At 46.2% G+C, this 122,751-nt stretch overlaps 2 protein-coding genes and 1 long non-coding RNA gene across 7 annotated transcripts; all 3 read left to right on the top strand.

The window, feature by feature from the left end:
* Positions 1-4,327: 4,327 nt before the first annotated feature.
* HCK (HCK proto-oncogene, Src family tyrosine kinase) lies at positions 4,328-52,730 on the top strand. 4 transcript variants are annotated; one of them, XM_058562958.1, is made up of 13 exons: positions 4,328-4,431; positions 27,352-27,469; positions 30,725-30,767; positions 31,123-31,222; positions 32,038-32,136; positions 35,783-35,886; positions 39,008-39,157; positions 39,490-39,642; positions 41,021-41,200; positions 41,980-42,056; positions 46,836-46,989; positions 49,444-49,575; positions 52,211-52,730. In XM_058562958.1, the coding sequence occupies exons 2-13, from the start codon at positions 27,353-27,355 to the stop codon at positions 52,411-52,413; spliced, it is 1,512 nt and encodes a 503-aa protein (XP_058418941.1). In that variant the 5' UTR covers positions 4,328-4,431; position 27,352; the 3' UTR covers positions 52,414-52,730. The 4 variants fall into 4 exon arrangements, with proteins under 4 accessions (XP_058418941.1, XP_058418940.1, XP_058418943.1 ...); XM_058562957.1 differs by having other exon boundaries at positions 31,120-31,222; XM_058562960.1 differs by lacking the exon at positions 4,328-4,431 and adding an exon at positions 12,510-12,699.
* A 63-nt stretch (positions 52,731-52,793) lies between these two features.
* Positions 52,794-56,238, top strand: LOC131418549 (uncharacterized). Of its 2 annotated transcripts, none has more exons than XR_009222919.1 (2): positions 52,794-54,581; positions 54,787-56,238. It is a non-coding gene; the product is annotated as an uncharacterized LOC131418549 (long non-coding RNA). The 2 variants fall into 2 exon arrangements; XR_009222918.1 differs by having other exon boundaries at positions 52,794-54,592.
* A 6,550-nt stretch (positions 56,239-62,788) lies between these two features.
* TM9SF4 (transmembrane 9 superfamily member 4) lies at positions 62,789-116,755 on the top strand. Its single transcript, XM_058562955.1, has 18 exons — positions 62,789-63,171; positions 86,743-86,856; positions 91,496-91,595; positions 96,362-96,530; positions 96,631-96,760; positions 97,300-97,423; positions 98,763-98,881; positions 98,983-99,094; positions 100,440-100,510; positions 102,555-102,687; positions 103,665-103,746; positions 103,844-103,919; positions 107,323-107,406; positions 109,116-109,291; positions 109,783-109,846; positions 110,720-110,839; positions 111,689-111,778; positions 114,819-116,755. Exons 1-18 carry the CDS (start codon positions 63,157-63,159, stop codon positions 114,966-114,968), a joined length of 1,929 nt encoding a protein of 642 aa, XP_058418938.1. The 5' UTR covers positions 62,789-63,156; the 3' UTR covers positions 114,969-116,755.
* Positions 116,756-122,751: the final 5,996 nt, after the last annotated feature.

Below are 122,751 nucleotides of genomic sequence, written 5' to 3'. Positions count from 1 at the left end.
CCACAGTTTGAGAACCACTGGCCTATGGTGCCTTCCTTTGAACAAATTTGTTCCATTGAACAAATCCTTAATTTTGATGTTTTCAAATTTATTTGTCCTCATTTTATGGATGAGAGAACTGGAGCTCAAGGAGGTGAAGTGAATGACCCCAGGTGACACAGTGAACTCGGCTTTGGACCCTTACCTGGCTAACCCCAGAGCCTGTGCTCCTAGCCCCTCTGCTATCCTGTCTACCAGCTTGTGGGATGTAGTGATCACAGGCTGAGGCATTTGGACCTGAGGCTAGGGGAGCCTTAATAAGTTCCTGAGTGAGGCAGCCAGAGAGGCGCAAGTCAGTTGCCTAGGGCCAGGGGCCAAAGAGACAGGCCTAAGGGCTTTTACAAGAGGATCAAGCTCAGAAATTGCCCTCAGTCCCAGCCAGGGCACAGTGACAGGGCTGCTGAAAGGTACCAGGACAGTTGTTACCCCACAGCTCCGGGTGAAGCAATTTCCCTCACACCCTGAGGAAGTACCCACCCACCCTGGAACTACCCTCTTACCAAAACTGTGTAACTCCTTGGTTTCTGAGGGCCAAAAGGGCCCTGGCTAGGGTGGCCCAGGGTCTGAGCATGCGGACCCTGGCCGCACTTCCTCCTGTAGCATCTGGGGACCCTGCCAGGATCACTTCCCATCATGGTTCTGTTCCTGGCACTGCAAGAGGGGAAAACCCCTGGTTGTGGGACAGCTGATTCCCAAAGACCTCTAGGGGTAGTGTAAGGACGGAACTTCCCTACTGGCTGGGTCCGCTGGGGACACTCCTGACACAGGACAAGTGGTGAAGTTAGTGAAAATGTCTCCAGCTGCCCCTTCACATGGAAGCCCCTCCCACTTGGGGGCCCTGCAACTTCCTACTCCCTCCCAGCCTCCAACTGGAGACGCCCAGCAATCCTTCACAACTGGGTTGTGGAGCAGTCCTGGGGCCACTGTCATTCAATCACCATCATTTAGAGAGCACCCACTCTGTGCCAGGCATCGCACTAGACACTAGAGGGTGATACAGAACAACCCCTGCCCACTGGGGGGCTCCGAGCCTCATGGGAAAGACAGGTCCCCAAATTATCACGGCACAAAGTTGTCAACTGTAAAATCAAACAGTGAGAAACTAGCTCTTTCTGGGTAAGCTGGAAAAGGCTGCGAAGAGGAGATGATGTATGAGTGAGACTTTGAAGGATGGGCAAGATTTTTGGCAGGTAGACAATAGAAGGGAGAGCCCTCCAGGAGGGGCCAGCATGAGCAAAGGCAGGGAAGCTGGAAGGAGTGTGACACACTCTAAGACTAGTAATCGGTTAGCACATGGTTAGGCTTTCTGGCCCTGGGGTCAGACTGAGTTTTGAATCCCAACTCTGTCATCTGCTAGTTGGGTGATCTTGGGTAAGCCCCTAAATGTCTCTGGGTCTTGGTTTCCTCATCTATAAAATGGGGCTAATAATAGCATCACCCTCATAGATCTCAGAGATTGTTGTAAGGCTTCAACAAGATAATCCATGTAAAAATACATACAGTAAGTACTCAGTAAATGTGACCATTATTATTGCTGGGGGAACACGGGGTGTGAGGGGAGCAGGACTGGTGGGAGAGGAAACCACAGAAGTGGGCAGATTGAGAAGGCCCTCGAAGGGCAGGCTAGGAAGTGTAGGCAATGGAGGGGTGACCTAATGGGCTTGCATTTTCTTGAAGTGAATCTAGCTGTTTGAAGAGGAGGGTTGACTGGAGAGCCAGGAGAGCCTGGGCACTGGGGGAATGGGGCAGGGGGCTGGGACAAGGACCAGATGAGAGACATTAAGACCTGACTCAGATGGGGTAAGAGGAAGGAAGAGGGGAGGGCAGGTTCCAAGGAGGAGGGAGGGGAAGAGGGCTCCCTCCTGGCTCAGAAACAGCAGCCTCTCACATCCTTTGATTAGACTCATTCATTCATTCATTCATTCCACAACTATTTATTTAGCACTTGAACCCTGGCCTCGAGGAGTTTACATTCTAGGGAGTTTATATTACAATTAAATAATATTACTTGGAGCTTCCAGGTGCAGTAACCACCCACTCAGGCCTAAATGATCAGAAATTGACAGCCCTGGGGCCCGCCCCGTGGCGTAGCGGTTAAGTGCGCAAGCTCCTCTGCTGGCGGCCCGGGTTTGGATCCCAGGCGGCAACAACACACCGCTTGTCAGGCCATGCTGTGGTGGCATCCCATATAAAGTGGAGGAAGATGGGCACAGATGTTAGCCCAGGGCCAGTCTTCCTCAGCAAAAAGAGGAGGATTGGCATGGATGTTAGCTCAGGGCTGATCTTCCTCACAAAAAAAAGAAAAGAAATTGACAGCCCTATTGGTGTGTCTTCCCATTTCTCACTTGTCTATCCTCAGATGTTTCAGGTGATGGGCAAAGGGTCTTAGAGCCAGGCCAGCCTGTCTTGCCCATTTCCTGTGATGGGGACTTCACTGTGTTCTGTGACAGCCCTTTCCATCTAGTGCAAGAGCTGACAACTGCCTCCTTGTCTACATCACCTCCTGCACCCCCCACCAGGTCCTAGCACCGCCTTCTAGAACTCTACATGGCACAGCTGCTCCCTTAGGCCTTGGGCAGCCCTGCAGTGATGTGCACAGATGATGTGATATGCAGAGACTTCTCATTTCTATCTAAAAGCAACTAGTTAAAAAAATTGTTTTTGAAGCTTATCATGCAAAGGGATAGTGCCCTTGATGTGTAAAGAGGACATTCAAATAAATAATAAAGACTCACAGCCCAATAAAAAAAAATAGGCAAATTATCTCTATAGTCCACAGAAAAGAAAATACAAATGACTGAAACGTGTAACAAGATGTCCAACCTCACTCAGAAGAAGAGAAATGCAAATTAATACTACATTGAGAAACCATTTTTCAATTACTAGATTGGTGAAGTTTGGAAAGTTTGGTAACTTACCATGTGGGTGCAGGTGTTAGGAAACAGACGATCACTCATTTTGTGGGGGAGGGTGGTTGGCATAAACCCTGTTTAGAAATATCTACCAATATTTTAAATGCACTGACTGTTTGATGCAACAATTCCACTACCAGGAATTTCTGCTACTTTTATACTCACACAAGTGGAAATGATGAATGTGCAAGGAAAATCATTGCAGCTTTGTTTCTAGTAACAGGAGATTAGAAATACACCAAATGTTTAGTGAACGAGGGCTGGTTAGATAAACTGTGGCACGTGCAGACAAGAGAATACCATGCAGCCATAGATAAGAACAAGATAAGCTCCCTATGTACTGTATGGAATTCTTTCCAGGATACAAAGTAAGTGGGGAAAAAAAAGTAAGATGCAGAACAATGCACTTTGGAGAGTGTTGTCTTTCTATTTAAAGGGGGTAGGAGGATGTCTTTGTGTATACGCATGGAATCGTTCTGGAAGGATATACAAAACGGGTTATGGGGGCCAGCCCCGTGGCTTAGCGGAGTGCGCGCGCTCCGCTTCTGGCGGCCCGGGTTCGGATCCCGGGCACACACCGACGCACCGACGCACCGCTTGTCCGGCCATGCTGAGGCCGTGTCCCACATACAGCAACTAGAAGGATGTGCAGCTATGACATACAACTATCTACTGGGGCTTTGGGGAAAAAAATAAATAAATAAAAAATTAAAAAAAAAACGAGTTATGGTTGTTGCCTCTGAGTTGGAGGCGTGTATAGCTGTATAACAAGGAGGGAAGGAAACTTTCATGATGTGTCTTACATATAGTGCCATGAATATGAATTACAGAGAAGCAATTTTTTTAAAAACCACTATTGTGATATTTATTGTACTCTGTAACACCATCTGTTTTCATGTCTGTCTGGCCTCCCCACCCCCACCCCCAACACACACACACACACACACACACACACACACACACACACACACACACACACAGAGATCTTGTGAGGGGAAGGAGGAGGGCTGGTTCTGACTCATTCCCACACTCCTTCAGCCCAACGCAGAACCCAGCACAAAGCAAGTGCTCAGAAAATTTGAGTACATATTCATGATGACAACCTTCTCCAAGAAGACTCCAGTTAGTCTTGTCTGCTGGTATTCATGCTCATGTGTAGACCCTTCCCACAGTGAATAATGATGACCTGTGTAACTAGAGTGATGCTTTGCCTAGCCCTCCTCGATCATTCTCTCTGGAGAAAGCCAGCCCCTATGTCAGGAGCTCACTCAGGCAGCCTTATGGAGAGGTTCACGTGATGAGGAACTGGGGCCTCCTGCCAACAGTCACGTGAGTGAATCATCTTAGAAATGGATCCTCCAGCCCCAGTCAATCCTGCAGATGACTGCCGAGCAGGCCGACCTTGACTGAAGCCTCGTGAGGAACCCCAAGCCAGAGCCACTGAGCTAAGCTGCTCCCAGATTCCTGACCCACAGAAACTGTGAGATAATAACTGTTTATAATGTTTTAAGCTGCTAGATCTTAGGTAATTTGTTACACAGTGATGTATAACTAACACAATCAATAAGTCTTTATTAAGCGTTTACTGTGTATCATTTCTGTGGGGAGCAGGCCACATGTGCATTCATTCCTAGACTCATTTATTCCTTCAACCAGCATTTATTGAGCACTTACTATATACATGGCCCTGTGTTTAATGCTGACTCAGAACGTTAGCAATTAAAATACCCTGTAGAACAAGAGGGAAATTTCTGGAGTGATGGAAATGTATATCTTAATGGGGTTGAAGTTACATAGTATCTATCTATATATATGTCTATACATATAATGTATTTGTAAAAATTCAGCAAATGAACGTTTAATCTTGCGTACTTTGTTGTATGTAAATTTTACATTAAAAATACTGTAAACAAACAATGAACTCTAGTTAATAATATGTGTGCTGAAGTAATTTACTTTGAAATATATTTTTAAAAGATGAATTGATGGACAGCTAGATGGACAGACATGTGACAAAGCAAGCATAATGTTAATGGTAGAATGTAGGTGGTGAGTATAGGGGTTTTGTTTTGTTGTAAAAATCTTTCAATTCTGCCATATGGACATTTTCATAATAAAATTTTTGGAAAGAAGACCCTCAATAACCATATATACCAATCCTTTCATTCATTATTATTATTATTTTAATTACACAAATAAAAACAAATACAGTCTAGTTTAAAATTTAAAAAAAATAGAGAAAAAGTCACCATCTCTTTCCCCCTGATTCCCTTCTTCTTCAGTGACCACCTCTGTTCTTGTAGGCTGTGTAGTTTCCAGAACTTTCTCTATGCATTTACATACATATATAGGTAAATACAAAACCATGTTATTTTTTTAAATGAATGTACCCTCGATACTATTCTGCATATATGTCTTGGGGATCTCTCCGTGTTAATTCATGCATATCACCTCAGTTTTAAAGTGCTGAGTAAGAATGTGCCTCTCCATTCAAGACGCGAGGCTCAGGGAGGAGGTCTGCTCAGGAACACGCAGCAAGTTAGAATTGCGGGGACTCGACCCCATTCTCCTAGTTCCCAGGCCTGGGCGCACCCTGCAGGAGCGTGGCCGCCGCTGAATGAGGGCCTGGCCGGGGCGGGGCTCTTTTTCCCGGCAGAATGATGGAGGGCGGGCTGGTCCCGCTCTGCCCCGCCTCACCCCAGTCGCCCGGACCTGCTCGGGCTCCGCGCACCCGGACCCAGGAGGAAGTCCGCTAAGCGCTTCCTCTTTTCTTGGCCTCCGGGGACCCCGGGGGAAGAAAGGCGAGTTGTGAAACCGAACCGTTCCCCACCCCCCCGGGGGGACCCGTCAGCTGGAGGTGGCCACGCAGCTGGAAGCAGAAAAACAACTTTAGGACAACCCCTAGCACTTCCATGCCCGCCACACCCTTGAGCAGGAGGTCCGCTGCCTCTAGGGTGGTACCTGGCGTAGGTAAACTTCCAAGACACCCATAGGCCAGTCTTCCTGGTTACTCACTTAAGAAAGCCCCAGCTCCTTATCGCCTGCTGCTGCTGCCGCCAACTCCAGCCTCCACGGTTGCCTGTCTATGCCTAGGGCTTCAGGCACCAACAACACAGATCTGTGGTTCCTCAAACTGGCTGGCCTGTTCCTCCCTCAAGCCTTTGTCAGGCTGTCCCTTCTGTCTGGAATGCCTTTGCCATGATCTTCTACTAGCATCCCTTAAGCCTCAATCCATCACCTCCTTCAAAAAGTCCTCCTTGATCCACCCCAGGCTGAACCCGTGTCCCTCCTACTTGGTCCGGCAATATCGTGGGCCCCTCTCTCTCTACCACAGCGTTGTCCTTTCTGTATCTAAGTTATTGGTCTAAGTTTTTGTCTCCCTAATTGAATTGGACATTGCTTGAGGGCCAAGACTATCTTGTGCTCCCCGCCCCTGGCAGAGATGCGTATAGTAAGCCCTTAATAAATTTTAATAGAATTAATCAAAGAATGAAGGGTTTGGATGCCAGCACTATCATTTACTGGCTGTTCGTATAAGAGCTTCAGTTTCTTCATCTGTAAAATGGACATGTGAATAGTACCTGCATGGAACTTGCAAAAATGTAGAAGAGACAGACAATGAACAGATTAACATATAAATATGTACTATGGTGCCTCGTGGTGACAAGTTCTCTGGAGAAAAATAAGGCAGGGCGGGGGGGAGGGGCTGGAGAAGATGGAGGTTGGAGAAGCTTTTTAAGCAGGAGGGTCAAGGACCTGCTGAGGGCTGTTGTGAGTTTCTCAAGGGCTAGGCTCAGATTTTCATTGGCCTCTCTTGGAAAATGAGGGCAGCAGTGACCAGGCCTGGGAGGGTGTAACTGTGAAATGAACATTGGCTACTTTGCAAATAAAAGGGGAAATTTCTGAGCCCTGAAATAATGATGTGGCTCTCTTCCCCATTCTCCATCCTGTTTTGAATGCAGAACAATCAACAGTGGTCCCAAAGAATTTGAAATATGAAATGCAAATGCCCCTGGAAATAGGAAAATATATTTTTAAAAGAGGCAGCCTCTGACCCACTGTAAAGTGAAGGCTGCATTGTTCCCTAGCTCCTGCTCTCCCCTCAGGCCTGAGCCCTGTGCCGTGTCCTGCAATCAGCATCTTTCTCTCTACTCTTCCATCTGCAGAGCACTCGTACTGAGTTTGTGTAGTTACAAGCCTTTGGAGGCACACTGGAGGCTCACAGACCTGGGTTTGAATCCCAGCTCTGTCGTGTGCCATCTGTGTGACCTTGGGCAAGTGTCTTTACCTCTCTGAGACATCTATTTATAATCATCCCTATCTCAAAGAGATTAGATGAGATGATATAAGTGAGGGCACCATAATAAGAGCCTTTGATGCAGTCATTCAATGACCTGGTGAGGTAGGTACTCTTATCATTCCATTTTGTAGATGAGAAAACAAGTCACAGGTAGTGAGAAGCAGCCAGTTTGGTCTCCATGCCTTTGCTTCCATTGTTCCTCCACCCTTGACTCACCTTCCTCGACTTTTTTCAGCCTCTAAAAATCCTACCCAGCCTCAATTCTATCTTGTCCATGAAGTCTCTGATTTTTTTTAATTGACTTTATTTTATTTTTGAATAGTTAATACATTCAGGTGGTTCAAACTTCAAGAGTACAAGGGTATATTAGGACCAGCAAGTCTCCCTCCCTCCTCTGTCACCCAGCTACACAGTTCTCCTCCCAGGAAGAAGCCATCGAGACTGTTTCTTGTGTGTGCCCTTCCCGACAGCCTAGGCGTGTGCTGGTAAACTCGCACACGTTTGTTCTCTTGTTCTACACACGTGGTAACATACAGGAGAAGCTATCATGCACCTTGCCCCCCTGCCCCCTTACCTGCTTGTTCTCTGTTAATACATAAGGAGTTTCTTCATTCTGTTTAGAAAATGTGTTTATTGAGTTCTGATTCACACAGCACACATTCCTCCATTTAAAATGTACAATTCAGTGATTTTTAGTATATTCACAGAGTTGTGCAACCATTACCACAACCAATTCTAGGACATTTTCATTACCCGCCCTCCCAAAAAAACCCCATACCCATTAGCAGTCACTCCTTATTTCTCCCCAACCCCCAGCCCTAGGCAACCACGAATCTACTTTCATTTCTGTAGATTTGTCTATTTTGGACATTTCATGTAAATGGAATCATATAATATTTGGTCTTTTGTGATTGGCTTTTTTCATTTAACATAATATTTTCAAAGTTCATCCATGTTGTAGCACGTATCAGTACTTCATGCCTCTTTATTGCCAAACAATATTCCATTGTATGGATAGACTACATTTTATTTATCCATTGATGGACTTTGGAGTTGTTTCCACTTTTTGGCTATTATGAATAATGCTGCTATGAAAATTTCATATACAAATTTTTGTGTAGACATATATTTTCAATTCTCTTGGGTGTATACCTGGGAGTGGGATTGCTGGGTTTTATAGTAATTCTGTGTTTAACCTTTTGAGGAACTGCCACACTGTTTTCCAAAGGGGCTGTACCATTTTACCATCCTACCAGCAATATATGAAGGTTCTAATGTCTTCATATTCTCATCAACACTTGTTATTTTCTGTCTTTTTGATTATAGCCATTCTAATGGATGTGAAGTAGCATCTCATTGTGGCTTTAATTTGTATTTCCCTAATGACTAACGATATTAAGTATCTTTTCATGTGCTTATTAGCTATTTTTATAGCTTCTTTGGAGAAATGTCTATTTAGATCTTTTGCCCACTTTTCAATTATGTTATGTTTTATTGTTAAATGTTACTTATATATTTAGGATACCAGTCCCTTATCAAAGCTATAGTTTGCAAATATTTTCTCTCATCTGTGGATTGTCTTTTCATATTCTTGATTATATCATTTGTAACACAAGTTTTTAGTTTTGATGAAGTCCAGTTTCATCATTTTTCTTTTGTGCCCGTGTCACACCTAAAAAGACTTTGCCTAATCCGAGGTCATGAAGATTTACTTCTAGGAGTTTTATAGTTTTAGCTCATACATTTAGGTCTATGATCCATTTTTGAGTTAATTTTTGTGGATGATGTGAGATAGGGGCTCAAGTTTATTATTTTGCATGAGGACATCCAATTGTTCCAGCACCATTTATTGAAAAGACTATTCTTTTTCACACTGAATTGTCTTGGCATGCGTATTTTGAAAATCAATTAGCCATAAATGTGAGGGTTTATTTCTGGATTCTCAATTCTGTTCCAGTGATCTGTATGTCTATCCTTATGCCAGTACCACACTATCTTGATTACTGTAGCTTTGTATTAAGTTTTGAAATTGGGAAGTGTGAGTCCTCCAACTTTATTTTACTTTTTTAAGGTTATTTTGGCTGTTCTGTGTTCCTTGCATTTCCATAGGAATTTTAGGATGAACTTGTCTGTTTTTACGGAAAAAAAAAAAGACATCTGGGGTTTTGATAGGGATTATATTGATCAATTTGGAGAGTATTGTCATCTTAACAGTATTAAGTCTTCCAGTCCATGAACGGATGTTTTTTCCATGAGATGTCTTTCCCATCCCATGAGATGACTATTTAGGTGTTCTTAAGTTTCTTTCAAGAATGTTTTTTAGTTTTCAGAATATCTTTCACTTCTTTTGTTAAATTTATCCCCAAGTATTTTATTCTTTTGGTGATATTGTAAGTTAAATTGTTTTCTTAACTTTATTTTCAGATTGTTCATTGCACTATGTGAATAAAAGAAGACAGACATAAAAGAAACATACTGTATGATTGCATTGATGTGAAAGTCTAGAAAAGACAAAGCTAATTTATAATGACAAAAAGCCAATCAGTGGTTGCCTAAGGCAATGTGGAGAAATTGACTACCGTAAAGTATAAGTGAACTTTCTGGAGTGATAGAAATGTTCTATATTTTGATGAGGATGGTGGCTACACAGGTATATACATTTGCCAAAACTCATCAAGCTGAATATTTATAATGGTGCAGTTTATTTATAAAATTAGGCCACAGTCAAGTTGATAGGAGCTTTGGAACATGGACAAGGGTTTTTATTGTAGCATTATTTTAATAGCAAGAAAAAAATTGGGGGGAAATTGGCTGTTAACAGGAGAACGTTTCAGCCACCTGTGGTCCTTTGCCATCAGAATAGCAAACTTGTGGAAGAGGATGTAGCTGATGCTGATGATGATAGCTGATGCTGATGATGACCCTCTCACGTCCCCAGAGCCTACATCTCTCTTCCTGGATGCTCTTTCTGGTGGCTGGGGCATATGCATGGGGCAGGCCAGAAGTGCTGGAGGATTAATACTCCCGGGAACACCCCTCGTCCACCGTCTGACAGGAGTTGGTGTATAAATGTCCCAGCTCCCTCATCTCTCAGGTGGGATAACTCTGAAATGGGTATAGTATGCTGTCTCCAGAGTTCCCTCCGCTGAAGGACTGAGCTCCAGGAGTTGACAGTTGGAACTTGCTTGATAATGCTCTCTTCATTGGCTTCCTTCCCCTCCCTGTCTCATTCACCCACTGCCCTACCTGTGTTGTCTGCATCTCCCAAATAACCTACTTTCAGCTGAATCTGTGTCTGGGGTCTGCTTCTCGAGAACTCAAATTAAGACAAGTGGATGATAACAAGGATTGGTCAAGATACGGGAAAATGGTGGGAGAGGAATTGGGGCAGCGCCGTTCTGCAAGCATCTCTAATTCTTGGCAAAGCAAGTCTTGATAAACTTCTTACGCAGGTGCATAAGAGGACATGGTAGTGTGAAGTTGTGTGTAGTCTAGGTATCCGTGACTAGGGGAATGGATAAGGAAACTGCAGAGGATGTAGACAGTGACCTTCAGCAACGTGCCTAGATAGATAGTAACAACAGTGATGGAGTGGGAAACAAGTACAAAATCGAGTAAGTACCATTCAAGTAAATTAAACACACAAGTAAAACATTATTTTTTAAAGTGCATACACGTATTTACACGCGTATACCAAAACATAAGAGCAGGGTCGTTATCCTTCTCATTCGTGGTTTTGTCCCCCCAGGGGATATTTGGTCATGTTTGGGGACATTTTTGGTTGTCACAACTGGGGAAGGGGGTTGCTGCTGGCCTCTAGTGGATAGAGTCCGGGAATGCTGTTCATCATCCTACTGTGCACAGGACAGCCCCCCACAACAAAGAATTATGGGGCCCAAATGTCAATAATACTGAGGTTGAGAAGCTCTGCATAGCCCAGAGCCAGGCACAGCGTTGCTGAATGAATGAATGAGAGGTGGGTAGCCTGAACCGGCTTGTAGCAGTGGGAACACAGAGACCCAGCAGGATTCCTGTACATTTTGCGGGGGTGTTTGGCAGAATTTAGGGTGACAGTTCCTTTTCTTTTCCTGGAGTAGGTGTGCTCTGCCCTTGCCTGGCCCTGGGCACATCTCATCTCTCATCCAAGGCCTCCAGCGGCCCTCCAGCCTGACTTCCCGCCCCCTCAATTTTCTGAATCCTCTGAGCCGCCCGGAAACCGGCCAGTAATGAGCCCGGGCGGTTCCTGCGGGCGAGGAACTTTGCATGGCGTTTGACCAGCGAGGGGCCTGTGGAGCGGAAACCGCTGACCACAGAAGGGCCCGAAGGCTTGGGACGTGGCGCGGGGGAGGGGCCGGGCTGGAAGGAGGGGACTGGAATGGTGGGGGGAACTCATCGGAAGGCTTGAGGGGGCAGTTAGAATCCTGTGAGAGTGACGATGGTGGGGTTAGGATCCTCAGACGGGGGGGGGGGTTAGAACCTGTGGGGGGCAGGTTTGGAATCTTTGGACCGGCGGAATTAGAATCCTGGGGGGCAGATTAAAGTCCTGTGGTTGTCTTCCACAGGTTGATGAACAAGGTTGTCATCACCCAGGAGCGGGATTAGAAGCCCCGAGTTAGGGTTATAAATTGTGAGGGCTGGGTTAGAGTCCTCCGAACAGAGGATCAAGATCCTTCGGTTGGCCGGTTTAGAATCCTGAAGGGCAGGATTAGAAACCTCCGGTGGGCGAGGTTAAAATTCCTTCAGATGTGGGATTCAAAATCCTTTGGGGCAGAACTAGGATCTTGGGAGGAGGGGACGGGCGTCAGCATTCTCCAGAGGGCAGGTTAGAATCCCCGGGGCAAGGTTGGGGGACAGTTAGAATCCTTTGGGTACCAGGTTAGGGCGTTGGGAGGCGGGATTAGAATATATTAGGGGAGGTGTTAGGATATTCAGAGGAGGGGGATAGGGTTAGGATCTTTGGGAGACAAGTTAAAATTCTTGGGGGCGAGGTTATTATCCTTGAGGGACGGGGTTAGGTTCCTTGAGGGCAGGGCCTAAAAAAAAAAATCCTTAGGCAGCGGGATTAGGATCCTGGGAGGTGGGGACGGAGATAAGCATCCCCGGGGTGGGGTTAGAATCTTCGGAGGCGGGGTTAGGACGCTTGAGGCGGGGTTAGCATCGTTCAGGGCACGGCTAAGGCGCCCAGATGGCCCGTGGGCGCCACCGCGTCCCTGGTTCCAGCCCGAGAGCACCGGCGAGGCCTTGAGGCCAGTGGGAGGGGACCCGGACGGTTGAGGGCGAGAAGAGCCCGAGAAGACGCGCGGCACGGAAGCCCTGGCCTCTTCTTCTCGAAAGTCAGTCCATCTTCCTCCCGGACGGACTTCCCGGGACCCCGGGGGCTGCTGAGCTGGGGGGGCGCTCGAGCTGCGAGGATCCGGGCTGCCCGCAGGAGGAGGAGCGGGCACCCAGGTGAGTGTCGCGGGCGGGCGAACCGGGGACACCGACTGGTGAGCTCGGCCTGGGGGTCTTCGGGCTGCTAGGGGAGCCGGGGTGGTGGGCACGGCTGGCTGGGGTGCAGCGGGGGCAGGGAAGGGAGAAGGGACCGTCGGGGGAGAAGCGGACGGGCGGTGGGATGAGGGGCCGACCGCGGGTGGGGGCAAAGGTGCCTAGATGAGAAGCAGAACTGCCGGGCTGGGAACCTGAGAAAGCCGGAGGGTGTGACTTTATGCTCTGAGCCGCCACTTCTCTGGGCCGTCCAGGTTCCCCTTCTGCAAAAGGAAAAAAAACAAAAAAAAAAACAGAAGGAAGGGATGGAGCTTCACGGAGCCTGGGAGGGGAAGGCCCTTACGGTTCTCGGCGGGGGTGGGTGACCCGTCACGGCGGGTTGGCAGCGGTTGTGGGGAAGGGGACAGCTGGCCAGAGGCGTGACGTGCGAGTCACACCCAAGCGGGGCTGCAGCTGGGTCCCCTCGCTGCGCTCCCTCCTCCTCCCCCACTAGGCCGGATCCCCAGCAGGTCTAGGTCAAACCCCAACACCTCCCAACAGACACAGGATGTCTGCCCCATCACTTTCTGTGAGAACTTGGGCAAGTGACTCTCCCTCTCTGAATTCCAGTTTCCTCATTGGTCAAATGGGGCTATTAATTCTTTCCTCCAAGGCTGCAGTGAGCTAGTGTAGGTGAGAGAAAATTGAGCGTAGTGGTTCAGGAAGGGGGCTTCTGGGAGCAGCCTGCCTGTAGGAACTTGGGCAGGGGATTTGGCCTTTCTGTGCCTCCTTTCCACAGCTGTGGGATGGGGATAATAATAATAATGGCTCCCTCTCAGGGTTGTTCTGAAGGTTAGATTGAGCTACTGAAGGAAAGCTCTTAGAGCACTGCCTGGCTTATACATGCTGAATACCTGTTAGCTATTGTCATAGCTATTACGGTCTAGCCCAGTGGGTCTCAAACTTGAGTGGTACATCAGCATCACCTGGAAAGCTTGTTAAAACACAGATTTCTGGGCTCTGACCCCAGAGTTTCTGATTCAGTAGGTCTGACACAGGACCCCAAGAATTTGCATTCCCAAATGATGCTGATGCTGCTGGCCCAGGGACCACACGTTGAGAACAACTGGTATGACCTTTGTCCCGCCCAGGCCTCAATAGATTTCGGTTCCCTTACCCCCGGTTTTCTCTTCACTCTCCTTTTTGGAGGTCGGGGGTTAAAACGCAGAAAAGTGAAGAGAATAATAAACTAAATATCTCACGAACCCACCACCCAGAATTAACAAATGTGAGTGTTTTGTCATGTTTGCTTCAGATTTTTTAAAAATAAAATTGTTAAAAGGAACAGATAAAATTGAAGCCTCCCCACCTTGTATTCCTTCAGTCCTGTTTCTCTCCCTCTGCAGAGGCAACTGTCAGGAATTACAGTCCTTCCAGTGTGGGCCTCTATTAATTTTTTTTTTTTTTTTTTTTTTTTGTGAGGGAGATCAGCCCTGAGCTAACATCTATTGCCAATCCTCCTCCTTTTTTTCCCCAAAGCCCCCCAGGAGATAGTTGTACGTCATGGTTGCACATCCTTCTAGTTGCTGTATGTGGGACGCGGCCTCAGCATGGCCCGAGAAGCGGGGCGTCGGTGCGCGAATGGGATCCGAACCCGGGCCGCCAGTAACGGAGCATGCGTACTTAACCGCTAAGCCACCGGGCCAGTCCCAAGGGCCTCTATTAATTTATTGCATATGTATGGAGACATAAACAATACATAGAATTGTTTTCTCTATTTTGAAGATCCACAGAAATGCTATCTAACTCTGAGATTCTTCTGCAATTTCCTTTTCTTCCACCTTTTTATCGTTAAGTTGTCAGGATCTAGCCAGGATGAGAAACAGAGGTCTAGTTCATTTCTTCTAACTGCTGTGGACTGTCCCAGCAGGTGACCACTGTACCTTACTTCTCATTCCCCTGTTGGTGAACATCAAGTTGTTCCAGGTGTTCACTACAACAAACAGTACTGCTGGGACCATCTGGATGTATGGCCTTGGGCACGTATGCAGGTGTTTCTTGGGGAAAACGCCAAGAGGCCGGATGGCTCTCCAGAAGGGGCACCTGTGGCCCTCTCCTTTTGTGTGACAGGAGGACCGAGGTCTGGAAGGGTCATCCAGGGAGTCTAGGGCAGAGAAGAAAGAAGCATCTGCTTCTGCTGACCCCCAGCTCTCTCTAGACTCAGGGCCGCCATCCCAGGTCTCATGTTCTCCACTGCAGCGGGGCAAAGATCTTCACCTGCCTTGTTCACTGGGCCTGACACTTAGTAGGTACTCAAACAATGGAAAAAATTGAACAACAAGCATTTTAGTTTATTTTTATATAGTCTTCTTTTCTGTGTATTTTTAATTTAACATAATTAGTAAGATGCTGCATATAAAATTTTTATCCTACTTATTCACTTAGCATTACATTGTAAGCATGTTATTTAAAACATCCTTGAGTTTTTAACGGGTGCATAATATTCTACTGTTCAGATGCACCATAATTTGTTTAACCACTCTAGCAAAGCCCTTTTATGGAGTTTATAATTTTTTAAATATTCTTTGAGGTTAAATTCACATAAAATTATAAAATTAACCCTTTTAAAGACAACAATTCGGTGACATTTAGTACATTCACAATGTTTGCAACCACCACCTCTATGTAGTTCCAACAGATTTTTGTCACCCCAAAAGGAAACGAGACACCGTTCTCTCCTCCCCCTCCCCCTTAGCAACCACTAATCTGCTTTCTGTCTCTATGGATTAATTTATTTTGGACATTTCATATAAATGGAATCATACAATGTGTGACCTTTTGTGTCTGACTTCTTTCACTTAACATATATGTTCAAGGTTCATCCACATTGTAGCAGGTATCAGTATTTCATTCCTTTTTATGGCTGAATGGTATTTTATTGTATGGCTATACCACAATTTGTTCATCCATTCTTCTGTAGATGGAAATTTGGGTTGTTTCCACCGTGAATAGGGTGGCTATTGTGAATAGGGCTGCTGTGAACATGTGTGTACACGTATTTGTTTGAGCACCTGTTTTCAGTTCTCTTGAGGTGGAATTGCTGTGTCATATAGTAATTCCAAGGTTAATTTTTGGAAGAGTGGCCAAACGGTTTCTCACCATTTTACATTCCCATCAGCAACATATGAGGGTTCCAGTTTCTCCACATCCTCACCAATATTTGCGATTTTCCTTTTCAAAAAATTATCATTGTTATAGCCATCTTAGTGTGTGTGTGAGGCATGAATCTTAATCTCCCCTCAACCAGGCTGCTCTCTGGGGGCCCTTACCCCAGAGGGTGAGGAGAAAGGTGTCTGCATTCAGGTCACCAGCCAGGGCTTGGACTTTAAACTCTTCTAGAAGTAAGTCCCATGAGGGCACAGACATGACTGTCTTGTAAACCCCTGTATCTCTAAACCTGGCACCTAGCACATAGTAGGGCCTCAAAAATATTCACTGTACGAATGTTGAACAACCTCTCCCCTCCCTCGCCTGAGATATTTCACCATACAAGTGTATTACAGTTGGCCCCACACAGTGATTCTTTTTAATTAGATGCTAACATTTAAACTCAAGAGAGCTCTCATAAATCTGGAGTTCTGTCTTCTCTTGACAAATTGGAAGACTTGACAGCCCTGGGTCTAGAGCCTCCATCTCCCAAGCTCCTCTCCTGTTCACTCGTGGCAGCATGGGTGAAGCTATGTAGGAGCTGGCCTGTGGACTGCACCTGAGCTGTCCAGTTGGGACCACCCTCGCTGGGGCCACTTTCCACACGTGGCTGACCCTGTGGGCCCCTATAGCCATTTGAGTTTTCAAAACCTGCCCTCCAATCATGACAAGGCCTCCTTTTTATAGAAAAGGAATGTCAGGCCTGGAGAGGGTAAGTAACTTTCCCAAAGTCACACAGCAAGGTAGAGGTACAATCTCTCTTAGCCTCTGTCTTTCTAAACAAACTTTGATCCCCACCCCATTTCTCCCATTTCCTCCACCCCAGAACTGGGAATTTTAATGTATTTTCAGAGCCATGGTAATGATGCAGAAGAAACACTTGCTCGAATGTAAAATGTGCCCTTGTTCTTGGCCAGTGTCTGTGGCCAGACATGCTGCACTCTGCCTGTCTCTGCGCCCTCTGGATGGCCCTGCACTGGGGCTTGCATTCCTAATTCTGCCCTAAGACACCCGCCCAAGCTCCCACCACCACCCTGCAATCCTTTAGCCCAGGAGACATAGGTGCAGCCGAGAGAATAGGAGTCGGTCCCTCATCTCTGCCGGAGACGTGAAGAATAGTGGACGGAGCCCAGGAGACCCGAGTTTGGGCTGCCTCAGACAAGTTGTGATGTGCTGGGCAAATCCTTTACTCTCCAAGTCTCAGTTTCCTCATCTGAAATGTGGGAATAAGAAGGCTACTACCTCACGAGCCATGCGGTACAATCCCTTTGATGTTAACACACAAAAAACAATTGTCCATATTTTTTATGGGTATATATGTCTTAGCTTGAGTTTCCCCAGAAGCAGACGCTAGAAAGATTTCAAATGCGTTTACTATTTAGTTTTTTTTGGGAGCTGATCCCAGAAAACCCTGGTAGAGCAGTGGGGAAGGGAGAGAGAGAAGAGAGGCAGCCAGCAGAGGTGTGTTAGCAAGCCAGTCACCACACTGGGCACCGGGAGCTCATCCCCGCTGGGAGCTCTGGGAGCCTCTCTCGAGAGGTGAGGGAGCTGGGACACTTATCCATCTGCTCCTGTCAGTCAGTGGTTGAGGGCTGCTCCCGGGGCGATGGTATTTTTCTAGCACTTCTGCTTGCCAAGCTCACGGGCAGAGCAGGCACCACTGGCCACAGAGAAATCTCTCGGGCAAAGAGGCACAGATGCCAGCAGTTGGAATCCAGCAAGCGAGAGTTCTGAAATGGTACAGGGTGGAGTGACAGGGCGGGGCGCCGACAGCATCTGCTTCAGTGGACGTGTCTGTAAATGCAGGGGCAGGGGCTGCCTGGAGAGGCGAAAGGAGGAGTCAGGGGTACCTAGGTGTACCTGCAATGTCTTCATTTTTCACAAGGACGATGTACTATTTTTCTAGGTGATGAAAGGTAATTTTAAAAACAAAACGCATACCCTCCAAAGTAGAAAAGAAACTGGAGTTCTGTCAGCTCTAAAAAGGTAACCGTGAAAGGGTCAGGGCTTGCATTGTTGAGGTTTCCATTTGTGGACGACAGATTGGGGGCAGCTGACCTTGGAGTTCGATGGGAGGGGAGACTGAAGAGTTGCCCCTGGGGCGAACTGGCCACCACATCCTATCTGAAGGGGGCGACCCCACTCAGCGCCGATCAAGGGAAGACTATGCTCCTCTGCAAGCAGAGACGAACAAACATGGATCGCCCTGCTCAGTTTACACACACATTCATAACTATTGTTTAGATGGGGAAACTGGGGCACCCAGGAAGCTAAAGGGCCTTCATGCAATTATTCAAGAATTTATTGAGCGCCCACTGTGTCCTAGTTTTCCAAACTGGGATACAGCAGTGTACAAAACAATCCTTACCCTCATATGTCTTACAGTCTATGGGGAGACATGATAAATCCACAGATAATATATTAAGTGGGTTAGTTCAGGTTCTTGGAGAAGCAATTCTTAGAGATGTGCAAGAAATTTATTAGAGGGCATGCCTGTGGGAGAAGCTAGGAGAGGCTAGGAGAGCCATCAGATGGGAAGGCACATCTGACTCTAAGCAAATAAGAAGGGAAGGAGGGAAGGTGGGAAGGAAGGGAAGGGAAGAAGAAGTGTCTTAGACTGTGGTGCAGTTCTAAGGAAGACTTGGCAAGGCTGTCTAGGAGCCTCAACCAAAGTTGCCCATCAGAGTCCCCCTGGCGTGGGCCTGCCTCGGTGTCCCTGCCACACTCAGTTATTGGCTGGGAGCAGCCATGGCAACAGTGATGGACTTCAAAGCATGGCAGCTGGGGCCGTTGGTCAGTTCCGCTCTCTGCAGTTGGAGATCTGAGAGGCCCATCCTCGCGGCCACCGCATTAGGTGGTGGCTAAAGCCGTGAAGAATACAGCTGGGAAAGGGCTAGAAAGTGATGGGAATTGGGGGCAGTTGTTCCTTTCTTAGCCAGGGTGATGAGGGAAGACCTCTCTGAGAAAGTGAGATCTGCAAAGAGACCCGGTAAAGTGAAAGAGGCTTTCTGGGTGAAGAACATTCCAGAAAGCAGCATGTGCAATGGCCTTGAGGTGGAAGCGTGGTTGATGAGGTGAGGAATAGCAAGAGGCTAGTGTGGCTGGAATAGAAAAATCAAGGGAGGGCTTGAAGGAGACAGGACTATGAGTTTGAGGGAGCCCAGATCATGGTGCCTTGCCAGTCCCAGAGGAGACTTGGGCTTTTATTCCAAGTGTGATGGGAGCCCCAGGAAGTTTTGAGCAGAGAAGGAATGTGACCTGACTTATGTTTTAAAAAGGTCTCTTATATGTAAGAGGCAGAATGGGGATTCAAACCCAGCTCTTTCTGACTTCAAATCCCATCCTATATTTTCCAAATGTCCCTGCCCCTGCCTACCTTAGAGAGAAGCTTATTCACAGGAGGATCAAAATTGCCCTTGGATTCCGGAGTTGACCCAGTGACCCAGAGCTCACATTGAACATGCTAAGAATTTACTACATGTCTGGAACAAGTAGTTGGAATACGTGCATCTCAGAGCCAACCCTCTGGCTGGGTCAGGCAAATGACCAGAGGCCCAAGTTCCTCTTCAGTGTGTCGCTGCCACTTGCTGTTGTGTAAACCAGGCACGACATTCGCCCTCTCGGGGGCTGCTGCTCCCACCATATAACCAAGTTCTCTCTAATCCCTTCCTGTTTGCAAAGTCCAAGTTTTGAGTTCTTTGATCAGAAAGAAGCTGAGAGTCAGTTAACGGGAGAGATGAGGAGTCAGGGGTGACCCCCAAATGTCCATTAGGGACAACAGTCACAAAAGTCGGGGGTTTGGGTGGTTCATTCAGAAGACAGTCAGGGAACCCAAAGAGAAGGAGCTGCAGGGCTCTGCAACCCTGGAAACTCCTCCAGGAATGGGCTCCTGATGGGGGCAGACTTTTCCCCCACCCCCATGGCTGAGCTGTTCCGAGAAGGGAAAGTTCCTCTAACTGGACAGTCTTGAGCCCTGGGCCCCCGGCGGCCTGCCTCTCTGAGCTTCCTGTTTGGGTTCCTCATCCCTTCTTACCCTTCCCCCACTGCAGCCTCTGGGGCTGACCCCAGTGGAGGATGAAAGGCAGGAGAGTGGGTTCTCGTTCTACCTGCCACTGACCACCTGGGGAACCTGTCTGCCATGGGCCTCCATTTCGTCATCTGAACAATGGGTTCTTAATTCTGGTCCTGCTGATGTCAGCCAAGTATGCTCAGGCCTGTGGAGGGTTGAACACAATATATTCACTCCACAATTGTATATGGAGGACCTGATGCCAGGCACTTCCTAGATGTGGCTTCAGTGCCATTGGCTTCACGGGGCCTGTAGTCCACACATCCTCACCTACTCTAATGGGTCTAGTACCTTCTTTACTTCTCTTCTGTCAAAACCTACTATCAAGAAAGTCTTTGCTGTAAGCCATTTACACTTGAGCATGAATTACAATCCCTTGTAAGAATTTCCTCTGCACTGGGGAGGACTCTTTGAGGTTTAAGGGGGCGGAAATCCAACTCAAACTGGCTCAAGTAGAAGAGGGAGGTTATTGGAAAGTCCATGAGCACATCAGCTTCAGGCAGGGCTGGGTCCAAGGACTTGGGAATCTGAATTTCTCCATTTCTTGGCTCTGCTTTGCAACTGCAAGCCTCTTTTCCAGCCAGAGGCCAATGGATGACTCTCATTGGCCAGGATTGAGTCACATGCCCATCTCTGATTCCATTACTGCCTCTCTGATTGGCCAGACTTGGTCACAGACCCACCCCTACAGCCGGGGGTTGAAGTTGGGTCTACCCCAAGCCATGAACTGAGAATGGAGGAGAGGTGGTTCCCAAAGGAAATTTCTCTTGTCAGAAGAAGGGGGAGCAGATGCTATGCAGGAAAGAACTACAGCTGTCTCCTTCGGAGAACTTGTTATCCAACATCTTACTTCCTATTTGGAGAAACTGAGGCCCAGAGAGAGGTTGGGACTTGCCTGAGGTCACAGTGAGCTTGTGGCAGAGGTGGGACCAGAATCCAGGGCTCCTCACCCCCAGCCCTCACAGGCCTCTGCTTGAGCCTAAAAGCTCCCAGAAAACCATCTCCTGCCCACTCCGCAGGATGCTCAGGCAGGGCCCTGGCTTCTCCTTCTTGGGCTTGACTCTGAGAGGCCAGGAGGAGTCTCCGAGCCCTCCGCAGCCGGCATGGTGACCGTGAGAAGCAGCCAGGGCAAGCAAGCTGACCTTTCTTACCTCCCTCCCACACAGTGCCTGCCGACACTGAGGAGGCGAAGGGCGGGTTTCAGGTTCCAGGAGTTCAGCAGTGACCTGAGGAAGTGTCTTTGGCAGGGGTCAGCAGTTCTAAGCTAGTTTGGGGCCAGGCGGGGCACTTCTGCTCTCAGAGCCTGGTTTTGAACCATATTACACAAGAAACACGTGTTCAGAAGTTTTAAAAATCCTTTCATATCCCTGTCACGCAGGACCTTGGGCCAAGCCTGAGAAGCAAGTGTCTCCTATTCTAAAGGGGAGAAAATGAGGCTCAGAGAGGGGAAGTGACTTACCTAAGGTCACACAGCCAGTCAGTGACAGAACCGGGATCCAAACCCAAGTATTCTGACCCCAAGTTCGGCCCTCATTCTACTACATTGGTGGGTCTCAAATTTTAGTGTGCATAAAAATCTCCTGAAGAATTGTTAGAAATGCAGATTTCAGGCCTCATCCCCAGAGACTCTGGTTTATTCAATCCAGAGTGTGGCCCAGGAATATGCAAGAATCAGTGAGGACTATTTGGGTGCAAATAGCAGAAATCCAACTCAAATTGGCTTAGGCAAAATTGAGAATTTATTTGCTCATGAACTGGAAAAATCCTGAGGTCGAAAAGCTTCAGGCATAGCTGGATCCAGGTGCTTAAACATGTCTTCAGGAATCACTGTGTCTCCGTTGCTCAGCTCGGCTGTCCTCTGTGGTGGCTTCACTCTAAGGCAACCTCTCCCTTCATAATGTTAAGGTGGCTCCCAAGAGCTCCAGGTTCCCACATCTCAACAACCCTTGTAGAAAAGGAGTGCCTTTTTCCTAATTTTTCCAGCAAAATCCCAGAGCAGACTGTGATTGCCTCAGCTAGGATCACATACATGACAATAGGCACAGCAACCACTGTTGGATGCCAGGGGGACATGGAATTCTCTGACTGGCCAGGCCGGTGTGAGGTTGTCGATCCCTGAAGGCAAGGGGAGAGTTAGGCCCCTGAAGCACCATGCACGAGTGGGAGAAGGCTGGTTTCCCAAGGGAAAGTCCAGGCACGGTTATCAGAGGAGGAATGGTTGCTGAGGAAGCCAAAGCCAAGCTGTTCACTACGCCAGTGCTTCTCAACCAGAATGATCACACGAATCACCCGGGCCTTGTTAAAATGCGCGTTCTGACTTGGGACGTGGGCCCTGAGATGCTGCACTTCTGACAGCTCCCTGTGATGATGGTGCTGGTCCTCACGCCGGCCATGCTCTGAGTAGCCAGGCACCCTGTTACATTTCTAAACTCACTTTCAGCCACTCTGTCACAGGGCATCTGCAGTCCCCACCCTGCAGAGAAGCCCTGGGCCGTGTAAACCTCTTCCCTCATCCTTTCCCCCCTCAACCCCATCCTGTGGTTCCCAAACCCATCCAAACATCAGCACCGTCTATTTGGAAGCTGCTCATCAACATGTTGCAGACTCTACTGCCAAATCACAGTCGGAGAAACTGTCCATTGTGTTCTTCAGTGACCTTCATATGAGGATCCACGTAATAAATCCTCTTTTGAATTTAGTGCTCAAAAAATATTTGTTTCTACCAACAAATTGCCGTGCTTCCTGGAATTTTATGGTGACAGTGTACAAGTTCCCATTTTTATCTTGGCCACTAGGAAGCTCAGAGATTCCCAATGGCAGTAAATATAGTACCCAATGGCAGTAGTGGTCACACCCTGGGCTCTGGTTCAATAATCTTTCCTTTCTAAATGGTGTAGCATAACCCTTTGTGAGCCTTGAAGTGCTCTGCATATGGTTTAATAGTATAAACTCCCTCAAATCATGTGTGGAAGTCAGTGCCTCTTTGGAACATTTTTGACTTTCCCCAAATCTATATTCAAATCCTCTCCATTCTTCAAAACCCAACTCATTATCCTGTTGCTCAATTTCTATAAACAGGTTGCTTTTTCTATGAACACTAACATACACATATTAGTGGCAGAACCGGGATATATGTTCATTTTACGAAAACGGCTTGATATTAGATATGTTTCGCAGTTTGCTTTTTTCTCTCGATTAGTATCTTAGCTATCTTCGCATTGCTCTGACCGTCTTTGCCAATCCTTAACAGCTTCTTTGTACGTAGCTTTGGAATGTAATTCTCTCTGTCCAGTCTTCCCTTCTCAAGTCAGTCCCTGGAGCAGGGACCACGTCCTGATGCTTTCCCTTTGGACTGACTACACGGAGCGTGCGCTCTGGGCATGGATTTATTTACTAACCGTGCATTATGCTCCTACTGTGTGCCAGGCAGACGCTGAACTAGGTGCTGGGGGACACAGACATGAGCAAGACCAGCCTCTGCTATGCTGCAGTGATGGAAATGTTCTGTATCTGCACTGTTGAATGCAGTAGCTTTGAGCCACACACGGCTATTGCGCAGCTGAAACATGGCGAGTCCTAGCTGAGATGTGCTGTCCATGTAAAATACACACTGATGTTACCGCACAAAAATGGGGTTCTCCTACCCGATGCGTGTAAACGAGCCAATAAATTACGGCATCAGTGTTTGGGAAGAGAATTCAGCTTTGTTCTGCGAGATCGAGCTGCAGAGAGACAGGCGCTGTGTGCCCTCAGATCTGTCTCCCCGAGTCGGGATATGGGGTGAAATTTAAGAGGTTAGGGAGAACAGGCTGGCACACGGAAACACTGACAGGACAGGATTTGATTGGTGGGTTTCAAGCATTTATGGCAAGGTTCTAAACATTTATGATGAGATCCTAAACTTTTATGGTAAGGTGGGGAAGGAATTTTAACACTGGGTCTTCCTGAATGATGGACCCCTTGCTTCTGGTGAGAGTCTGACTTTTAAGTCCCAGTCATGTCCCAGTCCTTTGGTTCCATGGGGAGGAGAATCTTTAGTTCTGCAGTCATTTCAGGTCAAGAATTCTTCTGCACATGCTCTGGCTACGTGACTTTGCAAATTTTCTGAAAGACCATTTCTTTTTTTTTCTTTTTTTTTTAAATACTCATTCTCCTTTCGTTTGATCTACAGTTTTATTTTACTCCACCTATGAAACCTATGATTTTATTTTTTTTTCCCCCAAAACCCCAGTAGATAGTTGTATGTCATAGCTGCACGTCCTTCTAGTTGCTGTATGTGGGACACGGCTTCAGCATGACCAGAGAAGCGGTGCGTCCGTGCGCGCCCGGGATCCGAACCCGGGCTGTCAGCAGCGGAGCGCGCGCACTTAACCGCTAAGCCACGGGGCCGGCCCTGAAAGACCATTTCTTAATTACTCTGTTGATAAGATGGGGTCAGTAGAACTGGTCCTGGAGGGCCTGCGGTTACACTGGGATTTAAAGACTTAGTATGAAAAAATAGAATGTAAAGTATCTCTTTGATAATTTTTATATTGATTACATATTAATAATAATTTTGATGTACTGGGAAAAGTAAATATATCTTAAAATGAATTCATTTGTTTCTTTTCACTTTGAAAAATATGGCTGTAGGAAATTTTAAATTATGTACACGGCTCATGTTACATTTCTAAGTCTAGCGATCATGAAGATGAGCATTTCTGAGGCCCCCTCCACACCAGGCAGCAGAACGGTTCTCTTGGTTTAGGAGGATAATCACATTTTATGTAAATTTGACTCCCCCCCCCAACCCCGTATATCACTTTGAAAAACCACACATTATTGTGCAAAAATTGAGCTAATGGGAATTCCTATTTTAAAAAGTTAACTTCCCAAATGTTGCAGTATCTCTAAGCTTGCGGGCTAAAGGAATTGGAAACTGCTTGCTTTATGCTCCAGGGCAATGCCACGTTAGCTGGTAAACAGAAACGGTGATGGTTAACGTTTCTAGAGCACTTCTGTGTGCTGGGCACCTTACGTTTATTAACTCACTAGGTGCTCACGACCACCCTGTGAGGTAGAACCCCACCATCCTTTTTCAGAGGTGGCCTTGGATCCTGAACGAAAACAAGGCCTTGGGAGACCCTCTGAACCCTGTGGCCATCTTGAATATGGACATTGATCATGTAAACGATGCTTTAATATGTGCTCAGAGAGGTGGAGAAAGTGGCCTTATATCACACAGTGGTGCTCTTCCCAGAGCACCCTTACGTTGATCAAACTATATGAAATGTAATATAATTATATGTCATACAAAACCACACAATATGCTGTTTTATTTCCCGGAAGTGTAATACATATTTATCACAAATCAGAAAGGTGTGGGTTTCTGTTTTAAAACGCATACAAGTTCATTATAAAGCAGTGATTAATTGCAATGATTTTTCAAATTAATGATCCAGCACTCCAGGAGTCTGAATTGGTTCCTTACTTTATTCACAAAAGGCAAAGAGGCAGACACCGCTTCAGTCTTGAGGAGGTAAATTGTTCCCAATTCCCACCAGGACAGACAAAAACATCCTTGTAAGTAAAAAGAATCTTTTTTTTTTTAAGTAACTCCCCTAAGCCTAGGAATTTGGGATTTTTTTCCCTCAAACCACAAATACGTGTTTAACAAGATAAGTATAACTGAGTTCTAATGCTTTAAAAGAAAATTGCAATTGTGCAGAATGAGGAAAACAATCACTTCCTTATGTGGTGGCTCACAGCCTGTCTTCTCAGCAAATACATGTGTGCGTTTTGAGAAAAGAAATGAAATATTTCTGTGGCTTTTACAATTAAGTTTTGACTCTCATCAGGTAAATGTGTTTTAAGTGTCTTTAAATTTGATTAATCCATCAGCAAAGTCTGTGAGCTCTACTTCCAAAATGTCCCCTGGATCTGTCCACTTCTTACTTCTTTGATAGTCACCACCCCAGGCCATGCCACCATCATCTCATGCCCGGACAACTGCAGTGGACTCCTGCAGTGGACAGGGTTCCCTGCCCTGCTCCCTACAGTCACTCCCTACAGACTCCCTACAGTCATAATCCACTCAGCAGCCAGTGGGATTGTTTCAAGTGCAAACTGAATCCCGTCATTCTCCTGCCTAAAACCTTCCATGGTTTTCCATCATCCTTAGAATCAAATCCGAATTCCCCACTGGCCTACTTTCAGTGCCTCCTTCTCTCCAAGCACATTCCAGCCTCAGGGCCTTTGCACTTGCTGTTCCCTCTGCCTGGAACATTGTTCCCTCAGAGTGTTACATGACTGACTCGTTTGTGTCATTCAGGCCCCAGGTCCAACATCACCTCCTCAGAGAGGCCTTCCTCAACCACCCTGTCTAAAGGGGCCCTGCACAGTTGTTCCCCATCACGTCCTCTTTTATCATCCTCACACTTCGCTAACTAAATTTATCCTGTTGTGGATTTGTTTGCCTGTTTATTGTCTGTGTCTCCCATTCGTCTCCAGCATGAGCTCCCTTAAGGGCGTGAACTTGCTTGTCTTATTCATGGTTTGGAAAAGTGCTCAATAAATGTTTGCTGAGTAAATGAATGAATGAATGAATGAATAAATCTATGCGAGAAAGGAGAGAAGGAAAAAAGAAAGAAAGAAAAAGACAGAGGGAGGCAGAGAGGGAGGAGGGGGAGATGAGGGAGGGAGGGAGGAAGCTGTTATAAGGAGACTATAAAATGATACGAAGAATACAGTGCCTTGATGATTCAGCTATTGTTTGAGCCACATTATGTGACCTCATCCTTGTCATTTAATACAAAATGGTAATTTATTATGTAATAATAGTAGAGTTTTACTTGACTGTTTCTCTGAGGCTGACGCTGTGCTGAGTAGCACTTCCCCGCCCCCATGCTTTCTCACCCTTCCGTTGCCCTGCGAGTCGGTCGTGTTATTATCCCTACTTTGCTGAGGAGGAACTGAGGCTGGGAGCAGGGGGGTGATACGTGAGATGCCGGTGGGGTGGGGGGCCAAGCGTCAGCTCAGGCTTTCTGACCCGAGAGCCGGCTGCGCCCACCACCTGCTCTGCTCCGCGGTGCTACCTGTTGAGTTTCCACGATCCTCATGATTTATTCTCTGAATAAACCCCCCATCGCAGAGGTCCCTGGCACCATGACCGAGTCAACTTGTCAGCTCTGTGTGGGCGCATGGTAGACGTGGATGTGGGGAAGCCCAGAGGTTGTGGGTGGGGTGAGTGGGGCTGGCAGGGGGAGATACGGGGAGGGCAAGAAGGAGCCAGCCTGGGGCAGGGAGCCTGGAACCCAGCCTCAAGGACTCCCCTGCATGGGGCTCAGGGCAAGCCAGGCTCACCTCCCTTCTCTCCACCACAGGATGGGGTGCGTGAAGTCCAAGTTCCTCCGGGACAGAGGCAAGGTCTCAAAGACCGAGCCCAGTGCCAACCTGCACAGCCCTGTGTACGTGCCGGATCCCACATCCCAGGGCAAGCGGGTGAGTGGGGGAAAAGGGGGGTCCGGCGGCCTGGGGGGCTGCCCCATGCTCCCCCAAATGGCCCTAACAGCTTCTGTTCCCCAAGGGTGAGCAGGGTGTGTTTGGGGTGAAATGGAGCTGACCAGTCACCAGCAGCACCCTAACTCTCCAGGATCCGTCTGCACGGAGCACCCAGGACAAGACCGTCACTTCTCCTTGTCCTGCCGCCCAGGCCTTGGCCCATCAGTCTAGGCTCCAGGTCCCAGTGAGCATGCAGGCCTCCAGCTGGGCAGTAGCGTGAGCAGTGCTGAGTAACGAGTGACCAGACTAGTAACAGCAGCAGCTGAGGTACAACAGTAGTGACAGTGTCAGCATGATAGCGATAACTGTAGTAACAACCATAGAAGGATAGTAACCACAGTACCAGTGGGAGTACAAGGGCAGCAGCAGTAGTCAATAAGGGGAGTGGTGATACTGGCAGGGGTGCTCACTTACTCATCTTATGCTCATACGCAGCTTACGAGGAGCCGAGCACCAGCCTGAGTGCCTTATGGCCGTTAACACCTTTACTCCTCATGATAATCCTATCAGAGCTCGAAATTTTTATTAGCATACCCATTTTACAGATGAGACACAAGAGAGTAAATAACTTGCCGAAGGTCACATGGTTAGGAAGGGGCAGTGCAGCTTCCAAAGTACCGGCTGGGGGAGCAAGAGTAACAGAGGCAGAAGCCGATGCTAGGGACAGGCGCGGTAGTAGTGGTGGTAATGGTGGTGGTAAGCTGCGGCAGTAGTAATGCTAGCAGAAGTTGCCACGGGAGAGCACCGTGAGCGATGGTAGTCGTGACAGTGGTAGCCAGGAGAGCGGTACCAGCAGTAATAGTGGTGATAACAATGGTGAGGACAGTACTAAGGGCAGCAGTAACAGCTGGAATAATGTTACCATCTTGGAACCCCTGCTGTGTTCCAGGCACTGGAGTGAGAGGTTTCCACATCATTAATCCTCCAAAAGCTGGGAGGCAGGAGTTATGTCACTTTACAGCCAGGGTGACTAAGGCTCGAAGAGTCACCGGCTCCCCCGGTCACAGAGCTGGGGGTGGTAGGTAGAGCCAGGTCTGTCTGTCTTTTTTTTTTTTTTTTTGTGAGGAAGATTAGCCCTGAGCTAACATCTGTTGCCAATCCCCCTCCTTTTTGCTGGGGAAGACTGGCCCTGGGCTAACATCTATGCCCATCTTCCTCTACTTTATATGGGACGCCACCACAGCATGGCTTGACAAGCGGTGCATCAGTGCACGCTGGGGATCTGAACCTGCAAACCCCGGGCCAGCGAAGCAGAGCGCGCGCACTTAACCGCTGCACCACCGGGCCGGCCTGAGCCAGGTCTTTCTTGAGGCTGGTGCTCTCTCTACTCTGGGGTCCTTTAGTCCATCCCCTCCTCTGAGGTTGTCCAGGAAGCACAGCCTCACTTGCTGCCTCCAGAGGCAGGGGTGCTCTCCTTCCTGGGGTGGCCCCTTAGAAAGTTCTTCCCTGTATTGAAGGGAGGCCTGTTGGCCGGCCCCATGGCTTAGCGGTTAAGCGCGCGTGCTCCGCTGCTGGCAGTCCAGGTTCGGATCCTGGGCGCGCACGGATGCACCGCTTCTCCGGCCATGCTGAGGCCGCGTCCCACATACAGCAACTAGAAGGCTGTGCAACTGTGACATATAACTATCTACTGGGGCTTTGGGGTAAATAAATAAATAAATAAATAAATAAATAAAATTATTGAAGGGAGGCCTGTTACCCCATAACCCTCACTCCTTGAGACCAAGCCTGCTCCTCAGCCCTGCCCCAAACACACCCACTCCCTTTGCCCCAGGACAGCCTTTAGAGATTGAAGGCAAAGATCTTATCCCGACCCACCCCTTCCTGCCAAATTATCTTTCACAGGACAGGGATTCCTGACCTCTCTCCATCCTGCTTGCCCTTCTCCAGGCATGATGCCTAGAACATGCATCTGCAATTCTGGGAATGGGAGAATAGTGGAATAGTCACCTCCCTCCTTCTGACACTCAACCTCTACTAATACAGCCTGAGATTACGTGAACTTCTCACACTGGTGACATCCTAGCTGATGTCCTAAACCCTAAGTCACTCCCAGGTCTGCTTCTCTCCTAACCTGCATGACCCCGGGCTCTTTCTGTGGCTAGAGCTCCAGGTTCTCAGTTCTCTGAGACCCTCTAGCTTGTCGTCAGTGGGAGGCAAAGAGTTTTCTCCCATTAGTTTTTGGTTGTCCTCTCTGAGCATCAGATATAAGGGATGCTATTATCAACCATTCATTGTTCCCCTCCTCCACGGCATTAGTTTAGAGTAAGTTAGTAAGGGTTCCAAGGTCAAATCAGCTTGAGAAACATTGGGCACAACAGGCTCCTTCCTTGTAGGACTCCTCCAGGCTTTATGAACCTTTGCAATGGGCTTTGTGAGTCTCCTCAAAATGATGTACTTCCCAGCGGTTCCCAAACCTGTTTCTTCACATCAATGTTTACTTATGTGTGCAACACACAAATACATTCTCCTTGAAAATAAAAATCACAAATTACAGTTAAAGCTACAGTTTCTGCTGACCGATGCTCATCTCCCCAGGGGTATCAACTGTTGTCAGTTTGGCGTGGACCCTTGCTAACCCTTCTCCGTGAATGTACACTCACGTGTGTATAGGCTGTGTCCACAGAAGGTATTTAGGATGTATGTGTATGCATTTTATATCAATGTATCATATTTATCATTCTGAGGAACTAGCTTTATTGACTCAACAATGTATCTCTGAGGTCTAGTTGTGTCAGGAATGAAGCTCGGCCTCCCTCTTATGAGGGCTGCTTAGAGCACCACAGTTTAGGCGCCAGTTCCCCTTTGGATGGACACTTAGGTTGTTTCACAATCACAATGGAGCCTTTACTCATGGGACATGTTGGCAGACTTAGGGTTTCTTCAAACTTACCTTGGAAAACACTGATCAAGACCAACCCCTTTACTGTATGTCAGGGGGAAGGGACAAGCCAGTGTCCCCCAGTATGTCCAAGGCCAAGGGCAGAGCCCACAACCCAAGAGACCTGGATCCTTGTGGTGGCTGAGCCCCTAATGTGCTGTGTGACCTCGGCCACATTGCCAGCCCTCTCTGGGCCTCCTCCTGTGACACATGGGGCTGGGATGAGATGCTCTTGGGTACCCTTTTTGACGCAGACCTTCCATGACTCCCCACACCCTGTTGGATTCACCCCCTCCCCTGTTTCTTCCCTGCAGTGGCCTGACAGCAGCAGCGACAACCCACCAGGGTCCACGGAGGGTGAGTGTCTGGCGAGCACATGTGGTGGAGACTTGTGTTCTGTAGAGGATTAGGTTAGGTTCTCAGTCAGAGCTTGGGGCAAAAATCCCAGACAGTCAAAACCACCCTTGAAAATCCCCTAAATTGCCCCCAAAGTACTTAGTTCAGGCTATTGTGCTTCTGTTGAAGTGAATAAAACACCGTTAACTTTAAACTCTAGAATCGCACCCAGCATGGCAAGATGCTTACTTTTACCGTGAGTCCGACACATCAGCAGGTCCAGGGCTGGGTGCCAGGTGTTGGGATGGGAAACACCCAGGACTGTGGGTGGGCTCAGATCAAGCCTCACCATCCCATGTGTCTCTCTCTCCAGCAGGTTCTGAGGACATCATCGTGATTGCCCTGTATGATTACGAGGCCATTCACCATGAAGACCTCAGTTTCCAGAAGGGGGACAAGATGGTGGTCCTGGAGGAGTGAGTCCCCATCCCACTCCCCCTAAGAGATACCTACCTCTAATACTCAGTTATGCTCTTTCTGTGCTTCAATAAAGAAACTGATAGACTATCTCATACTAGGGTGTAAATGACTGATGAGAACTTGATCATAACAGGAGGAAGGGTTTGCTGTTAACTTGGATGAAGGCCACAGTAAAAGGGCTTGTGTACTAACTAAGGGTGCACATCCAAGCAAGGATGAACAGGTGAAAGCGCTTTCTCAGGGAAGCCTTCCTCGGGCTCTTAGGATCAAGCTACAGGCTTACCTATGGGCTAGACCCTGGTGAGGTGACTTTGCATTCAGAAATCCGTGGATCTCTGAGTTTTCTCCCCCTGATCTACAGTCTTCCCACTGGTGGGTATAGTGTCCAGTATGTGCTGGGGCCCAAGAATGGGAGTGGTTATGCTTGGCCAGACTCCTGAGGCACTCCCTCCAGCTCCTGGCCCCAGTGAACCACTCTGTCTGCCAAGGGCATTGCCCTACCTTGGGTACGGCTAGTAAGGCCAAGGCCGCAAGTCCAGGGAAAAAGAGTGAGGCCGAAGACCTAAGGCAGTGGGCTGTGAATGCAGGGGCAGGGCTTGATTCCAGATCCTCGGATGCTCAGTAGGGCCTGTTGTAAAGATCCCCACCCTGATCATGGGGTGCATGCTGGGGGCCAGGACAGTAGTGGCCCTTCCCCTCACCCTACCAGCTTCCTGGGGTTGGGGGTATTCTAGGCCAAGCCTGGGGGTCCCCAGAGGACCAGGGGTAGTCCTTCTGCCCCCTGACCCCTCTGCTCCCTCCTGTCCCTCAGGTCCGGGGAGTGGTGGAGAGCTCGATCCCTGGCCACACGGAAAGAGGGCTATATCCCGAGCAACTACGTCGCCCGCGTTGACTCTCTGGAGACAGAGGAGTAAGTATCCCATTTTCCTGCACTCCAGAAGGAAGCCTGAGCAAAGCCAGCCTTGTTCCTGCCTCAGGGCCTTTGCACTCGCTGTCTCCTCTGCCTGGCATGCTCTTCCTGGAGCTCTTCGCCTGGCTGGCTCCTTCTCATCCTTCAGGTCTCAGAGAGGCCTTCCCTGACCACTCTGTGTGAAGTGGGTCCCCTCTGTGACTCTCTCTCTCATAGAAACCTGTTTTAGTCCCTTCTGAATACTTCTCACTAGCAAAAACGACCTCGTTTCTTTGGTTGTCTGCATGTTCACTGTCTGCCTTCTCCGCTACAGGGCGAGCACATGAGGGCAGGGACTGTGTCTGCTGCTGTGTCCTCGGCACAGGCTGGCATGCAGTAGGTGCGCAATAAATATTTGTCAACTGAAGTATATGGTCGTGGCAAGGAGGGTCTTCTGAGAGGCACTCCAGCCCTCCTCTGGCCAATCATCCCTCATTTGATTCGTTCAACAAACACGAGCTTGAGCCTCACCTAGGCCTGTGCCAGGAGGGGCTGCAAGACAAATACAACGTATTCCTGCCCTCAGAGAGGTCCTGTAACCCATCATTCTTGGCTGCCGGTTCTTCTTTGTGTCTAACTTGACTCTGAAAACATAAACAGTCATACTTCATTCATTCATCCATCCATCCATCCATCCAATCATCCAACAGACACTTGTTGAGCACCTACTGTATCCCGGCCCTATTCCAGGGATACCAGATGACTCAGACAGCCTTCCTCCTAGAGATGTTCACAGCGGGGAGTGAGACTGACAAGTTAAAAGATGACTACACTTTAGGGGGGCAATAGATCAATTCAGGATCAGCCAGCCAAAAGTTGAAAAATGACGGTCCCCATAGTCTTCTCTCCTCTGCCTCCTCCCTCTGGCTAAATGGTATTGAGGGTTTGGGATGCTTGCCTGTTAAAAATTTAAATGTTTCGGCTTTTTCCCATCTTAAAGTCACTCCCTTCCTAGTGCACGTGAAACCTCTTGCCCTATGAAATCTCCCCTCTCGGGGCCATGAGGAAGCCGCCTCTCCCATGGCTGACCCTGCTGTTCTGGACCTTCCCCTAGCGCACCCCCACACACTGCAGGCTGCTTCTCTCTCCTAGGCTTTCTGCTGGGACATCCGTGTTCTGTTCTTCCCCTCCAGGCTCTGAACACTTAGAGAATCCCTGCACCGCCCTCACAGCAGCCTTGGAGGAGGCACAGCTGGTGTTACCCCTCAAAGGCAATATCATTGCTAAGTGAAAAAGGCAGGGTGCAGACCACATGTCTGGTGGGTTATCATTTGCGAACAAAGGGGATAACCTCAGTGGGTGGTTCTCAGACTTGAGCCATCAGCGTCATCTGCAGGGCTGGTTTCTGGGCCCCACTCCCCAACTGTCTGATGCATAATTTGCATTTCTAACCAGTTCTCAGGTGAGGCTGATGCTGCTGGTCCAGAGACCCACCTTGAGAACTGCCGACCTTAACACACACATCAGTCTTGCACCGCGCCCACGGGTTCTTGGATCTGCGTCAGGAAACTGCCAACGGAGGGTGCCCCCGGGGAGGGCAGCTGGGGCATTGGGAATCAGAGTGGGCGGAATCTTACTTCCTCTCCCGCCTTGATGTAGGCAATACCTTCAAGTGTTTCAAAATGCAAATGGTGCAGAAGGACATAGAATCAAAAGTGAAGTCTTCCTCCCACCCAACCTACCACTTCCCCTCCCCAGAAGCAACTAGTTTCTTGTGAGTCCTCCCAAGCTTTACACGTGGATAGGAAAATACAGACGTCCCCTGACTTTACACACCCGGCAGACATTACACACGCTATTCTGCTCCTTTTGTTCAGATCTTCCCAGCAGCACCTAGAGCATCCTCCTTTTTACAGCTGCTGAGTGTCCTTCACGTAGATGCCCCCCGTCCCCTATCAGTGGTCACTTAAGTTGCTTCCAGTCTCGTGCTGCACTGAGTCTCCATGTGTATATGTCATTTCTTCCCCGTGCAAGATCTGTGGGATAACTTCCTGCAGGTGGAATTGCCAGGGAGACCGTTCTTCCTGTGTACCCTCTAGCATTGCTTGAATGTTTTACCACCGCGTGAACCGCTTTACAAAATGAAAGCAAAGAAGGCAGTGGGCAGTGCAGCATGGTGATTAAGATCTTGGGCTCCAGGGTTAGACTGCCTGCATTTGAATCCCGCCTCCACCACTTCCCAGCTGTATGATGTCAGGCAGGTTACTTTCTCTCTTTGTTCCTCAGTTTCCTCATCTATAAAATGGGGATAATAAAGGCAACAATTTCATAGAGTTGTTGGGTAGAAACAAGAACTCGGTGAATGTTGGCTGTCTTTCTCCACAGTTGATACGGCCCAGAGAGGGAAAGAGACTTTCTCAAAGTCACTCAGCAGGTTTGTGGCAGGGCCAAGGCCTTTTTCCGTCACAGCACATGATCCACTCCTCACCCTACTGAGGGTGGGAACGGTTTCGGCTGCTGCTGTTTGAACTTTTCCACCCCAAATCTCAAATATCCAGGGAGAAAAAAGAAAAGGTCCAGAGATATGGTCCTGTGGGGGATCAGAATTGGCCACCCCAAAATGTGTCTCTTTGGCATGAGGATTATTTTGAGCTCCTTACTTTTAAATACTGCAGACATTGGGAGAAGCTCCGAGAAGTATAATTTACTCTCTGTAACAGACATTTACATTTGTAAGGGAAATCTCCATCTGTAAAGTTGTCTCTCTCTCTGTACCAGGAAGAAGGGGAGGATGACCTCATCTCTAGAAACTCTTATCGATGCAGAAGGCAAGGGCTTAAATCTGCATAATAACCTTACTCTTGTTTACTGTGCTTTTCTGGTAATCTCTCATAACTGACTCCCCCCACCCCCGACATCCTCCTCTGTCTTTACCTGAAGATAATATTCAAGATGAGAGCCTCCACCATTTTGGCGAGTTGCTCAGTTTTCCTGAGTCTCTCTTATGTACACATGTTATAAAGCTTTGTTTGATTTTCTCCTGTTATTCTGTCTCGTGTCAATTTAATTCGTACGCCAGCCAGAAGGACCCACAGGGTAGAAGATTTGTCTTCCTCCCCCGCAGTCCCAAGGATAAAATTATTTGAAATCTCACATTTTAGCTTAGAAACTCATGCCAACTTTATATTTGACTCTGTATACACAGAGGAGGATAAACAGTGAAGTTAACAAAGCCCCGACCCTCACTCACATGGACCTCCAAGGCCCTGAGAGGATGGTTATGTGTTCTTGCAAAATTTGCCAAAGTAAGATTTTGACCACAGTTGGTTAGGACCGCTGTATCTTCCCACTCAGTCTTTCTGTTCGTCACCGTATCCCTCACACTGGGTGGTGTTGGAATGACCTGTGGGCATTTTGTATTTGTAATACTGGATTATTTTTCTTAAAGAAAGCTCCCCAAGTTGCATAAGTTTCAGTCTCAGCAAACTGGATTCACTCCTGGTAAAACGTCTGTTTTAATATCAAAAGAATGGTTCTTTTTCCAAAAGAATCTTTGAGGAAAGTTGATGCTGCAGGAAGCCAGGGCCGTGGTATCCTGGTGCCTCAGGTGAGTAGGACAGGACTGCCCACCCCAGGTTCACACTCTACCCCCGCCCCTTTCCACCAGGTGGTTCTTCAAGGGCATCAGCCGGAAGGATGCGGAGCGCCAACTCCTGGCCCCCGGCAACGTGCTGGGCTCCTTCATGATCCGGGACAGTGAGACCACCAAAGGTAACCCAGCCCTCCCCACCCTGCGCCGCCCTGCAGGGGGCCCCAGGCATGAGTGGCCACCACCGTTCCCCGGGCACGTGCCCCGGGGAGGGCCGAAGGGCTCACCCAGCCCACCAGGGCTAGCAGGTTTTCTCCTGTGCTTTTCTCAGGCCTGGCGTGTGCCTGCTCAGCCCCCATGGGTGCCTGCTTAGGTCAGTGGAAGTAGGCCCCAGTGGTTATGGTCCCTGAAAAACATCCTGCGGAAGCTTGACCTTCACTAGCTTGTATCATTTAAAATACCCCTCACAGTGTGTCTAGTCCACAAACCTGATTCCCCCGTCTCTCCATAAAAACAGGTAGATCAGGCCACAGGAAGAGCCCCAGACCAGCCACACTGGGACTCCGCTTAAAACGGCTCCTTTGGGGAGCCTTTGCAAGTTTTGGGGTCGTGGCACGGGAGGCAAGAACAGTGCCCGAAACATCACAAAATTCAAACTGGCATCAACAAAGGAATGAATGTAACAGGAGCCTTGTGATTTCAGATTTCACACAAAGACACCTTTACTAACACGTTTGGACTCAAAACTACTTGGTTCAGATGAATCAAGTAGATTGCGTCAAGTGTGACCTCACAGTACCCTGAGCAAATAGTTTTGGGGCCATCGATCAAAAGCCCCTGTGTGGCCTTCTACTCAGGCCCTAGATAGCAGAATTGGTGCAGCCTGAACGTGGCTGGGATAACGTGTTTCAGGTCAGTGACTGTTCCAGCTTTATTTCCTCCCGCCCGACAAGCCCCCTCCCAGCCCCCAGGGGATAAGAAAGAAGACAAAAAGGCAAAGGTGTCCACAGCCCCTGGCTTCTCTCCCCCTGTGCCCAGGACAGCTGGGGGGTTGGGCTGGGCCATCCTGCAGACAGGGGCAGAGAAACCAAAGAAACAGTCGCAGACCTGAGGGGCAGGAGGTGAGCCTGGTCCTCCTTCACAGCCCTCAGAGGTGGGGCATAGTGGGAGCTTTAGCCAATTTAATAAAACTTGCAATGTGAGAGCCCTCAATCCTGTCCTACTGTGTCTTGGATTCTTGTCCCACCCCACCCAGCGTCAGCCAGGCCGGCCTCACCTTGGCAGGGCAGAGCGGCTAAGAGTGGGGCCCCGAGCCACTGCCTGGGTTCGAATCCCTGCTCTGCCACTTACCAGCTGTGTGACTGCAGGTGACTTACTTCACCTCCCTGAACCTCAGTCTCCTCGTGTGTAAAATGATGGTGATATAAAACCTCTATCTTGTGGGGTTATTCATTCTTCATAATTAATAATGTCATTATAATTCATATAATTATAATTCATAGTGAATATTATTCATATTCATTCATTGTTTATTCATACAAGTTCTTAGAATAGAGGCTAGCATGTATGGTCAATTGTTATTCATTTAATAATTTAAACCTTCTCAAAATCCTGTGATATAGTGCTATCGTGGTAGAGAAAAACTGAGAGACAGAGAGGCTAATAACTTGCCCAAGGACACATAGCTGGCAAACGGCAGATCTGTGGGCATGGCCTGAAAGACATGCATGGCCTGAAAGACTTATGTGTTTCTGGTCTACGTGATGCCATGTGTACTGGGTTCCTGTTAGTGCTGTAACAAATTACCACAAATTTAGTGGCTTAACCACATAAGCTTATTATCTTACAGTTCTGGAGGTCAGAACTCTGAAATCCTTCTCACTGGACTCGAGTCAAGGTGTCAGCAAGGCTGGTTCCTTCTGGAGGCTTCAGGAAAGGATCTGTTTCCTTCCCTTTTCAGCTTCTAAAGGCCACCAACATTCCTTGGCTCGTGGCCCTGCTGTCACATCTCTCCAACCTCGTGTTTCCATCTTCACACATCCTGCTACTGACTTTGGCCCTCTTTTTTTTTTTTTTTTTTTTAATTATTTATTTATTATTTTCCCCCAAAGCCCCGGTAGATAGTTGTATGTCATAGCTGCACATCCTTCTAGTTGCTGTATGTGGGACACGGCCTCAGCATGGCTGGAGAAGTGGTGCGTCGGTGTGCGCCCGGGATCCAAACCCAAGCCGCCAGCCGTGGAGTGTGCGCACTTAACCACTAAGCCACGGGGCCGGCCCTGACTTTGGCCCTCTTACCACCTCTTATAAGGACCTTTGTGATTGCATTGGGCCCGCCTGGATAATCCAGGATACTCTCACCGTCTCCAGATCCTTAACTGGGTTTTTTGCAGAATTACATCTGCAAAATCCCTTTTACCATGAGGCTAACATATTCACAGGTTCCAGGACGTGGACATCTTGGGCATCCATTATTCAGCCTACCACGTTTAATGTTTCCATCTCCATTTCCATTTCAATAATTGGACTGCGTTTCTTTTGTTTATCTTTTTGTTTGTTTGTTTTAAAATTTTATTTATTTATTTATTTTCCCCAAAGCCCCAGTAGGTAGTTGTATGTCACAGCTGCACATCCTTCTAGTTGCTATATGTGGGACGCGGCCTCAGCATGGCCGGAGAAGCGGTGCGTCGGTGCACGCCCGGGATCCGAACCCAGGCCGCCAGCAGCGGAGCGCGTGCACTTAACCGCTAAGCCACGGGGCCGACCCTGTTTGTTTGTTTCTGAATAGCCTGACTTTTTACCAAACTGGTGTGTTATCTTGGCTTTTGTGATAGATAGATAGATAGATAGATAGATAGATAGATAGATAGACAGACAGACAGACAGTTAGAGAAATAACAATGAAGAGGATGATAGCCGGCATTTACTGAGGTTACATCCTGAGTACTTTACAAGCATGACTTCTTTTAATCATCAGGTAATGTGATGAGGTAGGGAGCTATGATAACTATTCCCATTTTACAGATGAGGCAACGGAGGCACAGAGAGGCGACGGAGGCACAGAGAGGTGACGGAGTCACTTGTCCAAGGCCTCACAGTTGGACATGGAGGAGCCTGGACGAGAACCCAGGCAGCCCGACTCCACAGCCCACTCTTACTCTTGTGCTCCATTTCCCAGGTGCCAGGATGGTGCCAGCCAGCGGTGGCCTTACAGGGGTGTCAGGAAGGGGTGTCAGCGTGCTGACACGAGGTGGCAGGCCTCTGAGGTACCACTCCTGAGTGGTTTCTCTCTGGCCGATGCAGGGAGCTACTCTTTGTCTGTGCGAGACTACGACCCCCAGCACAGGGACACAGTGAAACATTACAAGATCCGGACCCTGGACAGCGGGGGCTTCTACATCTCCCCACGGAGCACCTTCAGCACCCTACAGGAGCTGGTGGTCCACTACAAGAGTGAGTCCTGCCCAGGGCTGCATCCCCGGGGGGTGGGCCTGTTTCCTGGGATTCCTGGTCTATGGTGCACTGCAGCCTCTGAGGGCCGCTGAGTTCCCCCCGACCCTCCCCAGACGATAGTTGCTTTGGCTTCTCCTGAAGTCTTAGGCCTGTTGAGCAGGAGGGCACAGGTGGCATTTCATCATGCTCTGCTCTCTTGGGAATGTCCCTGATGGTGGCAGCCTGTTGGAACTTTGGCCAGATGCAGGGGACCAGGCAGGGAGGCCTCCGAGGGGAAGCCCCTGGCTGGCCCGGAGCTGGCTGCCCTCGACTGACCAGGGGCTCTGTTCCAGAGGGGAGCGATGGACTCTGCCAGAAGCTGACAGTGCCCTGCGTGTCCTCCAAGCCCCAGAAGCCGTGGGAGAAAGACGCCTGGGAGATCCCCCGGGAATCGCTCAAGATGGAGAAGAGGCTTGGAGCTGGGCAGTTTGGGGAAGTCTGGATGGGTGAGGCCCTGGGGCCAGAGAGTGGAGGAGAGGTTGGGGGAGGGAGGTCATTGCTTCCAGGAACAGCCTGAGGCAAAGTGGGAATGCCACCCAGGGCAGACTGGAGGTTTGAATAATAACTATAAAGGAGCAATTCCTCTGATAGTAAACCAAATTGTCCTGCCATGCAAACGCTGATTTGCCTTTGAGGCCCGGCCTATTGGGGTCAAAACCTTCCTTCTGGGAAGCAGGAGTCCTGGGGGAGGAATTGGGTCCCTCTTATCTGGTTGAGATAACCAGAGGCCTCTTAGGATGATGAAAATTGAGAGTGGGGAAGTACAGCTTGGAGATTCCCAGGTGAGTTCAATGTTGGCATCTGATGAACAAGCTGTTCTGAGCACTTGCCATGTGCCCAGCATCATGCCAGGGCATTGTGGGGCACCAAAAAGGCATATTCCACCCCTGCTGTCCTGCCCCTAATGACTGAGGACAGCAATGCTTGCCTTGCAGAATTGTGGGGTAGACACAATGCCTGGCCCAGTGCCTGGTGCACCCCATTGTGTTTATAGTCCATCATGTTCCACTGCTATGTGCCAGGCACTGAATAAGAGAATGTGGCAGAGGAAATATGGAGAGGAAGGTAGACAGATCTGAGAAATGAGGTTGGGAAACAAAAAATATTATATAAGGCCTAGACTCTTCTTATGGGAAGATCACAAATCTGGATTCAAGCTTCCTGGTAGCCAAGGCAAAAAAGGCAGCATGAACAATTATGAGATTTACAAGATCCACAAGATGAAGCAAGAGGTGGGATGGGGAGAGGGAACAGCATGTGCAAAGTCCCTGTGGTGGGAGGGGGAGTTGGGTGCTCAAGGGACTGAGTTACACACAGGGTGATGGGTGTACAAAAGTCAAGGGTGAGTTTGGTGGATGACGAGGCTGGCAAGGGGGCAAGGGCAGATCATGCAGGGCCTTGTGGACCTTGATGAGACAGGTATTTATTTTGAGAGCAGTGTTAATAATATTAAAGCATTTTAAGCAAAGGTGGTGTTTGTGTGTGTGAGTGAGTGATGTTATCTGAGTGATGTTTTGAGGTTATTCTTTAATTTCTATAACAGCCCTTCAAAAGGAGTGCTGATCTTTTCCACTTTGCAGGTGAGGAAACCACAGCTTAGAGAGATTAAGTGGCTTGCCTAAAGGCACACAGCTAGGAAGTGGTGAACTGGCCCTCCAACCCACATCTATCTGAGGCCAAAGCCTCTGTCTCCCCTTCCCTCTCTAAGGGCCGATATGGGCACGGAAGGCACTCTGAAGGAGGCAGGTCTGCAGTGGGGCCTTCCAGGGCTGTGGGGAAAGAGCAGTGGATTCTGACCACCTTCCTGCTCCCTATCCTCTCCAGCCACCTACAACAAGCACACCAAGGTGGCCGTGAAGACGATGAAGCCAGGGAGCATGTCAGTGGAGTCCTTCCTGGCAGAGGCCAACCTGATGAAAACTCTGCAGCATGACAAGCTGGTGAAGCTGTACGCCGTGGTCACGGAGGAGCCCATCTACATCATCACAGAGTTCATGGCCAAAGGTGTGGTGTTCTGGGGGCTGGGGGTGCAGGCTGCGGCTCAGACTGGTCAATTGCAGACTCAGAGGTGACTCTGACACGGCTCTTGCCCTTGAGATGCCCCCCGTCTGGCCAGGAGCTGTTCCAACAAGTACTCATTGAGCACCTTAACTTTAACCGCCCAGCCCTCCTGGTTAGGGGTGAAATCATGGTGAATGCCAGGGGAAGGGGAACGCAGGGGCCACCGGGAGGAGGGAGTGGGGCCAGAACCCCTCGGGTGATAAGAGAAGAGGCTGTGGGCTCACTGTGAGCCTCAGGGGCCAGGGTGACCCCCACCTCCCCTCACCACCCATCAGCCACCTTCCCTGTGTGGACCAACGCTCTGGAAAAGAGAGTCGGCAGAGCGTCTGTTCCAGGCTGCCCCCTGCCTGGCCACAATCCAGGATTTCTCAGGGATTTTTCTAGGACGCTTTTTCACAGCCATTTTCAATCCCTGCCCATTTATCGATAAACAGAAACACCCCACACAACCTCCCCGAGTGTGATTTGAAATTACAATACTTTTTTTGTTTTCTAAATACGCAATTACGCCTGCCTGGCCCCAGTCCTCCAGGCTCAGAAAGCTGTCTCAGTCAAAGAACCAGTCTGGCAATCACAAAGTCATTTTCCAAACATTCGAATTCTGTTTCTCAAACACTAGGAGTGGTAAATAAATATTTTTCTTTAAATCCGTGACAATGAACAATTTTCATCATGCTCTAAAGCAGTAAGAGTAGCAAACGTTGCTTCTGCCTCCCCCACAGGGAGTCTGCTGGACTTCCTGAAAAGCGAAGAAGGCAGCAGGCAGCCCCTGCCGAAACTCATCGACTTTTCGGCCCAGGTGAGAGTCTAGTGGGGAAGTTGGGGCAGGGGGCAGGAAGGCAGTTATTTATTCAACAAATATTTATTGATCACATATTATAATAACAACCATAATAGCTAACATTTATTGAGTGCTCAGTATACTTTTTATATGTGCCTTACTTATACTGACTCATTTAGTGCTCACATCAAGCTTCCAGGGTGAGATTTTTGTTATCTATGTAACAAACCACTCCCAAGCTTAGTAGCTTGAAACAACAATTTATTATTTCTCATGATTCTGTGGGTCGACCGGCTGGGTGGTTTTCTGCTCCACATGGTGATACCGGGGTCACTCTCGTGGATGCATTCTGCTGAAAGCTTGTCTGGGCCTAGAATGTCCGAGATGCTGGTGCATCCTCCGGGGTCTCGCCCCACATGGCCCCTCCTCACTCAGCAATCCAGCGGGAGCTCCTTCACAGCGTGGCAGCGAGGCTCCAAGAGGGAGTCTTCCAGGGGACCAAGCCCTAATGTGCGAGCGCTTATGAAGCCTCTGCTTGCTCCCTGCTTGCTAATGTCCCACTGGCCAAGGGAAGTCACAGGGCCAAGCCCAGCGTCAGTGTGGGAGGGGATGGCACAAGGGCAGGGGTCCCAGGAGCCAGGTTCATTGGGGCCACTGATGTAACAGGCCACAGGTAGGTAACTGTCATCCCATTTTACAGAATAGGAAATTGAGGCATAAAGAAGAAGTTAAGTACAGATGAGAAGACTGAGGCCCAGCGAGGTTAAGTAGCTTGGGGCATATGGCAACATATCCTAAATTACATGTTAATTTTGGAGGATATGGCAGTGAACAAAATGGAAAGTATTGCTATCCTCTCAGAGTTCACAGATATTAAACAACTGAATGTCTTAGAGAGCCGTTACCCAAGTGGTCCCAGCTCAGCGTCAAGAGAATGCAGCATTCAGCAAAATAAATAATGGATGCAAATCACAGAAACACTTCTTACAACCCCATTTTCTTTCTCATCTTCCCTTCACTCTCTGCAGCTCCTCTCACCCCCAGCCTGAGTTCTTTGCACTTCTATCCTCTCTCATTTTCTCCTGTCTATGGGAAAACAGGGGAGGAAACGGGTGTGATGAGAGTATACAGCTGGAGGAACCTGGTCCAGGAGCAATCCAAGAAGGCTTCCCAGAGGAAGTGGCCTCTAGGCTGAGCCCTCAAGAAGAGTAGAAGTTAGGCAGATGAACAGGAGAGGGAAGGGTATTCTGGACAGAAGAAACAGCCTGTGCCAAAGCCCCAAGGGGAAAAACAAGAGCTCAGCCTGGTCAGCTGGAGCCCAGGGCTGGCAAAAATGAGGGAGGTGTGGTTTGCAGCCTGGAGGGTGTTAAGGGAGCTGTGCACCTGGGCATAGGGCTGGGCCTTCTGAAGATGCCTAAGGCAGAACTCGTTTGAGTATGCAAATCCTGGGGAGCCCAGAGGTATAATAAAGGCTTTACCTTTCAAGCCTGGAGTGTCAGAGGCACATGCAAATCAAGGGCTGTCGTTCTCCCTTCCGTGGGCCCTGTCCTCGGGGAAACAATAGTCTGGCCTGTTGCTACATTATAACCATCAAACTGGCAGAAACCTTGCTGGGCAGAGAGTCACAGACTAGGGCAAGAGCCACTCTCCCCATTTCACAGATGGGAAAACAGAAAGCGAGGGAGAGAAAGAGGTTCCAGACTCTTGGGCATCCAGGAGCAGAGGTTGACTCAGAGCCCAGGGACAGGAGGGAGCCAACCTGGGGACCTGGCCTGTGCCTCCAGCCCTAGACGGGCAGATTGGTGCAGTGGAGGGTGCCCCGGCCCTGTCACCAACTGGCTGTACCACTTCGGATCCACTCTGGGTCTCAGTCTCTCCATTTGTCAAATGAGGGAATTGGACCACATCTGTGGTCTTCAAGTTTGAAAGCTTTTTTTTTTAGCCATAACTCTGTTGGTCAAATGAATCTTACACAGTAGCTGAATATTTTAAAATAGGCCAAAACAGAGCTGCTCTGATTGAAGGGGGAAGGGGGTGGCCTTTCTTTTGTCTCTCCACCCCCAAGATGACCTTGAGGTATCAGTGGGATTCAGTTTGAAGTGCCCTGAGCTGGAATATCCCTACAGGCCCTTCCAGCTTGGATTCTCTGATTCCCTGACACTCTCAGAAGCAAACCCAGGTTCCAATGCCCGACATCGTGGCAGCCCACTTGGTGGTCATGAAATCCCACCACCACATCAACCCCCAGTTCTTAGATCAACCCTGAACCCAGTAGACCTATCCATTATTCGTTCAGTTGAGAAACCCTTGAGAAGCAACACTCTGTGTGCATATGGGCTTAGGGATCACGGAGAGTTTTGGTTTTGATCCCAGCTCTGTCTGTGTAGCTCTGAGCAAATTGGTGAACCTCTCTGAGTGCCGCTTTCCTCAACAGCATTAATAGCCACTATTGAAGTGAATACTTATATGCAAGACAGTGTTCTAAGCCCTTAATGTAGACTTAGAGTATTAATCCTCACATGACCCCTCAGAAGAAGGTTCTATTGTCCCCATTTTACAGAAAGGAAAAGTGAGGCACAGAGGGTGAAGCAGCTTGCTTGAGATCACAGAGCTATGAGGCTCAAGCTGAGCTGGTCCAACTCCACAGTCACTTAGCCACCATCCTCTACTGTCTCCTGAGTAGGGTTAGTCCCACCTGCCCCACTGAGCTCATGTGCGAATCCATAACAGGAGCGTCTGCCAGTGGGTGCTAAACATGGTAACTACCAGCCATCAGTGCCTGCTCTGTGCCAAATATGAGGCCAAGAATTCAGGTAGAGTAACGGACAAGCACATGGACCCTGGGCAGGGCTGTCTGATTTCCCATCCTGGTCTCCACTTGGGCCGGGTGCTTATTTCTCTGGAATTCAGTTTTCTCACCTGTGAAATAGGGCTGATAGCAAGAGTATCTCCCAGAAAGGGATAATTCGGCACATGTGTGTGGTGATGGGTTGTAATTAGTATTTTGGTGGTGAACATGATGTAATCTATGCAGAAATAGAAGTACAATGATGTACACCTGAAATTTTTACAATGTTATAAACCAATGTTACTGCAATAAACAAAAAATTAAAAAAAAAAAAAAAGAGTATCTCCCCCAAAGCACAGAGTAAATGCTACTTAAGTATCATAATAAATGAATAAATTACTGTCTGCCATTAATGTAATAACCATTGTTAACTCTTCATCTAAGGACTCCTTATAAATTTCCCACACCCCCCAGGCCAAGGCTCTGTCTCTCCCCACCCCTGGCCAGCTACCACAAAGGAAATCAGAAAGTCGTTTTTGTTGGCAAGTCTGGAGCCTCAGACCTCAGTTCCAACAGCCATGGGTGCCCCCTGCTGGCCACTTCCTGCAAGTGCGCCACCCTCTTGCCTCAGACCTCGAACAGGCTGGCGCCTTGGTTTGGTCTGTCTGCCCCAGCCCCGCCGCCCCCACCGCCAATAATCTCAGCAATTGCGCCCAGCTGCAGTCTCCAGAGCACTGGAGTTCTGGGTAATTAGAGGCAGCATGGGGCACTGGGATTGGAAATCCACAGAGTGGTTTGAGTCTGACATTCAGAATTTCCTGGCAATGTGATCTGGAACAAGTATCCCTTCTCTGCAAAACAGAGATCATGATGACACCTGCCTCAGGGAGATGGAAGGCCAGTTTGTAAACTAAGTGCAGTTTCCTGGGTGTCTGAGGGTGAATCTTAAATCTCTTTTGCACAAACCCTTGTAAGTGAAAAATGCCTCTAAGGAAAAAATCCCACATCTTTCCATCAGAGGCTGCGAGGGCCGCACTGTGAATAAGAATCTTCCACACAGTCTATTATTCACTCAGCAGCCACAATGACATTAAAATATACATCAGCCTGTGTCACATTCTCCTGCTTAAAACCCTCTACTATCTTCCCCTTGCACTCAAAATAAAATCCAACCTCCTCTCATAGCCCACAAGGTTCTTCACCGTCAGCCACCTCCCTCTCAACCTCAACTCCCCCCCGCTCCCTGTGGCAACTTCTACTCAGCCACCCTGGCCTCTGTGCTGTTCCATGAACACTCAAGTGCATTCCTACCTCCGGGCCTTTGCACATGATGTTCTTTCTGCCAGGAACGTTCTTATTTGATAAACCTACCGTCATCACTGAGATCTTTGCTAAAATTTCACCTCCTCAAAGCAGTCTTCCTTGACCACTCTACTCAAAAAAGCCCTCTACACTTCCTGTCCTGTTACCCTGCTTTATCTTTCTTTGTGGTACTTATTACCACCTGCAGGGGCTTTGCCTGGCTCACCACCTGTTCCAGTAACCTGTCTGGCACCTACCATATCTACACTCAGTAGCTATTTGTTGAATGAATATGAATTTTCCCTACTCAGGCTCGAGGATGAAGAAAGTATAAGAGATACAGCAGAATACGACATGAGCCTAGGTTTTCCCCAGACAGGGGGTTGGAAATGAAAGCTCTTCATAGTATCCTGGTGTGTGTGTGTAGGTCCTGGAGAAATATGCCACTGCTATTTCCTCGGTGTTCTCTGGAAGTCTCGGCACTCTAGAGAAGCCCCCAAACTAACCCAGGCCCTGAGGGTCCTCCCAACCTGGCTGGGTAGACAGAGGAATGCCAATATGATCCTGCGACCCTCCCACACAAAACGGGGAGCTGGCACACACGTTTTCCCATTTTCTCATACTCCCATTCCTCTTCTGCTTTTGGGTGGGGCCCACCTTGGGCTGGGCCAGATCTGAGGATGAGAGTGTCTCTGTTTTGGGTGGAGATTGCAGAAGGCATGGCCTTCATCGAGCACAGGAACTACATTCACCGAGACCTCCGAGCCGCCAACATCTTGGTCTCTGCGTCCCTGGTGTGCAAGATTGCTGACTTCGGCCTGGCGCGGGTCATCGAGGACAACGAGTACACGGCTCGGGAAGGTAGGGAATGCCGCCGAGGGCCCCGTGGGGCCCACTTGGGTGGGTGGTGAGTGTTGAGAGTTGAGACCAGTGAAAGTGATCGATAAAATTCAAAGGTCAGTCCCAGTATTAGCTGTGCAAAGATGGAGTCTTTCTGGATATAGTGTCCTGGTCTGCAGTCTCATCCAGTGACTCTGATCAATTTTAGATTTAGTTAGGCAAGTGCATGTTGAAATTAAAGGTAAGAGCAACTTTATGCATAATAGACAAAAATTGGGAAGAATCCAAATGTCCATAAATAGTAGAATGGATATATCAATTGTGCTGTATTCATACAATATAATATTATGCAGCAATGAGAAATTATAAACCAATGCTACATGCAATAAAATGACTCTTATAGGCATAATATCGAAATAAAAGAAATCAGACAAAAAAAGCAGATGCTGGATGGGTCCATTTTTATAAAATTCAGAAACAGGCAAACTTGCATGTGAATGTTCATAGCAGCATTATTCATAACAGCCAAAAAGTGGAAGCAATCCAAATGTCCATCAAATGAAAAACAGATAAACAAAATGTGGTATAGCCATACAATGGAATATTATTCGGCTATAAAAAAGGAATGAAGTACTGATACATGCTAAACATGGATACACTTTGAAAACATCATGTTAAGTGAAAGAGGCTAGACACAAAGACCACATATTGTGTGATTCCATTTATATGAAATGTCCAGAACTGGCAAATCTACAGAGACAGAAAGCAGATTAATGGTTGCCTAGGTCTGGAGTGGGGAGTTGGAAAGATATAGGGAGTGACTGCTGTGGGGATTTTTTGGGGGGATGTGAGGAAAATATTCCAAAATTCACAACTTTGTGAATATACTAAAAACCATTGGAAAAATTTTTGTGTGTGTGAGGAAGATCAGCTCTGAGTTAACGTCCATGCTAATCCTCCTCTTTTTGCTGAGGAAGACCGGCTCTGAGCTAACATCTATTGCCAATCCTCCTCCTTTTTTTTCTCCCCAAAGCCCCAGTAGATAGTCGTATGTCGTAGTTGCACATCCTTCTAGTTGCTGTACGTGGGACGCGGCCTCAGCACGGCCGGCGAAGTGGTGTGTCGGTGTGCGCCCAGGATCCCAACCCGGGCCGCCAGTAGCGGAGCGCGCGCACTTAACCGCTAAGCCGTGGGAGCGGCCCCATTGAAAACTTTTAAGTGGGTGAATTGTATGGTCTGTGAATATATTTCAATAAAACGCTTAAAGAAAAAAACAGGTGAAACTCATTTATGATGCTAGGGATCAGAATAGTGGTAACCTGGAATGGGGGTATTGACTGGGAGGGAGCTGTCTTTTTTTTTTTGTGAGGAGGACTAGCCCTGAGCTAACATGCCAATCCTCCCCATTTTTTCCTTGAGGAAGAGTGGCCCTGAGCTAACATCTGTGCCCGTCTTCCTCTACTTTATATGGGATGCCCCCACAGCATGGCTTACCAAGCGGTGCCACCGTGCGCGCCCGGGATCCGAACCTGCAAACCCCGGGCCGCCGCAGCGGAGCGCACGCACTTAACTACTTGCACCACCAGGCCGGCCCCTGGGGGGGGGGGGGAGCTTTCTGAAAGGCTGAAAGTGTGCTCTATCCTGATCTGAGTAGTGATTACAAGGGTATATACATATATAAAGATGCATTAAGTTGTATATGAAATATTTGTGCACTTTATTTCATGTTTGTTATGATTCAATAAAAACAAAATCTAAACTAAGGGCAACCGCTAAAAGAATAAGAGTAGAATGGATAATTTCTAAACCCGGGGGAGGGTAAGCAGGAATAAAGAAAACTCTCTCCCTCCCAAGGAAGAAAGGGATGGAGAAAAAATCCACACAGAGCATTTTCCAAACTTGACTGTGTACTCAGTCATAGAGCAGGTCTCACCAAAGTCCAAAGAACATGTATCCTATAGACCACGTTCACAAACCACAATGGAATTGAGAGAGAAATCACTAACCAAAGGTTAACCAAGCCCATCCCAGACCAGGCAGGAGGAGAGGAGCAGGGGGAGACATCCAGGGCCTGTGGAAACCTCAGAGGCCAAGGCCAAAATCTTCCCTTCCCCCATTGCCAAGGGTAAGGGGGCTGAGGCATCTGCTGCAGCCTGGACTCAAGGGCCCCCAAAGTCCTGCTGTCCCCAGGACTCTGACCTCTAGGCCTCCCCTCTTCAGGAGCTGTAGTTCACTAGGGAGTCAGCTGAATCAATAAGGTGGCCCCAGAGAGTAAGCTCCCTGCCGCACCCCAGAACCCTCTGCCCACTCCTCCCCACTTAGCCATCTGTCCTCAGGATGGACATTCCTTGCTTCCGCAGAAGCCACATTGAGGGAAATCGCAGCTGTGCCCCCGTCCTGTTCGCTCTCCCTGGCAGAGACTCAGCCCTGACTGCTTCCTGGAGTCCCCTGACTCCGCTCTGTCCAACCCCACAGGCGCCAAGTTCCCCATTAAGTGGACAGCTCCTGAAGCCATCAACTTTGGCTCTTTCACCATCAAGTCAGACGTCTGGTCCTTTGGTATCCTGCTGATGGAGATCGTCACCTACGGCCGGATCCCTTACCCAGGTAGGGAAGGGGGCATCAGCTTGGGGCTGCTTCCAGGGCCCAGCCTGGCTCCCTCCCTTTGTCAATCTGTCCATTTCATACTGAGTTCTTGATCCTGCCCCCACCACCTCCCCTGCCTGCCCCATCTCAGGTGAAGGCACCACCATCCACCCAGTTTCTTAAGCCTGAACTCTGGGGGCTTTCCTGGCCCTCCCTCTTCTCTCACCTCTTACTCCACATCCAAGCAGTCGCAGGGCTCTGGCCATTTGACTCCAGAACATATTCCAAGTCTGCCCACTTCTGACTCCACAGCCTCCCTTCACATCCAGGCCAACATCGCCTCTCACCCCGATGGTGCAGTGGCTCCTAGTCAGTCCCCCTGCTTTCTCTGCTCTCTCCTATAGGCCATTCTCCACTTGCGGCCAGAGGGATTTTTCTAAAGTTGTGAATCAGATCTTGTCCCTTCTCCATCTCTAATTCTTTAATGATCTCTCCACATAATTGGGACAAAATTCCAAACTCCTAATTATGGCCTGCAGATCCTGCATAATCCAGCCCCTGCCTACTTCTCCAGCTTCCTCTCATGCTGTACCCCACCACTCAGTCATCTAAAGTACCATACATGTCCCCGTCCTCCTCTTTCATAATACCCTATACTGGTCCATCATAGCATTCATCACAATTGATAACTCTATATTTGTTTACATTTTCCCCATCAGACTGAGCTCCATAAGGCCGGAAATCCTGTCTGGATTCCATACTGGTGCATCACACTGCCTACCTCTGTGCTTGGCACATGTGGGTGCTTAGTAACTGTTGAGTGGATGAATTTATCCCCGTGGTTATGGGAAGTACCCTACACTGAGTACACCATAAGGGTATGCAAAGATATACCCAACATGTAGATTGCTGGGACCCAGTAAATAATGTTATTCTCTGTCCCTTTTCGGTTGGGATGTCTCCTGGGGTATCTGTAGCCAGAACACCGGGCAGAGGAGGCAAGGTGGATATAAAGAGTCCCTGACTTTTTGTATAAACAGTCCTAAATTTGGATCTTGTCCCCATCAATGACTACACTTTGAGAAATTCCCTTCACTTCACCTACCCCAGTTCTTCACCTGTAAAGAATATAGGTAATGATGTCTACCTTGCAGAGGTGGTTGTGAAGATTAGAAATTAAAGACACTTGGTTGGTTCATTCATCAGTATTTATCACACTCCTGCTGTGTGTTAGGCACTGAGGATACAGTGAGAGATGAGGTCCTGCTGTAGGGAGCTCCTGCTCGTGAGGACATGTGAGAGGAAGAGACGTGGGGCTCCTGCAGACAGGGAGCACGTTTCAGAGTAGGTCATATTTGAGCTGAAAGACAGCTGAGTGAGGATCTAGGGAAAAGATTCCAGGCAGAAGGCACTGCTAGCTCTTAGGGCCTGGGGTGTGCCTGAAGAAGAGCAAGGAAGCCAGGTAGCTGGAGGCAAGGAATGAGCAGACAGTAGAGGATGAGGTTGGCAGGGACCAGATCAGGCAAGGTCCCTGGTCGTGGTGAAGAGTGAATGGATGCTAGTCTAAGTGTCCGGAAGCCATTGGAGGGTATTGGGCAAGGAAGTGACATCATCTGGTTTGCAGCTTTAAGGGATGCTTTGGTTCAGCGTGGAGAGTGGATTGGGGGCTGGGGAGATGGTGGCAGCTGCTGCAGTGGTGCAGGCAGAAGTGGTGATGGTGATAGAAATAAGTTGATGGGTGGGTACTACGTTTTAAAAGAAGAAAGGATATGACTTGCTGATATGGAAGGTGAGGGGGAGAGAATCAAGGATGATTCTCCTGGTTTTAATTGAACAACTGGGTGGGTGATGGTCTAGGGATAGAAACTCAAGAGTTCTGTTTTAGCTCTGGTAAATTTGAGGTGACTCTTACACATCCAAGTAAAGATGTTTGAAGAAGTATTTGGATATATGAGTTTGGAGTTCAAGACGGGTAATGTAAAATTAGGGGATCATAGACATTTAAATGGTTGTTCTTAAAGATAACTAACATAAACTTTACTTGAACAAGGAAATGGTCTCACTCATAGGGTGACATCAAGTCTGGCCACCTGACTGTCTTGTCTTGAGGGTACACCAGTGAAAACCAGGCAATGGGTTATGGAACCCTGTATCCATTAAGATGCATTAGTCTGCAAGGAAGAAAATAACAAACTAAGAGTGGCTGAAACAATAGGCAACTTATTATTCCCCGTAATAAGGAGTCTGGCATTGGTGACTGGTTGTTTCAGCTGCTCAACAGCTCTCAGGACTCTGGGTTAGTTTCTCTGTGAGTGTCTTCTGCACGTGGTCAGATGGCTGCTGCAGCTCCAAGGATCACGTTGTCTCACAGTGTCCGAAGGAAGGAGGAAGGGTGTGTCCCTCAAAGTTTCTTTTCATCAGGAGGAAAACCTTTCCTGGAAGTCTCCCAGGAGACTCCCCCTCAGCTCCCATTGGCCAAAACTGGGTGCCATGCCCCTGCCCTAGAGGCAGGGGAGGCTGGGGAAGGGGTCCTTGGCTTTCCCAGTGGGAGGGGCTCAGCTCCCATGGGGAGGTGGGGAGTGATGGCAACAGTGCCTGCCACTCCTGGGCTCCTGTCCCCGGTCCCTCCCTTGTTAATTCCATTGCTCCTTCTCAGGGATGTCAAACCCTGAGGTGATCCGGGCACTGGAGCGCGGGTACCGGATGCCTCGACCAGAGCACTGCCCGGAGGAGCTCTACAACATCATGACTCGCTGCTGGAAGAACCGGCCTGAGGAGCGGCCCACCTTCGAGTATATCCAGAGTGTGCTGGAGGACTTCTACACGGCCACCGAGAGCCAGTACCAACAGCAGCCGTGATGGGTGGGGCCAGGGCCGGCCGGCGCTGGGGCGAGGCCTGTGAGGTGGCTCCAGCGCCGTCTTCCCAGTGCCACTCACCCTTCCCGCTCCCAGACACCCGCCCTTGCTCCAGCCACGGCTCCTCATCTGTCAGGTGGATGGGTTGGACTGGACAATCTCTTTTTGACTCTAGCAATCCACAATCTGCCGTTCTCAGGAAACCCCAAGTTGACATTTCTATTGCCTGGGACAGTTGGATTCCAGTTACTGCTGTGGTTTGGATGGGAAACTTCAAAAATAATGAAATAAATATTTAAATAAAAGGTATGAATGCTAAAGGCTTTACTGACAGGCCAGGTTTTCTCGTCCTTCCGGTTCCTGACTGTCTATTTGCCTTTTTTTTTTTTTTTTGCTGAGGAAGATTGGCCCTGGGCTAACATCCGTGCCCATCTTCCTCTACTCTTTACGTGGGACGCCGCCACAGCATGGCTTGATAAGCGGTGCATAAGTCCGGCCCAGGATCTGAACCCGTGAACCCCGGGCTGCTGAAGCGGAACGTGCGAACTTAACCACTACACCACCAGGCCGGCTCCTATTTGCCTTTTTGCTGGATGACAAGTCAGAAAGGGGGAAGGCCCCTCCCAGAGACCAGTAGTGTGAAGAGACGTGGGGTTCAATGCTCAAAGTTTTCTCACTGCCAAAAAATAGTTGCTGTCTGGGTTAGTTTCCTATTGCTGCTGTAATAAGTTACCACAAACTTGGTGGCTTAAAACAACACACATTTATCATCTTACAGTTCCAGAGGTCAGAAGTCTGAAATGGGTTGGCAGGGCTGCATGCCTTCTGGAGGCTCTAGGGGAGAATCATTTCCTTGCCTTTTCCAGCTTCTAGAGGCTTTCACATTTCTTGACTGTTGGTTTCCTTCTGCTCGACCCTCCAAACTCTGCTTCAGTCATCACGTCTCCTTCTCTGACGCTGAGTCTCCTGCCTCTTTCTTTCACTTGTGAGGAGCCCTGTAAGAACATTGGATCCACCTGGATAATCCAGACGAATCTTCCATTGCAAGATCCTTAATCACATCTGTAAAGTCCCTTTTGCCATGGAAGGTAACATCTTCACAGGTTCTGGGGATAAGGACATGGACCTCTTTTCTCAAGAGGGGCATTATTCTGCCTATCACACTGGCGCTGGGACGCTGTATGAGAGTTTGTCTGCAAGGAGCTGGGTCTGCCAGGATGGTAGGAATGATTTTTCATGATCTGGGACGCTGACTCTCCTGACAAGCCACACTGCTGCGTGAGCTGGTTAGTCTGAATCACCACCAGGGCTGGGGGCATTTCCCATGGCCAAGCAGCCGTTGTGGTTGTTAAGATGGTATCCCCCACTGCAGGAATCCCGTGCTCTGGAGATGTGGCTGCTGAGAGGTATCTGGTACCCTGCGTGGGAAGCTCTCAGTGGAAGAGAGGGAGACCTGGGAAGGACGCAGAGAAGACAACGAGGTAGTGGCCCTTTCTGCATGTTGCCTCAGGTGAAAGTCCCCGGCAGTTAGCTTTTGTTGTAGGGGGAAAGATGACAAGAAGTGGACAGTGGGATGGGGAGCAAATGACACCTTTCTATATCATTGCATTCTCTGAAGGGTTTACATCACAGCACCCGCCAGGTCCCACGGAACCCTATACTGAACTGATTCTATACCCTAGATAGCACAGAGTCTGCGCTTAGGAACTGGCTGTAAGAACAATGGAAAATAAAGCTAGCAGTTGGTCATTAGATTGGTAGCTGGTTGGTAATTACAAGTTTCTCTCTTGCTTCCTGGTTTAAGATGTGTTTTGGGTATCTGAAAGCAGAGCCCAGGGTCCTGTGGTAGGAATTTGCACTCAGGATTTGTGGTGCATTGGATTGCTGTGTGTTAATCCATAGGAGGAGTACACTTCCTTGCCCCACTGATGTTGAGCTTGGCCATGCATGAGACTTGCTTTAGCCAATGGGATCTTAGCAGACGTGATATAATCAGAGGCTTGAAATGTGCTTGTGGGGCTGGGCTTGCCCTCCAGCCTTTTGCCCTGAAAAGAACATGGTCCAAGGAAGATGAGTGGCATGTGGAGCAGATCTGGACCCAACCTGCAGCTTGAAGTTAAACCCAGCTGAGCCCAGCCTCAATCAACTGAACCCCAGCTGACCATGGACATGTGAGAGAGAAGTAAATGCTTAATATTATAAGCCTTTGAGTTCTAGGGTTGTTTTGTTACATAGCATTACTATAGAAATGGCTGACTGAGACAGGATCTCAAGAGTTGGAGCCTGTTGCTATATGCGCAAGATAAAGAGGTCAATTCCTGCCCTCCTGCTCTTTCAGCTTACACTGCCCTACACTCTGATCTATCCCTCTCACAGGAAAGAAGAAGAAAACGTGGGGATAGATACAACACCAAAAGCAAAATCCATGAAAGAAAAAATTGATAAATTGGACGTCATTAAAATTAAAAGGTCTCTTCTGAGAAAGACACTGTGAAGAAATGAAAAGATAAGCTCCAATGTGGGAGAAAATATTTGCAAAACGCATATCTGATAAAGGATTGATATCCAAAGATATACAAAGAACTCTTAAAACTCAACAATAAGAAAACAACTCAATTAAAAAATGGGCAAAAGACCTGAACAGACACCTCACAAAAGAAGATATGCAGATAGAAAATAAGCACATGAAAAGCTGCTTCACATCATATGTCATCAGGGAAATGCAAATTAAAACAACGAGATACCACTACACACCTATGAGAATGGCCAAAATCCAGAACCCTGACAACACCAAATGCTGGCAAGGATGTGGAGCGACAGGAACTCTAATTCATTGCTGGAGGGCATGCAAAATGGTGCAGCCACTTTGGAAGAAAGCTTGTCAGTTTCTTACAAAACTAAACATACTCTTACCATTTGGTCCAGCAATTGTGCTCCTTGGCATTTACCCAAAGGAGTTGTAAACTTATGTCCACACAAAAACCTACACAGTAATATTTGTAGTAGCTTTATTTATAATTGTCAAAACTTGGAAGCAACTAAGATGTCCTTCAACAGGTAAATGGATAAACAAACTGTGTACATCCATATAATGGAATATTGTTCTGTGATAAAAAGAAATGAGCCATCAAGACATGGAAAAACCTTAAATGCATATTGCTGGGTGAAAGAAGCCAGTCTGAAAAGGCTACATACTATATGATTCCAACTATCTGACATTCTGGAAAAGGCAAAACTACAGAGACAGTAAAAAAATCAGCGGTTGCCAGGGGTTTAATAAGTGGAGCACGGGGGATTTTTAGGGCAGTGAAACTGTTCTGTATCATACTCTTAATGATAGATAGAAGTCATCATATATATGTCAAAACTCAGAATGTACAGCACAAAGAACCATAATGTAAACTATGGACTGAGGTTAATAATGTATCAATATTGGCTCATCATTTGTAACATACGCACCACATTAAGGCAAGATGTTAATAACAGGGGAAAGGAAGAGCTGGATGAGAGGGTATATGGGAACTTTGTACTTTCTACTCATTTTTCTGTAAACCTAAAAATGCTCTAAAAAAAATAAAGTCTATTAAATAAAACAAACAAACAAAAACATGGGGATAAATTGTGTGCCACCAATTCTATGGGAAAACTGCACGCACTCTTCCCCTAGAGGTTGGCGAAGGAAGGCGTGGATACAATGCTCTGTTCTAAGATGTTGATAACTTGCTTCAATCTATCCTCTAGCTGTAGTTTTGAGTTTAAATATAGGGAAAGCACTTGTTTCATTTTTTTCCCCGTGACTTGGAATAAAACTTCCTCCTTATTCCCTGATCTGGGCCCTCAATTTTGTCATGTGTCTATCCTCATCACAGTATTTTCTGACATAAGGCTGTAGCAATTTGCATTCTATTTGCATCCCTTCCCTTTTGGGGGTTGGCAATGACTGCTGGTTGTCCCCATAGCCATGTTCTCCCTTCTTCCAGAGAAATAGAATTTTTATCAGGGGCCCAGGACAATGCAGGATGAAGGCTACACTTCCCACTCTCTCTTGCAGCAAAGTGTGGCCATGTGATTAAGTTCTGATCAATGGGTTGGAAGTGGAAGTGTGGTTAGCACCTTCCAGGATCCTTTCTTAAAAGACAACTGATGTGAGCTCTTTGCCCTTTATTTTTCATCTCTTCCTCTATCTTGCTGCCTAGAATGTACATGTAAAGTCTGGAGCTTTAGCTCTATTGTGGACCCTGAGGGAAATGAATTAACTCTGGAGATGGCAAAGCTGGACGGAGCCTGGATCTCTGAAGATATTTTAGCCACAGCCACCATATCAGCCAGGACAGTCCTCCAGACTCTGACCTCAGAGAGTGTGGCATGTACTATCAGTATTCCTTAAAGTGGGCTGGACTTTTAGCTGCCATTATCTGCATCACTGTGCCTGTGGGCTCTTTTTCTAAAACTGCAAAAAGCCTCAGCTGGCAGTGTTCCCAGAGGGCCAAAAGTGCTAAGGAATTAATACCCTCTGAGATCGTCCTCAACAAATGACCTTTGGGAGTTGGTATATAAATACCCCAGCTCCCTTGCCTCTTGTGTGGGATAACTCGGAGGTGTGTGTTTTGCATTATTTCCCGGAGTTTCCCCACAGGATTAAGCTTCAGTTACCCACAGTGGTAACTTGCTTGACAACATACCCTCTCCAAGTATAGTTCCAACATGAATGTGGGTTGATAGTTTCATTTATATTCATGAATCAGATGAAAATGAAATAATGTAGATGTATATCACACCTTCACTCGTTAGTCGATGATATGAGCAACTCCTTTGCTAAGGTAAGAGTTTCAAATACCGTCAGATTTTTGTGCTAATCACAATGCAACAGACACAACACACTTAAAGTTTAGCCTGCATTATTAGCATTTTCTCCATCCCTTTAAGTCTAGACCAGGGTTTGGCAAACTATGTTTTATTGGAACTCAGCCATGCCTGTTATTTATTGTCTCTAATGGCTTTTGTACTACAAGGCAGAGTTGAATAGTTGTGACACAATCACGTGGCCTGCAAAGTGTAAAATATTTATTATCTGGCCCTTCACAGAAAAATTTTGCTAACAAAGCAAAACTTTGAGCCCTGATTTGTAGCATTTGCTGATTTTTGTGGTGTAAATATTCCCACTACGGCCAATTTCAAGTTACCAACCAGAACTACATTATGATTTTCATGGGCCTTAGGCACTTTTGCCTTTCTAGAACCCTCCCTCCATAAAATATATTTACAAATATAAATATAAATGTATTTTATTTATAAACATAAATTATAGTCAACAACTACATTGATATAAAGATGAATATATTAATATTATATATGCAAACTTTTCCTTTAACCCCAAAGTTCATTTTTGCCTTCTGATTTTAAAAGAAATTAATTTCTTTTAAAGATTTTTGTGGCCCCTAAAAGTATCATGGGCCTTGTGCACTGTGCCAACTGTGTTAATGGATAAGTTGGCTCTGCTACCAACCCAGCTCCACTGAACACAGAGCTGGAAGAGAGGAGCAGTAGCACACCATTTAACAGTATTTCTATCACACACATAAAATAGATGTAAATAACCTCAAGAACATAGATAATAGTAAAATATAGTAAAATGATTAGGAAGTGATGAGTTTTGAATACTGAATACTTTTGTTTTTAATATCATTTATTAATTTTAAATTTATATAATTTAGTTTTCAATAATGCCTATGTTTAATGATCGGCTCACAAAATTCCTGAAAATTTCACTATCGGCTCTTGGAAGCAGTACAAGCCGGCTCCTGCACAACATTGGCTTCTGGTGTCCCTTCACCTCCCAAATAAACTACTTTTGCTTGAGTCCTTGTCTCAGAGTTGGCCTCTGGGGAAAATCAAACCAAGACAGAGGAAGGCCATCTTGTCAAGCCATTGTTATTCCGGAGGATCTTCCTTACAGCTGGATCTATTGCCAACTGATAGAGTGAGGCCTGAGATTAATTCATAATGCGAGCATTCAACAAATATTTTTTGAGCACATACTTAACAGAGATGCAGTTGGGAACAACATAGGCCCAGTCCAGGCCTTCATGGGAGATAGACAATAGGAAATAACTAAACTATATCTCTATATATACGTGGCCAGGCAACACCTCTCTAAGGAGGTGACAGTTGAGCTGAGACCTAAATATAATAAGGAGCTAACCACACAAAATGTTGAGAGAAGAGTATTGCAGACAGAGGAACTGCAAGTACAAAGGCCTGAGGTGGAGGTGAGCTCGGCAGGGTCCAGGGAGGTCTGTGTGGCTGGAGCCGGGTGAGCAAAGGGGAGAATGCTGGGAGATGAGGCCAGATCATGCAGGGCCTTGCAGGCCATGGTGAGGACTTGGATTTTATGCTAATCGCAATGCGAAGCTCTCAAGAGTTTTAAACAGGGAAGAAACACGGTCTGATTCTTGTTTTCAAAACACTACTTAGGCTGTTGGATGGAGAACAGAGATGAGAGATGACAAGGGAAAAGAGAGGGAAGACCAGGCAGAAGCCTCCTCAGAGGCCTAGGTGAGAGAGAGGAGAGGGGACTGGCAAGGATAGCGCAGGGGATTGTTACAAAATGACCCCAACGGATCTTGCCTCCTTGAATTCATGCCCCTATGTGGTCCCTCCCACTCTGACTCTGGACTCACCTTGTGACTTGTTTCAACCAATAGATTGTGGCAGAACTGATGCTACGGGAGTTGTGAAGCTTAGGCTTTAGGAGGCCTTGTAGCTTTCACCCTCACCCTCCTGGACCCCTGAAACCACAGTGTGAAGAAGCCTAGGCTAGACTGGCCCCGTGGCTTAGTGGTTAAGTGTGCGCGCTCCACTGCTGGTGGCCCGGGTTCGGATCCCGGGCGCGTGCCGACGCACCGCTTCTCCGGCCATGCTGAGGCCGCGTCCCACATACAGCAACTGGAAGGATGTGCAGCTGTGACATACAACTGTCTACTGGGGCTTTGGGGAGAAAAATAAATTATAAAAAGTTTAAAAAAAAAAAAGAAGCCTAGGCTACCCTCCTTGGGGATGAAAGACCACATGGAGAGAGAGGCCTGCTGACAGCCAGCACCAACCACCCAGACATATGAGGCCACCTTGGACCCAACAGCAACAGTTGAGCCGTCAGATGAGAGCACATGTGATATCCCAGGCGAGACCATCAGAATTGCCCAGATTGCCAACCTGTAGAATCAAGAGAAATAATAAATCATTGTTGTTTTGAGCCACTAAGTTTTACAGCAGTGTGCCATGTAGCAATAGGTAATTGAAACCAGTGTGAGAAGAACACAGATTAGTACATCCTACCCTTCTCCTTGGAGACCTAAGGATCGGATTTGCTTCTTCTAAGCCCAGCCCCACCTTCCTATTTTCCTCAGAGAAGCACTTGCACAGGTGTCTGGAACTACAGGCCCTGATGTTACTGTAAGATCCCTTTGGTTTGGGTTTGGTTTTATTTGTCTGATTGGTCGTACAGCAGAGGCAAGGAGGCAACTCAGTGGATTTGAGTCAAGCCTTAGCCCCCTTTTGATTTGTTGGGTTACCTTGTCCCAAGTTCCTCAATGTCTCTTTATATTAATGTCTCCATCATTCCAGAAATAAGAAGGCCTGCCCTACTGACCTCAGAATAATAATAGCAAACATGTATACAGCATCTACCATGTGACAGGCGCTATTCTAAGCTTTTGACATATACTAACTTATTCAGTCCACAGAACCATCCTATGAGGTAAGGTTTTTTGTGATCTGTGCTCTACAGATGAGGAAGTTGAGGTTTACAGAGCTTAAGAAACTCGCCTATCTTCACACCCATTAGGATGGCTATTATTAAAAACAACACACACAACCACAGAAAATAACAAGTGTTGATGAGGATGTGGAGAAATTGGACACCTCATGCATTGCTGGTGGAAATATGGTGCAGCCACTGTGCAAAATAATATGGTAGTTCCTCAAAAAGTTAAACATAGAGTTACCATATTATTCAGCAATTCCACTTCTGGGTGTATACCCAAAAGAAGTGAAAGCAGGGACTCGAGCAGATATGTGTACATCCATGTTCACAGCAGCATTATTCACAAAAGCCAAAAGGTGGAATCAGCCCAAATGCCTTAAAAAAGAATGAAATTCTGATACATGCTACAACATGGATGAAACCTGAAAACATTATGCTAAGCGGAATAAGCCAGACATGAAAGGACAAATATTGCATAGTTCCATTTATATGAGGTGTCTGGAATAGGCAAAGCCATAGAGACAGAAAGTAGAATAGTAGTTCTACCAGGGGCTGGGGGGGAAGTATTAAGGGGGAGTTAGTGTTTAATGGGTACAGAATTTGGGATGATAAAAAGGTTCTGGAGATGGAGTGTGGTGATGATTTCACAACACTGTGAATGTACTTGATATCACTGAACTGTACACTTAAAAGGGATTAAAATGGTAAATTTTATGTGATGTATATTTTACCACAATAAAAAAAAATTTTAAAGGAAAAAAAGTAACTTGCCCATGCCATGGAGCTAGTGAGTGGTGGAGATGGGATTCGAACCCAGGCGGTCCAGCTTGAGGATTCTGAAATAGGTTACCAAAGGAGATTGGGATATTGAAAGCCCTTTGGGAAAAACACAAAGTTGAGGAGGGAAAAAATGGAAGTACTGAGAAATAATATGCTATTCATGGAGATTTGTTCCTTATCAGTCATCTCTCTTCAGGCATTCAGAAATGGTGGGCAACACCCAGGATTCGAGCTCCAGAAGAACTGGTTGCAAGTTTGGAATCTATGGCTTACCAGCTATGAGACTCCAGGCAAACCCTTCCTAGTCTCTCAAGCTTCCTCCCCCTGGGGGATAATATCTGTTCTACCACTCTTCACGATGGTCGTGCAGGTCACAGGAGTTAATGGGTGTGTGTTTCAATTATCCATTGCTGTGTGAGAAACCACCCCAAAAATCTAAAACGACTGGGCTCAGCTAGGTGGTTTTTCTATTCCACATGGTGTCGGATGATGTTACTCATGTGGCTGCATTTAGCTGGCAGTTTAGCTGGAATTGGAATGTCCAAGACGGCTTCATTCACATGTCTAGTGCTCAGCTGGCATTTCTAGAATTTCTTGAGGAGTTGGCTGGGCCTACCTCCCTCTCCATGTGGCTCTCTAACAGGGAAGCCAGACTTCTTTAGACCCAAGGCGGTGGAAGCCAAAACTGCCAAGCCTCATTTGTGACATGACCAGCCAGATTCAACAGGAGGAGAAAAGTCTACCTCTTGGTGGGAGAAACAGTATGCTCACGCAAAGATGGGAGGACTTGTTGGCAGCCATCTTTGCGGACAATCCACCACAGTGGTGCTTGTAAGTAGGAATCAGAATTTAACTGCCCCCTGCCAAGAGATAGGATTAGATGAGAGTCTTATGAATGGTTTTAGCGTAATGCTAAATGCTGCCGCACACAGTAAATGCTCAGTAAGTGCTTATTATTATTAATCATTATTATCCTTTTAAGAACTTTTTGAAATAGTCACAGGTAGCACTGTATTGTACCCACTTTACAGTGATACATGGACCAAATGAACTTGCAGGTCTCTCCCTATTTTAACACCATGACTCTGAGTCCTCTTTTCTGGATATTGGAAACTGAGGCTTAGGGAGGTTGAGTGACTTGCCTGAGTCACACACTTAGGTAACTAGCGCATGGTGAAGTCCACATTCAAAAATGTCTCCCTCCACTAAATATGCTGCTTTTCATTCATTCCTTTAGTAAACATGCAGTGTAGTATTTATTGGGCACCTACCATATGCCAGAAGGAGTATACATAAGCATATAATGACAATTATTTATTGAATACATACTATGTAACATTATGTCATTGGGTCCTCATCATAAACCTACAATGAAGGTATTATAATCAGCCCTTCCCCATTTTACAGGTGAGAATCAGGCAGAGTGAAGTTAAATAAACGAGAGAATCTGGCCCCCGTGGCGTAGCGATTAAACTTCGCGTGCTCTGCCACAGCGGCTGGGAGTTTGCAGGTTCAGATTCCTGGTACAGACCAACGCATCCTTATCAAGCCATGCTGTGGCAGTGTCCCATATAAAGTAGAAGAGGATGGGCACAGATGTTAGCCCAGGGCCAATCTCCTCAGCAAAAAGAGGAGGATTGGCAACGGTTGTTAGCTCAGGGCTAATCTTCCTCACAAAAAGAGAAAAAAGAAAACAAATTAAAAAAATAAAAGACAGTATCCTACCCGCATAGGGATTACAGTCTATTGTAGAGGATATAGGATAGCCAAGTAAATAATTAAATATACAATTACAAACTATTCTCAGTTAGGCAGGTATTAGAGCCTAGTACCCACCGCACTCCCCCAAATCACGCCTCAGGTAACCCTGGCAACGGGTCTTTCTGCCAATAGTAAAGATGGCGCCCAGAGAACATGCGCGTTGACGCACACCCCATTACCCACAATGCAGTGTGGGGGAGGGGAGGAGCAGTCTCTGCCAGGAGCTAATATGGCTCCTATAGTAACACCATCGTCTCTCTTCACCTAATCAGCGACCTGACTGCCCAGACCAGGCTACCGATAAGGAGCTAACTCTCCTTTGTCCCTCTGCTGACCGCTACTGCAGGAGTGATTGAAGCCGGGCAGCGCCTGGCAGTGTTAAACTCCGTAACCAGGGAAACACCACTTCCGCTGACGTCATTACGGCGACACGTGGATCCAAGATGGCGGCGGCGATGGTGAGTGAAGGAGACTCCGGGAGCCGGAGCTGGAGCGGGGCCCTCCGGGGGAATCCCAACACCTTCCGGCGCCCAGTGCCTGACCCAAGCCACCTCCGGGACCTCTAGCTCAGGCTTGAGGGACGTCTCTGACTGGGCTTGTCTCCTGTAAACTCCCCCTTCGCGGCCTAGCCCCTTACTTAGGCTTGTCACGGCCCGGAGTTTTGGGGGAGGCACTGGGTCGGAGGAAAGGTCTCAGTTACCGCCTCCGCCAGTTCCTATTCCTGCTTTGGTCTCCGCCTCCTGTGATCCCCGTCTTCCAGTATTCACTTTCCTAGCCCTGATCTCTCCGAAGAGCCCCCCATTTTTCCCCACCCTTGCTCCTCCCCCTCACGTCCAGACCTTGCTCTCTCCGCCTCCTTGCCTCCCCACTGTCCTGACCAGTCCGCGGATGCGACCTCACCTCTGACCAGCTTCCCAGCCCAAGCCCTGTCTCAGATCTTTTCCAGAGCCCTATCCTCACCTCCACCCACAACTGTTCCCACCGCGCACCCGTCTTGACTGCCGCTACCCCAGAGCATGCCCTTACTGCCCTCCACTTCCCCATCTTCCATCTCTAGACCCTTCCCTAACCATTTCTCCTGTCTTCTCTCAATCAACTCCCTGCCTCTCTCCTGGGGAGCTTTTATCCTACTGGTTCTCAAACTTTGCTGTGGTTAAGACTCAGGATATGTGTCAGGAGGTATGTTAAAAATGCAGTTTCCTGAACCACTCCCAAAGATTTTAAGTCCGTAGGGCTATGTGATGCCCAGGAATCTGCACTTTTATAAGCACTCCAATGATTATGATGGAAGTGGTCTGCGAACTACGTTTTGAAAAACAGTATACTAGCCTCCCCTGGCTGCCTTCCCTTCCCATGTCCCTACAGGGCCACATAGCTAGTTAGGGATGAAGGTTCATTAGGATGGAGCTCGTTAGGATGAAGCCTGTGTGTAGATAAAGGTACAGGTAAAAGACCTGTGCCTGGAAAGTGGGTCAGAACTTGCTCGTTTCTGGTACAGAACCCTGAAAGTAGATCTATGAAGGACTGGCCTTTCTTCCAGAAGCTCAGCTCACGTCCTGCTTGTCAAGAAATCAGAACCAAAATTGAAGTCACTTAGTCCAGAGTGATTTTCTAGGTCTTCCTTTATGTTGCTTCCTCAGTAGCTAATTTCCTCCTGGGAGTGAATGCAAAGGAAGAAAGAGGAAAGGAAGTGACATCTGACTTTAGCAAAGGAAGTTTCTTGTTTAAATTCTTTGGTGTTGGTTTTCTCCACACAAGGGTGGATTATTGGCTGATAATAAGTTTCCCTCCTGTCAACCAACTGATAGCTTATCCTTTTTATTTAGTGAGGGATTCCTTATTTAGCACCTCAGAGGTCAGGTAAAAGATTTCACAGCCTTGCCTGATTTCTCTGGTCTCAGACTTCAGTCTGAACCACGAGTGGGGAAAATCGCAAAAGTGGTATGTCGAAACCCATCTTTTTCTGGACAGCATTCAGAACGAGGATGGCGTAAGAACTTAACAGGAAAAGTTACACCCTCTCTTCCCATAGGGAAAAAGTTCAATAAAGTGGCATTTATAGCATTGCACTGGGAAATTCCTGCCCTGTTCAGAACTTTTTAAGAGATAATAAGTTAGCAGTACATGTTTCTGGTACACATTTATTTAATTGACAAATATTTGAGTGCCTGCTCTGTGCCAAGGGATGTAGTTGTGAATTAGAGGGTCAAAGTCCCTACCCTAGTTGAGCTTTTCTAGTCTGAGGAGACAGGCAGTGAACAAGTAAATACATTAACAAGATAATGTCAGATAGTGGTAAGTGCTTTGAAGACACTGTCACAGCAAGGTGAAGTGATAGTGACTGGGGGTGAGAAGGTAATGCAACTACTTTGGATTGAGTGGTCAGAGAAGTCTTTTCAGAGAAGGTGATGTAAATTGAAACCTGTTTGACAAGAAGGACCCAGCAATGCAAAGAATGTTCCAGGCAAAGGAAATGGCAAGTGTAAAGGACCAAGGTGGGAAAGAATGTTATGTTTGGTATGTTTGAGGAACACAGAAGGCTGGAGGGGCTGAAGCATGGTGAGGGTGGGAGAGATGATAGAAGATGAAATTGGTGAGAGGCGGCAGCAGCTGTGTTTGTAGAAGCACGCCTGTAATTGTGGTGGATTATAGACTACAGTTTGTAGTCTGTGGACCGCATTTTCACATAGACTGTTCTGTTAGGGTGCTCCCCCTTCCCACCTCCTCCAGAACATGACACTAGGGGCGCTGTTTGTTCTCAGCCTGCAGAGCTATGGGAAGGAGTTTGGGTTTTACTCTAAGCAGAGCGATTTAGCGTTTGTCATGTCCTTTGCTTTCATGGTGAATACTGTAACTGATTTCAAGAAACTGAGGATGTAATGTATACAGTGACCCAGAGAGGCCAGTTTAAAGGGTACATGTGAGAAATTTCACATGTGATGCAATAGTGAAAAGACTTGGAAACAAGTTTATTACAGGGGGATATGTGTAGCAGGCAAAGTGGGGTCACAGATAGACTTGAGTCTGGTCTGCGTCAAGCACTTTATTACACGAAGTCAGAACAGTCCCCACACCCTTGTACACATAGCATATGTCACAACCACCGGGGATGGAGGTATGTGGATCTGCTTTGGGGTGTATGGGTTTCTGAGGCAAGTCATAGAACCAAAGAGGAACTGAGCTAGTGGATTCAGTGACCGTGGGAACAGGCTGGATTTTGGGTTTGTTATTTTGTGTTGAAAGTTAGGGTTGTGGGTGCAAGTTTCAAGTGGTGTTTTATGGGCTGTTCCCTCCTTCCTTTTCCTTAGTGAATGGCTCTTCTTCCCCAAGGGCTCAGCTGCCACCTCCCAGGTCTGTGCTAGCACAGTGGGTGTTTCCTGAACCTGCAGGGCAAGACTTCTCCCATCATGAGAATAGATGGCTGGTGTAAACTGAAGCTCTCTCTAGTTTTCCTGCTTTCCTGTTGCCCTGGATTTGGACGACTCTATAAAGTTACATGGTACCAAATTGATCTAGCAGGGTCTGAGATGAGAAGCTGGCTCATATCTCACTCTTTATGGAAATATTGAGCATATGGAATATGCTTTGGGGAATATTATTTTGGTGGAACTTGGGAAATGACCATCGAGTACATTTGTAGGTATCTCAGGAGTCTAGAAACCTCTATTTGGAGAACAAAACTCTGTATACTTCTCTTCACATATATCATTGTTCATACTGTTTGGGTTTTACCTTTTTCCTTTTTTTATTGGTCATAATTCATATACCATAAAATTCACTCTTTTAAAGTATACAGTTCAGTGGTTTTTATAAGTATATTCACAAAGTTATGCAACCTTCACCACTATTTACTTCCAGAACATTTTCATCACCCCAAAAAGAAACTCATTAGCAGTTACTTCCCACTCCTCTTTCTCCCCAGTCCCTGGGAACCACTAGTTTACTTTGTCTGTAGATTTGCCTATTCTGGACATCTCATGTAAATGCAATCACATTATATGTAGTGTTTTGTGTCTGGCTTTTTTTACATAGCATAATGTTTTCAGAGTTCATCTAAGCTGTAGCATGTATCAGTATTTCACTCCTTTTTATGGCCAAATAATACTCCATTGTATGGATAGACCACATTTTATTTATCCTTTTATCCATTGATAGACATAGGGTTTGTTTCCACTTTTTGGCCATTATGAATAATGTTGCTATTAATATTCATGTGCAAGTTTTTGTGTGAATGTCTGTTTTCAGTTTTCTTAGGTATAGACCTAGGAGTGGAATCTGGGTCGGTTCACACTGTTTTGAGGTTACTTGGGTTTGATCCAGTCCAGAGGCAAGGGAATGGACTGAATGACCTCAAGGTTCCTTTGAGCAGATGGAGGCAGTGCTAGCCAGCACCCCCAGCCCCAGTTGGAGGTATAGGAACTGTTTTTAGTGGTGGAATCTGGATGGTAGAGTCCCAGAACAGGAGGTAAGAGGCCTGGACTCTGCCACCAGTCCGTATGTGGGAAGTTGCTATCTCCTCTGGGCCTTTCTTGTGGGTGGGCATCAGCCCATTGAGGAAGGAGCACTGGAGCAGGAGTCAGCAGCCTGGGCTTAGTCCCACACTAACACTGATCCACCATGTGGCCTGGGGCAAATTACTTTGCCTTTATTGATCTCTTTCCACATATGTCGTATGTGAAGTTACGGTTTGGACTTTATGATTTCTAAATTCCAGGTTGAAAATTCTGTGCTTTAGAATACTTGAATTTAAGGTGATTTTTTGCTAATATGCCTATAAAATCAGATTGATTTTTATTTCTTTCCATGGTCATAGTCCCGTGGTCTTTCCAAGTGCTGTCTGTTGGTTGTATTGTCTGTCTTATCTCTCGAGTTGCCCCACCTGGCACATATTCTGCAGGAGTCGCTGTGTCCTGGGAGCTGAGGTGCCAACACCAGGCCTTGGTTTGGTTCAAATGTGTTTCTCTGAGGAGTCCCTTTAAAGGAGTGCCCTTAATCCTGTCAGGAAGTACAGAGAAGGCAGAGCCGGCATTAAGTTGCCTCTTGGTTTCACTTTTACAACTTGGACAAAAGTTCCCCTTTGATCTTGGCATTAAAGAAGCAGGTTGCAGAATGTTGGAGAAAGTTGAGTTTTGATCTCTGGGCACTGGCAGGAAGGTGGGAAGGACTCAGGATGAACAGGGCCATCTGGCCACAGACGAATGATAGAAGCCGCCTACCACCCCCAAACCTGCTTTGATCCCTGAACCATTTGCTGACACTAGTGTTTCCTAAATGGGGCACGGTTGGGGACACAAAGGACTTCTCAATCCTGTCTCATTCCTCTTCATTGCTTCCTTCTCTGTCTTCGTAACATGATTTCTCACCTATGCCTGAGCATTAAACTGACAGACCTCGCAGGGTTTGAAATCCCGAGGTTTTGTATTCAGAGGGTATTCTAAATGCTACTAGCAGCTTTTACAAACCAAAATCAAATCACAAATTGGAACTGAATTCTTAAGCCAGTTTAGAAGGTAGTGTGCGTGCCCTGGCAAGTCACTTAATATCTTTGGGCCTCGGTTTCTACTTGAAGTAGATCAGATGCTGTAAATTGGCACTCCGGGGACCATATCTTGACATGGACTTGATTTGGGTTTTTTTTGACTAGCACAGGACTTTAAAAGTTTTTGAGTTAGTTGCCAACATTTAATAATTGGGAGGTTTCACATTAAAAAAATTCTAGATTTTCATTTTCTCTTGAAAATTCGGGCCCAGATTCCCTGTCAGGAGCATTCCCCATGCAGGGCCCAGTTTGTCCCTTTCTCCTCAGCTCTTTTGTCTTGCTTCTGAGCAGCTTCACCATTTAGGTCAATTACATGGCCCCTCTAGGTGGTTGAATTTGCAACCCCCAAATGAGATGATCTCTATATAAAGTTTTTCCTACTCTGACATTCTGATTCAAAAGCTGTTAAAGGTTTGTGGTAATCCCCTATGTTACCTAACTTCAAGGGAAAAATTTCTATTCACGTGATACATTTCAACTGATAAACCATATGCCCATCCATTATTCCATCGAATCCTTATAAAAGCCCATTTTACAGATGAAGAAACTAAGGCTTGGTCTAAGGACCTGGGCTAGAATCTGACATTGATGGATTTTATGACTTTGGGCACTATTTGCTTCTTTAAACCTCAGTTACCTTTTTTAAAACCTTTTTTTTAATCATGGTAAAATACGCATAACATAAAATTTGCCATTTTAACTATTTTAAGTGTACAATTCAGTGACATTAAGTACATTCACATTGTTGTGCAACCATCACCACCATCCATCTTCAGAACTTTTTCATCATCCCATACTGAATCAGTTTCCTTTTTTTAAAATGAGGATGATACTCTCCTCCAAGGATTGTTGTGGTGACTAAATGAAATAGAACTTGAAAATGCCTAGCACAAAGACAGCTCTTTTGTACTCCAAAGTTTGAAGTCTTCCAGACGTGAACCGTCTAAGCCTATTGCTTGGACTGAGACTTCTTTATAAATCCCCAAGAGGGAGAGGGAAGTGCCTTTCTTAGGTTTTATTTCTGCACTTTCTGGCCTCAAGGTTTAGCTCTGGTTGTCTGTTGCTTGGTGAGCATGGTTATTAGTTTCACCTGGCCTTCCACAGCCGGCTGTGGGTTTTTCCCTACCCCTGAAGAATAGTTTTGAGTCTTTTTATGTATCTCTGCTCAACAGCTACTCTGTGTCTATGAGCTCTGAAATAAAGGCTACATTTTCAGAGTCTCCTGTGGTTAATTTGGTTCTGTTTTTTTGCTCTGTGAGTTCTTTAGCTCCATGGGGGCTGCTTGGTAAGTGGTCTTCAGCATCATTAGCCATCCTGCATGTGTGGTTGAATTCTTAGCGAGCTTTAACTGATTGGGTAATTGATTTCAGTTAGCTGTTGGCAAACTGTGCCCCAAAGCCTTTTTCTTTTCTTTTTTTGCTTAATCTGGGGAGCAGTTACTGAATGATCTTAAAATGGTGACTGTATCTTTGAGAAGAAAAAAGAAGAATCTAGCTTACTGTTAAGAAAGGTGCTGCTTTTGCAGCAGGAAAGGCATGGAATGGGAACCAGCAAGGCTGTTCAGATTGGCCAGACTGTATCACTAGGTGATGCTATTTATAGGGAAGGAGGCTGCAAGGCAGAGGGCTCCAGAAAAGAAAAGGTTAACTTCAGGCCACAGAGAAATATGAGTGAATAAAATAATTTTCAGTTCTCAGGGGAAACTTCCTATTTTCTTGGGAAGAAGTTAATTGCTCACTCCTTTCAAACTGGGTGGGGCAAATTTTGGGGGGTGAGGGGTACTTTTCAGTCCTAGCAGTCCTTAACTGGGCTGTTGGGAGAGATTTTTCTGCATGCCCAGGCCCCAAGAATAAAATAGATGGGGAGGGCAAGACCTTGATTCTTGGGTCTCTTGAGCTTTATAATTTTCCAGGTTATCCCTATCTTTGCCAGTGATAGGGTGTTAGATTACAGCACAAAGAGCTTCTAGATTGCCATCACCGTGTTCTTTGACTTGCTACCTTTGCAGTCTTGTGGCTTGGAAACCAAGTAAAGCAAAATAATGTTGAATGGGCTGGTTTACGTCTCTTAGGACTCTCACTCCTTTTGTGGCTCTGAATGTGCAAAGGATGTTTGCTAAATACGTAATTGCCTTTTCAGACTGAACCTTGCATGGAAGTTCCTGTGGTGACCAATTAAAAATTAAAAGATACTATATAAAGGAATTTCCCAAGAAGCAAGTACTTTGCTACTCCCTAACTTCCTTACAGAAATGAACTATGGGTCAAACATCCTCTGTCAGCCTGTCAGGGCTGCAGAGGTAATGAAGTCAAAGACTCACAAAAGTTGTAATGGTATCCAGTACAGGGAGTCTGATCAGGGGCCCATGAACTTCTAGGTCCTAGATCCTCCTGGAGTCATGCGTCAGGCTCTGCGTGTTGGAGCAGGTTTTCTGGGAGCAGGGTCTGTAGCTTTTATAAGATTCTCAGAGAGGTTTGCATCACCCTCTCTGAAGTTAAGAATTGCTGATCTGGTCTGGTTACCACACACTGGTGCCAGAATCCCCTCTGTGTCTTTCTTACCTTATGTCTCCCATTTTCTGTATATCTTTTGGGAAACTCATCCAAGTATTTTCAGAGGCCGCCCATTTCCTTCCCCTTCTTAAAATCTAAATGTATTTATTTTGACTATTAGTGATCTGTGTACATGGAAAAAAATTAGTATACAAAAAGCTATAAATGAAAAGAAAGTTACTTGGCTACCCCCAATCCATTCATCAGAATTAAATAGTCCTTGATTTTTTAACAAATATTTCTCCAGAACATTTTTATACACATAAAAATGTCTATTTTTAAAAACTTTCTATTATAAAAACTTTTCAATGTACACAGAACTAGAAGAAATAGGATAATGAACTCCTGTAACCTATCACCCAGCTGCAACAATTACCATTATATTGCCAAACTTGTTTCATCTATACCTCCCTCTAGCTGGTTATTTCTTCAAGTTTATGAAGGTGTCATTTAACGCCATAAAATTACCCATTTTCAGTGTACAGTTCAATGATTTTTAGTAAATGTACAGGCCTAACTCATTTTATTGCATTTTACTTTATTGTGCTTCACAGATATTGTGTTTTTTCACAAATTGAAGATTTGTGGTAACCCTGTGTTGAACAAGTCTGTTGGCACCATTTTTCCAACAGCATCTGCTCACTTCAGGTCTCTGTCATATTTTGGTAATTGTCGCAATATTTCAAGCTTTTTCATTATTTTTTTGTTATGATGATCTGTAATCAGTAATCTTTGATGTTACTACTGTAATTGTCTTGGGGAGTTGTGAACCACGCCCATATAAGATGGTGAACCTAATGGATAAATGTTGTGTGTGTTCTGACTGCTCCACCAACCAGCCATTCTCCCATCTCTCTCCCTCTCCTTGGGCCTCCCTATTCCCTGAGACACAACAATATTAAAATTAGGCCAATTAATAACCCTACAATGGCCTCTAAGTGTTCAAATGAAAGAAAGAGCCACATGTCTCATTTTAAATCAAAAGATAGAAATGATTAAGCTTAGTGAGGAAGGCATGTCGAAAGCCGAGACAGGCCAAAAGCTAGACCTCTTGTGTCAAACAGCCAAGTTGTGAATGCAAAGGAAAAGTTCTTGAAGGAAATTAAAAGTGCTACTCCAGTGAACACACCAATGACGAGAAAGTGAAACAGCCTTGTTGCTGATATGGAGAAAGTTTTAGTGGTCTGGATAGAAGATCAAACCAGCCACAACATTCTCTTAAGCCAAAGCCTAATCCAGAGGAAGGTCCTAACTCTCTTCAATTCTTTGAAGGCTAGGAGAGGCAAGAAAGCTGCAGAAGACAAGTTTGAAGCTAGCAGAGGTTGGTTCATGAGGTTTAAGGAAAGAAGCCATCTCCATAACATGAAAGTACAAGGTGAAGCAGCAAGTGCTGATGTAGAAACCACAGCAAGTTATCCAGAAGATCTAGCTAAGATAATGAATGAAGGTGGCTATACTAAACAATGGGTTTTCAATGTAGATGAAACAGCCTTATGTTGGAAAAAGATGCCGCCAAGGACTTTCATAGCTGGAGAGGAGAAGTCAATGCCTGGCTTCAGAGCTTCAAAGGACAGCCTGACTCTTTTGTTCAGGGCTAATGCAGCTAATGCTCATTTACCATTCTGAAAATCCTAGGACCCCTAAGAATTATGTTTAATCTATTCTGCCTGTGCTTTATAAATGGAACAATAAAGCTCGGATGACAGCACATCTTTTTACAACATGGTTTACTGAATATTTTAAGCCCACTGTTGTGACTTACTGCTCAGAAAAAAAGATTCCTTTCAAAATATTACTGCTCATTGACAATGCACCTGGTCACCCAAGAGCTCTGATGGAGATGTGCAGTGAGATTAATATTGTTTTCATGCCTGCTAACACAATATCCGTTCTACATCCCAGGGATCAAAGAGTACTTTTGGTTTTCAAGTCTTATTATTTAAGGAATACGTTCTGTAAGGCTATAGCTGCCATAGATCGTGATTCATCTAATGGATCTGGGCAAAGTAAATTGAAAACCTTCTGGAAAGTATTCATCATTCTAGATGCCATTAAGAACATTCGTGATTCATGGGAAGAGGTCAAAATATCAACATTAACAGGAGTTTGGAAGAAGTTGATTCCAACCCTCATGGATGACTTTGAGGGGTTTGAGACTTCAGCGGAGGAAGTGACTGCAGGCAGATGTGGTAGAAATAGCAAGAGAACTAGAATTAGAAGTGGAGCCTGAAGGTGTGACTGAATTACTACAATCTCATGATCAAACTTTAACAGATGAGGAGTTGTTTTTTATGGATGAGCAAAGAAAGTGGTTTCTTGAGATGGGATCTACGCCTGGTGAAGATGCTGTGAAGATTGTTGAAATGACAACAAAGGATTTAGAATGTTATATAAACTTAATTGTTAAAGCAGCGGCAGGGTTTGAGAGGATTGACTTTAATTTTAGAAGAGCGTCTGTGGATAAAATGCTGTCAAACAGCATCACATGCTACAGAGAAATCGTTCATGAAAAGAAAAGTCAATCGATGTGGCAGACTTCCTTGTTGCCTTATTTTAAGAAATGGCCACAGCCACCCCACCCTTCAGCAGCCACCACCCTGATCAGTCAGCAGCCATCAACATCAAGGCAAGACCCTCCACTAGCAAAAAGATTACAATTCACTGAAGGTTCAGATGATGGGTAGCATTTTTTAGCAATAAAATATTTTTAATTAAGGTTTGTACATTGTTTTTTTTAGACAAATGCTGTTGCACACTTATTAGACTACAGTATAATGTAAACATAACTTTTATATGCACTGGGAAACAAAAAAATTTGTGTGACTTGCTTTATTGTGATAGTCACTTTATTGCAGTGATTTGGAACCAAACCCGCGTTGTCTCTGACATGTGCCTAGAGGCACAAAGGACTGACACTCGGAGTCAATTCCTGATCCTACAACCAGCCAACCACTGATCTGCTTTCTGTCTATAGATTTGCCTTTTCTGGGCATTTCCTGTAAGTGGAATTATACAATATATAGACTTTTGCATCTGGCTTCTTTTACTTAATGTTTTTGAGGTTCATCCATGTTCTAATATCAATTGGTAGTTCACTCCTTTTTATTGCTGAACAATATTTCTTTGTGTGGCTATACTACATTTTGTTTATCCATTCTCCAGTTGGTGGATGTTGGGATTGTTTCCAGTTTTGGACTATTGTGATCAAAGCTGTTGGGAACATTTGTGTATAAGTTTTTGTATGGACATATATTTCCTTTTCTTTTGGGTAATTGCCTAGGATTGGAATTGCTGGATAGTATGGTAAGTTTATGTTTAACTTTTTAAAGATACTGCCAAACTTTTCTGAAGTGGCTGTACTATTTTACATTCCCGCCAATACATGAGGGTTCCAGTTTCTCCATGTCTTCGTCCACACGTGTTATTGTCTGTTTTTTTGAGGTTAGCCATTCTAGTGTGTGTGTGGTGATACCTCATTGTGGTTTTGGTTTGCATTTCCCTCATGACAAATGATATCGAACATCTTCTCCTATGCCTATTAGCCATTCATGTCTTCTTTGGTGAAATGTCTCTACAAATCTTTTGCCCATTTTTAAATTGGGTTGTTTGTCTTCTGATTAAGTTGTAAGAGTTCTTTATATATTGTAAATAGAAATCCCCCTATCAGATATGTAATTTGTAGGTTTTTCTCCTAGTCTATGACCTGTCTTTCATCTTTTTAATGATATCTTTTGAAGTGTAAAAGTTTTAAATTTTGATGAAGTCCAATTTATCAATTTTTTAAATATATATATTGTGCTTTTAGTGTTGTATCTAAGACATCTTTACAGAACCCAAGGTCAGAAAGGTTTTCTCCTATATTTTCTTTTAGAAGTTTTATAGTTTTAGCTTTTCTGTCTAGGTCTATGATCCACTTTGAGTTAATTTTTGTGTATGATGTGAAGTTCCTTTTGCATATGGCTACCCAGTTGTCCAACCCCCATTTCTTGAAAAGGCTAGCCTTTCTCTATTAAATTACCTTGGCAACTTCATTGAAAATCAGTTTACTGTAAATGTAAAGATTTGCTTCTGGACTTTTAATTCTGTTCCATTGATCTTTATGCCTATTCTTAACACACTGTCTTGATTACTATAGCTTTTATAATAAGCTTAGAAATTGGGTAGTATGATTCCTCCAATTTTGTTCTTTTTAAAAGTTGTTTCAGATATTCTGGGTCCTTTGTGTTTCCATATAAATTTTAGGGTCAACTTGTCAGTTTCTACAGAAAGCCTGCTGGGATTTTGATAGGGATTGCATTGAATCTATAAATGAGTTAGAGAAGAATTGCCATCCTAACAATACTGTCTTCAATCCATGAACATGGAATGTCTCTTAAATTATTTAGATCTTCTTTCATTTCTCTTAGCAATGTTTTGTAATTTTTCGTATACAAGTCCTTTTTAAAAATTTATTCCTAAATATTTTATTCTTTTTGAAACTGTTGTGAATGGAACTATTTTTTTAATTTTATTTTTGGATTGTTTATTGCTAGAACATGGAAATACAATCAGTTTTTATATGTTGATCTTGTAGTCTGTGACCTTGCTGAACATGTTTATTTGTTGTAGCAGTTGTTTTGTGGATTCCTTGAAATTTTCTAGACACAAGGTATATGATTTGCAAATAAAAGCACTTTTACTTCTTTCTTTTCCATCTGGATGCCTTTAATTAATTAATTATTTGTTTTAGTGCACATTATTTGCATTTATAGCACAATGTTGAATAGAAATGGCAAGGATGGACATGCTTGCCTTGTTCCTCATCTTAGGGGGGAAGCATTCAGTCTTTGACCATTAAGTGTGATGTTAGCTGTGGGTGTTTCATAGCTGCCCTTTATGTGATTGAGGAAGTTCCTTTCTATTGCTAGTTTATTGAGAGTTTTTATCATGAATGTGTGTTGAATTTTGTTGAGTGCATTTTCTGCGTCTATTGTGATGATTGTGTGGTTTTTGTCCTTTATTCTATTTGTATGGTATATTACATTAACTGATTTTCAGATAATAAGCCAACTTTGCATTTCTGGGATAAACCCCACTTGGTCATGATGTAAAACCTTTTTATACATCATGTTGCTGGATTCGATTTGCTAGTATTCTGTTAAGGATTTTTTCCATCTGTGTTCATGAGGTATATTCATCTGTTTTTTCCTTTTCTTGTGATGTCTTTGGCTTTGGTATGTGCTTTTTAAAAATTTATTTTGACAAATGAGATTATACTATACATACACTGCTGTGCATCTTGCTTTTTTTTTCTTACTTGACAACTTATGTTGGCAGTCCTTCAATAAGAGTTCTAGCTCCCATTTAAGTATATATTGATAAACTGCCCCCCCCAGAGACTGTACCAATTTACCTATATCTAGTGTATTCAGATTTTTTAAAGCTTTGTGACTCTGATAGGTAAAAAATGAGATATTATTTTGATCTGCATTTTTTAAATTATGAATGATGTCAAGCATCTTTTTGTGTTTGACCATTTGAACTTTTTTTTTAAACTATCCATTCATATTCTTTTGGGTTATTTGTCTTTCATCGGTTTGTAAGAGCTCTTAGTATATTAAAGAAATTATTCCTTTGTCAGGTGTGTGGTAAATGTTTTTTACTCAAATTGTCTTTTTCTTTCTCTTTGGTATTTTTTTCATTTTCTTCCTTCTTCCTATATATGCTTTTTCTTTATAGCTTCTGGATTTTGTTTCATTCTTAGAAAACTTTCCATGTCAAGGCTGTTTAAAAGTATATCTATATTTTCTTCTAATACTTCTTCTATTTCAATTTGTATGTCCTTTCTGTCTCCTCTAGCAGCAGTTTGGATAGCTCTATATTTTTTCAAAATAATCCTGAAATAAAGGGTACATACCAGGCTGACTACTAGTGGTTTGTTTATTAGTAGAAATCATTGAATTGGGGGAGGGACAAGGGAAACAAAGAAGCAGAGAACAAGAATCAGGGAGGATAAAGGGAGACTAAAAGCCGTTCATCTGTGGCAGCACAGTTCTTTGGACACCTCTAATCATGACCTCAGATTGTTCCTAAGCATGGCTCCCACCATGGTGACAAACTTCTCATCACTCTGCTATGCCAGGTTTGGTGCTGCTGGACTTTCTTCACTCTGCAGATAACTTGCTATGTGACCATGGGTATGTCACTTCCCCTCTGGACTCTTGGATTAGTTGACCCCTGAGCTTCTTCAAAACAATGTCTTTATAGAACCCAACTCTGGCTGGAATTTTGCCTTGTTTTGTTCTACCTTTGGGTTGATAGAATGTCCCGTATTTTCAAAGGAATCATGAATTTCTTGAGTTTCAAGGAAGGTCATAAGGCTTCTGGTTCACTTGCCTCACTGAGGTACGGATGTCGTCTTCTGCCTCCTTCCATGGTCACCTGCTTCTGTCTGATTCGCTCATGGTGATGGCCTTTTCCTTGGCTGGGTAGATTCCCTTGTTGCAAGACTCCTTAGGTCAAGTCTACACCTCCCTCCTTGCAGTGTACTTATTGGTCCTGCCTTCCAGGGCAACCCAGAACAAGGCCACTCTGCCTTATCAAGCACCTACTATGTGCCAAGTGCTTTGTGTACTTTATTTAATCCTTACCACCATCACCGCTCCACCACCCTGCCAAGAGTTCAGTATTATATTCCTATTTTACAAATAAGAAAACCAAAACTCAAAGAATTTAAAAAACTTGCCCAGGGCCGGCCCTGTGGCTTGGTGGTTAAGGGCGCGCGCTGCGATGCTGGTGGCCCGGGTTCGGATCCCGGGTGCGCATCGAGGCACCACTTCTCCGTCCATCCTGAGGCTGAGTCCCACATACAGCAACTAGAAGGATGTGCAGCTATGACATACAACTATCTACTGGGGCTTTGGGGGGAAAAAATAAAATAAATAAAATCTTTAAAAAAAAATAAAAAAAATAAATAAATAAAAATCTTGCCCAAAGTCACACAGCTAGGAAGTGGTGGGTCTTGGATTTGAATTCCTGTCTGTATGGCCCCTAAAGCCTGTGAATTTTTCCTCTACACCAGTGGGTCTTAAATTGTGATCCCAAAACCAGACCAGCAGTATCAGCATTTCCTGGGAACTTGCTAGAAATGCACATTCTCAGGCCCTGCTCCAGACCTACTGAAGAAGATACTCTGAGGGTTGACACAGGAATCTGTTTTAATAAGCCTGGTGATTTCCTTGCATGCTCAAGTTTCAGAACCACTGCCTACCAATCTGCTTCCACCTGATCAAGAATTTATACGTGATTTCATTTATCCTTATCAGGTGTCAAATCTAGGACTGGGCATTACAATGTCTCTGGAGCAGAAATGTGCTGCACACACTCCCCCCACCCCCAAACACTCAACACACATGGTAGCCAGAGTAATCTTTAAAACTGCAGGTATGATTTATCCTTTACTTAAAGCTCTTTAGTGTCTTCCCCACTGCACTGACGACAAAGTCCAAACTCCTCAATGTGGCTTTTGTGTGTTGTGTCCCTCACCTGTTCTTCATCCTTCTGTCTACACAGACTGTTCATGCTTGCTGCTCAAGGGATGGTCCATGAACTAGGTATGTCATCATCACCTGAGAGCTTGTTAGAAATGCAAAATCTCAGGCCTCACCCTAGACCGGCTGAATCAGAGTCTGCATTTTACCAAGGTCTCCAGGTGATCTACATGCACGTTAAAGTTTGAGAAGCACCAGCCTACACTTCACCTGCCAAAAACTCGTTATGCTTGTCCCCAGGCCTTTGTGCCTGTGGTTTGTTCTTTCTGCAACACTTCTCCCTTCCTTCTCCTTTCCCTTCAGGCCTCTGAGTAGACCACTTGAGTTCTTAGGTCTGCACCCCTGCCCACCAAGACTGGGTATGTTGCTGCTCCTGTGTACTTCTTAGCCTCTTAACCGATAGGGTAAGAAACTAGGCCCTCAATAGCATCTGGGACCTAGTATTGTGATTGGCTGATGACTTGTCTCTGTCCCTCAACTGGCTGAAAGCTCCTAGTGGGCGTGCATTCTGTGAGGCTGGCACAGTGTCTGACACATAGTAGGTGCTCAATAAATCATGAACTAATTCCTCTGCTGGTTAGAGCATGGGCTTTGGGATCAGGCTGCCTGGGTAGAAATCCTGACTCAGCCAGTGTTATGTTGCCTCTCTGAGCCTCAGTTTCATCTGTGAAATGAGAATAAGAGTCTCTACCTCATAGGATTGTTGCGAAGATTAATTGGATTATTGGATGAAAAGAACCTAGAACTGTGCCTGGCACATAATCAGCATTCAGTTAATGTTAGCTACAGGTGTTATCAATAGCATCATTACATACTCATCATCTTTTAATGCAAGTCACCTGCCTGAAAAGAGCGTACCTGTTCCTCTACATTCTGACCTTGGGCAAGTTCTTTAATCTCTGGAACTCATGTTAACTGGCAGATGTTAACTGGCAGTCATCTGCGAAATGATGACAGAAATCCCCAGGTGATTGTAGTTGTGAGGATGGCACAGATCAGCACTTGTAAAGTGCTTAGCATAAAGCAGGGACTCGGTAAATGGAAGGGACTGTGTCTGCCACAGTGCCTTGTACTTACTTTGTAGGTGCTCAGTGACTCTGTGGCTTCTTGTCGCTTTTTAATGTTGTTTTCCATCAGGATGAGTATTATCCTTGTCGTTGTGTCTTTTTGTTTGTGTTGTTTTTTGTGTGTGTACTTGCTTCCTTGGTTTGAGACTTGGGAACAAAAGTGTACTGAAGTCTTTCAGGATTTGCTTTTCATTCCTCTGCAACCTGAGCTCTCAGAGAGACCTTGAGTTCCTGGAGGCAGTGTCTCTCTGCTAAGATTGGAAGATTCTATTTCAAAAGAAAGTAGAACTGGAGTAACTTAGATTTAATTGGCTTGATAAGCACAGGAGATAGTAATCCTCTGCCCTGGCTTTGAATCACACATCAGATGAGGCAAAAAGGTCTGGTGACTGGCTTCCTAGGAGGGGAAATTCAGAACACATATATTTTTGATTAGCAAGAAATGATGTTAATTGTGGGTTTTTCATATATGCCTTTGTTCTATTGAGGTAAGTTCCTTTTATACTTATTTTGTTGAGAATTTTAGTCATGAATGGATGTTAACTTTGTAAAATACTTTTTCTGTGTCTATTGAGGTGATTATGTGGGGGGTTTTCTTTCATTTTGTTAATGTGGTGTATCACCTTGATTGATTTGCATATGTTGAACCATCCTTGCGTGCAGGGATAAATCCCACTTGATCTTGGTGTATGGTCCTTTTAATGCGCTGCTAAATTCAGTTTGCTAGTATTTTGAGGATTTTTGCATCTATGTTCATCAAGGATATTGGCCTGTAGTTTTCTTTTCTTATGGTATCTTTGTGTGGTTTTGGTATCAGGATGATGCTAGCCTCATAAAATGAGTTTGGAAGTGTTCCCCCTTCTGTTTTTTGGAAGAGTTTAAGAATTGGTATCAGTTCTTCTTTCATTGTTTGGAAGAATGCACCTGCGAAGCCATCTGGTCCTAGTCTTTTCTTTGTTGGGAGGTTTTTGATTACTGATTCAATCTCCTTATTTTTATTTTTTTTTTTTGGTGAGGAAGATCAGCCTTGAGCTAACATGCAATGCCAGTCCTCCTCTTTTTTTGCTGAGGAAGATTGGCCCTGGGCTAACATCCATGCCCATCTTCCTCTACTTTATGTGGGACGCCACCACAGAATGGCTTGACAAGCAGCGCGTCGGTGCGCGCCCAGGATCCGAACCTGTGAACCCCAGTCTGCCAAAGCGGAACGCGCACACTTAACCGCTGTGCCACCGGGCTGGCCCCCAGTCTCATTTTTTTTTTTTGTGAGGAAGATCAGCCCTGAGCCAACATCTGCCAATCCTCCTGTTTTTTTGCTGAGGAAGACTGGCCCTGGGCTAACATCCATGCCCATCTTCCTCTACTTTATAGGGGACACCGCCACAGCATGGCTTGCCAAGCAGTGCGTCAGTGCGTGCCCGGGATCCGAACCGGTGAACCCCAGGCCACCGCAGCAGAGCACGCGCACTTAACCACTTGCGCCACTGGGCTGGCCCCCCAGTCTCCTTATTTTTTTATTGGTCTGTTTAGGCTTTCTCTTTCTTGACTTGGTTTCGGTACGTTGTATATTTCTAAGAATTTATCCATTTTTTCAAGGTTATCCAATTTGTTGACATGTAATTATTCAGAAGAGTCCCTTATGATCCCTTTTATTTTTGAGGCATCTGTTGTAATGTCTCCTCTTTCATTTCTGATTTTGTTTATTTCAGTCTTCTTTTTTCTGTAGTGTTGCTAAGGTTTTGTCAGTTTTGTTTGTCTTTTCAAAACACCAACTCCCTTTTTTTGTGTGTGTGTGAAGAAGATCAGCCCTGAGCTAACATCCGTGCTAATCCTCCTCTTTTTGCTGAGGAAGACTGGCTCTGAACTAACATCTATTGCCAATCCTCCTCCTTTTTTTTCCCCCCAAAGCCCCAGTAGGTAGTTGTATGTTATAGTTGCACATCCTTCTAGTTGCTGTATGTGGGACGCGGCCTCAGCTTGGCCAGAGAAGCGGTGCTTCGGTGCGCGCCCGGGATCCGAATCTGGGCCGCCAGTAGCGTAGCGCACACACTTGACCACTAAGCCACGGGGCTGGCCCATCAAAACACCAACTCTTAATTCTGTTGATTTTTTTCTATTTTCAAAATTCTCTTATATATTTCTACTCTAATCTTTATTATTTCCTTCCTTCTGCTTAGTTTGTTCTTTTTCTAGTTCCTTGAGGTGTGAAATTAGGTTGTTTGTTTGAGTTCTTTCTCTTTTGTTGATTAGGCATATATTACTATAAACTTTCCTCTTAGTGCTGCTTTTGTTGCATTCCATAAGTTTTGGTATGTTGTGTTTTCATTTTCTTTTGTCTGAGGTGCTTTTTAAATTCTCATTTATTTCCTCTTGGACCCAATGGTTGTTCAAGAGTGTGGTGTTTAGTTTTCACATTTTTGTGGACTTTTCCATTTTTTGCTGTTACTGATTTCTACTTTCATTCCACTGTGGTCAGAAAAGATGCATGAAATGATTTCAATCTTAAATTTAAGACTTGTTTTGTGACCTAGCATGTGATTTGTCCTGGAGAATGTTCCATGTGCACTTGAGAAGAATGTGTATTCTTCTGCAGTTGGGTGGGAGGTTCTGTATATGTCTGCTAGGTCTTGTTTGGTCTGTAGAGCTGTTCAAATCAGCTGTTTACTGATTTTCTGCCTGGATGTTCTATCCATTATTGTAAGTGGGATATTGAAGTCCCCTACTATTATTGTATTGCTGTCAATTTCTCCCTTCAGATCTGTCAATATTTACTTTATATGTATTTAGGTGTTCTGATGTTGGGTGTGTATATATCTATAATTTTTATATCTTCCTGTTGAATTGACCCTTTTGTCATTATGTAATGACTTTTGACTCTACAGTTTTTGACTGAATGTCTATTTTGTCTAAGTATAGCCATGCCTGCTTTCTTTTTGTTACCATTCACGTGCAATATCTTTTTTTATCCCTTCACTTTCAGCCCATGTGTGTCTTTAGATCTAAAGTGAGTCTCTTGTAGATAGTGTATCACTGGATCTTGTTTTTTTTTTAATCCATTCAGCCACTCTATGCCTTTTGATTGGGAATTTAATCCATTTACTCCCCAGGCTATTCTAATATGCATCAGTGTTGAAAACCACTCTCCTAGACATACAGATATGATATAGGCATAATAGATAATCTCAGGGATTCTCAGACTAGGTCCTTGGACTCGTGGAAAGATGAGAGATGTCAAGAACTCCTTAAATTTGAGAATTTTTTTAAAAAATCAGATTCTCAAGGGGATACAGCAGAGATTGAGAACCATGATATTCAACCTGTATGTGAGTGGATGGTTTCATAATTGTATAGATCAGAGGTTGATTGGTGCTTATTAATTTGTTTGATAAGGATTTATTGAGTACCCCCATCAACAAAGCTAGACAAGCGATTAGTGCAGCTGGAGAGATGACAGATACTAAAATGACCATAATTCATCCTGAAAAGTGCTATAGTAGGACCTTAAACAAGTATGGATTTAAATATTTGTGTACTAGCTCAAGCAGCATTCTTCGACCATGTATAGATGTGAAAGTTCATTTGGGTATTGGGTAGTTTCCATTCTTTTGCCTCTAGTGTCATCATAGAAATATTTACAGAATGCCTTGAAAAGTAAGGAAGGAAGAGAAGAATTCCCCCTGTGGGGATCCAGGGGTTCTTGAAGGAAGAAACATTTCAACTGGACCTTTAAGGGTAAGTAGGACTTGACTAAAGCGAGGTCAGGTGTCAGAAACAGCTTAAGCAAAGGCTTGAAGGCAGCCTCACCTGAGCGAGTCTGCTCACCAAGGGCAGAGACAATCTCGGGGTCTTCCCAAAGGCTCAGAAAGAGAAGGTGGGAGGTGCTGCTGGAAAGGCATCTTGGGGCCAGCAGGCGGAGGTCCTTCCATATCAAGCTAGGATTAGTCTAACACAGGTGTTCGGAACAGTGATGTTTTCTTTTGCCTGATTTATTTTATTATTTTTCTTAAGTGGTATAAATACTATATAATCCCCTAAGAAAAACTAGAAAATACACATATACAAAAAAGAGAACAAATCAATCACTCAGATAACCCATTTTGCCTCCTAAACATTTTCTCAAAGATAACTTTTGAAGAAAAAGTAATTCTGCTATGTGGTGTTCTATCCCCTGCTTTTTCTGCTTAAATCTAAAGCTTGAACATTCCCACTCAGGAAATATATCATCATTTTTAATGACTACGTAAATAGATAAGTGGATGCACCATAATTTAACTCATTCCATTAATATTGGACATTTTACTATTATAAGTAGTGAACTGTTTCACTGTTTTCAATAATGCTGTGGTGAACATCCTTTTATGTACATTTTGGCATGTTTGTCATATTTTTCTTAACATATCTAGAAGTAGAACTGCAGAGTGAAAGAGTATGCACTTTTGGGGGGCTTTTGATACAGAGTGCCAAATTGCCCCCAGAAGTATTCGCTTTATAATCCCTCCAGCTGTACGAGAATATCAAAACAGTGACATTTTAATATCTAAAACTTACAGTGTCATCTTGGTGCAGTTATTAATTCTAAGCTGAACTTCTGAACTGCTTTCAGTTGCCAACTTATCTTATTCAAAGATTCTAGCGTTTAGGGAAATATCCTTTGCTATTTTTCATCTGTTGATCCTTCCTCTAAGATAAATTGATTTGTGGTTTGTTAATAGTATCTTTGTGTGAGGATTGTTTTCTGCATCGTTTCTCAAAAATTCAGAGTTGAGTTGTTTTTCTTAAACAACTTTTGGAGGGCAGTTTATGCCAGTAATACAAAGTTTGTCTTCCTTGCATTTTAGGTAACTGTAATTCAGGTACAAAGAAGAATTAGAGGAAAAAAGAGGACAGGGTTTATTTCTCTCACACGAAGCGCTCACATCCTAAGGACTGACAGTGAAGCCTAGCAAAGGGTTCCAAAGACGGAGGGCCAGAATCTTCTGATGATTGGTCAGGTGGAGGAAGTCCTCTGATCGAGGGAAATCAGACCGCTGTAACCAGCCTGCGGTCCGTAGGCTTTTCTGTCCCAGAAAGAAGGAATAAAAATCTATTTGTTGTTGTATTCAAGGCAAACCCACACCACAAAACCCTTCCCTTCGTGCGTGCATAGAATGTCTCTAGAGGGATATTCAGGGAACTGGTGATAGCGCTTATCTATGGTGAGCTGAAGTGGGAGCGAGATTTATTGTTCATGGTATACCCATTTGTACTGTTTGAATTATTTACTGTGTTTGTTTTACTTTTTCAAAACTTTTTAAAGCTAGTTATTTTTTAAAAGCTTTCCTCACCCATGGTTATGTAAGATGTTAACATTAGTGGAAGCTCGGTGAAGAGTACGTGGGAGCGCTCATAGTATCTTTGCAACTCTTGTGTAAATCTAAATTTTTTAAAAAATAAAAAGTTTAGGGCTGGCCCCGTGGCTTGGCGGTTGGGTGCGCGCGCTCCGCTGCTGGCGGCCCGGGTTCATATCCCGGACGTGCACTGACGCACTGCTTCTCTGGCCATGCTGAGGCCGCGTCCCACATACAGCAACTAGAAGGACGTGCAGCTATGGCATACAACTATCTACTGGGGCTTTGGGGGAAAAAAAAAAAAAAAAAAGTTTAAAAAAAAAGGACGGGGGGAAAATACTGTCTTCCTATACAGAGTCCTACCCCTTGAGGCAATTTTCTACCTTCTAATCTTCTAATCATTTCTTTTAAAGATCCTGTTCCCACCTCTAATTCTGCTGACCTCTGGATTACCAAATACAATACAACTGTCTTAGCCATTTTTTACTATTTTTATTGGGGTCAAACTAATATTTCATACTTCATAATGAACATCAGCTGGAAGTTACTTATAAATGTTCACAAGAAATCAAGGGGAAGACAATCTGTGAATGTATTGCTTTTAAGACTTTGACCAAGCTATGTGTCTACAAAAAGTGCACTAAGCTCAGAACCTTAAAATTTTAAAGCCTTTTTTTAAATCAATTTGTGCTCCTGGTAAAAATGCAGATGGGTCTATGTTTTTGGCAAGCCCCCTGAGTGACTCTGATTCCCCATAAAACTGAGTTTCAGAAAGAATCATCTGAGTGTGTGTGCGGAGGGGGGTAACTTGAAGGATGAAGATGCTGCAGAGGCAAGGCAATCAGGAGGCTGTGGCCAATGTCTGGTGGGAGGAAATAAGGGCCTGAAATACCCCAGCGGTGAAGAGAGAGAAGGCAGATGCAGAAGCGCAGTGGAGTTGGCGATTCAGGTGTGTAGACGACAGAAGTTCCTTGTTCAGACCAGGCAGAGAGAGAGAATCAGGAGTCTCTTCTCATTCCTTAGGGGGTGAAGCGTGTTGTTAATGAAGGGAAAGCGGTGCTTTGATGGGGTACGTTTCTTGAGGGTGGTAATTGATCTCTCTTGCCTTTGATTCCCAGGTGACTGTCCTGCATGCAGGTTATTTACTGAGTGCCTCCTCTGTGCCCGGCGCTGGGGACGCGGTCCCTGCTCCCACAGAGATAACATTCAAGTGGAGGGGGATAGATAATACACAAATAAACAAATATGTCTTGTACATGTCAAGTAGATAAGTCCATGAAGAGAAGTGGAGTAGAGTAAGGGGATGGAGAATGGGTAATGGGAGTCCTGAGGAGGCGATTTTAGATAGGAGAGTCAATGAAGGCTTCTCTGAGGAAGTGACATTGGAGAGAGACCCGAATGAAATAAGAAATGAGCTGAGCCATGCAGGTATCTGTGGGAAGGGCAGAGGGAAGAGTAAAGGTGATGGTGTTGAGGGGTGGAGAGGGGCTTGCTAAGACAACAAGAAGGCGAGTGTAGCTGGAGCTGAGTGAGGAGGAGAGTGGGAGGTGATGAGGTCAGTACAGTTTTGGAGAAGGCTTGTGGGAAAATATATTGGTAACACAGGAGCTTCCTGATGAAGCGAGACTGTTGCTGATAGAGAAATGGGAATTAATGGAACATGTGGAGCTTTGTTTCCTGCTAGCTATACAGGCGTGTGATGCACTGTGAAATGGTGAAAAGAACATTGATCCAGAAGTGAGGAGATGTGGCTCCTGTATTACAGTCTTCCCTTTTGTCCTGATGTCAGTTACTTCACTCCTTTTGTCACTCGTTTCTGGAAGTGCAGAATCGGTGCCTTGTAGCACTCTTGGGGACATTTGGAAGGCAGCACTTACTAGGGCCTCGGGCTTCTCGGAGTAGGGGTGAAACTGGGCCAGTTAAAGCAGACATGGAGGTGCTATGACTTGATCTGCCCCTGAGGGGTGCTCACTACTTTCCCCCGTTCCAACTACAGCCTCTCTTTTTCCAAGCAGGATTGGTTGCCATGGTCCCTGCTGCTTCTCTCCCTCACGTGTGATACAAGCGCCTTCTATGTCCCAGGGGTCGCGCCAATCAACTTCCACCAGAACGACCCTGTGGAAATCAAGGTAAGTATACTGGTGGACTGTTGGAACCTCTGTACTGGGCAGCCTGGATGGAGGACCATGGTGAGTGGGCACGTCCCTCCTGTGGTTGCAGAGAACAAAGACCGTGCCAGTTACCCTGGGAGAACGAGGGTTCGCTGCATATGCTGCGTGGGCTGCAAGTAGAGTGCCCTCAGGAGCCCACAGTTCCGGGAACTCGGCCTCTTCGTCTGTCTCCGTCCGCTTCTGGCTCTCTGCAGCTCTGCCTGTGTGAATGTGTTCTCTCTCTGTGTCCCTCTCTCTTTCTCTTGCTCTCTGGCTCTGGTTTTGGTTCTGGTTCTGTGTCTGTGTTTTTCTCTTACTTTCACTCTCACACTTGTCTCTGTCTCGTGTGTGTCTCTCTGTCTCGTGTGTGTGTCTCCGTCTCGTGTGTGTGTCTCCATCCCTTTCTGTCTCCTCCTCTATGACGTTTCTGCCTCCCTCTTTCATCTGCTCCATCCTCCTCTCTGTGACCAGCTTTCTCTGCATAACTTGTATTGTCTGTGCATACACAGCCTATGATAGCCTCTGTTTTTTCAATTTTAGTTTCTGCCACCAGCTGGATTCTCCAGTTCAGTATTTCCAAACTGTGTACTGCATATCTGAGTGGTGGTATATGAGAAGATTTTAAGTGTTTGACAAATATATTTTAATAGCTATTCTCTTTTAATGTGTATTAGAAAATATAGCTAATTTCATGATTTCATGGCTATCATTATTGATTTTCCATTTTTAATAGGGATATAATGTTTGTTTCTTAAATAAATGTGTTTAGCTAAAAATGAGTCACATCTAAATAAATAGCAGAATAAGTGGTAAGTAGATAAGGCAAGTGAACGATTAGGGTTTGGGAAGCATTGCCCTAAATCAGAGTCCAGAGAGAAGCCATCCAGCTGGGCCACTTCTCCTTTTCAGGCTAGATGCCCACCTGTGGGTCGGTCAACTGTAGTAGGGGTGAGGAAAGAGTCACTTAAAATATGGTTGATGAGGGGCAGTGGGCAGGCTGGCACCTTGATTAATGTCTCTACGATGATGGACTCTTGGTGGCATTCTGAGCCCTACACAGGGCTGCAGGTTGGTGGTAGATCTTTTTGGATCTGGTTTTCCAGGAAACAAACTCTCAGGTGGAGATTTGGTGCAGGAGATTTATTGGAGAGGGTCTCAGGGTCAGCACTTGGGAGGGAGAGAGGGAAGCAGGACTGGGCAGAGGGAGACGTTGAACTGTGGTACAACAGAGGCCCCTGGGAAGCTCTGGAACTGGAGTGGCCAGCCCTTCAGAGTTGTTCCACATTGAGGCAAGGGCACTGGCTCTCTACGTCCCTCCACGAACCGGTCACTGGATATGGACTGCCTCCAGGGAAGGGGCGTAACCTGTACAAGGGCCCCCAGGTAAAGGGACTCCCCTCTACCATCACCCAAATATAACCACTCTGAATACTTGGGTATATTTTTCTTAGTCTTTTTTTCTGTGCAGTGTTTATGGTGTCGGGTACTTGGCATTCTCACACCTCCCTGACTTCTTGATTACCACATTGGTTCTCCATAGGCAAAATAATGTATAGTTGAAATATTTAAGTAGTCCTTCAGATCCTTAGTGATTCTGTAAAAGGGGCTAGCAAAACTTATAAAGTTAGGAAAATAAGTTCTAAAATAAACGTACATTTCTTGCCTCATTACCGCATTGAGGTGAGCCACGTCTTTACTGGTCTGTGCAAAAGCAAAGCAGAGAGATTGCATGAAAATAAAGTTTTTATTCTGTCCTGAGCATCACAGTGTTCAAAAGGAGAAGCAGAATACAAGAAAGCCACAAAAGGCTGACCACAAGATGTGCTGTCATGTACATGCCCCTTTGTTTGCCACTGCATTTTAGGTACAGTCACGCATCACTTAACGACAGGGATACGTTCTGAGAAATGTGTCATTAGGCAATTTTGTCATTGTGCGAACATCATAGAGTGTACTTACACAAACCAAGATGGTACAGCCTACTACACACCTAGGCTATATGGTACTAATCTTATGGGACCACCGTCGTATATGCGGTCCGTTGTCAACCGAAATGTCATTATGTGGCACATAACTGTATTAGCAAGATTACCAATTGCTACATGTCATATTTGTTTGGGACATCAGATACAAGCAACCTCTGATTACCCAGGGATAGTTAACCAGTTTAGAGGTTAAAAATATAAGTAATACATTTGTGGAAACCTGAAAACTGCCACAAATCAAGTTCTAAAAGGGCTGGACTCTTGTTTGCCTTGATCACTGCTGTGTCACCACCTCCTAGTAGACAGCCTGGTAGGGTGAATAAATACGTCTGATAAATGACTATAGAGGGTGTCTGTGTTTAGAACTAGGTAGTAATGAGTAAATGCAACATTACGTGTGTTGCATTATTGTGAGCATATCTCTTCCTTAGAAGTCAGACTTGTAACTTTCAGGAACAGTAATTAAAGCAGCATTTATTGAGGGTTACTTACATGCCTGGCATTATGCATGGCTTAGCTCAAGATGCCCCCAGGAACGCTCTTGAGGCAGATACTGTATGTTCTACAGATTTACTGTACATTTTACAGGTGAGGAAACTGAGGCCCAGGGACGTGAATCAACTTGCCCAAGGTCACATGGTGAGGAAGATAGAGGGTTAGTTCAGAGCCCCATCTCCTACCACTGCGGTACCCTTCCTCCTGATGCCTCTGCCTAAAGCCTCCTCCAAAGCAAGGCTCGTGGCATAGGGAGGACAGGGCGGCTCTGACTTCCAGTCCTGCCAGGCTGGGGATGGGAGAGCGGACACCTTGGGTGGGAAAAGAGAGGGTGGGAGGGAACATAGTAATGTGGATTCTTTTTGATTGTCCAGAAAGAGAGAATGCTAAGAAACACAAAATAGCAGGCTGTTATATAGACCATAACTTTTTGGCCATTTTGCCTCAAGCAACTCATGAAATGCTTAATAGTGGTCCTCAGTCCTTCAGTTAGATAACTAAAAAGCTCTGAAATCCAGAGTTTTTCTAAACTCGTAGGCGAGACCTGGCCTGAACTGTTTATTGACTTTATTTATCCCACTTAGTATGAATATTTTTGCATTTCCTTGCACAAATAGTCATTGAATATGGGGTACTGCTCCAGACCCAGCTGGGAGGTATTATAAAACCTATGATTTATTATACCACATTGCCCTTTTAAAATCCAAAAAATTCCTAATTCCAAAGCAAGAATTTTAAATAAGGATTGTGGACCTGGATTCTAAAAATTGTTTAGACTTTTAGATGGTGTATGAGGAATGGTCAGTCGTTCCTAAATAGCAGAGATAATTTTAGTTGCGTTTAGATTAAAATTTATTTTTTGCAACATTTTGTTTGGTTCTATTTTATCCATGGTGGGAGGGAGTTGTCTGACTGTCACCAATTCCAGGGCTATATTCTGTGTGCTTGCCTCATTTCCTAAACATTCTCCCTTATGGTCGTCTTAAACTTCATTTTTTTTTTTTTTGTGAGGAAGACCGGCCCTGAGCTAACATCTATTGCCAATCCTCCTCCTTTTTTTTTTCCCTTTTTCTCCCCAAAGCCCCAGTAGATAGTTGTATGCCACAGTTGCACATCCTTCTAGTTGCTGTATGTGGGACGCCACCTCAGCATGGCCGGACAAGCGGTGCGTCGGTGCGCGCCTGGGATCTGAACCCGGGCCGCCAGTAGCGGAGCGTGTGCGCTTAACCGCTAAGCCACAGGACCGGCCCTTTAAACTTCATTTTTAATGGTTGAGTAATATTTAATTGAATGAATATATTATGGTTTCTTGACCAGTTTCCCATTGTGGGGGCTTTTAGTTGTTTTTCCATTTTTCCTCTCTTCTGTCATTTGGCAAACACTTAATGAGCACCAACTGTGTGCCTAACTCTGTAGCCACTGGGGTTAGAGAGGTAAGAGACACACGCATGGTTCTTGCCCTTATGGAGCTTAAGTCTTAAATTCTAGTGGGGGACGCTGATTAAAAAGAACAATAGGTAAACAAAATAATTACCTTTTATCAGATATGCTACAAAGGAAAGTACGAGTGTTGAAATAGAGAACAATGGAGGAATTCCTTTAGATAGGATGATTAGAGAAGGAATTCTACGTGAAAGGATGTAAGCCGAGACCTAAATGTGGGAAGGAACCAGATAGGCACAGAGTTGGGCAGAGAAAACAGCACATTCAAAGCCTGAGGCAGGAGAGAGCTCACTGGAACTGGAGCTGGAACCAGAGGCAGACCACTGTGGTTGTGAATAAGGAGTGAACCTCTTCGTTCCTCAGGTTTTTTCCTCGTTTGGAGTTATTTCCTTGGGAAAGATGCCTAGAAGTGAAATTATAGGATAGCAGCATGTTGAAGACTCTCAGTATACATTGAATTTGGTTGTGATTTTAAACAAAATCTGTGATGTGATCTAAAACTAATGAAATACGAAGTAATTCAGAAGTGTAGGCAGTATAGTATGTAGTATACTACAGTTGTGTCTGCTGCAATTAGTTTGTTTATTAGGTAATATTACCAGGTCTACCAAAGATGTACGGATACCAGGGAGGATTAGTGAAACAGTCATCTTGGTTTCTGGATTGAGGAGTAACAGCCTCTCTTCTCCCACTAGGCTGTGAAGCTCACCAGCTCTCGAACCCAGCTACCTTATGAGTACTACTCACTGCCCTTCTGCCAGCCCAGCAAAATAACCTACAAGGCAGAGAATCTGGGTAAGTTCTTCTCTCACGCTGCTGTCGGCCTCTCCCAAAGGGAAACCCAGATCTTTTCGTAATGATGATAGCAGTTAACCCTTACATGGCACTGTGCTGGACACAACTCTACATAGTTACATACATACATACAGCTTATTTACTCCTCCTAATAGCCCTAGGGAGATAGTTGCTGTTTTTATTCCCATTTTACAGCTATGTGACTTGCCTCTGGTTATACTGTTAATTAATGGCTAAGCTGGGCTTGGAATCCATGTAGTCAGGCTTCAGAGGCGGAGCCCTTGGCTACTGCTTAGTCCGACTCTCCTTTGATTTCTGGATATCCCCTTTTCTCTCTCTCCTGTGGCTTCTGTAACGTGCTCTGTTTTTAGTTAAGAGTGAGTGATTCCCTCTGGCCCTAAAGGAGGCAGAGACATCACCATGGTTCTTGCTAAGCTGTGCAAGACTCACCTCAAAGAATGTGTGAAGCACCCAGCGCAGTGTCTGGCGTATGTGTTCTGTAAATAGCAGCCATTTTATTCCAATTGAGATAATTCTCCATTTGGTAGAATTTCAGACTTAAAGTAAAAGATATTTGGAGGCCTCTATTTAGGACACGATTATTAGTACTTAGTGCCCATCTCAGTGTTAAGTCCTGGAGATAAAAACATAGAAAGGTGTGAGACTTGTCTCTTCTCTTACAGCTTAAGAGGGAGAAAAGAGAGAACTGGTCCTTGAGCAGGCCCCTGAAAGCAGGGCTACCCCTGGCTCAGATGTTTCCAGAACCCCTAGTTGACAAGTATGTCTACTGCCAGGTATTGAGTGTCCCAGACCAGCTGGAGGCAGGCCTTGGAGCCAGCTTAACCAAAAGCGGGCAGCACCGCCTGTCCCTAAGTCTTGCCTTGTGCTGCTGAACAGAGATTGGTCTCAGGGCCTGGGCTGACTTCCGCTGACTGGGCTGCTCCTCCTGCCTGCCACTTACCCTTCTTTTCTCTCTCCACTCCACACTGTGCTCCGTCCGCCTTGCCTCTGCCTGGGAAGCCTGACCTGCTTGGTCCTCCAGGCCTCCTGATACCAAGCTCCTCTCAGTGGCAACTCCCGTCCCCTCTGAGCTGATGTGGATTCGTTGGCAGCCCAAGGCTTAGCAGTTGGGCACTCCTCAGTGTGATACTGCGTGACCTTAACCTCTCTGAGCCTCTGCCGCATCTTTCGTGAAGCTAGAGAATGCTCCTGCCTCATAAAAATGGAAACTTCTGTGTACAAAAGTTATCCTGCCGTATTGTTTCTCATTCTGCCTTTGTGTAGTGCCTCCGGTCATGGCCTAGGGGCTCTTTGAGCAGAGGGATCATGTCTTTCATTCCTCTCTCTCTCTGCCACTTCTGACCCAGTGCCTGACACATAGTAGGCATTCAGTAAATGTTAGTGTCCTACTGAGTGGAGCAGAAACATCCTTGACTGAATGCCTGTTGGACTACAAGCCTTGAACTCTGCTTTATCGTCATTATCACGGTTAAAACGTAGAGGGTTCTTCCTGTGAGTTGGGCACTGTTCTAAGCACGTCTGTGCTCTAACTTAGTTAATTCTCACAACCCTATGAGGTAGCTACTCTTACTGTCCCTTTATCATAGGTAAGGGAAGTAAGGCACCAGGAGGAAAAGTCACTCGCCCCAGGCCGCTCACCTATTAAGTGGCAGCACCCAGGAACTCTGGCTTCAGAGTCCAGACCCTTAGGCACCACACTCTGCACACTACCTTAGCTGATTCTTATAGTAACTCTGCAAAGCCAAATATGATTGCCCCCAATTCATAGGAGAGAGAACAGCAGCTTCAAGGGTTTGAAAGACTTGCTTGGAGTCACATGGCCAATAGGTGGAGAAATTAAGATATTAACCCAGATTTTTTTAACTCTGAAGACAGAATTCTTTGTGTTGTCCAGGCTGCCTTCTCCAGAAAGGTTCATTTGGGCTGTCTGGGGGCTGTGCTCCTGATTATCATGTGGACAGAGATTCATATTGTGGTGTATGTGTGGAGCGTCTGTGGCAGATGGACTGGAGCACAACAGCAGACTCCCTTAGAGGGTCCACAGTCAGAGTTTCTTGCTCCTTTAGCCTGAACAACGAGGCCTGGCTATCTGCTCCCAGCTTTAAGAAGTTAAAAGGAATACTTCCGTATTAGAAATGAGCCATTCCAGACCAGTATGTCCTCTTTCTTGGTTTAAATTTAATTTCTAAATATCAAGAAGTGATACCTGCCTTACTTGGTCTGCAGCCCTGTTCCTCTCTGTGTGTTCTTCCTTTCCTCGAGTGAGCTCCTCGTTGACCTGAAAAGAAGTGGGCAGTAGGATATGGTGTAGAGGGAAGAGCCCAGGGTTTAGCACTGCCACAGTCCTCGCGTATGATCATGGGCAAGTCACTGTCTTTCTCTGGTTCTCGGAGTTGTCATCTGTGAGATGGCAGAGGATGACCCGAATCATTTCAGCAGTGGACCATGCAGGTGTCCTATTGTTGTGTTTGCTCTCCACCGGCCGGTCCATCCCTGGGTTTTGCAGACTCACCTACATTACTAGGCTTCTAAAACGAGGAAGAAGGAAGAGGCCTTCATCCAGGCCCCTGTTCCCCCTCCCCTCCCAGGTGGCCTCATCCACGACTGACAGGGCTGCTACCTTGCACAGCTGAGTGGTACTCCCTACACTGGTGTAGCTTGTCACCCTGCCACTTAACCATCTGTGTACCAACAACTCACAGCTTCTACCTGCAATCCTGACCTCTCCTCTCAGCCTTAAACTTGGATCTCTTAATTGCCTGCTCGACATATCCAAACTGAAAAAATGCCTTCAGTCTAAATTTGCTTTCTTCCTGTTTTCCCACCTCGAACCTGGTTGTAGAAACCTCAGTCTTCCTGATATACGCACCACTCCTCACTCATCGCTCGTGTCAGTCAGTACTGGGTCCCCTAGATTTCACCTCCTCAGTCGCTCCTGGATCTGTGTTCTTGTTTCCACCCTCACCACATCCTCTAATCCCGCCACTGTCATCCCTCACTTGCATGACTGAGTGCCATCGCCCGCAGCCAGTCCTACATCTTCTATGTTTTCTTCACAAAACAGCTGGAGTGATCTTTCTGTAACCAGAATTGGATAATGTCTTCCTCCACCCTGTTAGAAACCCTTCATTGCTGTTATTGCTCTCTGGATAAAGATCAAACTTCCTAGGAGCAGGCCACCTACGTCCAGCTCCGGCCCATCTCTCCAGCTCACCTCCAGTCACTCTCCCCTTTGCTGTCTGCGTTGCAACCACACAGGCCTCTCAAGTTTACCATACTGCTCCCACCCCTGTGGGGCCTTTGCACATAGTGTTCCTTCTGTCTAGAATACCCTTCCCCTATCCCTTTACCTAGTTAACTCCTGTCTTCCTTTAGAGCTCACTTCAAGCATCCCTTCCTCAGAGAAACTTTCCTAGACCTAGTCCCCCATGTCTAGAGCAAGTTCCTCTTAGGGTTATATGATATATTCTCATTATCCTGATTATTTAATTGAAGTTCATCTTCCATAAGCTAGACCATAAGCTCCATGAGTATGTCTGTTCACCATTCTGTCTTCAGGGCCCAGCACGTAACCAATACCCAGTACATGTTTGGGAATGAATGAATGAACTAATGACCGACCGACCAGGCAGAGAGTGCCACATCAAGCGGGTCCACACTGGTAGGCAGGTGTGAGACCAGATGTGTGTGCAGGCGTTAGTCCGGCCTGTTGACTTTGGTCGGTTTCCTTCAGCTTGCCCCAGTTTCACATCATCCCAGTAGAGTTGTTAGAACAGCTCAGAGTGAAAGTGCCGTTGGTTTTAGTCGACCATCCCTAACTGCTTAGTGCCTGCTAGCGTGACGACTGGCAGCAGGTGACTCGGAGGCAGTAGGCATGCAAGGGGTGTGCCAGTTCATTAAGTAGAAACATGTTTTGGCTAAAAATCTCAGTTGCTGGATTTTGTCCTACTTCCCTCCATGCCTGAACCAGGATCTGAAGACAGAGATAAATAAGGAACATCGTCTGCCCTTAAAGAGGTCATAGTCACGTAGGGGAGGCAGAAACCTAATATATCATCACATTGTGCAAAGTCACATCACTGATGTATGAAAAGGTACAGAAGTGATGCTCATGATAAAAATAGTATTTGTTGCCTGCCTACTCTGTGCCTGGTACTTTATTTCTCACTGTAACCCTGTGAGATGGGTACTATTATTATCCCCATTTTACAGATGAGGAAGTTGAGGCTCAGTGAGGTTAAGTAACTTACCAACATTGCTAAGCTAGTAAGTGGCAGAGCCCAGGTTCAATAGCAGGTGGCCCTGTCTCTTCACCACTGTATGATGCTGCCTCTGTACAGAGGGAAGTCAGAGGAGGCACTGACGAGCTCAGTCCTAAGGGCGTCAGGAAGGGCTTCCCAGAGAGTGATAGAGGCTGAGCTTGAAGGGTGAGGAGGGGTTCCCAGGAACTTGGGGCAAGGAATGGCACTCCAGGCAGAGGAAACGACGTGAGGCCCAGAGGCATGGCATGCTGTGGCATGTTTGTGCTCTGAAGAGTCTGGTGGTGCTAGAGCACAAAGTGGGAGGAGAGGGCGACAGGTGGGAGTCAGACGGACAAGTGGGCGTGAGCAGATGTGGTAGAGCAGTGGGTGCCAGGCTGAGGAACTACTGAAGGCCCCGTGGTCAGCCCTGTGTCTCGCTGGCTCTGCTGACCTCAGCAACCTCAGGGCTGAAGCTCTGAGCTCCATCTGTCTCTCTTATGGCAGGAGAGGTGCTGAGAGGGGACCGGATTGTCAACACCCCTTTCCAGGTTCTCATGAACAGCGAAAAGAAGTGTGAGGTTCTGTGCAGCCAGTCCAACAAGCCGGTGACCTTGACTGTGGAACAGAGCCGGCTCGTGGCTGAGCGGATCTCGGAAGACTACTACGTCCACCTGTAAGTTGTCCTCCGCTCCCTGCCGGCCTCAAGTTCACGTAGGGGAGGGCACTATGGAAGAAGCGGTCCAGAGGGACTGAGCAGGGCCTTGGGTTTCCAGCATTGCTGACAACCTGCCTGTGGCAACCCGGCTGGAGCTCTACTCCAACCGCGACGGCGATGACAAGAAGAAGGAAAAAGATGTGCAGTTTGAACACGGCTACCGGCTCGGCTTCATGGATGTCAACAAGGTAGAGTGTCACATTGTGCTCAAAGAGCTGGGGAGCCACACCCTAAAGTCATGAGCACTTGGGGCCACAGAGAAGCGGGAAACATTTAGTTCTAGGCTTATAACAGAAAAGATGGGGGATGGCCGAGGCAGGGTCCTCCTGTTGTCCCTGGGCGTGGTCTGTCAGAAGTCTGCATGTTTTGGCAGATGCTACACAGGAGGTGGAAGGCACAGTCCCTAAAAACTCAGCTTCCATATTTATGAGATTAAAACCAAAAAAAAAAAATCTGGAATTCCATTGGTATGTAGGAGAGGGTAGTGGTCAAGCGCATGTGGGCTCCCTGGGTTCTGAGTCCTGCCTCCACCACTTACTAGTTGTTGAGTGACCTCGGAGGGTTTCTGAGCAGGGGAGTGCTCTGAGAGCAGTGTTTTTGGAAGGTTGGTACAGCTGGGCCTGCTGGGTGAGGAGAGGGACCCAATACCTGGGGTGGTCTTCCTGAGTGATTTTCTGGTTGTCTCTTGGCTACTAGCTATTTTGTTCTCTCTGTTGCTCTGTTTTAGATCTACCTGCACAACCACCTCTCGTTCATCCTTTACTACCACCGGGAGGACCTGGAAGAGGACCAGGAGCACACATACCGTGTCGTCCGCTTCGAGGTGATTCCCCAGAGCATCAGGCTGGAGGGTGAGTGGGGAGGTCTGACCAGAGGGGCAGGGCTGGATGGGCCTGGGCTTCCACACCCAGGGTCTTCTCACACTTGATTCCTGACATGGCCAATAGGCCCCAGTGTGGCATATGGGCCCAGCCAAGGCAGGGTCGCTGTGTTCCCATTACAGAAGGTGGGAGGTGAGGGGAGAGCTGACATCTGTTGTGTCCTGGCCTGGCACCTTACCAGTTTACCACCTCCCGGCAACCCCCAGAGCTATGTGGTAGTTATACATGAGGAACCAGAGGCTCAGAGAGGTTGGTGACTTGGCCGAGACCAAACAGCAACTTGGGGCTTGGCTGGGCCTCTCCTGAGAACCAGCCAGCTCACCCTGGGTTGAAGAACAAGGGGCAGGGGTACAGACAGAGCTATCGGGCAGCCGGTTTCAGTGTTTGTCTTCGTCCGTGTGAGTGATTGGCATAGACTAAGATTGGCCCAGGGTCAGCAGCTGTGCAGGAATTTGAGAGCCCAGCCCCAGCCCTGTGGGCCTGATAGGACCTGGTCCAGCTTCGCCTCACCTGTCAGCCCTTGTTCACCACAGGGCACGCTTCCACTTAAGAAACCTGGCCTTTTGTCCACAGTGGTGGTGGGTTTCTGGGGTTTTTTTAAGCTGTGGAACCCAGTTTTCAAACAAAATCATCCACAGAAGTCTCATAGATCCTGTACTTTCAGAGCAGCATACTGCCTCGCCTCCTGTGAGTGTCATGAGCACAGCTTTATGTTTATTATGTGATTATTTTTACATCATCTGCTCCCCCACTGGCTCTTTGAGGTTAGAGACTCTGTCTCCTTTATTTTCTCTCCAGCACAGTACCTGGCACATAGTAGGTGTTTATGATATGCTTGTTGGTTGAATGAATAGACAGATAACTGGATGAACAAATGAGTAAATGAATAAAAGAAGCATCTGAGTGAGTGAATGAGTGAAGTGCCAGGACTCTGGGGACTAAGTGAGTGAGTAAACATATGATAGAATGAGTCAGTGTTGTTTTTCACGTTGAATGGGACTGATTGAATGAGTAAATGAATGTTTGAATTGAGTGACGGAAGATTGATTGACTAAATGAGGGACTCAGATCCCTCCCTCCCTCCCCGCACGTGCCTCTCTGCAACCCCTAAGGCCCTTTGGAAGGTCAGGGCCCTGGGGAGCATAATTTTAAAACTATTGTTGCCAGCTGTTCTCCCAGCCTCCACTCAGACCCTGGGTCCCAGCAGCTTGCTGCCCCCTCAGGCAGCCTCTGAGGGCACCCCCCAGAACAGCCCTTGGGTAGTGGCACTGGCCCCCACAGGAACAGACTGAGTCTCTGTCTCTCACAGACCTCAAAACAGACGAGAAGAGTTCATGCACCCTACCTGAGGGTACCAACTCCTCACCCCAAGAAATTGACCCCACCAAGGAGAATCAGCTGTACTTCACCTACTCTGTACACTGGGAGGTGAGACGGGCCGGAGCCCACGGCAGGGGAGGAGGGTTCCGGTCTGGGCAGGACTTGTCTAGCAGGAGGCCTAACTCTAGTGCTTCCTGCCCCCCTGCCAGGAAAGTGACATCAAATGGGCCTCTCGCTGGGACACTTACCTGACCATGAGTGACGTGCAGATCCACTGGTTTTCTATCATTAACTCTGTCGTGGTAGTCTTCTTCCTGTCAGGTGAGAGATCTGTGGGTTGGAGGGTGGAGGGGACAAGGCAGTGAGGGATGAGAGGCTGAGGCATCACATCACTTAAGGGGGACTTCTAGGGGCCAAGTGTGGGTCAAAAACAGACATCAGCACTCTGTGCTAGGCGTCAGGTATACAAAGGTGAAAAAAATTCAGCCTCTACTCTGGAGAGCTCCCTGAGGGAAGACAGATACCTCTCTTCATGCACACATTCATTCATCCAGACTTGGTTGTTGCTCATTCTGTGCAGGCGTTATGCCAGATGCTGGGGATATGGTGTTGAGTAAGCCCAACCCAGTCTCTGCCCTCATAGAGTCTGTTCTGATGGTGGGAGAGAGACAGAAAAGCAAAGAAATAGTTGAGTTCCAGATGATGAGAAGTGCTATGAAGCAGAAACACAGGGTGACCAAATACACGGCTGTTGAGGAAAGGGTGAAGGCTACTTTAGAGGAGACCTCTCTAAATGAGGAGGGAGATCCAGGAAAGACTGATCCAGCGAGGGCCACGGCCCTGGAGCAGGACAAGCTTGGTAAGAAGCTGGATGGTGAGAGGTGGGAGCGTAATGGGCAGAGGTGGAGTGAAACTGATCATTTCAATACCATGTGAGAAGTAAAGATAATGCTAGCTACTATTTATTAAACATTTACCGAGGGGCCAGCTGCTGTGCTAATAAGCACTTTACAAATGTCTCGATCCTTGAAGTCCCATGAGCTAAGCCTGAAAATGTTAAGTTGGCTCAAGTCATACAACCCGTTGTCTTAAGCACTACACAGTGCTGCCTGGAGAGGTAAACAGGGTGCCGTGGAAGTACAAGTGGGGGGTCCCTGAACTGTTTGGGGTGTTGAGAGGCAAAGATGCCTGGGGTGAGTCTTGAAACGTGTGTAAGAGTCAGGGAAGATTGGGGCATTCCAGCAAAGGGAGTAGCCTGGTTAAAGGCATGGAGGTGAGAGAGAGCTGAGATTTTAACAAAAGCAGCAGATAGCCAGGGGCCGAGTGAGAGGGGAGCCTGGGAGGAGCTGAGACTGGAGAAGCTGGTAGGACCAAGCCATGGAGCAGCTAGGATGCTGTCCTCCCTAGAATAAAAAGCATGCATCCCAGCAGCTCTTTCCTTCCCCCACCAGGGGAGTGACCCTTCATGCACCCCTCCCTGGGTATGTGGGGTGGAGCTGTGCCCACGAGAGGACCCTTGGTGGCTGCATAGCCAGTTCCCACCGGAGAAAGCCATGCATGCCAGCTGTCACTCAGTGAAACCCCAAGCCCAGACAGGCATGCAGCACAGGAGACTTGGTTGGCAGTGCTGATGACTCTTCCTCCTCCCCACCCCTATCTGTTTCAGGCATCCTGAGTATGATTATCATTCGGACCCTCCGGAAGGACATCGCCAACTATAACAAGGAGGATGACATTGTACGAGGTCTTGGCTGGGGAGGGATGGACTTGGAAAGGGAGGGCAGTCTAGCAGTAGGGCTCCGAGCCTACCAGACCAGGAGGTGGGTGTGTGTGCGTGTGTTTATTCGTAGAGTAAACCTTAATATTGAAAAGGAAAAAAAATGTTTAATGACCCGTAAAAGCAATAGAAGAAATCACAGAAAGAAAACTTGATGAATTTGACATTAAAAATTTAAAAACTGTTCTGCATGTCCGAATACATAAACAAAACAGAAAAGTGAAATGGTAAAACAATGTTTGCAACAAACTTGGAAAAAGATGATACAGTTATAAGAATTGGTATAAAAATCTCTTTGGGCCGGCCCCGTGGCTTGGCGGTTGGGTGCGCGCGCCCCGCTACTGGTGGCCCTGGTTCGGATCCCGGGCGCGCACCTACGCACCGCTTCTCCGGCCATGCTGAGGCCGCGTCCCGCATACAGCGGCTGGAGGGATGTGCAGCTATGACATACAACTATCTACTGGGGCTTTGGGGGGAAAAAATAAAAATAAATAAAATCTTTAAAAAAAAAAAAAATCTCTTTAAAAAAAAACCTAAAATCTTGGAGGCCGTCCCCGTCACGTAGTGGTTAAGTTCACGTGCTCCGTTTCAGCGGCCCGGGGTTCGCAGGTTCAGATCCTGGGCGCGGACCTATGCATTGCTTATCAAGCCATGCTGTGGCAGGCATCCCACATATAAAGTAGAGAAAGATAGGCATGGATGTTGGCCCAGGGCCAGTCTTCCTCAGCAAAAAAAAAAAGGAAGAAGAAGAAGAAGAAAAAGAGGACTGGCAACAGACATTAGTTCAGGGCTGATCTTCCTCACCAAAAAAAAAAAAACAAAAACGCTAAAATCTCTAATGTGATAATGAGCAAAAAATGTATAGACAAGGAACTATATATAACTAGTAAACACGTGAAAAACTATTTTTACCTCAGGGATAACCCCCCAAAATGCAGATTCAAACAATCATGAGAAGATAGTTTTGGACCTTCAGATTAGCCCAAACTTTTTTTTTTTTTTGGTAAGGAAGATGGTCCCTGAGCTAACATCTGTGCCAGTCTTCCTCTATTTTGTATATGGGGCACCACCACAGCGTGGATTGGTGAGTGATGCGTAGGTCCATGTCTGGGATCTGAACCCATGAACCCTGGGCTGCCGAAGCAAAGCACACAAACTTAACCACTATGCCACCGGGCCAGCCCCCAAATTAGCACAGATTTTTATTTTTTCATATAGTACTAATTACTGGCGAGGTTAATGTGAGATAAGCACCTTCCCATGCTACCCATGCAAGTGAACATATATGGTTTCCTGAAAAGTAATTAATTGGCAGTATATATCATGAACCTGAAATAGTTAACTTGCTTTGACCTGGTAATTCTTCTATAATTTTCCTAAGGAAAGCATCAAAAAAACAAAGACTTGGTCTAGAAATGTTTATTGCAGCTTTACTTATAATTTAAATAAACTGGATATAACCTGATATCCAATAATAATGGATTATTTGTACAGACATTTATATCTTTTGTTGTTCAATCTTTTTGGATTTTTAGAAAATTTTCCATGATAAACATTTATTACTTTTTGTTCATTTGAATATGATGCCATATACCAAAAATTTTTTTTTACTTTTTTTTATGACCCAAGAGCATGTGTTACTTTCATAGTCAGTAAAAAAAAATACATTGCTTCTAAATCTGACCACCCAAAAACTGTCACAGTTAACATTTCAGTGTGTTCATGTTTACATTATTTTTCCACACGTGAGGTCTGTGGAATTTGGGGAGGAGATTCTCCTTTTATGTAGCTGTAAGCCTCACTTTTGTGCCCTCCTTTCCCCGTGTGACAGTTCTCTGGGAAGCACTTTCTCCTGTCACTAACACTCCTGTGTCCGAGTGGAGCTGGTTGACACCTGAGGAACCCTCAGCCCTAGTTAGGGGGCGTGGGTCCTTGGGGGTGGTCCTGCAGGAGCTGCCTCCTCCAGAGCCCAAGAAGCAGCCTCACTCTGGCCCTTTGCTGCAGGAAGACACCATGGAAGAGTCTGGGTGGAAGCTCGTGCACGGTGATGTCTTCAGGCCCCCCCAGTACCCCATGATCCTCAGCTCCCTGCTGGGCTCAGGCATTCAGCTCTTCTGTATGATCCTCATCGTCATCTGTGAGTGGGCTCTGTGCGGCTGGGTGTGGGGGCCTGAGTCTGAGAGAAGGTGGGCTTCCCTTCCTGGAGAAGGGGAGCAAGTTGGCGTCTCTGGGCCAGTCAGAGCTATCCATCCCAGCAGGAGGGCTGAGTCCTCTCAGCCCCAGGTCCTAGTGATTCGACCCTCCTCAGAACTTGCCTGCCCCACTGGCAGCCCACCATGCCACTCGGTCGCTGAAGCTGAGGTTGGCCTCCTTTTGCAGTCAGGCGTTAAGTGATTTACCCAAGTCAGCACCAGAATTAGGACTGGAATCAGGTCTTTTTTCTCAGAAGACAACCCCAAAAATCTAATATATAGTAGTTATAGACAGTTCTGAAGCCAGTCGGCCTAAATAATTTTTTTTTACCATTTTAACCATTTTTTACTGACGTTTAATACTATATTAGTTTGTGTACAGCATAATGATTTGATATATGTATATATATTGCAAAATGATTACCACAGTAAGTTTAGTTAACATCCATCCCTCACAGTTATAATTTTTTTTTCTTATGATGAGAACTTTTAAAATCAAATTTCTTAGAAACTAATCTGCCTAAATTTGTATCTCAGCCTCATGCCTCCAAGCTTTGTGATCTTGGACAAGTCACTTAACCTCTGTGAGCCTCAGTTTCCTCACCTGAGAAATGGGGAAACTAATGTCCACCTCCCAGGGTTGATAAGGCAGATTCAGTTAGCTGGCATTCATAATGCTCTCAGCTCGGTGCGTGGCTGGTTGCAAGCACTCTGTGGGCTGGAGGCTGCCGTACAGATGCGGCCAGCCAAGGCCCAGTGGCTGGTGCATCCCTCTGAACCCCAGCTAAGACCTGGTCTTCTCCTGTAGAGTGGAAAGGGAGCATGCTGCTCAACGGAGTAGGGGAGCCTCATCTGCCCTCTCAGCCAACCTGGCCTGGCGATCAGCCACCCTGATCTTCTCTTTCCTCCCCTCCCTCCACAGTTGTGGCCATGCTTGGGATGCTGTCACCCTCCAGCCGGGGAGCTCTCATGACCACCGCCTGCTTCCTCTTCATGTTCATGGGGTAGGTGTGTCTGAGTGGGCTCCTGGGGACTGGCACAAGCCACCTACGCTCCACCTAACAAGTCTCCTTGCTGTGGATCCCTGCCATTTCCCCACAGGGTGTTTGGTGGATTTTCTGCCGGCCGTCTGTACCGCACTCTCAAAGGCCATCGGTGGAAGAAAGGAGCCTTCTGTGTGAGTGTCCTAATACCCCCTCCCTGTGTTGGTGGGCTTTTTCTTAGGCTCTTCAGGAGGAGCATGGGGAGGCCCTGGTGGGGATTTTAGGGCCGGAGGCTGAGCGGCAGCATGAGGGGGCGAGAGGAGCACACGCCTGAGAGTCAGGAGTGCTGGGCTCTTTCCCACAGGTGCAGTGGACCTCTGAGGGCCTCATGCATAAAATGAGGGGATTGAATTTAGGTGATTTTAGCCTATGTTGGCCAATGGCTCAAGCAAGAGAAGAAATAGGGGATTCAGAATGACAGGATTTAGGCACCAAGCCCAGGTGTCAAAGTTAAGTTCAAAAACTGATCAGCAGGGGCTGGCCGGGTGGCATAGTGGTTAAGTTTGCATGCTCCATTTTGGCAGCCCGGGGTACATAGGTTCAAATCCTGGGTGCAGACCAACACACCCGCTCATCAAGCCATGCTGTGGCAGTGTCCCACATACAAAATAGAGGAAGATGGGCATGGATGTTAGCTCAGGGCCAGTCTTCTTCACCAAAAAAAAAAAAAAAAATGATCAGCAAGGCTGCTGGGAGGACACCCTGCCCTACAGAGAAAAGACAGAACTGCCTGTCAGGGGCAGGAGGGGCCAGACCCCCATCACTGTCAGCCTATTTTTCAGACTTCAGTGCCTCCATTTCTCTTCAGTGAGGACAGCTCCTGCCTTTCTCTCTCCTCCTGGTGTTGAGGACAGTTCTTGGCAGCAGAAAAGACTGTAGAAACCAGAGGACTCCTGGGAGTCAACCCTGCCTCCCAGGGAGCCCCGAGCCCCCTCTCCCAGGGCAAGTGAGGCCCTCAGAGGACCAGGGCACGCCCTGGAGAAGGGCATGCAAACAGGGAGACAAACTCAGAGAAGCCTCTGGTCCCAGTGTTCTGAGATGGTTCTCACAGCTGCCCCAAAGCCCCAGGGGAGCTCAGGCTGTCCCAGCTTCGGCTGCCACATCCCTGGCACATAGTAAGCCCTCGCTATAGAAGAGCTGCGACAGTGATTTTCTGGAAGGATCAAAGAAGGTTTCCTGAATTCTGGATGCATCAAGCATTTTTCTCAGGCCACTGTGTGCCGAGAGCCGGGGATCTACAGAAGCGTAAAACCCAGTCCTCTCCTCCCCTGGTGAGGTCTTCGACCAGACACCCTCCAGGATCTCCCTTCAGCAGATCCCACACCAAACCCAGTCTCTCCCCCAAACCTGCTCCTTGCGTCCGGTGGCACCCTCATTCACCCAGGCCCCCAAGCCAGACTCCTGGGTGGCTTCCTTTCCTCCTCCTCTTCCCTCGTGCCCTGCCTCGTGTCACACATCATGTGTTGAGGGGTTTCCTGCCGCATAGTCCGTGAATTCCCTCCCATCTCCATCTCCAGGACTTGCCCAGGTTTAGGCATCTTCGCCTCTTGCCTGGACCCTTAACTGTCCTAAGCCTCCCTGGTGTTCCTGCAAGATTCTGACCCTTCCCTGGTGTTCTGCCGTCCTCCACAGGTGGGCATCTGCTACAGCCCGTAGCAGTGCAGGTATCCAACTGCTCTTCTCTCCTCCGGCCTCTGCCATGCCCTCTGCCCTGCACACCATCCCCTCACTCTCCTCGCGTCATCTTTCTTTCCTTTTTTTTTTTTTTTTTGAGGAAGATTGGCCCTAAACTAATATCTGTTGCCAATCTTCCTCTTTTTCTTTTTTTCTCCCCAAAGCCCCAGTACATAGTTGTATGTCCTAGTTGTAGTTCCCTCTAGTTCTTCTATGTGGGACGCCGCCTCAGCGTGGCTTGATGAGCAGTGAGTAGGTCCATGCCCAGGATCCGAACCGGCAAACCTCAGGCCGCCGAAGTAGAACGTGTGAATTTAATCACTATGCCACTGGGCTGGCCCCTCAGCTCATCTTTTAAGTCTGGCATCACTCTTCTAGAAGCCTCCTCTCTCCCTCCTCCCACCATTCTCACTTCATTGTCCTCCTTGGTGCCCCAGAGGAGCCTGGGCAGGGCCTTGTACTGACAAGTAGCCACATATGTTGTTCTCCGTTTATGGGTCTGTCTTCCTCACTGGAACTTTTTTCCTGTTACTCCTGATATCTAGCACAGTTCCCAGTCCATAAATTTTAGCCAGGAGGGCAGACGAGGAATTCCCTAATACACAGCAGAGTAAAGCAGAAACACACAGGAAGGGAGGAAATGACATTTGAACTGGGCCTTGAAGAGGAGGGTTTCAGATGGACAAAAGCAACCAGCCAAGGGGCCTCAGGTCCTGGAATCTCCTAGATCCCAGTCCTAGCTCTGTTCTTTCCTTGGTTGGTAACCCTGAACAGCCCTCTGAGCCTCAGTGTCCCCATCTCTCCAGTAGGGGATGGTTATACCTACCTCTCAGAGTTGTTGTGTGGATGGAAAGAGACTGTGCATGGAAGGCCCTTGGTACAGCATTAGCGCTCAGGAGGCAGATACCCTGAGATGTGGACCACTCAACCTACATAAAGGCCCAGGGGCAGGGACTTGCAGAACAGTGGCCACTTATAGGATGTGGGAGGCTATGGGCCAAAGGTGAAACTGGCAGTGGAGGTTGAATGCCAGATTGCAGGGGGCCTCAGGCATTGTGGTCAGTGACCCTCTTGGATGCTCAGGCAGCCACAGCAGTGAAGGGGGCTCAACTGTAGGTCTTGGGCTTTGGTTCCACGTGCCTGGGCCCCAGCCCAAAAGATTCTGACTGGATAGAATACACTGCAGGGGATCAGGAGCGTGGGCTCTAGAGTCAGTCTGCCTGAGTTTGAACCTCTGCTCCAACCTTCCATGACTGTGTGAAGTGGGGGGGGGGGTGGGGGGGTATATTTAACATTGCTGGGCCTCAGTGTCCTCCTCTTTAAGGGAGGATAATGATAGTCCTTCTCCTCTAGGCCTGTAGAGAGGACTACTTGAGATGGTGCGTGTGGAGGCCAGCACCCGCCGCCTCTCAGACCCGATTAAAGCTTAACCACCACTCTGGGCAGTTTAAGTTGAGGCCCAGACATATATGTTTTATAAAAGTTTTATTCATTCATTCCTAGTCAGCAAATGTTTATTGAGCAGCTACTGTGTTCTAAGTGCTGGGAGGACATCAGTAAACAGGAGGACACGTCCTTCTGAGGAGATTATGGTCTTTGGAGGTGGGCAGACATTGACCAGGTAACATCAATACATAATTACAAACTGGGACGAAGGCAAGGAAGGGGCAGTTCAGGGATCTAAAAGGACAGAGAACAGGAGGCTCGCCTAATCTGGGGTCAGGGAATGCTTCCTGGAAAAATGATCCTTGAGCTGAGTTCTGAAGGACAGGAGGGGTTGAAGACCTCTGGTCTGGCAGCCCCACTGGGACAGGTGGGAGCTCCCCAGATGCAGCTTCCCAGCCTGGACTCTCTTATTTCCAGACGGCGACGCTGTACCCTGGTGTGGTTTTTGGCATCTGCTTCGTATTGAATTGCTTCATCTGGGGAAAGCACTCATCAGGAGCTGTAAGTGCCCTCCCCCCACCCTTTCAGCCTTTCCCCAGCAAGGGAGGGCCAGCTGTGCTCCCACTCCTGCAGGTCACTTCCTGCTGTTCCCTTCCCTTTTCTGAGTCCCCAGAGTTCTGTTCCCGGCCCTGGCGGCTAAAGGCCAGCTGGGGTTTCCCCAGCCCTGCCCACCCATCTGCTGTGACCCTGGCCTCCCTGTGAGCTCTCAGACAGCTGGCCAAAGCTTGCTTCCCTATAGGGAGGTTTCCACAGTCCAGGGGCCAACAAAGGGAATTTCCCTTTGTCTCCGCCAAGCGAAAGCTGCCTGGCGTGAATTTGTTAGGTCCATATCCCAAAACAAGGCTCCTCTCCTAGTGTCCCTGCCCCTCAGCACCCGCCTCTATAGGTTGTCCTGTCCTCAGAGCAAGGATCTTGCCAGCCCCAGTCATTGCCAGCAGCTGCCCAGGACTCATTGAGCAGGACTGTGAACTCAGTTGGGGTGGGGAGATGGGGTCTTGATCAATTAGGAGGGCTGCAGTAAAGGTGGGGCAGGCATTTGCCATCCCGGCCTCAGCAGATGGAGCCGCCTCCCCTCCACCTACCGGTGCCCGCTAAAGGTCCTTGGGCGAGGCTTCAAGTCCGGGCTGCCAGGGGCCGAGTTCTTTCCAGCAGTCCAGGAAGCCTCCCTCAGGAAAGAGAGTCGTGCTCGTCCTCCCGCTTCCTCTTTTTCATACCTGTCTTCTTTCTCTCTAACACTTTTATCTCTGTCACCAACTGCTCATTATAAACACTCATGGTAGAAATTTTGGAAAGTCCAGAGAAGTTAAAAAAGAAATCAGAAGTAACCCTCTAATCCAATTACCCAGAGATAAATACTATGTAGGTCTTTACTATATGTTTTTGCAGTCTTCTTTACTTTTTTAGATATATTTAAAATGGAATGACATATAATTTAAAATTATAAAATAATAATAGCAAACATTTATATGGTGCTTACTTTGGAATAAGTACTATTCTAAATACTTTACATATGTTAATTCATTTCTTCCATCTTGCATGATAGTTGTAAAACCTAATGCTGTACAGAAAAGGATAAAGAAGAGAATGAAAAATCAGTTCTGCTCTGCCATGTCCCATCCAGGGGCGTGCAGTTCACTTTTTGGTGTAGGCCTCTCTAGGCACGTATACCTATAAATATTGGAGTTTTGTTATTAAAATGGAGTCCTATACATATGGTTTTATAACCTGCTTGTTTCACTTAGTAGTATATGGTGGTGTTTTGTTTTAACAAAATTGGGAACACACTATCTGTGCAATTCTGTTTGTTCCCCTCTTTCTTCACTTAACATACCACATACCACACATAATTTCCCTTGGTTCTGGCCTCTTCATCTCCCCTTCGTGTTCTCAGTCTCCTCCTCCCCCTTCTTTCCCTCTTCCTCCTGGGATGACAGGCTCCTCTGGGGTGCCGTGTTTCCTTCTTCACTTCACAGTGAAGTGAAGGACTTCAAACGGTCCTCCCTCTGCTCTCTGCTCTTCCCCAGGACTAGGTCAGGCCCAAGAGGTTCTGGCCGGGAGCCCTGTGGAGGGTGTGTCTGCAGGACCTTCCCCACCATGGTGGCCCTGCTGTGCCCCTCCTTCCCTGGATCCCAGAAGGTCCCCCTCCCCCCTGCATAACCCCCAGCCTGGGCATCAGGGCCTTGTGGAGCCTCATGGCGCTGTGCCCACAGGTACCCTTCCCCACCATGGTGGCCCTGCTGTGCATGTGGTTCGGGATCTCCCTGCCCCTCGTCTACCTGGGCTACTACTTCGGCTTCCGCAAGCAGCCGTATGACAACCCTGTGCGCACCAACCAGATTCCCCGGCAGATCCCCGAACAGCGGTGGTACATGAACCGATTTGTGGGGTGAGTCTCTGGCACGGGCAAAGCCAGGGAGTTCTGGAGTGGGCGAGGCCGACAGTGCCCTGAGCCATCTCCTTAGGGCCTCCCACTGAGGGTGCTGTGACTGGTGTTCTGCAGCTCCAGCTGACTCTAGAAGACTTCATGAAAGCTTAGCTTTGCTCTAAGATAAAGAGGACCAAGTTGTAGCCAGACTTGGTGTCAGCCTAGGAACCAGGACAGGGAAGAGGAGGGGTGGAAAGGTGTGGTGAGACAGGTTAAGACAACCACTCAGACCTCAGGCAAGTCACCCCAGCTCTCTACCTGAGTTTCCCTGTCTAAAAAATGAGGAGAATGATGCCCACCTCTCAAGAGGCTGTAATGGTACAAAAGCATGCCAAAAGAATGAGAACCACCACGCCCATGTAAGCACTCTTGTTCGTGCTGGCTTGGGAGGGAGCCTGGGGCGTCCGATGGCCTGGGTCTCCTCACAGTGTTAACCCTCTGTTCTGCCGCAGCATCCTCATGGCTGGGATCCTGCCCTTTGGTGCCATGTTCATTGAGCTGTTCTTCATCTTCAGTGTGAGTACTGCTGCCTGCTCCCCCACCCCTCCGCACACACAGCCTTCACCCACGCTAGCCTGGTCCCTACCCCTCCACTTACATACTCTGCCTCTCATGCCTATGAAATTTCAGATGGGCCATGTAACCTCTTGGAGTCCCCATTCTTCATCTTGAAATGGGGTAACAGTCCTGCCTCTCAGGACGTCTTGGAAGGTTACATGAGATACGCCATGTGTCCAGGGTCTGGTGTCTGGGAAGGGTCCAGTAAATAGAAGCTGCTTCAGTATTATTGCAGTCAGTCACCACCATTATCATCATTGCATCTGCTTTGATTTCTGGGCCCCTACACATCTTTACCTGTCTAACTTCCTCAGAACTCTCAGGAAAGGGGGGGGAATGATCCCTAACTCTCAGGATCATTGTGAGGCTGGAATGCAATAATGTCTATAAAAGGTGCAGTGCTTGATGTTCAGAAAATGCTTGTTAAATTGTAGCTGTTTTTGTGATGATGATTACTCCTGTCCTAGGTGTGCCAAGGTAAAGTTGGCAGAAGGGCTCTTCAGAGCCATTCATTATTTTCCACAAGCTGCTGAGTTCAGGCTGCAGCCCACCCGTCGCAGGGTCAGCCATGCTCCAGCCCCTCTAAGATCCTTGCTCTAAGAAGAGCCTGGCTCACCCTCTACTCCAGGGAGAAGAGACCAGTCAGAGCCACATGCCAGGCCCACAGGCCCTGATGGTGTCATGATGGTATCTCCATTCCTGCTCCAGTGGCAGGTGGTATGCCAGTCCTGACTGAGGGATGATGTTCCTGAGAACAGGCAGGGTGTGCCAGGGGAAGGGGCCACTGAGTGGAGGCAGGCTAGCTGAAGGCCAGCTATGGTGTGTCCGCAGGCAATCTGGGAAAATCAGTTCTATTACCTCTTTGGCTTCCTGTTCCTCGTCTTCATCATCCTGGTGGTGTCCTGTTCACAAATCAGCATCGTCATGGTGTACTTCCAGCTGTGTGCAGAGGTGAGGAGAATGGGGCCAGGAGTTGGGGGTGGGGAGAGCTGGATCCAGCATTGAATGGGTCAAGTGAGGCTGTCTGCGTTTCCCATGTGATCCCCCCTCTTCTGGCCATGAGGTCTTGGGCAAGCACGTCGCTTTGCCTCTCCGAGCCTCCGTTTATTCAGCTGTAGACTGGAGTTAATAATCCCTACCTCACAGCGTAGTTGTGTGGGGAAGTCACCGCGACTTGATGAAAGAAACAGTAGATTTGTCAATACTGAGTCCATTCCAGTAGTGGTTTCTCCAACAGCTAATACAGATTGAGTGACCTGCCCTCCCTCTGGGGACTAGCTCTTGGCAGAGTGGGCAAAGCAAGGGCTCTGGGACAAATGGCCTGGGCCAAAACCCTGGCTCCTCCATTAGTAGCTCTGGATCTTGGGCAGTTGCTTAACCTCACTGCCTTCGTCTCCTCCTCATGTGACAGGGATAGCACTAGGACCTGACTCAGAGGGCTGCTACAGGGATGAAATTGAGCTGATTCATATATAGCACTTAGAGTGCTGCTTGGCACATGGTGAGCATTTGCTCAAGAAATGTTAGTAATTGTTATTACTGTTCTTTTATTGTTGATTTTTTTAGATTGGGGTATAATTTTAAACAGTAAAGTTCACCCTTTTTAGTTTACAGTTCTCTGAGTTTCTAGAAATGCATACAGTTGTGTAACCACCGTCACAGTCAAGGTATAAAACCTTCCCATCACCCCAAATATTACTGTTCTTACCCAGAGTCTTTAGTCCCTCAAACAACTGCAAAACTTGGCAGGAAGAGGTTCTGCCTGGAGACAGCAATGACCCTTTTTTGTTTCTTCCTCAGGATTACCGCTGGTGGTGGAGGAATTTCCTAGTGTCTGGGGGCTCTGCATTCTACGTCCTGGTCTATGCCATCTTTTATTTTGTTAACAAGGTACCACCGTGCATAAGGGAGCCCCCTAGCCCTTTTAGGGCAGGATAGTGGAGAGGAGGGTGCTGAGGGAAAAGCACAAGTGTCTGAATCTTACTTTCCCACCAAGAATGGGGAGGGCGAAAGCCATTCTAGAACTGTTTCTGCTCTAGAACATGCATCTTTTTAGGAAAGAGAGAATCTGTGTTCTATATTTTTGGAAGACAAAAGCCTTCAGGATAAATGACAATGAGAATATTGCATGCAAAACCTGAGATACAGCCAAAGTGGAAGTTAAAAGAAATATATCACCTTACACTGCTTTTAATAGGAAATAAGAGAGATTGATAATACAGTATTCACCTCAAGAAGCTAGAAAAAAAGGAACAATAATATGAAAGAATAAAGAAAGTAGATGAAGAGCGTTAATCAAGATAAAAGCAGAAAATGCTGCAATAGACTTTGTCATCCAAATTGAGGAACTCAAGTACACTCACAGAACTTGTTGTCCCCACAGAGTGGCATGAGTAAGAGTACAGACAGAGCCTCATAGCAGTTTTGGTAGATTCCTGCATGACACACAAACCAGATGGGCCATTGAGAGGAGTTTGGTGTCACTCTCTGGACCTGTCACCTCTGAGACTAACACTGAAGACTGGGCCTCACTAACTGTACTTTGGGTCTCCAGAACCCAAAAGCAAGCAGTCCTCTGCTCACAACCAGGGTGTATTCCTAAACTAGAGTCATAGGTCATTTGGTTGAAGCTTGGAATGCCCTTTCCCAAAAGTGTCAGGTTGGACAGGACTGTAGGGATCATTTAGCATGGTGCTCCGCCCCTGCTTCCATTGTGCTCACCGTGCCCCCTTTTCTCCAATGATGCCAACAAGTGATCATCTAGCTCAGGGGTCAGCAAACTGTAGCCCATGGGCCAGCAAGCCTGTTTCTGTAAATCAAGTTCTATTGGAACATAGCCATGCCCGTTCATTTACATATTGTCTGTGGCGGCTTTCACACTACGATGGCAGAGTTGAGTAGTTTCAACAGAGGCCATATGGTCTGCGAAACCTAAACTATTTATAATCTGGCCCTTTAAAACAGTTTGCTGACCCCTGCTTTAGCACATCCAGTGACAGAAGACACTCCCTCCTGACACTCCCATTCTCTTTGAATAGTTCCTGTTATTATCAAGGTCTTCCTTGATTCACACTGAAGTCTGCTTCTCTGTAACTTCCATCTTCAGACCATAGTCTTATTCCTAGAATCATCCAGAAAAAAATCTAATTTCCCTCCTCCACAGCCCATATTAATCAGAATTCTTTTGAGTGGAAAATGACCAAAATCCAGTTCCAACTGGCTTAAGCAAAAGGAGAATGTATTGACTGATAAAACTAGAAAGTTGAAGAAGTTGGAATTCTAGTTTCAGGCATGGTTAGAGCCAGCATCTCAAGTGATGTCAGCACTCTCTGTCCACGCCTCCGCTCTGTGTATGTTTTCTTGGCTTCAATCCATAGGCAGGATCTTTCCACAAAGTCGAAAGATGGCCAGTGGCAGCCCTAGAGTCTCCTTTTCTCAGCTTCAAAGTCTAGAGCTAAAAGGATGTCTTTCCTCTACCATCATATTACCAATCCCAGGGAAGACACTCCTTGGTCCAGGTTACATGCATTGCTCAGTGTTCCTCAGGTCCAATGGGATGGTGTGATCTGATTGACTAGCTTAGGTTTTATACTATGACTGACAGCCTCAACAGGACCACAGAGTAGGGAGCGGTTGGCCCAAAACACCTGGAAGCAGGAAGACAGGAAGGAGTGTTGGGCAAACAAAACCTAGCTGCCATAGCCTCCTACTCTGCCCCCTGGGGTCACATCACAGCCTCCTGTCCTTCCTCCCTCTGCCCTAATCTTCTCTGCTCTAAAGACCTCCTCCTTCGGCCCCAGAGCCTTGTCTGGAAAATGATGGCCTTGGCCTGTCTGAAATCTAAGGGCTCTTCCATTGCTGCCTTTTTGCCTCATCCCTTTCCTGGTTTTACCACTACCCTGTCCCCTACCCCCACCTCCTGTCACTGTCACCCCATCTCACCTATAAGGCACGAGAAAGCTTACAAGGAGAGATGGGGGGTGATCCTGAAAACGTGGCCTTCACCCCCAGTTTGAGGATATTTGACCTTAGGGAGAGAGTCTCAAACAGTGACCCTTATTGTTTTCTTCTGGGCTCCTGGCATTTGGTGACCGACCATGTCTGCCCATGAGCCTAGAACAGGCCCTACTCGGGCCCTGGTGTGTAGGGCAAGTCTTGATACCAAGGTTCCAGATTAGCTCCACTTGGCCTGGCAAACACCACCGTAGCACAGATCCCTGGAATCCCTGGACAAGTCTCTAACTCTACAAAGGAGTCCAGAATGCTCCAGGAGGAAATTCCCTGAGAGATGTTAACAAAAGTGACAGAAGTGTTCTTGAGAGGAAAGGACTGTAGGCTGAGGCAGGCTCGTGGTGGCTCTGTGGTCCTTAAGCCGGGAGCCCTAGATGCTTCTCTCCTCTCCCCTACTCCCTGACTGCTGCTCCAGGCATCCTGGAGTGTCCCTGTGCTGTTCTGGGGACTGGGGAGGACAAAGAAGTGACACAGCTGTGACCATTCCTGCCTGTGGCATTCTGGCTCTGGCCCCTGAGGTCACACCTGTCTCCCAGTGAGCCTCCAGGCCCTTCCCCAGGAAGACTCCTACCCCCACAAGAAATGGCCTGGCTCAGGGGCCTTGGACTCCTAGCCCTCTAGCCCCAGGTTCAAATCCCAGCTCCTTCTACTTCCTAGCTGTGTAATGGGATGTTTAACCCCTCTAAAATGGGTTAATAACCTACCGTGGTGGTTGTGAGCATCCAAGATGATGTGTGGGCCCTGGTACCAATGAAGGTTCGCCATGGCTCTGAGCCCCGACCTAGAGGGAACGCCTTCCCCTTGCCAGGCTCAGCTTCGCCACAAGATCAGTGAGAAGGGGGGTGGGGGAGCTCAGTTGGCCACGGCAGGCTGGCACTAAGTATCTACCCCTCTCCTCTCGCCCTCTCTCATGCCCCAGCTGGATATTGTTGAGTTTATTCCCTCTCTCCTCTACTTTGGCTACACGGCCCTCATGGTCCTGTCCTTCTGGCTCCTCACGGGCACCATCGGCTTCTATGCAGCCTACATGTTTGTCCGCAAGATCTACGCTGCTGTGAAGATAGACTGATGGGGGTGGACCATGGCCAGGCCCGCTCTGTCCACAGACAGGAAGCCACTCTGCGTGGGGAACTGCAGGCACGTAAAATAAAATAACTCCTGCTCGTTTGGAATGTAACTCCTGGCACAGTGTTCCTGGATCCTGGGGCTGCGTGGTGGGGGGGAGGGCCTGTAGATAAATCGTGCATTTTTCTTCATCATCTTATTCCAGTTCTGTGGGAGATGAGTTTTTTGTGGGTTGCTTTTTCTTCAGTGCTAAGAAAGTTCTCTCCAGCAGGAACTCTCTGACCTGTTTATTCAGGTTTATTTTGGTTTGGGGTTTTTTTAACAAATGGGTCCAGGATGGATAAATCCACCGAGATGCTGGGTTTTGGTCACTGTTTCCACCTCAGTTCCTCAGGGCTGTTGGCCACCCCACAACTAACTGGAAGAGGAAATGCCGGGCCTTCTGGGGCTTCAGTGAAGTTTCCAAGCCTCTCACCACCCAGCCTCACCATTGATGCCGCAACAAAGCACAGCTCTAGCCCGGACGTGCATCCTCAGTGCCAACCAGCCTCTACCAGCCCCTTTCCCTCCTCCCCAGCTTCCTCCCAGGGCTGCCCAAGGCAGGGCTTCCAGCCTGGCCTCCAAGTCATCTTGTCACTGGGAGCAAGCCCAAGTCTTGGTTGCTACAAGGAAATCTCGTGGAAGTACTGAGGCCAAGTGCCCCAGGACAGCAGCAATCACCCCTGCTCAGAGCAGCACGAGTTTGCTGAATCAGAGAAGAGACTAGCAGTCAATTGTTTTCGTGCCAAGAAACCCTGGATCCAGGGCCAAGTATTTCCAGAACCAAGCTAAGTGTCTGTGGGATGAGGGTCCTCACCCCTCAGGATTGCTCCCCAGCCCTTTCCTCGGTGGGTTGCTGCTCTCTGCAAAGTGTGCTGGTGGCGAGTCCTCTCCTTCCCCAGTTCCAGGGCAGAACAAGGCCTGGAGACCTCAGATCCCCTCCTTTAGGCAGCTGGGAAGAGGCATTCTCTCCCTGACATCCCCCAGCCTCAGTGCCCATTCACAGCTCTTTTAGCCAGACCCACCCCTCCATTATCACCTCCCATCTGAGTTCTTGCCTCCCTTTGGGGACACTCAGAAAACTGCTTGTGAGAAGGAAGATGGAAGGTAAGTTCTGTAATTCGTTCCCCAATTCCCAGGAATAGGTAAGGAGCCTAAGTTAGAAAGAGGGAGATAATGTGACAGGCCTGGCTCCTCTGTCAACACCCACTCTTCCTATCCCCCTGCCCACCTGGTGCATGTCACAGACATTTGCTCTTAAGTTGCAAGAAACCAAACCCACCCTGGGATTAGGGTTTAAGTAACAGCCACTCACCCTTGCTCCAGCCCCTTTGGGACCCCACCACAAGACAAAGCTCAGGATGCTGGTTAAGCTAGGAACACACCCCACCCCCTTCACCCCCCAGATTCTCCCAGCAGCCCCTACCAGCTCCACCAGTCAAACCAGTGAACTCAACCTTGCCTCACAGCGACTCTGCAGCACCAGGCTGGCGTCCACTAAGAATCAAGTTGGAGAAAAGGGAACCCAAGCAGTAGAGTATGATAATGGAGTCTTTGTTTATTCAAATCTTGGATTTTTTCCCTAAGAGATTCTCTTTTTTGGGGGGAGTAGGGAAATGGACTCCTCATAAAAGGTTCAAACATCATCAATTTTTCTGACTTTTTTAATTATCATCATTATTATTTTTAATTAAAAAATGCCTGTATGCCTTTTTTTGGTCCAATTGTAAATAAATATGCCGTTGTCCTGTTGTCATGTCTCTTGAAACTCTTGCAAGTGTTAGGGGTCTGAGGTGAGACAACTTCCCCAAATGGGTTGAGCTGAGTGGTTTCCCTCAAAGCTCAGTCTCACGTCAGGTTTTCTAGGCTCAGCCCACTGTTGTCCCCCTGCCTGGTGCAGGTCCATAGCCTCTCTCGTCTGCTCAGCCCCTCCATACTGAATCGCAAGCATTTGCCCCTCTGGTCCCACAAGGAGGAAATGGCAGTCAAGTGTGAGCTTTGGTAGCAGTGAGACCTCGTTTTAGATTCCCAGCTCCAGTATTTTACTGCCAACTCACTTTCCTCTCTGTCATGTAACTCCTTCAATTGCAAGCAGTTGAAGCAAAAGTCAAATTGACTTAAGCCCCAAAGGGGAATTGGTTGGTTCATAAGTCATCAAGGAAAGGAGTGGTTTGGCTTCAGGTCTAGATAGATCCAGGGACTCAAAGGATAGCCTTAGGATTCTCCCTTTCTCCGCTGTGCTGCTCACTGGACCATTCTGTCCCATTATCAACAGTCTCCTTCCCTATGGGGGAAGAGGGGAGGGCAGGGCACGGATCAATCTAGGCTTACATTAGCCGGTTTGGAAACCCAGAGGAAAGAGACATCTCCTTCCCTACTTCAATATATTCAGTATAGATGAATCCCAGGAAAGGTATGTGATGAGCCCAGCTTGGATTACTGTTTGCACATCATGGACCAATCACTAGATCCAGTGAGATAGAGTACTAATGCAGGCTGCATACTCAAAGGGTGTTGGATACTGTGAATTTCAGCCACCAGAATCATTTGGAATGGATGATGAGGAAAGAGCGATTTCCCACAGTGAGGGATACGAAGCAAACAAAACAACAGTTGCCAGTTATACCCCACCCTTTCCAATTCCAAGCCTCGGTTTCCTCTGCTGTGAGAAGGGTGCTGATTACCATTCATGGAATACTTCTTATGTTCCAGACACTTTCCATGTATTAGTCCATCTAATCTTCAGTATGATCCTCTGAGGCATGTTCTCTTATTAGCCCCCTTCTACAGAGGAGGTAACTGAGGCATCAGGTAGTTGAAGTAGCCTTCTGGGGGTCCCCTTGCAGGTGAGTGCTGGGATAGTAGTCAACTGAGGCAGCCAGACTCCAAAACCTTTTCTTCCAACCACTACTATAGCTGCCTTTTTTAAAGAACTGTATGTATATGTATATACATATAGTGTAGTGTGTGTGTGGATATAGATATAGTGTCTGTGTGTATGTATAAATCTATAATTGACAAACACAATGTGATAAGTTTTGATGTATATGTACACCATGAAACCATCATTACAATCCAGATGGTGAACCTATCCATCAACTCAAGTGCCCTCGTGTCCTTGGTAATCCTGCCCTCTAGCCTCTCACCATCCCTAGGAAACCACTGATCTACTTTGTCACGCTAGATTAGTTTGTATTTCCTAGCGCTTTGTATAAATGGAGTCATACAGTGTGTGTTCTTTTTTTGTCTTTTTTCGTTCAGCATAATTATTTTAAGATTCATCCATACATTCATCCATCATGTATATGATATACATATACATATTATGTATATCAGTAGTTCATTCCTTTTTATTTCTGAGTACCATTCCATTATATGGCTATACCATAATTTGTTTATCTACTCGTCTGTTGATGGACATTTGGGTTGTTTCTAGTTTTTGGCTGTTACAGATAAGGTTGCTGTGAATAGGTGAAGCAGTGAAGTGGCTGGGTCATATGGTAGGTGTGTGTTTAAACTAAATTGCCAAGCTCTTTTCCAAGGTGGTCGTATCATTTTATATTCCCATCAGCAGGATGTGAGAGTTCCCAGTTGCTCTACATCCTAACACTTGCAGTGGTTGATCTTTTTAATTATAGATTAAAAAGATATAATTAAATCTTTTTTAAATCAGGTTAGAATGCACCTGCATTCTAACAGGTGCATAATAACATCTCATTGTGATTTTAATTTACATACTTCTAGTGACAAATTGAGCACCTTTTCGTGTGCTTATCTGTCATCCATATATCTTGTTCGGTGAATGTCTGTTCAAATCTTTTGCCCATTTTTTATTGAGTTCCTTGGAGGTTTTTTTAATTAAGTTTTGAGAGTTTTTTTACATATTCTGCTTTGCAAAGATTTTCTCCCAGTCTGTGGCTTGTGTTTTCATTCTCTTAACAGTGTCTTTTGAGCAGAAATTTTTAATCTTGAAAAAGTCCAATTTATCAATGTGTTCTTTTATGGATTTTGGTTTTAGTGTCATATCTAAGACATCTTTGCCTAACTCGAGTTCACAATGATTTTCTCCTATGTTTCTTTTAGAAGTTTCATAGTTTTAGGTTTACATTTAGGTCTATCATCCGTTTTGAGGGAATTTTAATACATGGTGCAATGTATGGGTCCAAGTTCATTTTTTTACCATTTGTTGAAAAGGTTATCTTTTCTCCTTTGCCTTTGTGCCTTTGACAAAAATCAGTTGCCCATATATGTATGGATTTATTTCTGGAATTTCCACTCTGTTCCATTGATCTATTTTTATGCCAATACTACATGTTTTATTACTATACCTCTCTAATAATTCTTAGATTCAGGTGTTGTTAGCCCTCCAATTTTTTTCTTTTTCTGAGTTTCTAGGCCATTTGATTTCCATATGAATTTTAAAATCATCTTTTCAATTTCTACAAAAATACCTGCTGGAATTTCAGTTGGGATTCTGTTAAATCTATAGATCATTTCGGAAGAATTGACATCTTAACAGTGTTGAGTCTTCTGACTCATGAACAAGTTATATCTCTCCATTTATTTAAGTCTTTAATTTCTCTCAGCCATATTTTGTAGTCTTCAGTATATGGGTCTTTCTGTCAGATTTATTCCTAAGTATTTCATAATTTTGATGCCATTAAAAATCGTATCTTTTTCTAATTTTTCATTGCTAGTAATAGAAATATGATTGAGCTTTATATATTGATCTTATATCCTAAAATCTTGCTCAATTCACTTATTCTAGTAGATTTTTTTGTAGATTCCATGAGATTTCTACATAGATGATCATGTTGTCTGTAAATAAAGACAGTTTTACTTCTTCTTTTCCAATCTGGATGCCTTTTATATCTTTTTCTTGCTTTATTGCACTGGCTACAACCACCAGTGCAGTGCTGAATGATGAGAGTGGACATCTCTCTTTAATTCGCTCTATTGTAGTTTCTTAAGGTGGAGGCTTAGGTCATTTATTTGAGGCCTTTTTTTTTTTTCTAACATAGGTGTTCAGTGCTATAAATTTCTTCCTAAGTACGGCTTTATCAACATCCCAGAAATTCTGATGTGTTGTGTTTTCATTGTTATTCAGTTCAAGATACTTTCTAATTTCTGTTTGATTTCTTTTTTGATTCATGTGTTATTTAGAAATGTGTTATTTAGTTTTCAAATATTGGGGTATTTTTTTCAAGGATCTTTGTGTTATTGATTTCTAATTCAATTCTATTGTGGGCAGATACCATAATGGGCAGAGACTTTGTATCACTTTAATCCTTTTGAATTTATTGAGACTTGTTTTATGGCCCAAAATATGGTCTGTCTTAGTAAATGTTTCATGTACACTTGAAAACAATGAGGGCCGGCCCCATGGCTTAGTGGTTAAGTGCGCGCACTCTGCTGCTGGCGGCCCGGGTTTGGATCCCGGGTGCACACCGACGCACCACTTCTCCAGCCATGCTGAGGCCGTGTCCCACATACAGCAACTAGAAAGATGTGCAACTATGACATACAACTATCTACTGGGGCTTTGGGGGGAAAAAATAAATAAATAAATAAATAAATAAATAAATAAAAAAGAAAACAATGAGTATTCTGCTGCTCTTGGGTGGAGTGTTCTATAAATGTCAGTCAAGTCAAGTTGGTTGATGGTGTTGTTCAGGTCTGTGATATCCTTGCTGATTTTATCCTTGCTTGTTTTATCATTGATTGAGAGAGGGGTATTGACATCTCTGACTATATGTATATTGCTCCTTGCAGTTCTGTTTTTGCCATATGTATTTTGAAACTCTGTTAGGTGCATATTGTCCTTTGGATGAATTTATCCCTGGTAATAGTCTTTGCTCTGAAATCTACTTTAATATTAATATAGCCAATCCTACTTTCTTTTGACTAATGTTAGCACAATATATCTTTTTCCTTCCTTTTATTTTTAGCCTATTTCCATTTTTATATTTAAAGCATATTTCTTATAGGCAGCATATAGTTTGGTCTTGTCTTTTTATCCAATCCTACAATCTCTGCTTTTTATTTGAAGTGTTTAGACCATTTATATTTAATGTGATCATTGATTTGGCCAGGTTTAAGTCAATAATCTTGCCGTTTGTTTCCTATCTGTCCCATCTGTTGTTTCCTTTTCCTCTTTTTCTGCCTTCTTTTGGATAAATCAAGTATGCTTTGCATTTTAATATCTTTCATTGGCTTATTGGCTATAACCTTTTGTTTTGATATTTTAGTGGTTATGTTAGTATTTTTAGTATATATCTTTAACTTATCATAGTCTACCTTCAAGTGATATTATACCACTTCACATATAGTATAAGAACCTCACAATAGTATATTTCCATTTCTCCCTTCCCAGCTTTTATATTATGGTTGTCATTCCTTTTTACTTTTACATGTGTTATAAAACCCACAATATACTGTTGCTATTTTTATTTAAACAGTTGTATTTAAAGAATTTAAATAATAAGAAAAACTCTTACATATGTACCCAGGTAGTTACCATTTCCAGTGGTCTTCATTACTTTGTGTTGATCCAGATTTCCATCTGGTATCCTTTTCCATCTGCCTGAAAGACATCCTTTAACATTTCTTGTAGTGTGGATCTGCTGATGATTAATTCTTTCAGCTTTTGTGTGTCTAAAATGTCTCAATTTTACCTTCGTTACTGAAAGATATTTTTGCTGAATATAGAATTCTAGGTTAAGTTTTTTTTTTTTCCTTTCCTAGTACTTTAAAGATGTTACTCCACGGTCTCATTGGTTGCATTGCTTCCAACAACAGATCTGATGTCTTTATCTTGTCCCCTCTGTATGTAACAAGTCTTTTGTCACTGACTGCTTTTTCTGTGTCACTGGTTTTGAGCTATTTGTTTATGGATGCCTTGGCATAGTTTTCTTCATATTTCTTGTGCTTAGGGTACATTGAGCTGCTTGGAACTGTGTGTTTATTGTTTTCAGTAAGTTTGGAAAGTTTTAGGCCATTATTTCTTCAAGCATTTTTTTCTGCCCCCCCATCTCTCTCGTTCCTTCAGTAATTCTGATTACCCATATGTTAGGCTGCTTAAAGTTGTCCCACCACTGATGTGCCACACACTGATGCTCTTTTTTTTTTTTTAATTCTTTTTTCTCTGTTTCATTTTGGATAGTTTCTGTTGCTGTGCCTTTATTCACTAATTTTCTGCCATGACTACTGTGCCATTAATCCCATCCAGTATGGTTTTAATCTCAGACATTGTCTTTTTCATCTCTAGAAATTTGATTTGGATCTTTTTTATGTCTTCTATATCTCTACTTTTTGTGTAAAATATACGTAACAAAATTAACTATTTTAAAGTATACAATTCAGTGGTGTTAAGTACATTCACAATGTTGTGCAACCATCACCACTAGGGACCTCCAGAACTTTTTTATCATCCCAAACTGAAACTCTGGACCCATTAAACACTAACTGCCCATTCTCTTCTCCACCTAGCCCCTGGTAACCACTATTCTACTTTTTGTCTCTGAATTTGGCTACTCTAGTGGAATCATACAATATTTGTCCTTATGTGCCTGGCTTATTTTGCTTAGCATAATGTCTTCAAGGTTCATCCACATTGTAGCATGTATCAGAATTTCACTCCTTTTTAAGGCTTAATAATATTCCATTGTTATGTCCATACCACATTTTGTTTATCCATTCATCCACCAGTGGACATTTGGGTTGTTTTCACCTTTTGGCTATTGTGGATA

This window comes from Diceros bicornis, chromosome 19 (assembly GCF_020826845.1).
Source record: "Diceros bicornis minor isolate mBicDic1 chromosome 19, mDicBic1.mat.cur, whole genome shotgun sequence".
In the NCBI taxonomy this organism is placed as follows: domain Eukaryota; kingdom Metazoa; phylum Chordata; class Mammalia; order Perissodactyla; family Rhinocerotidae; genus Diceros; species Diceros bicornis.
Note: the sequence above shows the minus strand (reverse complement) of the source record. Positions and strands in the feature narration are given on the sequence as shown.

Coding starts and splice junctions, on each gene's coding strand:
- HCK (XM_058562957.1), top strand. CDS start 27,353: ATGGGGTGCGTGAAGTCCAAGTTCCTCCGGGACAGAGGCAAGGTCTCA. Junction 32,137..35,782: donor GACTCTCTGGAGACAGAGGA/GTAAGTATCCCA, acceptor CCTTTCCACCAG/GTGGTTCTTCAAGGGCATCA. Junction 42,057..46,835: donor TCATCGACTTTTCGGCCCAG/GTGAGAGTCTAG, acceptor TTTTGGGTGGAG/ATTGCAGAAGGCATGGCCTT.
- TM9SF4 (XM_058562955.1), top strand. Junction 109,292..109,782: donor TACATGAACCGATTTGTGGG/GTGAGTCTCTGG, acceptor GTTCTGCCGCAG/CATCCTCATGGCTGGGATCC. Junction 111,779..114,818: donor TCTTTTATTTTGTTAACAAG/GTACCACCGTGC, acceptor CTCATGCCCCAG/CTGGATATTGTTGAGTTTAT.